Raw genomic sequence first — 144,179 nt, 5'->3', positions numbered from 1 at the left:
AAATAAATAAATGCAGAGCAGTGATAAATAAAGAGATGCAGAGCTGTGATAAATAAAGAGATGCAGAGCTGTGATAAATAAAGAGACGCAGAGCTGTTATACATAAAGAGATGCAGAGCTGTGATAAATAAAGAGATGCAGAGCTGTGATACATAAAGAGATGCAGAGCTGTGATAAATAAAGAGATGCAGAGCTGTGATAAATAAAGAGGTGCAGAGCTCTGATAAATAAAGAGACGCAGAGCTGTGATAAAGAGAATCAGAGCTGTGATAAATAAAGAGACGCAGAGCTGTGATAAATAAAGAGACGCAGAGCTGTGATAAATAAAGAGACGCAGAGCTGTGATAAATAAAGAGACGCAGAGCTGTGATAAATAAAGATATGCAGAGCTATGATAAATAAAGAAATGCAGAGCTGTGATAAATAAAGAGACGCAGAGCTGTGATACATAAAGAGATGCAGAGCTGTAATAAATAGATGCAGAGCTGTGATAAATAAAGAGATGCAGAGCTGTGATAAAGAGAAGCAGAGATGTGATAAATAAAGAGATGCAGAGCTGTAATAAATAGATGCAGAGCTGTGATAAATAAAGAGATGCAGAGCTGAGATAAATAAAGAGATGCAGAGCTGTAATAAACAGAAGCAGAGCTGTGATAAATAAAGAGACGCAGAGCTGTGATAAATAAAGAGATGCAGAGCTGTGATAAAGAGATGTAGAGCTGTGATAAATAAAGAGATGCAGAACTGAGATAAATAAAGAGACGCAGAACTGAGATAAATAAAGAGACGCAGAGCTGTGATAAATAATGAGATGCAGAGCTGTGATAAATAAAGAGATGCAGTGCTGTAATAAATAGAGAGACGCAGAGTTGTGATAAATAGACGCAGAGCTGTAATAAATAGAGAGACGCAGAGCTGTGATAAATAAAGAGACGCAGAGCTGTGATACATAAAGAGATGCAGAGCTGTGATAAATAAAGAGATGCAGAGCTGTGATACATAAAGAGATGCAGAGCTATGATACATAAAGAGATGCAGAGCTCTGATACATAAAGAGTCGCAGAGCTGTGATACATAAAGAGATGCAGAGCTGTGATACATAAAGAGACGCAGAGCTGTGATAAATAAAGAGATGCAGAGCTCTGATACATAAAGAGTCGCAGAGCTGTGATACATAAAGAGATGCAGAGCTGTGATACATAAAGAGACGTAGAGCTGCGATACATAAAGAGATGCAGAGCTGTGATACATAAAGAGACGCAGAGCTGTGACACATAAAGAGACACAGAGCTGTGACACATAAAGAGACGCAGAGCTGTGATACATAAAGAGATGGAGAGCTGTGATACATAAAGAGAAGCAGAGCTGTGATACATAAAGAAATGCAGAGCTGTGATACATAAAGAGAAGCAGAGCTGTGATACATAAAGAGAAGCAGAGCTGTGATACATAAAGAGACGCAGAGCTGTGATAAATAAAGAGATGCAGAGCTGTGATACATAGGGGCCTATTCATCATCACTTAATTTTCACAAAAGCAGGTGAAAATTAAGATTTTCACCTAATTTTGTGGAAATTATGTGTCAGCCAGATTCATCAAACATGTAACGCAGGAGATATCACAGATATCTCCTGGTTACAATTGTGCATCGATAATTTCCACAGTCCCCATACTATAGTATGGGGATGTGGGAATTGTGGTATTCATCCAGTTCCGAAAAAGCATTTTTTTCGGAACTTGACAGTGATTCTATTTGCCACTCTGAGGTGGCGTTCAGCATCCGATACAGCAGAGGGATCTGAACAGATCCCTCCCTACTGTGTCCACTTACCTGCCTGACGCTCCCTCCTGGCACCCAGAGCAGTCTTTCTGTGAGCTGAGGCCAGGAGAGAGCACAGCAGCGGCGGCGGATATCCTACAGAGGCAGCTGGTATGACGGGGGGCCGGCAGTCTCTGGCAACAGCTTAGGCGAGAAGGTCTCCCGCACAGCAGCGGCGGCGGGGGGCCCTACTCGGTCAGCGGGGGTGGACAGGATCCGGTGGAGGACCTAGCGGCTGCAGCAGGGAACGAAGATGTAGCAGGTCTCAGCGGGGGTGGGAAACGCACACTCTCCAGCGGCCACGGCAGGAAGAGAGTTCTTCTGGCAGCTGGCAGCGGTGAGGAGGCTCCGGGCGACACGGGGGTAGCCGACAGCCTTACAAGACGCCAGCAAGGTTAGTGGAAGGAAGGGGTTAATTCGGTCTTCGCTGCCTGTCTTCAAGTTACGCATGCGCAGCTTGAAGACAGGCAGTGAAAACTGAAGAGGGACAAGAGAAAAGTCGTCGCTTCCGAAAAACTGCTTCGCAGAAACAGCAGTTTTTCGGAAGAGATAGTTTAGGGCAGGAGGCATGATGAATGCCTCCTAAACAGCGTTTGAACTCGCAGCGAGTTCAAACCATAATTATCACATGTGATAATTATGTTTTGATGCATAGGCCCCATAAAGAGATGTAGAGCTGTGATACATAAAGAGATGCAGAGCTGTGATACATAAAGAGATGCAGAGCTGTGATAAATAAAGAGGTGCAGAGCTGTGATAAATAAAGAGACGCAGAGCTGTGATAAAGAGATGCAGAGATGTGATAAATAAAGACACGCAGAGCTGTGATAAATAAAGAGATGCAGAGCTGTGATAAATAAAGAGACGCAGAGCTGTGATAAATAAAGAAATGCAGAGCTGTGATAAATAAAGAGATGCAGAGCTGTGATAAATAAAGAGACGCAGAGCTGTAATACATAAAGAGATGCAGAGCTGTGATAAATAAAGAGACGCAGAGCTGTGATAAATAAAGAGACGCAGAGCTGTGATAAATAAAGAAATGCAGAGCTGTGATAAATAAAGAGATGCAGAGCTGTGATAAATAAAGAGATGCAGAGCTGTGATAAATAAAGAGACGCAGAGCTGTGATACATAAAGAGACGCAGAGCTGTGATAAATAAAGAAACGCAGAGCTGTGATAAATAAAGAGACGCAGAGCTATGATAAATAAAGAGATGCAGAGCTGTGATAAATAAAGAGACGCAGAGCTATGATAAATAAAGAGATGCAGAGCTGCTATAAAGAGATGCAGAGCTGTGACAAATAAAGAGATGCAGAGCTGTGATAAATAAAGAGATGCAGAGCTGTTATAAATAAAGAGATGCAGAGATGTGATAAATAAAGAGATGCAGAGCTGTGATAAATAAAGAGATGCAGAGCTGTGATAAATAAAGAGACGCAGAGCTGTTATAAATAGACGCAGAGCTGTTATAAATAAAGAGACGCAGAGCTGTGATAAATAAGGAGTTGCAGAGCTGTGATAAATATAGAGATGCAGAGCTGTGATAAATAAAGTGATGCAGAGCTGTGATAAATAAAGAGATGCAGAGCTGTGATACATAAAGAGATGCAGAGCTGTGATAAATAAAGAGAGGCAGAGCTGTGATAAAGAGACGCAGAGCTGTGATAAATAAAGAGGTGCAGATCTGTGATAAATAAAGAGATGCAGAGCTATGATAAATAGAGAGATGCAGAGCTGTGATAAATAAAGAGATGCAGAGCTGTGATAAATAGAGAGATGCAGAGCTGTGATAAATAAAGAGAAGCAGAGCTGTGATAAATAAAGAGATGCAGAGCTGTGATAAATAAAGAGATGCAGAGCTGTAATAAATAGATGCAGAGCTGTGATAAATAAAGAGATGCAGAGCTGTGATAAAGAGATGCAGAGCCGTGATAAATAAAGAGATGCAGAGCTAAGATAAATAAAGGATGCAGAGCTGTGATAAATAAAGAGATGCAGAGCTGTGATAAATAAAGAGATGCAGAGCTGCGATACATAAAGAGATGCAGAGCTGTGATACATAAAGAGATGCAGAGCTGTGATAAAGAGACGCAGAGCTGCAATAAATAAAGAGATGCAGAGCTGTGATAAATAAAGAGATGCAGAGCTGTGATAAAGAGATGCAGAGTTGTGATAAATAAGGAGTTGCAGAGCTGTGATAAACAAAGAGATGCAGAGCTGTGATAAAGAGATGCAGAGCTGTAATAAATAGATGCAGAGCTGTGATAAATAAAGAAATGCAGAGCTATGATAAAGAGATGTAGAGCTGTGATAATCAAAGAGATGCAGAGCTGTGATTCCTAAAGAGATGCAGAGCTGCAATAAATAAAGAGATGCCAAGCTGTGATAAAGAGATGCAGAGCTGTGATAAATAAAGAGGTGCAGAGCTGTGATAAAGAGATGCAGAGCTGTGATAAATAAAGAAATGCAGAGCTGTGATAAGTAAAGAGGTTCAGAGCTGTGATAAATAAAGAGATGCAGAGCTGTGATAAAGAGATGCAGAGCTATGATAAATAAAGAGATGCAGAGCTGTGATAAATAAAGAGATGCAGAGCTGTGAGAAATAAAGAGATGCAGAGCTGTGATAAAGAGATGCAGAGCTGTGACAAAGAGAGAAAGGGTTGTGATAAATAAAGAGATGCAGAGCTGTGATAAATAAAGAGATGCAGAGCTGTAAGAAAAAGATGTAGAGCTGTGATAAATAAAGAGGTGCAGAGCTGTGATAAAGAGATGCAGAGCTGTGATAAATAAAGAGATGCAGAGCTATGATAAATAATGAGACGCAGAGCTGTGAAAAATAAAGAGATGCAGAGCTGTAATAAATAGATGCAGAGCTGTGATAAATAAAGAGATGCAGAGCTGAGATAAATAAAGAGATGAAGAGGTATGAAAAATAAAGAGATGCAGAGCTGTGATAAATAAAGAGATGCAGAGCTGAGATAAATAAAAAGACGCAGAGCTGTGATAAATAATGAGATGTAGAACTGTCATAAATAGAGAGAAGCAGAGTTGTGATAAATAGACGCAGAGCTGTGATAAATAAATAGACGCAGAGCTGTGATAAATAAAGAGATGCAGAGCTGTGATAAATAAAGAGATGCAGAGCTGTGATCAATAAAGAGATGCAGAGCTGTAATAAATAGATGCAGAGCTGTGATAAATAAAGAGATGCAGAGCTGTGATAAATAATGAGATGCAGAGCTGAGATAAATAAAGAGATGCAGAGCTGAGATACATAGAGACACAGAGCTGTGTTAAATAAAGAGATGCAGAGCTCAGATAAATTAAGAGATGCAGAGCTGTGATACATAGAGATGCAGAGCTGTGATAAATAAAGAGATGCAGAGCTGTCATACATAAAGAGATGCAGAGCTGTGATAAATAGAGTTGCAGAGCTGTGATACATAAAGAGATGCAGAGCTGTGATACATAAAGAGATGCAGAACTGTAACAAAAAAAGAGATGCAGAGCTGTGATAAAGAGATGCAGAGCTGTGATACATAAAGAGATGCAGAGCTGTGATACATAAAGAGATGCAGAGCTGTGATACATAGAGATGCAGAGCAGTGATAAATAAGGAGATGCAGAGCTGTGATAAATAAAGTGATGCAGAGCTGTGATAAATAAATAGATGCAGAGCTCTTATAAATAAATAGATGCAGAGCTGTGATACATAAAGAGACACACAGCTGTGATAAATAAAGATATGTAGAGCTGTGATAAATAAAGATATGTAGAGCTGTGATAAATAAAGAGATGCAGAGCTGTGATAAATAAAGAGATGCAGAGCTCTTATAAATAAAGAGATGCAGAGCTGTGATACATAAAAAGATGCAGAGCTGTGATCAATAAAGTGATGCAGAGCTGTGATCAATAAAGAGATGTAGAGCTGTGATTCATAAACAGATGCAGAGCTGTGATACATAAAGAGATGTAGAGCTGTGATAAATAATGAGATGTAGAGCTGTGATACATAAAGAGATGCAGAGCTGTGATACATAAAGAGATGCAGAGCTGTGATACATAAAGAGATGCAGAGCTGTGATAAATAATGAGATGCAGAGCTGTGATACACAAAGAGACGCAGAGCTGTGATACATAAAGACATGCAGCGCTGTGATTCATAAAGAGATGCAGAGCTGTGATACATAAAGAGATGCAGTGCTGTGATACATAAAGAGATGCAGAGCTGTGATAAATAAGGAGACGCAGAGCTGTGATAAATAAAGAGATGTAGAGCTGTGATAAATAAAGAGACACAGAGCTGTGATAAATAAAGAGACGCATAGCTGTGATAAATAAAGAGATGCAGAGCTGTGATAAATAATGAGATGCAGAGCTGTAATAAAGAGATGCAGAGCTGTGATACATAAAGAGGTGCAGTGCTTTGATACATAAAGAGATGCAGATCCGTGATAAATAAAGAGATGTAGAGCTGTGATAAATAAAGAGATGCAGAGCTGTGATAAATAAAGAGATGGAGAGCTGTGATAAATAAAGAGACGTAGAGCTGTGATAAATAAAGAGACACAGAGCTGTGATAAATAAAGAGACGCATAGCTGTGATAAATAAAGAGACGCAGAGCTGTGATAAATAAAGAGATGCAGAGCTGTGATAAATAAAGAGATGCAGAGCTGTGATAAATAGATGCAGAGCTGTGATAAATAAAGAGATGCAGAGCTGTGATACATAAAGAGATGCAGAGCTGTGATACATAAAGAGATGCAGTGCTGTGATACATAAAGAGATGCAGAGCTGTGATAAATAAAGAGATGCAGTGCTGTGATACAAAAAGAGATGCAGAGCTGTGATAAATAAAGAGATGCAGTGCTGTGATACATAAAGAGATGCAGAGCTGTGATAAATAAAGAGATGCTGAGCTGTGATAAATAAAGAGATGCAGAGCTGTGATACATAAAGAGATGCAGAGCTGTGATACATAGAGATACAGAGCTGTGATAAATAGATGCAGAACTGTGATAAATAAAGAGATGCAGAGCTCTTATAAATAAAGATATGTAGAGCTGTGATAAATAAGGAGATGCAGAGCTGTGATAAATAAAGAGACGCAGAGCTGTGATAAACAAACAGATACAGAGCAGTGATAAATAAAGAGATGCAGAGCTGTGATAAATAAAGAGACGCAGAGATATGATAAATAAAGAGATGTGGAGCGGTGATAAATAAAGAGATGCAGAGCTGTGATAGATAAAGAGATGCAGAGCTATGATAAATAAAGAGATGCGGAGCGGTGATAAATAAAGAGACGCAGAGCTGTGATAAATAAAGAGATGCAGAGCTGTGATAAATAAAGAGATGCGGAGCGGTGATAAATAATGAGATGCAGAGCTGTGATAAATAAGGAGATGTAGAGCTATGATAAATAAAGAGATGCAGAGCTGTGATAAATAAGGAGATGCAGAGCTATGATAAAGAGATGCAGAGCTGTGATAAATAAGGAGATGCAGAGCTATGATAAATAAAGAGATGCAGAGCTGTGATAAATAATGAGATGCAGAGCTGAGATAAATAAAGAGATGCAGAGCTGAGATACATAGAGACACAGAGCTGTGTTAAATAAAGAGTTGCAGAGCTGAGATAAATAAAGAGATGCAGAGCTGTGATACATAAAGAGATGCAGAGCTGTGATAAATAAAGAGTTGTAGAGCTGTGATAAATAAAGATATGCAGAGCTGTGATAAATAAAGAGATGCAGAGCTCTTATAAATAAAGAGACGCAGAGCTGTGATAAACAAACAGATACAGAGCAGTGATAAATAAAGAGACGCAGAGCTGTGATAAATAAAGAGACGCAGAGATATGATAAATAAAGAGATGCGGAGCGGTGATAAATAAAGAGACGCAGAGCTGTGATAAATAAAGAGATGCAGAGCTATGATAAATAAAGAGATGCGGAGCGGTGATAAATAAAGAGACGCAGAGCTGTGATAAATAAAGAGATGCAGAGCTGTGATAAATAAAGAGATGCGGAGCGGTGATAAATAAAGAGATGCAGAGCTGTGATAAATAAGGAGATGTAGAGCTATGATAAATAAAGTGATGCAGAGCTGTGATAAATAAGGAGATGCAGAGCTATGATAAAGAGATGCAGAGCTGTGATAAATAAGGAGATGCAGAGCTATGATAAATAAAGAGATGCAGAGCTGTGATAAATAATGAGATGCAGAGCTGAGATAAATAAAGAGATGCAGAGCTGAGATACATAGAGACACAGAGCTGTGTTAAATAAAGAGTTGCAGAGCTGAGATAAATAAAGAGATGCAGAGCTGTGATACATAAAGAGATGCAGAGCTGTGATAAATAGAGTTGCAGAGCTGTGATACATAAAGAGATGCAGAGCTGTAATAAAAAAAGAGATGCAGACCTGTGATAAAGATATGCAGAGTTGTAATACATAAAGAGATGCCGAGCTGTGATACATAAAGAGATGCAGAGCTGTGATTCATAGAGATGCAGAGCTGAGATAAATATAGAGATGCAGAGCTGTGATACATAAAGAGATGCAGAGCTGTGATACATAGAGACGCAGAGCTGTCATAAATAAAGTGATGCAGAGCTGTGATACATAAGGAGATGCAGAGCTGTGATAAATAAAGAGTTGTAGAGCTGTGATAAATAAAGATATGCAGAGCTGTGATAAATAAAGAGATGCAGAGCTCTTATAAATAAAGAGATGCAGAGCTGTGATACATAAAAAGATGCAGAGCTGTGATAAATAAAGTGATGTAGAGCTGTGATAAATAAAGAGATGTAGAGCTGTGATTCATAAACAGATGCAGAGCTGTGATACATAAAGAGATGCAGAGCTGTGATAAATAATGAGATGCAGAGCTGTGACACATATAGAGATGCAGAGCTGTGATACATAAAGAGATGCAGAGCTGTGATAAATAATGAGACGCAGAGCTGTGATACATAAAGAGACGCAGAGCTGTGATAAATAAAGAGATGCAGAGCTGTGATTCATAAAGAGATGCAGAGCTGTGATACATAAAGAGATGCAGAGCTGTGATAAATAATGAGATGCAGAGCTGTGATACATAAAGAGATGCAGAGCTGTGATAAATAAAGAGATGCAGAGCTGTGATACATAAAGGGATGCAGAGCTGTGATACATAAAGAGATGCAGAGCTGTGATAAATAATGAGATGCAGAGCTGTAAAAAAGAGATGCAGAGCTGTGACACATAAAGACATGCAGTGCTGTGATACATAAAGAGATGCAGAGCTGTGATAAATATGGAGATGCAGAGCTGTGATAAATAAAGAGATGCAGAGCTGTGATAAATAAAGAGATGCAGAGCTGGGATAAATAAAGTGATGTAGAGCTGTGATAAATAAAGAGACGCAGAGCTGTGATAAATAAAGAGACACATACCTGTGATAAATAAAGAGACGCAGAGCTGTGATAAATAATGAGATGCAGAGCTGTTATAAAGAGATGCAGAGCTGTGATACATAAAGAGATGCAGTGCTGCGATACATAATGAGATGCAGATCCGTGATACATAAAGAGATGCAGAGCTGTGATTCATAGAGAAGCAGAGCTGTCATAAATAAAGTGATGCAGAGCTGTGATAAATACAGAGATGCAGAGCTCTTATAAATAAAGAGATGCAGAGCTGTGATACATAAAGAGATGCAGAGCTGTGATAAATAAAGATATGTAGAGCTGTGATAAATAAAGATATGTAGAGCTGTGATACATAAAGAGATGCAGAGCTGTGATAAATAAAGAGATGCAGAGCTCTTATAAATAAAGAGATGCAGAGCTGTGATACATAAAAAGATGCAGAGCTGTGATAAATTAAGTGATGTAGAGCTGTGATAAATAAAGAGATGTAGAGCTGTGATTCATAAACAGATGCAGAGCTGTGATACATAAAGAGATGCAGAGCTGTGATAAATAATGAGATGCAGAGCTGTGATACATAAAGAGACGCAGAGCTGTGATAAATAAAGAGACGCAGAGCTGAGATAAATAAAGAGATGCAGAGCTGTGATAAATAAAGAGATGCAGAGCTGTTATAAAGAGATGCAGAGCTGTGATAAATAGATGCAAAGCTGTGATCAATAAAAAGATGCAGTGCTGTGATACATAGAGATGCAGAGCTGTGATAAATAAAGAGATGCAGTGCTGTGATACATAAAGAGATGCAGAGCTGTGATAAATAAAGAGATGCAGTGCTGTGATACAGAAAGAGATGCAGAGCTGTGATAAATAAAGAGATGCAGTGCTGTGATACATAAAGAGATGCAGAGCTGTGATAAATAAAGAGATGCAGAGCTCTTATAAATAAAGAGATGCAGAGCTGTGATACATAAAGAGATGCAGAGCTGTGATAAATAAAGATATGTAGAGCTGTGATAAATAAAGATATGTACAGCTGTGATACATAAAGAGATGCAGAGCTGTGATAAATAAAGAGATGCAGAGCTCTTATAAATAAAGAGATGCAGAGCTGTGATACATAAAAAGATGCAGAGCTGTGATAAATTAAGTGATGTAGAGCTGTGATAAATAAAGAGATGTAGAGCTGTGATTCATAAACAGATGCAGAGCTGTGATACATAAAGAGATGCAGAGCTGTGATAAATAATGAGATGCAGAGCTGTGATACATAAAGAGACGCAGAGCTGTGATAAATAAAGAGACGCAGAGCTGTGATAAATAAAGATATGCAGAGCTGTGATAAATAAAGAGATGCAGAGCTGTTATAAAGAGATGCAGAGCTGTGATAAATAGATGCAAAGCTGTGATCAATAAAAAGATGCAGTGCTGTGATACATAGAGATGCAGAGCTGTGATAAATAAAGAGATGCAGTGCTGTGATACATAAAGAGATGCAGAGCTGTGATAAATAAAGAGATGCAGTGCTGTGATACAGAAAGAGATGCAGAGCTGTGATAAATAAAGAGATGCAGTGCTGTGATACATAAAGAGATGCAGAGCTGTGATAAATAAAGAGATGCAGAGCTGTTATACATAAAGAGATGCAGAGCTGTGATACATAGAGATGCAGAGCTGTGATAAATAGATGCAGAACTGTGATAAATAAAGAGATGCAGAGCTCTTATAAATAAAGATATGGAGAGCTGTGATAAATAAGGAGATGCAGAGCTGTGATAAATAAACAGATGCAGAGCAGTGATAAATAAAGAGACGCAGAGCTGTGATAAATAAAGATACGCAGAGATATGATAAATAAAGGGATGCGGAGCAGTGACAAATAAAGAGATGCAGAGCTGTGATAAATGAGATGCAGAGCTATGATAAATAATGAGATGTGGAGTGGTGATAAATAAAGAGATGCAGAGCTGTGATAAATAAGGAGATGCAGAGCTGTGATAAATAAAGTGATGCAGAGCTGTGATAAATAGATGCAGAGCTGTGATAAATAAAGAGATGCAGAGCTGTGATAAATAAAGAGATGCAGAGCTGTGATACATAAAGAGATGCAGAGCTGTGATACATAGAGATGCAGTGCTGTGATACATAAAGAGATGCAGGGCTGTGATAAATAAAGAGATGCAGTGCTGTGATACAAAAAGAGATGCAGAGCTTTGATAAATAAAGAGATGCAGTGCTGTGATACATAAAGAGATGCAGAGCTGTGATAAATAAAGAGATGCAGAGCTGTGATAAATAAAGTGATGCAGAGCTGTGATACATAAAGAGATGCAGAGCTGTGATACATAGAGATGCAGAGCTGTGATAAATAGATGCAGAACTGTGATAAATAAAGAGATGCAGAGCTCTTATAAATAAAGATATGTAGAGCTGTGATAAATAAAGAGATGTAGAGCTGTGATAAATAAAGAGATGCAGAGTTGTGATACATAAAGAGATGCAGAGCTGTGATACATAAAGAGATGCAGAGCTGTGATACATAGAGATGCAGAGCTGAGATACATAAAGAGATGCAGAGCTGTGATACATAAAGAGATGCAGAGCTGTGATACATAGAGACGCAGAGCTGTCATAAATAAAGTGATGCAGAGCTATGATAAATAAAGAGATGCAGAGCTCTTATAAATAAAGAGACGCAGAGCTGTGATACATAAAGAGATGCAGAGCTGTGATAAATAAAGATATGTAGAGCTGTGATAAATAAAGATATGTAGAGCTGTGATACATAAAGTGATGCAGAGCTGTGATAAATAAAGAGATGCAAAGCTCTTATAAATAAAGAGATGCAGAGCTGTGATACATAAAAAGATGCAGAGCTGTGATAACTAAAGTGATGTAGAGCTGTGATAAATAAAGAGATGTAGAGCTGTGATTCATAAACAGATGCAGAGCTGTGATACATAAAGAGATGCAGAGCTGTGATAAATAATGATATGCAGAGCTGTGATACATAAAGAGATGCAGAGCTGTGATACATAAAGAGATGCAGAGCTGTGATAAATAATGAGATGCAGAGCTGTGATACATAAAGAGACGCAGAGCTGTGATAAATAAAGAGATGCAGAGCTGTGATTCATAAAGAGATGCAGAGCTGTGATACATAAAGAGATGCAGAGCTGTGATAAATAATGAGATGCAGAGCTGTAATACATAAAGAGACGCAGAGCTTTGATAAATAAAGAGATGCAGAGCTGTGATACATAAAGGGATGCAGAGCTGTGATAAATAAAGAGATGCAGAGCTGTGATAAATAATGAGATGCAGAGCTATGATAAAGAGATGCAGAGCTGTGACACATAAAGAGATGTATTGCTGTGATACATAAAGAGATGCAGAGCTGTGATAAATAAGGAGATGCAGAGCTGTGATAAATAAAGAGATGCAGAGCTATGATAAATAAAGAGATGCAGAGCTGCGATAAATAAAGAGATGCAGAGCTGTGATAAATAAAGAGATGTAGAGCTGTGATAAATAAAGAGACGCAGAGCTGTGATAAATAAACAGATGCAGAGCTGTGATAAATAAAGAGATGTAGAGCTGTGATAAATAAAGAGACACAGAGCTGTGATAAATAAAGAGATGCATAGCTGTGATAAATAAAGAGACGCAGAGCTATGATAAATAATTAGATGCAGAGCTGTAATAAAGAGATGCAGAGCTGTGATACATAAAGAGATGCAGTGCTGTGATACATAAAGAGATGCAGATCCGTGATAAATAAAGAGATGTAGAGCTGTGATAAATAAAGAGATGCAGAGCTGTGATACATAAAGAGATGCATAGCTGTGATACATAGAGATGCAGAGCTGTGATAAATAGATGCAGAACTGTGATAAATAAAGAGATGCAGAGCTCTTATAAATAAATATATGTAGAGCTGTGATAAATAAGGAGATGCAGAGCTGTGATAAATAAACAGATGCAGAGCAGTGATAAATAAAGAGACGCAGAGCTGTGATAAAAAAAGAGACACAGAGATATGATAAATAAAGAGATGCGGAGCGGTGATAAATAAAGAGACGCAGAGCTGTGATAAATAAAGAGATGCAGAGCTATGATAAATAAAGAGATGTGGAGTGGTGATAAATAAAGAGATGCAGAGCTGTGATAAATAAGGAGATGTAGAGCTATGATAAATAAAGAGATGCAGAGCTATGATAAATAAGGAGATGCAGAGCTATGATAAATAAGGAGATGCAGAACTGTGATAAATAAGGAGATGCAGAGCTATGATAAATAAAGAGATGCAGAGCTGTGATAAGATGTAGAGCTGTAATAAATAAGAGACGCATAGCTGTGATAAATAAAGAGACGCAGAGCTGTGATAAATAATGAGATGCAGAGGTGTAATAAAGAGATGCAGAGCTGTGATACATAAAGAGATGCAGTGCTGTGATACATAAAGAGATGCAGATCCGTGATAAATAAAGAGATGTAGAGCTGTGATAAATAAAGAGATGCAGAGCTGTGATAAATAAAGAGATGTAGAGCTGTGATAAATAAAGAGACACAGAGCTGTGATACATAAAGAGATTCAGAGCTGTAATAAAAAAAGAGATGCAGAGCTGTGATAAAGAGATGCAGAGTTGTGATACATAAAGAGATGCAGAGCTGTGATACATAAAGAGATGCAGAGCTGTGATACATAGAGATGCAGAGCTGAGATAAATAAAGAGATGCAGAGCTGTGATACATAAAGAGATGCAGAGCTGTGATACATAGAGACGCAGAGCTGTCATAAATAAAGTGATGCAGAGCTATGATAAATAAAGAGATGCAGAGCTCTTATAAATAAAGAGACGCAGAGCTGTGATACATAAAGAGATGCAGAGCTGTGATAAATAAAGATATGTAGAGCTGTGATAAATAAAGATATGTAGAGCTGTGATACATAAAGAGATGCAGAGCTGTGATAAATAAAGAGATGCAGAGCTCTTATAAATAAAGAGATGCAGAGCTGTGATACATAAAAAGATGCAGAGCTGTGATAACTAAAGTGATGTAGAGCTGTGATAAATAAAGAGATGTAGAGCTGTGATTCATAAACAGATGCAGAGCTGTGATACATAAAGAGATGCAGAGCTGTGATAAATAATGAGATGCAGAGCTGTGATACATAAAGAGATGCAGAGCTGTGATACATAAAGAGATGCAGAGCTGTGATAAATAATGAGATGCAGAGCTGTGATACATAAAGAGACGCAGAGCTGTGATAAATAAAGAGATGCAGAGCTGTGATTCATAAAGAGATGCAGAGCTGTGATACATAAAGAGATGCAGAGCTGTGATAAATAATGAGATGCAGAGCTGTGATACATAAAGAGACGCAGAGCTTTGATAAATAAAGAGATGCAGAGCTGTGATACATAAAGGGATGCAGAGCTGTGATAAATAAAGAGATGCAGAGCTGTGATAAATAATGAGATGCAGAGCTATGATAAAGAGATGCAGAGCTGTGACACATAAAGAGATGCAGTGCTGTGATACATAAGGAGATGCAGAGCTGTGATAAATAAGGAGATGCAGAGCTGTGATAAATAAAGAGATGCAGAGCTATGATAAATAAAGAGATGCAGAGCTGCGATAAATAAAGAGATGCAGAGCTGTGATAAATAAAGAGATGTAGAGCTGTGATAAATAAAGAGACGCAGAGCTGTGATAAATAAAGAGACGCAGAGCTGTGATAAATAAATAGATGCATAGCTGTGATAAATAAAGAGACGCAGAGCTGTGATAAATAATGAGATGCAGAGCTGTAATAAAGAGATGCGGAGCTGTGATACATAAAGAGATGCAGTGCTGTGATACATAAAGAGATGCAGATCCGTGATAAATAAAGAGATGTAGAGCTGTGATAAATAAAGAGATGCAGAGCTGTGATACATAAAGAGATGCAGAGCTGTGATACATAGAGATGCAGAGCTGTGATAAATAGATGCAGAACTGTGATAAATAAAGAGATGCAGAGCTCTTATAAATAAATATATGTAGAGCTGTGATAAATAATGAGATGCAGAGCTATGATAAAGAGATGCAGAGCTGTGACACATAAAGAGATGCAGTGCTGTGATACATAAAGAGATGCAGAGCTGTGATAAATAAGGAGATGCAGAGCTGTGATAAATAAAGAGATGCAGAGCTATGATAAATAAAGAGATGCAGAGCTGCGATAAATAAAGAGATGCAGAGCTGTGATAAATAAAGAGATGTAGAGCTGTGATAAATAAAGAGACGCAGAGCTGTGATAAATAAAGAGACGCAGAGCTGTGATAAATAAAGAGATGCATAGCTGTGATAAATAAAGAGACGCAGAGCTGTGATAAATAATGAGATGCAGAGCTGTAATAAAGAGATGCGGAGCTGTGATACATAAAGAGATGCAGTGCTGTGATACATAAAGAGATGCAGATCCGTGATAAATAAAGAGATGTAGAGCTGTGATAAATAAAGAGATGCAGAGCTGTGATACATAAAGAGATGCAGAGCTGTGATACATAGAGATGCAGAGCTGTGATAAATAGATGCAGAACTGTGATAAATAAAGAGATGCAGAGCTCTTATAAATAAATATATGTAGAGCTGTGATAAATAAGGAGATGCAGAGCTGTGATAAATAAACAGATGCAGAGCAGTGATAAATAAAGAGACGCAGAGCTGTGATAAATAAAGAGACACAGAGATATGATAAATAAAGAGATGCGGAGCGGTGATAAATAAAGAGTCGCAGAGCTGTGATAAATAAAGAGATGCAGAGCTATGATAAATAAAGAGATGTGGAGTGGTGATAAATAAAGAGATGCAGAGCTGTGATAAATAAGGAGATGTAGAGCTATGATAAATAAAGAGATGCAGAGCTATGAAAAATAAGGAGATGCAAAGCTCTTATAAATAAAGAGATGCAGAGCTGTGATACATAAAAAGATGCAGAGCTGTGATAACTAAAGTGATGTAGAGCTGTGATAAATAAAGAGATGTAGAGCTGTGATTCAAAAACAGATGCAGAGCTGTGATACATAAAGAGATGCAGAGCTGTGATAAATAATGATATGCAGAGCTGTGATACATAAAGAGATGCAGAGCTGTGATACATAAAGAGATGCAGAGCTGTGATAAATAATGAGATGCAGAGCTGTGATACATAAAGAGACGCAGAGCTGTGATAAATAAAGAGATGCAGAGCTGTGATTCATAAAGAGATGCAGAGCTGTGATACATAAAGAGATGCAGAGCTGTGATAAATAATGAGATGCAGAGCTGTAATACATAAAGAGACGCAGAGCTTTGATAAATAAAGAGATGCAGAGCTGTGATACATAAAGGGATGCAGAGCTGTGATAAATAAAGAGATGCAGAGCTGTGATAAATAATGAGATGCAGAGCTATGATAAAGAGATGCAGAGCTGTGACACATAAAGAGATGTATTGCTGTGATACATAAAGAGATGCAGAGCTGTGATAAATAAGGAGATGCAGAGCTGTGATAAATAAAGAGATGCAGAGCTATGATAAAAAAAGAGATGCAGAGCTGCGATAAATAAAGAGATGCAGAGCTGTGATAAATAAAGAGATGTAGAGCTGTGATAAATAAAGAGACGCAGAGCTGTGATAAATAAACAGATGCAGAGCTGTGATAAATAAAGAGATGTAGAGCTGTGATAAATAAAGAGACACAGAGCTGTGATAAATAAAGAGATGCATAGCTGTGATAAATAAAGAGACGCAGAGCTATGATAAATAATTAGATGCAGAGCTGTAATAAAGAGATGCAGAGCTGTGATACATAAAGAGATGCAGTGCTGTGATACATAAAGAGATGCAGATCCGTGATAAATAAAGAGATGTAGAGCTGTGATAAATAAAGAGATGCAGAGCTGTGATACATAAAGAGATGCAGAGCTGTGATACATAGAGATGCAGAGCTGTGATAAATAGATGCAGAACTGTGATAAATAAAGAGATGCAGAGCTCTTATAAATAAATATATGTAGAGCTGTGATAAATAAGGAGATGCAGAGCTGTGATAAATAAACAGATGCAGAGCAGTGATAAATAAAGAGACGCAGAGCTGTGATAAAAAAAGAGACACAGAGATATGATAAATAAAGAGATGCGGAGCGGTGATAAATAAAGAGACGCAGAGCTGTGATAAATAAAGAGATGCAGAGCTATGATAAATAAAGAGATGTGGAGTGGTGATAAATAAAGAGATGCAGAGCTGTGATAAATAAGGAGATGTAGAGCTATGATAAATAAAGAGATGCAGAGCTATGATAAATAAGGAGATGCAGAGCTATGATAAATAAGGAGATGCAGAACTGTGATAAATAAGGAGATGCAGAGCTATGATAAATAAAGAGATGCAGAGCTGTGATAAGATGTAGAGCTGTAATAAATAAGAGACGCATAGCTGTGATAAATAAAGAGACGCAGAGCTGTGATAAATAATGAGATGCAGAGGTGTAATAAAGAGATGCAGAGCTGTGATACATAAAGAGATGCAGTGCTGTGATACATAAAGAGATGCAGATCCGTGATAAATAAAGAGATGTAGAGCTGTGATAAATAAAGAGATGCAGAGCTGTGATAAATAAAGAGATGTAGAGCTGTGATAAATAAAGAGACACAGAGCTGTGATACATAAAGAGATTCAGAGCTGTAATAAAAAAAGAGATGCAGAGCTGTGATAAAGAGATGCAGAGTTGTGATACATAAAGAGATGCAGAGCTGTGATACATAAAGAGATGCAGAGCTGTGATACATAGAGATGCAGAGCTGAGATAAATAAAGAGATGCAGAGCTGTGATACATAAAGAGATGCAGAGCTGTGATACATAGAGACGCAGAGCTGTCATAAATAAAGTGATGCAGAGCTATGATAAATAAAGAGATGCAGAGCTCTTATAAATAAAGAGACGCAGAGCTGTGATACATAAAGAGATGCAGAGCTGTGATAAATAAAGATATGTAGAGCTGTGATAAATAAAGATATGTAGAGCTGTGATACATAAAGAGATGCAGAGCTGTGATAAATAAAGAGATGCAGAGCTCTTATAAATAAAGAGATGCAGAGCTGTGATACATAAAAAGATGCAGAGCTGTGATAACTAAAGTGATGTAGAGCTGTGATAAATAAAGAGATGTAGAGCTGTGATTCATAAACAGATGCAGAGCTGTGATACATAAAGAGATGCAGAGCTGTGATAAATAATGAGATGCAGAGCTGTGATACATAAAGAGATGCAGAGCTGTGATACATAAAGAGATGCAGAGCTGTGATAAATAATGAGATGCAGAGCTGTGATACATAAAGAGACGCAGAGCTGTGATAAATAAAGAGATGCAGAGCTGTGATTCATAAAGAGATGCAGAGCTGTGATACATAAAGAGATGCAGAGCTGTGATAAATAATGAGATGCAGAGCTGTGATACATAAAGAGACGCAGAGCTTTGATAAATAAAGAGATGCAGAGCTGTGATACATAAAGGGATGCAGAGCTGTGATAAATAAAGAGATGCAGAGCTGTGATAAATAATGAGATGCAGAGCTATGATAAAGAGATGCAGAGCTGTGACACATAAAGAGATGCAGTGCTGTGATACATAAAGAGATGCAGAGCTGTGATAAATAAGGAGATGCAGAGCTGTGATAAATAAAGAGATGCAGAGCTATGATAAATAAAGAGATGCAGAGCTGCGATAAATAAAGAGATGCAGAGCTGTGATAAATAAAGAGATGTAGAGCTGTGATAAATAAAGAGACGCAGAGCTGTGATAAATAAAGAGACGCAGAGCTGTGATAAATAAAGAGATGCATAGCTGTGATAAATAAAGAGACGCAGAGCTGTGATAAATAATGAGATGCAGAGCTGTAATAAAGAGATGCGGAGCTGTGATACATAAAGAGATGCAGTGCTGTGATACATAAAGAGATGCAGATCCGTGATAAATAAAGAGATGTAGAGCTGTGATAAATAAAGAGATGCAGAGCTGTGATACATAAAGAGATGCAGAGCTGTGATACATAGAGATGCAGAGCTGTGATAAATAGATGCAGAACTGTGATAAATAAAGAGATGCAGAGCTCTTATAAATAAATATATGTAGAGCTGTGATAAATAATGAGATGCAGAGCTATGATAAAGAGATGCAGTGCTGTGACACATAAAGAGATGCAGTGCTGTGATACATAAAGAGATGCAGAGCTGTGATAAATAAGGAGATGCAGAGCTGTGATAAATAAAGAGATGCAGAGCTATGATAAATAAAGAGATGCAGAGCTGCGATAAATAAAGAGATGCAGAGCTGTGATAAATAAAGAGATGTAGAGCTGTGATAAATAAAGAGACGCAGAGCTGTGATAAATAAAGAGACGCAGAGCTGTGATAAATAAAGAGATGCATAGCTGTGATAAATAAAGAGACGCAGAGCTGTGATAAATAATGAGATGCAGAGCTGTAATAAAGAGATGCGGAGCTGTGATACATAAAGAGATGCAGTGCTGTGATACGTAAAGAGATGCAGATCCGTGATAAATAAAGAGATGTAGAGCTGTGATAAATAAAGAGATGCAGAGCTGTGATACATAAAGAGATGCAGAGCTGTGATACATAGAGATGCAGAGCTGTGATAAATAGATGCAGAACTGTGATAAATAAAGAGATGCAGAGCTCTTATAAATAAATATATGTAGAGCTGTGATAAATAAGGAGATGCAGAGCTGTGATAAATAAACAGATGCAGAGCAGTGATAAATAAAGAGATGCAGAGCTGTGATAAATAAAGAGACACAGAGATATGATAAATAAAGAGATGCGGAGCGGTGATAAATAAAGAGTCGCAGAGCTGTGATAAATAAAGAGATGCAGAGCTATGATAAATAAAGAGATGTGGAGTGGTGATAAATAAAGAGATGCAGAGCTGTGATAAATAAGGAGATGTAGAGCTATGATAAATAAAGAGATGCAGAGCTATGATAAATAAGGAGATGCAGAGCTATGATAAATAAGGAGATGCAGAACTGTGATAAATAAGGAGATGCAGAGCTATGATAAATAAAGAGATGCAGAGCTGTGATAAGATGTAGAGCTGTAATAAATAAGAGACGCATAGCTGTGATAAATAAAGAGACGCAGAGCTGTGATAAATAATGAGATGCAGAGGTGTAATAAAGAGATGCAGAGCTGTGATACATAAAGAGATGCAGTGCTGTGATACATAAAGAGATGCAGATCCGTGATAAATAAAGAGATGTAGAGCTGTGATAAATAAAGAGATGCAGAGCTGTGATAAATAAAGAGATGTAGAGCTGTGATAAATAAAGAGACACAGAGCTGTGATACATAAAGAGATTCAGAGCTGTAATAAAAAAAGAGATGCAGAGCTGTGATAAAGAGATGCAGAGTTGTGATACATAAAGAGATGCAGAGCTGTGATACATAAAGAGATGCAGAGCTGTGATACATAGAGATGCAGAGCTGAGATAAATAAAGAGATGCAGAGCTGTGATACATAAAGAGATGCAGAGCTGTGATACATAGAGACGCAGAGCTGTCATAAATAAAGTGATGCAGAGCTATGATAAATAAAGAGATGCAGAGCTCTTATAAATAAAGAGACGCAGAGCTGTGATACATAAAGAGATGCAGAGCTGTGATAAATAAAGATATGTAGAGCTGTGATAAATAAAGATATGTAGAGCTGTGATACATAAAGAGATGCAGAGCTGTGATAAATAAAGAGATGCAGAGCTCTTATAAATAAAGAGATGCAGAGCTGTGATACATAAAAAGATGCAGAGCTGTGATAACTAAAGTGATGTAGAGCTGTGATAAATAAAGAGATGTAGAGCTGTGATTCATAAACAGATGCAGAGCTGTGATACATAAAGAGATGCAGAGCTGTGATAAATAATGAGATGCAGAGCTGTGATACATAAAGAGATGCAGAGCTGTGATACATAAAGAGATGCAGAGCTGTGATAAATAATGAGATGCAGAGCTGTGATACATAAAGAGACGCAGAGCTGTGATAAATAAAGAGATGCAGAGCTGTGATTCATAAAGAGATGCAGAGCTGTGATACATAAAGAGATGCAGAGCTGTGATAAATAATGAGATGCAGAGCTGTGATACATAAAGAGACGCAGAGCTTTGATAAATAAAGAGATGCAGAGCTGTGATACATAAAGGGATGCAGAGCTGTGATAAATAAAGAGATGCAGAGCTGTGATAAATAATGAGATGCAGAGCTATGATAAAGAGATGCAGAGCTGTGACACATAAAGAGATGCAGTGCTGTGATACATAAAGAGATGCAGAGCTGTGATAAATAAGGAGATGCAGAGCTGTGATAAATAAAGAGATGCAGAGCTATGATAAATAAAGAGATGCAGAGCTGCGATAAATAAAGAGATGCAGAGCTGTGATAAATAAAGAGATGTAGAGCTGTGATAAATAAAGAGACGCAGAGCTGTGATAAATAAAGAGACGCAGAGCTGTGATAAATAAAGAGATGCATAGCTGTGATAAATAAAGAGACGCAGAGCTGTGATAAATAATGAGATGCAGAGCTGTAATAAAGAGATGCGGAGCTGTGATACATAAAGAGATGCAGTGCTGTGATACATAAAGAGATGCAGATCCGTGATAAATAAAGAGATGTAGAGCTGTGATAAATAAAGAGATGCAGAGCTGTGATACATAAAGAGATGCAGAGCTGTGATACATAGAGATGCAGAGCTGTGATAAATAGATGCAGAACTGTGATAAATAAAGAGATGCAGAGCTCTTATAAATAAATATATGTAGAGCTGTGATAAATAATGAGATGCAGAGCTATGATAAAGAGATGCAGAGCTGTGACACATAAAGAGATGCAGTGCTGTGATACATAAAGAGATGCAGAGCTGTGATAAATAAGGAGATGCAGAGCTGTGATAAATAAAGAGATGCAGAGCTATGATAAATAAAGAGATGCAGAGCTGCGATAAATAAAGAGATGCAGAGCTGTGATAAATAAAGAGATGTAGAGCTGTGATAAATAAAGAGACGCAGAGCTGTGATAAATAAAGAGACGCAGAGCTGTGATAAATAAAGAGATGCATAGCTGTGATAAATAAAGAGACGCAGAGCTGTGATAAATAATGAGATGCAGAGCTGTAATAAAGAGATGCGGAGCTGTGATACATAAAGAGATGCAGTGCTGTGATACATAAAGAGATGCAGATCCGTGATAAATAAAGAGATGTAGAGCTGTGATAAATAAAGAGATGCAGAGCTGTGATACATAAAGAGATGCAGAGCTGTGATACATAGAGATGCAGAGCTGTGATAAATAGATGCAGAACTGTGATAAATAAAGAGATGCAGAGCTCTTATAAATAAATATATGTAGAGCTGTGATAAATAAGGAGATGCAGAGCTGTGATAAATAAACAGATGCAGAGCAGTGATAAATAAAGAGATGCAGAGCTGTGATAAATAAAGAGACACAGAGATATGATAAATAAAGAGATGCGGAGCGGTGATAAATAAAGAGTCGCAGAGCTGTGATAAATAAAGAGATGCAGAGCTATGATAAATAAAGAGATGTGGAGTGGTGATAAATAAAGAGATGCAGAGCTGTGATAAATAAGGAGATGTAGAGCTATGATAAATAAAGAGATGCAGAGCTATGATAAATAAGGAGATGCAGAGCTATAATAAATAAGGAGATGCAGAACTGTGATAAATAAGGAGATGCAGAGCTATGATAAATAAAGAGATGCAGAGCTGTGATAAGATGTAGAGGTGTAATAAATTAAGAGACGCAGAGCTGTGACAGTGTAAAGAGAAGCCCTATGAGGAGAGCTGCAGAGTGAGTGTGAGAAGCAGCTTGCGGTAACACTTTGTGTAGTGTAGTAACTGCATATGAGCTGAGTGTATGCCTAGTGTCTGTACATTAGTGAAAGCCTTATAAAAGAAGAGGAAAGATGTACTTAATACTGTATATTTTAATTGTCACTGTCATAACCCAAGAACTGTGCAGGAGTAAAGAAGGAGATGTAGATATTTTTTCTTTATCATTTACCATTTTGCATAAAGTGCTGGAGGGCTTGTTTACTAAAGATAAATGATTGTATTTGCACTGCACAATCATTACACAACATCTCCTGTGTCCACACAAGCAAACGTTACTGTAAAGCCTGCATGAGCGGGGATCTCTTTGTCACTAATTGTCCACACCCATTAACTAGCCAAGGCAGAGCAATATATAAGAGACGAAGTGAACTGTATACTTATGTACCTCATACTGGTTACACAATGACAAGTGGGAACACAAGATAAGCACAATTGCTCGAAAAGTGTATATGTGAGTGTTGTGATGAGAAGAAATTGTCAGACATTGGTGGATTGGGGAGCTATATGTATTGTAAGCAGAATATGAAGCTACCTTACACCTGACACGAAGACAAGATTGCATTTTGCTATATGACATATTCAAGTCAACTTAAAGAGGTGGAGACACTATTGGGAGCATTCCAAGTCCTGCGAGTTGTTTTAGTCATGCAAACCACCTCACCCACTGCTGTTATATTGACATCTATTGAAATATGCGATCATGTGATTAATCTCTGAAACATGTCATCTCCCATCTCTACTCTGCAGTGCTGTATAGAATATTACCCTCTTGTCAGGATTATGTACTTTGGGGATTGGTGGCTGTGGATGATGGGTAGATTGGGGCCTTCTGTATTCATAGCAATCTAGTCACAACTGTGCACCAACCTATCTGTGGATAACACAGTTGTCTCCTAGAACTGGGACCATTGGATCATTGGTAATTATTTGTGTGAAGTTTTGTATGTATTCTCTGTGTTTGGGTGTGTTGGTTTACTCCCACACTCCATAAACATAATGAAATGTTAAATTGCTTCTGATGAAGTTAACAATAGTTTGTGTGGTAGGGAATAAAGATTTTAAACTCTGCTCTTTCAGGGGATGATTAAATATTCTCTGCACAGTGCTACATAATATGTTGCCACTACATAAATAAGGGTAATAAATAATAAGCACAAAAAATCTCAACAATGGAAAATCATTAAAACTGCAACAATTTAACTTGAGCTAAAAGGGGTAAACAGAGATAGGTCAAATTTAAAGGAGCAAAAACGGTAATATACAGTAGCATAATAATATAATATACTTTCAAAACAGGTTTTAGTAATCCGTGCGCTTCACACTTAAGAGTGTAAATGCAGCAATAGGTTAATATGGTGTACACCCACAGTTCACCAATAAGATTCAACAAATAAAAACAGGGTAAACCTTGCGCATAAACCTCAATGGGGAATTACTCTCCAATAACAATGTATTGGAATTACCATAAAGTCAACATAAAAAATCCTTATATTGAGTATTGCTGTATTGGTTCATCCGGGTTAAAATGGTACATATATGTGTCCTCTTCTTAAAAATATACACTGGTCTGCTTCACATAACACACTGGTCACTTGCTAACTTCTTCAAAATAGCCTGGAGAGCTTCTTGTTCCCTTATCTGTTTTTGAGGAACAAGAAGCTCTCCAGGGTGTTTTGAAGAAGTTAGCAAGTGACCAGTGTGTTATGTGAAGCAGACCAGTGTATATTTTTAAGAAGAGGACACATATATGTACCATTTTAACCCGGATGAACCAATACAGCAATACTCAATATAAGGATTTTTTATGTTGACTTTATGGTAATTCCAATACATTGTTATTCGAGAGTAATTCCCCATTGAGGTTTATGCGCAAGGTTTACCCTGTTTTAATATAATATACTTGTACAATAAAAGTAAAAATGACAAACCTGATGTCAAACTACTAAGCTTTGAACATTACATACAGTACGTATTACAATTATTAGAGATATGTGCGGACCCGCATATTTTAATTTTGGTTTTGGCAAAACTACCCTCAGATATTTTAGTTTTAGTTTTGGCAAACCGACCCTCAAGTGCTTTGGTTCAGATTCGGTTTTCGTATTTGAATTTCTTTAAACTTGATTACATGCAATCCAAACCCCTAAATAGTTTTTTTTTAATTCGGACTTATGGACTTACAGCAGACCCAAGTCGGGAATCGGTTCTACTCGGAGCCCCAAAAGTGATCCGAGCCGGGTACTCGATTTGACTTGGAACCCCACAATTGGGGTGTTTTCAGTTTTCATGAAAACCGAACAGCACTTCTAACAATTATCATGGGTGTCGAGGAGGGGGAGGCGGGTACTAATTAACCAGGCATGGGCTTGTTGGAGGGGCCCTTATCTGTCAGCAGACCAGCACACGCTGCTATGTGCTGGGCTGCAGTGGGAGCCGGGAGACTGCTGGTGTTGAGCAGTAGCAGCAGTCTTCTCTGCCTGTGGGGGAGAGTGATCGCACTGTTCGCCCCCCTCCCCATGGATTTGTGCCGGGCTGAGTGGCTCACAGCAACCCCCTCCCCAGCGCGCAGCGCCACTTCACAGCGCTGCATATAGGTTTTCTTTTTCTAAGAGGGCGTGGTTATATCTTCCTCAATTAGGCCACACACCTTCAATATTGCTGGGCGTGGACCGGCTCACTATGGCCCTGACAATTATACATTAATTATTATATACCATCATAGTCAGCATCACTGTACAGAAGGATAATAAAAGTTACGTTTTGTTATAACAATACAAAAACATAACATGAAAGAAAAAGTAAATGGGTCCTGCTTACTGGAGCTTACAATCTAAAAGTTTGTTAATAGAATATTACAACTCTCCTCGCTAGTCTACCCTATTATAGTTTATCATATAATATCCTTTTTTGTACATTCTATCACACTGCTGTCTAGTAAAATTTTATTATATATTACATTTCTAAAAAACAAAATCTAGATAGCAACAAAACTTTTCCAACTTTTAATCCAAAGGGCCTTTTTATTAAGCCCATTTTTCATACAATTATGCAGAAACAGCAGTTTCTACATAACTGTATGTATTCCCACTATGTACTAACAGCCTAATGCAGGAGATTTAATTATCTACTTAGGTCTGTAGACCGCAGTCCTCATTATCAATGGGGACTATTGCCTGAGCCCTATGTACTAAACTCTGAAAAGCAAAGCCACCAGGCGGCTCCCGGATCTAACTGTGTCATCTGCAGTGTTAGATTCCCAGGAGGAGACTTTTACAAATGTGAAATACACCTCCGATATGACGGAGATGTAATTCACAGGAATAGTGGTTATCGCTACCAATAACTTTAGTACATATGATTATCCCTGTTGCCATGCACATTGAAAAAAATTGCAGCACTCCTGCAAGACTCTTAAAACAGCTATGGACACCACATGTACAGTATACATATATATTTATTTATAAACACTACTTACACATGTGTAGTATATGTAGAAAGATAGAGAGAGAGTTGCATTAAATATATATATTTAAAATGGGTATTTGTTAAATGTTTTCACATACACACATATAAATGCATAGATAGATAGATAGATAGATAGATAGATAGATAGATAGATAGATAGATAGATAGATAGATAGATAGATAGATAGATAGATAGATAGATAGCACAGCATACTCCACTGCACTTTACAAATGGGAACAGACACACCAAGGAAAGAAGACTAGGTAAAACAGGAAATAGGGCCCAACTAGCATGCTTACAATATATAGGACAACATTAGTTTGGTGCATTAGCTTTAGAGCCACATACTGAATATGACCAGACTGGAAAGGGAAAAGTACTTAGAGGGGCTATAAGATACAGCCTCACAACAATGTTTGTTTGGGGTTCAGATGGCTGCTTGAGAATAACAGGAGAATAAGAGTTCTATTTTTAACCTGCTGCACTATTCAAAGTCACCACATGTTTGATGGTTTCGGCCACTGGTTTTTAAAGGGCAATAATTTTAAATACAAAAGCAGGCACATTTTGTTTTCAATATAATGGCCCCTTTAAACACAGCAAGTGCTGCATAATAAATGCACCACTAAGTTTGAGTGAACTGTAGAAGGGTAATAATCAGGTGGGCAATTTAAAAGAGTGGTTCAGGAATTTGTTAAACTTACCAAAATAGTTTAACATTCATACTGAAAGACAATATACTGAAACATTCAAATATTATTCCTACCTTAGAAAAAGTTTCTATTTATAGTAATATGACTGAAAACAACTATTACACCATGTAAAATTCATGGATAGAACAATAATTATATTTGTGTGCTATAAATTCCCCATTATACAATAATATCTCTTAGTGGAATGCCCAGTTACTGTACTCTGACATTCCAGAGATCACATTTTATTAATTCTTGTTACAATCTCATCTCCCCTGAGCTTTCTTCATGTTGACCCAAAAGAGGTTATCAAAACCCCACATCTGATGCAGTACAATTTGTGACATGAGAACATCCCAACAGGGAAAGCTCAACAGGTATAAATGGTTCATGGATGTGCCTGGCGTCCCATTTCAGCTTTCGTCTTGGAATATTAGGGCATGCCCATCAGGTACATACTAGGCTCCCTGAGATTTGGGCAACCTCCATGACAATGAAGTAACCTTTACTATGAGATGAAAGACAGTTTGGCATACAACATAAACTCCATTACACTGTGTATAGAGCGTTGGGCTACTAGACATGTCCACTGTTTACTTAGTGAAAGCACAACTGCCCCTTGTGTAGTTAAAGAAATATAGTTACCAAGGAAGCAGGAGTTGCAAATACATTCAATGCATTAAGGACGGTATCTAGAATAGACCAACAGCATGAGCCCAAGCTGTAATTTAGTGTCTGCTCTTTACTATTGACTTCATGAGAATGAGTTTTACTTGGGCATAAGATGTACATTCTTTTTTTAACAAAACCTACACTCCAAATAAATGTAGTGTACCCGTCACTACTGTTACTACCCATAGGCACCAGTAGAAAAAAAAGATTAATTTACAATAGATGTATTGGTGGACTGGAATATCTAGTTATCCATTTAAAATTAAAATAGTTTTAACTAAATATTGCAAATTGTTTACAAATACAGAGTGTAATTCTCTTTTCATGATCAGTTGTCTTTAAACAACAATACAAACACTATGGAAATTGTTTAAAATATTATCTTAGAACATTTGTATTTGTATTAACATGTTGATTTCCAGAAAAGTGTACATATGAAAAAACAACTGGAAATGACATCACTGACATAAAAAGCAGACTCATGCAGAATGGAACAACTATTAGCAGTGCAATTTGCCTGTATGTATATCTTATCTTTCTATCTAATCTATCTATCTAATTGTAAAGCTCCTTTTATTCATGTAAATGCATTTTTAATATAAAAAGTATATTCTCGTTAATTATATTTACATCCAGTACAGACGCTTATTTGGTAATTTTAAAGCCAGGTAGAACAATGTGTCATTTATTTATGTTCTTATTTAGTAAGCAGTTTGAATCATAACTATCTGGTTAGTAATTCTGCGTATTTATTTTTAACTAACTACTACACTGCAACTAATACACTGTTTTATAGAAGTTGCAGATATGAATCACATGCCTCGGAGCTGTGGTTACACGGGAGCGCAGTAAACGGCTGTCCACATTTATCTACAGCACATAAGAGCGTTCGGAATGTACATACGGTGCAGTGCGCGCACTCCCAGCCAGCAGCAGATACCTACAGTAATGAGAGGATACTAACCCTTTATATTCACTTTCATGTATATATATATACACATATAAATATATATATATATACAGATATATAAATATACATATATATATATATATATATATATATAAAAATATGTATATATATATATATATATATATATATATATGTGTGTGTATATGTAATATATATATATATATATATATATATATATATATACACACACGCATATTACGAGGCCAGACCGTATTACATGTATACTGCAGCCATGAGATGTATTCCATCCCAGCTCTGGAGCTCCCCGTGTGCCTCCGCTGGATCAGAGGAACAAATAAATGACTGGGAGGAAGGAGAGAGCAGTACTTGGAAAGGAGGATGACTGCGGGAGGCTTTGTGTGTGGTACAAAACAAACCCCATAAGGCCTTCATTACGTTCCCTATCTGTACCATTTGCTTCATCTAACCACAGATCAGGCTTCCTAGTCCCAGCTAGAGGAATAGGACGTTTCTGTTTGTGTGGTCCTTCCTCTGGGATTGACTGTAACTATAGAGCTGGAGACTCCTAGCTCGGGCTCAGGCCCTTGCCCATTCTCCTACGAGTTAATGAGTTCTGCTGCAGCAGCCACTTTGTATCAGGCCAAAGGGAGGGAGGTGGTGGCCATCAACTATTAGAAAACGGGCAACCTCCCACCACATCCCATTATACAGACATCTCTCTGTGCGCCCTCGCTAGGGAGGACACTGGGTGATTAGCATGCCAATGGTGGCACGCTATGATCGGATAGAAGTCTGATCAGAGACCGGGGCTTTGTTCCAGCACCTGCTGCACACACTGATCCGGTAGTGTATTCTGCCCCTCTCCACCCCAGTGCCTCACTGCATCCTCTCTCAATGGCCTTACAGGCTTACTCCTATTTTTACAGCTCTAAAATCGGGATTAATGCTGCAGAGTGACTAACGCACGCACACAACAGAGGTCACATTAGTTACAACTCAAACAAAAGCTGGACCAGGTTATAGACTATTTATTAGTATTTTGATTTGAGTTTAATTCTTCCCAACCTCTATAACTTTCTTTCCTTACCTGTAGTGTTCTAGGTTTTTCTTTGTTTCTCTAGACTGCACAGTATCTGATTGTTAAGTAATAATCAAATGCATCTTATTCCCAGTTATAAAGACACACTACAAGGACCCTATTGAGCAATTATAGCCACACTGCAGGCATAATAGTGCAGGCTGTAAAAATACTCCATAGACACTATTCAGTTAATTCAGTGATAGGGTACAAAAAGTGCAACTATCCATAGCAACCAAACACACATCTGCTTTTTTAACAGTAACTAGTATATCCCCGGATCCCTGTTTACTGATGATTGGTGCCTGTGGGTTAATGCACTTTTGCAGCATGTTAGTACATCACCCCCGCTGCATAGACTATAGACAAATTAGCCCGCTCGTCTGGTAAGCATTAAGTGTAATTAATAACACGGGTGGAATAGAAGCATCTTGCAGTCATTAAGCGTACTGTACAGATATTTAACCAGATAAATTATATGTATAACTAAATCCGGAAACATTTAAAAAACATTTACAAATGTATTGTACTGAATGTAAATCTATTTCACCAGTAATGATCCTTAGGGAAGATGGACTGTGGCATTATGCATTTAGCCGGTATACCTGCAAATACTTTATATGCGAGATTAAGCGTTGTGAAAGTTATTCCAGCATACATGTTACATAGGATAGTAAAATAATAGTATAGAAAAATACTTTACGGTTAGTTCTACTATAAGAATGGGCAATCTGTTCCTGACTCCTAATGTACGAAAAAGATGTAATAATGTGCAGGAGTTGGTGATGCTTAGATGCCTGTTTCTACCTAAAACTAAATCCTTACTTAGTCTAACCTGAATAAATGATTCCACAGTGTGTGTGTGTGTGTATATATATATACATATATATATATATATATATATATATATATATATATACACATACATACAATCAAGTGAAAGACTAAGGGACACTCACCAGAGTAGATATAATGTCACAAGTAATTTAATGCTTACATATCCAGTCAGTCGACGTTTCTTTCAAATATATACATATATATATATATATATATATATATATATACACACACACATATATACACACACACACACACATATAGCAAATAGAGAAAGTTTGTCTGATGAGCAGGACTTTTGAAAATTTTTGGAAATGCCCAGTTCTGCTCACATTAGTGTATACCATGGTCCTGTCATTGCTGTTATACAAGGAGACATGGGATAGAGTATTTGTCTGCACACTACTTAGACTGCACACTAGTGGCCTAAGATAAATAGCAGAGCATTATGCACATTACAAATAAGAGATCCCTTACACTCTCTCTGTGCATTGGAATATTTTACTAAGCTCTGACGGCTGGTGTTACATATGTATCTACGTTACATATGGTCTTACAGGGATACGTTTACCCAACCCGGTCTTACATATGTACTAGTCTTTCTCAAATGAATGCCAGTCCCGAATGTTTAGCATGCACTTGGCCGAGATGCTATAAATAATTCATAACTTCTTACATGCAAGAGGTGACACACGGCAAACTCTGCACACAATGATACAGAAATATGAGGTAGTTAGGATAATATAGTACTTAGGTAAATAGGAAAATATAGACACCATTTAAACGAGAGGCTTAAAATAAATATATATTCATAGATAGACTAACAATAAATTTATATATTTTAGATAGATAGATAGATAGATAGATAGATAGATAGATAGATAGATAGATAGATAGATAGATAGATAGATAGATAGATAGATAGATAGATAGAGATTGTTGTACTGTTGACACACGTAGATATTTAAAAAAAATACTTATAGCGAACAAGTACATACATGCATACATACATACATATAAACATTGTACTGTTGACACAGGTAGAAAGATAGTTATTAAAAAAATACCTTTAGCAAACAAATACACATACATACATACAAACATACATACAAACAAATGAATACATTAATAGATTTTTATAGATAGATAGATAGATAGATAGATAGATAGATAGATAGATAGAATATTCTAACACTCATTAATATGCTACATAAGTGCAGTGAACACGGCTGTGCATTTCAGTTTATACGTTTAAGTGTATGTTTGTGTGTGCTTTGCAGGCATAATAATGCTATTAAATAGTTTTCTGTATTTTTTGGGGGGGGGTTTTCAGTCAAATCCTACATAGACAATTGTACGTAAAATGTGTTGACCATGGAAGTGACTTGAACATGCTTTCCCAGTCCATTAGGAGCTGAGTAACAGGGGAAGTGAATTAATCCATCTTCTGCAGGGTGAAATTATTGCCCCCGAGGTGAAGAATTGACCTCCAGGGGCTGCAATTGCCCTGATTCTGCTCTCTGAGCATTAGACAACATCACGAATGCACTTGATAAAAGTATATATACCACAGCCAGTGTTTATCCACCAACAACGATTTAACTAATAACAGCCTACAATACTAAACACTTTACAAATATCGATGTGACCAATATAACCTAAAAGTCAATTGTCTAGTAAAGATAAAAAGGACAAAACATATAAATAATATAGTTCCATACACCGTAGTCATTTCATTCACTAACATGTTATACGTTTTTATTTTATTATGAAAGCCTTATGGCATACAGATGTATTTCCTCTTGATAAACCACATTACCAATCATGTAAATGTATGGCAATGCTATGTATTGTAAGCAAGTCATTGTAAATGTTAAATTCACCACAAACACTTTATAAAATAGGTCACTATACATTACTATATTCCTCGATAGCCCAGGCCTATAACTGAAACTGCATTAATCCCAACTTAAACACATAGAGGAAATACAGGCAAACAACATTAGATCTAAACGTTTTTGCTTTTATAAAAATAAAAATACAGTTTGATTGTTTATTTCCTCACCAAAGTGCTGAGCAAAACACTTATAAATAATTACACCATGGCAGATCGGCTACATCAATTCATTTGTTCGTAATACTTATCAGTCAGTTAAACAGAGGCAAGATTGTCAATATGGCAACCTTCACTAAATTATAAGACTCCACTATGTTTTTTAAAGAAAATATAATTGTGTTTACTTTAAGCATATAAAAGCAGACATAATAAAGCTTCCACTATATAACTGCATTACTGTCACCTCTAGTCATGCTATAATTAGCAATTTTCTTCTGTATCGGATATTAGTTCAAAAGTTATATTCAATTAGGTTACCCAACTCCACAGTCCATAAGACAGGTTTAGTGCATATCTTGTAGTTATTGAATTGTTGGCAACATAATTAAATAACTTTAATCTATAATAGTAATTAAATGGCTTTGTTTACTCTTCCCTGTATTGCTTTGTGTGTGTGTTTTATATATATATATATATATATATATATACACACACACACATACACACACATATGATTAGCACAGCTGGATCACATCCTCTTTCCGAGCATGATCTAAGAAGTCATATTTATAAAAGTAAAAAAATAGGTGTTTTTTTAAATTAAACATTTTATTTTTTTTAAAAATGTGAAAAAAAATTACATTAGCTTGGTACAATAATACTTGGCAGTAAGTTTTTTTTACATTATTTGTTGTAAATAAGAACACTTAAGTACAAAAAAAAATATTCCTTCAGTCTATTATAATACAAAACACAGGTTAAAAAATGGAAAATTGTCAGATGTCTCTGTGTAAACATGTAAATCATTCAGCACTTATAATGGTGCACTACAAGGTATTGCTTGATTTCTAGGGGACTTCTATGACCCGCCAGACCTGAGAGCCTCACAAACGGGTGTTTATGAGAGTAGATAGAGTGCCATGCTACTGTGATGGCTGATTGCATGTGCAAGGTCACCAAGAGGTGGTATAAATAACAATACAAGTACATTAGGCTGGAAGGTTGGCTGGCTGCAGCCTCTCTTGGTAAAACCATTGCATATAAAGGCAAAGACAATGCATAAGCCATACAGCATCCTACCTTCTCAGTACATGCCTGATTTATGAATTAGCAATCCTAGCGGTAAAAGGTTCTCCATTGGCAAGCACTGATCCAGGCTGCAGGGCCCCACCTAAGGCTGCAGCTGGGGAGCCGGAGAAAGTCACCAAGGCCCTGGAGATGACTGGCACCCCGGAAGCTTTGGAAGCATGGCACTGCCCGGGGCTCATATCCCACCAATAATACTCTCTATGGAAAAGGAGGAAGGGTGGAGGGGCTGAGCAGGGCTTGGCAGCCTGCATGGGGGCAGGCAGTGCTGTGTTGAGCTGGTGAGGATAGAAAGTGCAGGTCCTGGGCAGATCGCTGGCAGGTGGCATGAGGGATGGGGGCTGGCATGGTGGGGGCACCGGCTGGCTGCCTGTGCTGGGACTGGAAGGCAATCAGGGCAGAGTGTGGGTGGAAGGGGCTGCAGCTGGATGCCATAGCCGCAGCTGTACGGTCCGTAGCCATAGGCGGCTGCTGCTTGCTGGGATAAAGTGCCCGGGGTCCCTGAGCAGCAGCTCCGGGCTCTGCTGCCTCTTGAAGCGCTTCCTCCTGCGGAGAAAGCTGCCGTTGTCGAACATGTCGGCGGACTCCGGGTCCAGGGTCCAGTAGTTGCCCTTGCCCGGGTTGCCGGGCTCCCTGGGGATCTTGACGAAGCAGTCATTGAGGGAGAGGTTGTGGCGGATGGAGTTCTGCCAGGCCGGGAACTTCTCCCGGTAGTAGGGGAAGCGCTGGCTGATGAACTCGCAGATCTCGCTGAGGGTCAGGCGCTTCTTAGGGCTCTGCAGGATGGCCATGGTGATTAAGGCGATGTAAGAGTACGGAGGCTTCACCAGGGCGCTCTTGCTGGCCGGCTTGTAGGGGTCTTTGGTGGGCGAGCACTGCGGGGAACTGGGCATCGAGATGTCCTCTGCCACCCCCTCCTCCTCTTCCTCCTCCCCGGCATAGTGGTGGCACCCCCTGGGCTCCTCGTCCTCCCCCTCTCCCACCACATCAATGTCGGTCTCATCCGCCAGGGCAGAGGCATCGGACATGTCAGAGCTCAGAGTCATGGCTGGCAGGGCAGAACATAAGGCTGCGGGGCGAGGAGGAGACCTCTCCCCTCCGGCTCCCCTGGGTGCTGGGAGCCCTCCTCCAAGCTGCACACACACAGCAGCAGTACAGAGGCTGGCAGCGGTCACCGCTTCCCCCACACCTGCAGCCTGGCATCAGCTACTCACAGGACCTAGAGCAGGAGTCCCGGAGAGGCTCTGGGAGCAGATTGGGTCTCACTCCAGAATAGGGCGGGTCTCCGGCTCTCCTTATAGCAGGCAGGGGCCATCACATGGCTAGAGACGTCACTCCGGCTAATGGAGAAGGAAAAGTAGCATCCAGGGCAGGCAGCAGCCCCAGAACAATGGTGATTGTCCTTCCTCTATGGGACCTTGTCCTCTCCTGTCCCGGGACCTCAATCCCTGTAAGTGGGGAACAGTAATGGCAGCGGGATCCACTCACTGTACATTATCCATGGTGCATGCCGACTGCAAACAGAAAGTAAACCAGTGCTTTATGACCAGCTGCATATAAACCCTGTGTGGGCGTGATTTTATATATATATATATATATATATATATATATATATATATATTTATATATACATATATATGCAATTTATGTATTGTATTTATACACGCACACTTATATATTTAGTTTCTTCCCATATGCAGTCTTCCCTTTAGTATGATATGTATGAGAATAAATAATATCAGATTTAAATTTAAAGTACATACATTCTCATATATGTTTTAAAGAATGTCAGTGTGTAACTATTCTTATACACTTCAACAAATGGTTCATGTTATGCGTATAGTTATATATACGCAAATATCACATAATCTATACATAGATTTGCAGTATAGCACAGACAAATAAATATACTGCCTGTCGTACATTTATTTAAAATTGGTAGATTCAGCGCTACACATCATAGTTGCAACTTGAACTGATAGATAGATACTCACACATATGTATGTATATATATATAAAATATATATAAAATATATATTCACACACACGTACACATATGCATTATATACACATATGTATGAATAAGATAGATACAATATATACATACATAAGTTGCCTGTATATAACGCTGATAAGTTTATTCACATGATTCAACAGGTACTTGATCATCTGAAATTCACCATATTACATTACCAGTCATAACTTATACAATACAGTTACTATACATTTACTTCAAACAAATTAGACTTTGTTCTACTACATTCAATTTTATTGCATTTTAAACTGCAATAGTCTCCATATAAACACAGTCCATACAGATATATATTCTCTTCTATTTATAGTAATACACTAATAGTGTCATATATGTATTCAACATGGATTTCCACACATCTATGAAATCTGCACACAATTATATGTAACGGATACACATTATAATGGAACGTATTACCATTGTACAGTAATGTAATCATTTTAATGAAAGTTACATATATTTATTTTAACCTACAAACACTTTTTATTTATATACAACGATTAAAAGTACATTAAATCGTGCTGGTCGCTATTGAGAAATACGGGTAATTGTTCTTTACTATTAGTTATTTTAAAAAGTTGTTTTTGTTTTTATTTAGGTAACATTTTATTTCAATTAAATAATCTCTGCTGAATTATATACACGGCATTTATGCTTCGTTTGTGATGCAATTTAGATAGTTTTAATGCGGTAAATGATAGAAGATCTTACAGTTTCATAACTATATTTCTCAGGTAAACCATATTCAGTTTATGTAATCCACAAGTGACATTATTTTACACCCTGTTTAATACTTACGCAGTTGTTCATTATTTAATAGCAGGTAGCTGAAATAAAATGAAGGGAACAAAGGCTGCCCTCTTCTATGTCAGAGCTAAGCAGGAAACAGGCACACAGGTAAGTCACAAAGTTCACTATGACACTCACACGCCTCTCACAAGAGACAGTCTCTTTGTAAAACAAACACAAATAACTAAAACAAAATGCACTATCTTCTTTATAGAAACCCTTTGTCATATCAACTATGTTTAATTGCACGGTGTTATGACGGTAATATAAATTCCACCTTTGTAGTGACAGATCCATTATAGAGGTACATTACACCCTTTTTCCTCTGCTAATGGTAATTGTTGCCATTTGTGCTATACTCGAGCGCCACCATCAGGAAATAAATGAATCAACTCTAACCCTTTCCTGACGGATTCATTTTATTTTTTTTTATTTCTTTACAGTAGTCAAGAAAACTGTAGATGAACTTTCTAAAGCTTTTTCTTCCTAACTGTAAATACGTTTTCTTCCCAATCGATCAGGGGTCACCCAATTGCGCTTGTGGGCACCATTCTAGAGGATGGGGGCAAATCAAGAGTCTGGGGAGGAGCAGAAGAACTTAGCACTGCCCCGACACATCTGTACATATTGATCTCCTTATGCACTGGATAAATGTATTAATAATTAACCCTGTAGATGGTATATAGCAGTGTCACTCTAACAGTGCATGTTTTCCAGAAATCCTAGTTGATGTACAGGTGTATTCATTACTAGCTGACACATGTTAAAAGATTCACAGGTGGTGCTAATTACTTAATTTGTGATACTGAGGAGAAGATGCAGCACTAGTAAAATTGTATTATATACTATTTATATTGTGGTCATGGTGTGGGCTGGGGAGGGGGGTTTCCAGGCAACCAGACCTACCCCCCTCCCTAGTGACCACCATACAATACAGAGGGCATCCTGCTGGCAGCTATACAATATACACAGTATATTACTACCTACCATACAATACATAGAAAATCACAGTGACCAACATAGAATACAGAGAGCATCCTAGTGACTGTTATACAACATAAAGAGCATAGTAGGAACCTCCAAACATTACAGAGATTATTCATGTGACCTCCGTACTACAGGGCTCGACAAAACCCCGGGGCCAGGTGCTATGGCGATCAGATTTGGCTGCCTGGCGACCAGATTTTCAGCAACCCCCAGCCCCTGTAGTGCAGACCGCGAGCGCGGTCCACACTACAGAGTAACAAACACACAGCCACCAGCGGCGGCTGTATGTTTGTTATAGCAGCCGATGAGACTCAGACAGACTCTCATTGGCTGCTGCGTTGTCCACGGAGTGAGCCGGCTGGAGCTCACTCATGAGCTCCGCCTTCCGGATCACCCCACAGCATGACGTCTCTCCCATAGTGCAGAGCGGGCCTGGAGGAGCGGACAGCGGTGGTCGTCGGCAGGAGCATGGATCAGGTAAGTTACGTTTTTTATTTTTTTATTTTTAAGGGGCACTGCATAGGTTGGGTGGCCGCTACTGGGGACACTGCATAGTTTGGGTGGCTGCTACTGTGGGGGCACTGCATTAGGTGGTAGTGGCCGCTACTGGTGACACTGTATGGCGGGGCCACTAATGGGGCACTGTACAGGGTGGGGCCGCTACTAGAGGCAATGCATAGTGGGGACTACTACTGGGGTCTACTACTGGGGTCACTGCATAGGGGGAACTGCTACTGGGGTCACTGCATAGGGAGAACTGCTACTGGGGGCACTGTATAGGGGGGACTACTACTGGAAGGATAGCTACTGGGAGCAATGCATAGGGGTGACCACTTCTGGGGGCGCTGATTAAAGGGACACTACACAGGGGGACCACTGCTGGGGGCACTGTATATGGGGACCACTACTGGGGCACGGTATAAGAGGGGGGTGTTACTAGGGCACTGCATAGGGGGGCGCTACTAAGGGCAATGCATAGCGGGGACTACTACTGGGGGCACTGCAGATGGGGGACTACTACTGGGGATACTGCAGAGGGGGGACTACTACTGGGGGCACTGCACAGGGGGACCACTACTGGGGGCACTGCAGAGAAGTGCCCAAAGCATATTCTTGCATCTGGGCCCACCACTCTCTAGTTCGGCCATTGCCGGTGGTGGCTTTGCTTGCCCAGGGTTTTTTGTCTGCGGAGGGGTGGTTTTTCTGGGGTTGGTTGCCTGGAGAGGGGGGTTAGCTGCTCAGTAATGTGGCTGTGGGAGGGTGGTTTACCTGGGGTACCCAGTTAGTGGTGTGGCCATGGGGGTTGGTTGCCCGAGGCATAGGTGCTCAGTAATGCTGCCCCAGGGGAAGGGGAGTCTGGCTCCTACACTTTCATCCTGGATCCTAGGTTTTAGAAAAATTCAAGCCCTGCCATACTATACAGGTAACATCCTAGTGACTACATACATATATAGAAAATATCCTAATGACTGGCATATAATACAGAGACAGCATCTGAGTGACTGCAACACAATAGGGAGAACATCATAGTGACTGTCATAGTGACCCCCATGCAAGGAACTGGCTGTGTAATACCATCCAACTAAAATGCAAATGCAACAGGAGATGTCTGTAGGAAATAGACACCTTCTGCATGCATCTGCGATCCAAGAGCAGCGTCCGTAGACAATCAAAATCACGATCATCGAAGCTTACTCAACCTGGCTGTCGGAAGCCCATCTGCTAGGTTCAGGAAGTCTATGTCCAACAACGCAGACCTTGGGCTTGGCACCCTTACAAAATGGGGGATAACATGCCCCCTTTTATAGAATGGTCCTGGTCGCCGCTCCCCAAATGCCGCAGCATGTCAACAATGCTGCGGCTAGGGAAGGACTGCGAGCAATCATGCAGGACCCGTTCTGCACAGGCACAGGATGGGTCCTCTTCATGCACAGACCCCCAAACATCGGATATGTACATAAACCATTGGTTTTACGTACATACCTGAATCAGGCCCAATATTCCTAGTCTTTACCATACCAGGCAATAAGGGCAATCCCAGAATATACAGCTCCTTCTCTACGCACTAATATACTGAGAAGAAAGGGTATGGTTGTAAAAAGTACAGTAGAGTAAAGCCACTGAGAGATCTACTGCCACTGGAAAGTGGATAGTACTGCTGCAATGAGGATATATGGACACTGGAAGGGTGGGGGTCAGGGCCGTAACTAGTGTAGTCGGACCTGTGCCATGGCACAGGGCACCGCAGGGCAGGGGGCGCTGTTTGGGCCTGTCAATTTTCTGTTTATTATCATTCTCACTTGTAGCTTCCTTTTATTTAATCCCCAGCAACTCCTGGCCTCCCCAATCTCTTCCCTGGCCCTTCCCCATGAGATCATGGCACTTTTCTCGGGTGTGTTATCTCCCTGTTTAAAAAATAGAGGGGCACCAATGCTCTTTCTGGTACAGGGCACCAAAAAGTCTAGTTATGGCTCTGGTGGGGGTAATGCTACAATGGAGACCTATTTAAACCTGGGTGGAGGGATAATGCTATAGGAGTATCAAGACTGCAATCAGTGGGGTCTAGGATACAGATGAATAAAAGCATATCACATTACCATACCAAACTGGGTTTCTACAAAAAAAATCTTCCACAAACATGTATTCACTCAATTGTATCATATGAGTATTTCATGGGAGCTGTTTGAGCATTTCTCCAATGGGATCCAATGAAGTCATGTTGCCGTTCGTCATTATTATCATTTTGAATTTACAGCTACCCTGTAGCAGGTGCCAATTGTGTGCCACTTTCAGGGCATATCTCCGCAAATTTGTAGGTCTGCAAAGGACATATTCCCATACTGCCCATTGCCGACGTGAGAATGAGCATTCCAACCCAAGTTCCCCCTCTGTGCTTATAACTGAGATGTTTTCTGATTGAGTATGAATTTGTATCGCCCCTACTTGCATGTGCCCAGTTAGAGAGAGCGTACGCAGTGCCAGAAAATGAAAGTTACACTCTGGAAACATAGGTACGTGCTTTAGCCCCACAGTGTTCTGTGAGGGAATTCTGAGTGGTCTGTGACAAGAAGCTGGCACATGGGCACTAGTGCTAACTGGTAACTTGTAAGAAATATAATTTCTAACTAAGAAAACTATTATGGGTTTTGAACTTTAAGATAAACTACTCACTCAAAGGACTGCAACAGACATTAACATTTAAGTGGTATATATCTAACATCAATTACCTAGGTATTACACTAACAAACATAATGATAATGATATGTCATTAAAAATAATCTCTTACCAAAGATATTATATTTAGAATGCAAACAAAGAGAAAAGAAAAAAGTGCTCTGTGTGGGGCAGGCATAAAGAAAATAAACACTAATAAATGAAAAAAATATATATTTTACATATAAAAATTTACTTTTATCTATCAAATAAATGGAGCAAAATAGGTAATAAAAAAATTAAAACTTATTGGTTATTATAATGGAATTTCTGAAAAAATTCTTGTTGTGCCGCTACATTATGTCAAAAAACAAGATATTAGTTACTTCACAATAAATTGCTTCCCAAACAGTTGGGAGCTGATTGGCTGGCACCTTATCACTTTTCACTCTGTCTCCTAACACTGCTTAGTAAATAGACCCCTATGTCATGAAATATTAACTGATAGTGTGAAGCAGGACATGTGACAAACAAATTTATGCTTCTGCATATATAATAGTATCTAATTGACTAGAGTTATGCACTTAATTATGGGTATGACCCTATTGGTGTTTGGTACGCGATCCCGGCGCTGATAATGCCGGAAGTCAGAATCCCGGCAGCATAATCCCTATGGTGGAAATCCTGACACATGCAGGTAAGTAATCCAACACTTACCTTAACCCTACCCCTAACTACAGTAGAGATGTGCGCCGAACCATTTTTGCTGGTTTTGGATTTAATTTGTTGGCCGGTTTTGGTTTTGCCAAACTGCCGTTATTGGTTTTGGATTTGGATTTTTTTCCAAAAATTGGCAAAAAAAGCTATAATCACATAATTTGAGTCTTTTTTGTTCATAGAGTATAATAACATTAATTTCCACTTATTTCCAATCAATTTTGACTACCTCAAAGCTCACAATATTGTTTTCATTAAATTTTGGGCAAAAGGTTGCACCGAGCTAGCTGGCTGACTCAGCTAAGCAACAGGAGTGGGCGGCACAAACACGTGGCAGTTCAATTTCCAACATGGCACATCAGAAAATCAATGTTTTCATTAAACAAGGGGCCTGAGGGCGATGGAGTATGTATGTAGTTGAAGGCAGGGAAAGGAAACAAGGATTGATTAGTTTGTAAACTTTATTTAATTTTTTGATTCTGAAGCAAATTTATGAGGGAAGAGGGGAGAGCATGGGTGAACAACATGTCACATGTCTTGCCCACAAAATCAACTTGGTGATTTTAAAATTAAAGGGGTATGGGTCATAAACATTTCTGGACATTTTTGGCATTCAGCAACCGCATGTCGAAGATTTCAGCGGTTGTGGCAGTTCAACTGTCAACATGGCACATCAGGAAACAAATGCTTTTATTAATCAAGAGGCCTGAGGGAGATGGAGTATATATGTATTTGAAGGCAGGAAAAGGAAGGGTTGTTTCATAGTAAATGTAATTTAAGTTTTGGATTCCAAAGCAAATTTATTAGTGAGGAGGGGAGGCATTTACAAAGAAAATGTATTAATTCAAATCAGTCCTTGCCCCAGTGGAGCTCTTCGGTGGTTCTGAATTATTTTTTTAAAAAATCAAAGGGGCATGCTGGAGATGCTGTCGGTGGCCTTATTGATGGTAAAAATTTCTGGACATTTCTGGCAATCATCAAACGCATGTAGAAATTTCAGAGGCTGTGGCAGTTCAACTTCCAACATGGCACATCTAGGAAACAATAGTGGCACTGAAGTGGCAAACAGGAGGGCAGTTTAATAAACTATATATAAAAAATGTTTGTTGTCTACGCAAAAAGACAGTCAGCAATGCCCCAAGCGGCGCATAATGCAAAGAAAAGAGGTGTAAGAAGGAATTGTCCTTGGGTCCTCCCACCGACCCTTCTGTTGTATATATTAAACATACATGCACAGTTTAACAAACCAATCACTTCAGCGACAGGGGCTGCCACTTGTGGCTGAAGTGATTGGTTTGTTTGGGCCCCCCACAAAACAAGCTTCCAATGGGCATAAGGCAGCTAACAGTATTGTTAATCCTATCTACAGTTGGAAGAGGTCATTCTCCTCTTCTGATTCCTCAAGACTGAAAAAGTAGAGACGAAACATGTTGATGCTACAGACAGCTGTATTTCCTTTGGCAACAGCAGCAGAGCACCGTTATTGTTTGCACCTCAGTTACTGAACTGCCGCTCACTCGGCAATAAGGAGTCCCACATGCATGTGTACTGAGCTGGATTGGATACCCAGCACCCACTCCTTATTCCTGCCTGACAAACTCAGAGAAAAAGCGGTCACCACACTAGCCGCTACTTCCAAAGCTCTGACGGTGAGTCAATTTGTCTGCTGGGACTGCCGAGCTTGGAGAACCTGTCTCACATCCTGTGATTGTCGAGGTATGGCTGCAAAGAAACATTGTATTTGTCTATGCTGGGATGCCAGCGCATATAGTATACATTACAGCAAAAGGTAATATATTGTTAGCTGAACTGCACCCATTTATCCTGGGGCAAATACACAGCGTGTTAATGAGAACATGCTTACATCGGGACTTTTGCATGGAATAAAGTTTCTGATTTCAGAGCAACTGCTTTTTAAATAGCTATAAAGTTTACTATGATAAGATTGTGTTTTTTATTGTTATCTTGTATTTATGTCTTTGTCCATCCATGTATTAATGTGACTATATGTGTTTACATTTTTATAAAGTGCATTAACAGCTACTTTGTTGCAGCCTCATATATTTGCATACCTTGTTATAAATTTAGGCTAGCTCTAGCGCAGTGTAATCTTTTTCTATCATTTTGATGAAGATCATCTTTTCCACGTTTTGAGGAAGTAGCCTCCGACACCGATTGCTGGTAAGGTTCCAGGCTGTGCTGAAAACTCTTTTTGAGTACACACCGGAGGGTAGGCAGCTTAGGTAGTGCAAAGCCAGTCTGTACAAGTGTCTCCAATTTGCCTTATTTTCTTTCCAGTAGCCAAAGGGACTCTGTGACATGCCTATGTGTACGATGTCATGAAAATAACCCTCCACCATCCTTAGGATGGTGCCCCACCAGATGGAGTTGCGGTAGCAGCAGTGGCGGATCCAGGGGGGGCAATTGGAGTGATCGACCCCCCTAGAGTTTTTGCCTCTCTCTGCTCCTCCCCCTTCTGCTCCTGTGTTGGGACAATGAATACAGATATACACAGCACTTCAGCTTCCTGACTAGGACAGTATCAGAGGAGCAGCGGCTCCTTCCTCCGCCATGCCCCTCGTGTCAGGTGCCAGCAGTACTCAACCAACCCCACCAGCCCCCCCAGGGGAAAAAAAAAGTTTTTTCACCCACGTACATAGCCCCGCCCCCTTGCAGCATTATGCCACAATTAGCGGGTCTATGGGGAGGAGTCAGAGCCACAATGATTAGCATATATAAGAACTGCATCATTTTAGTATCACCCACTCCCCCAGACCCGCAAATCGTGGGATTATGCTGCGGGGGGCAGAGCCTAACGATGGAACTGGACATCACCCCCATCAACAGCCTGCTGCAGCTGTGCAGCATCTCAGAATAGGATCACAAAGTAAGTGAAAGTGTGTCTGTGAGTATGTACAGTATGTCTATATATATATATATATATATATATATATGTTCCTATGTAATATATGTGTGTGTATGTGTCCTATGTAATATATGTGTGTGTGTATGTGCATGTGTGTATGTGTCCTATGTAATATATGTGTGTGTATGTGTCTTATGTAATATATGTGTGTATGTGTCCTATGTAATGTGTGTGTATGTGCATGTGTGTACTGTATGTGTCCTATGTAATATATGAATGCGCAATACTATATATACACACACATACACACACAATACACGCACGCAAGGAAAAACCCCCTCCTACGAATCCGGCGTTTGTCCCTGGCCGCACACTGAGTTGACGTCTGGCTGTGTGAGGCGGCACAGTATGAGTCACCAAGGGGAGGAGTTGGAACCAGAAAGGGGAGGTGCCAGGATAGAAAAAAGGTGGAGTCAGTGTTATTATCATTAAACTGCCCCCCCTAAATCAAAAGTCTAGATCCGCCACCGGGTAACAGTGTCACTAATTTTTTGGCAATTCTTTTAGAACCGACCAGATGTCACAATGTTGTGTTGACTCCTCTGCATCACCACTAGGTCTTTTGGGAAAGTTGAGTTTTTTCCTGGCAGCCACCGAAGAAACTGAAGGAGATGTCATCGTGTCGTGTACCACTTGAGCTGCCAACATGCTCACCAGGGCCTATTTGCATCTCTTAAGATCTTAAGATCTGGGTCAGTTGGAAATAAAGACATGACATACGACTTAAACCTAGGATCAAGCACAGTCACCAAAATGTAGTGATCCACTTTCAAGATATTGGCAACCCTTGGATCCTGGCAAAGCGAACAAAGGACTTGATCTACAAGTCTGACATACTTAGCGGAATAACTTTCTTTAATCTCCTCCTTCAATTTCTCGAGCCAATTTTCCAAAAGCCTAAAGGGGAATGCCTTTCTACCTATATATCTGTCTGTTAGTACCCAGTTTTGTTCTATTAATGTTTCCAATTGTAAAGCGCAACAGAATATGCTGCGCTATATAAGAAACTGTTAATAAATAAATAATAAATAAAATCTACAAGTCTGAAATACTTAGCGGAATCACTTTGTTTAATCTCCTCCTTCAATTTCTCGAGCCAATTTTCCAAAAGCCTAATATGGGGAATCACCTGACTAGATTCTGTATTGTATTGTATTTGTCTTTGATTATTTCACAGAGCCTACCAGGTCACTGAGCGTAGCTCAGGCTCCTGTGGCGTACGCGATTGGGGCTTTTCTTACGTGAGAGATAGAGATATACATTATTTTAATAATATTATTGGTAAATAATAAAAGTGCAATATGCATAAGAATGATCACATGACGCATTTATGATTTCAGTTGTATTGGTGATCTTGTTGGATAACCTAAATTAGACATATGCTATTTCCACCTTTTTGTTATCTGAATCAAATTAATATTGTACAGACGCTATCACATACACCCTCGTCACCTGAGTGTGAGAGGAGCAGTAATCCTAAAATATATATAGGGAGATATCGCCTAATATTTGTAACTAGAAGTGATTCTATTTTACTAGAAGTTTATATGTTTTATAGCTTATATAGACATAACTATTGGAATATTTAATTTATGACATTTTCGCCTTTTAGGAATTTTCTTTTCCTTCTTTTTATAGATATAAGATAATAAAAGTTATGTTTTAAATCATTATAACCATATCATAAATATAAGAATATTTTTCATAAGAGTACCCCAAAAAAGGAATTTCTCTTTTTTGCCTTTGCAAAACATTCAATTTGAACTTCTGTTTTATTCCTGGGAGCACCACCAACACCGATCTGTAATATAGAGAGTCTCCTCTTTAAATTATTCTAAAGTACTGTTGGCTTATTCACTATCTTTCATAAGACCTATGCAGGAATCTTTCCCCAGAACCCTTTTTCCTTGATTGATATCAATACATATGCTGTAGCAATACCATAAAACCCACAATCATATGGCTTAAATAGTATATTTTCACCATATTAAAACCATAAATGCCAACATCAATAATGCAGAAAAGTTTAAAACAAGCAGCTGTTTATTCAGATACTGTAACTGCACATCTATTAAATACAGTTCAGAGCACATAAGGCTGATATCCCCTAATGTTTTTCAACCACTGTACCGTGGCACACTAGTGTGCCGCGAGCAGTTGTCAAGTGTGCCGCGAGGTCAGTGCAGTCAGAGCTGACTTTACATGTACTGTTGGCCCAGGCAGTGTTGGGCTCTTCAGGGAGGCCAATATGATTATTTTTTGTTTGTTTTTTCTGTGGGGACCAGCCAATGTTATAGTTTTTTTTTCCTGTGGGGCCAATGTGTGCATTTGTTTTCTTTCTGTGGAGACCATTTTGTTTTATTTTTTTTTCTGTGGGGCCCAATGTGTTTGTTTTTGTTCTGTGGGGGCCATTGTGTTTTATTTTTTTCTGTGGGGGGCAATGTGTGTGTTTGTTTTTCAGTGGGGGCCAATGTCTTTCCTTTTTCCTGGGGGGGGCCAATATGTGAGTATTTTTTTTCCCATGGGGGCCAATGTGTGTGTTTTTTTTCCATGAGGGACTAATGGTGTGCCTTAGTAATTTTAAAACCTTGCTCAGTGTGTCGTGAGATGAAAAAGATTGATTGTGAGGACCGCACGTCCTAGTGAGTTCTTTTAAATCACCTTGGAAGATTGTTGTTATCAAAAAGTGGCTTATTTCATAGATGGCAATACAGACATGTGGATATATAATCACCAGACAGATGCGCTTATTTGCAGGTACAGTATACACAAGTGATAGAAGTACAGTTCCTAATCACCAATCCATGAACACACCACAAATAGAAACAATAAATAATTATAAACTGAAAGGCATGAAAACAATGATAGGGTACACAGAAATGGGCGCTGGACCTCAAGTGCCTTCATACTTTAATCGCACCTTGTAGTTTCACATTGATCTATTGCGTAGGCACCGGGAACCCGGACAGTCAGACCAGCTAGCAGCAGTGACAGCCCCCCTCAGGTAAGAGGGCAGGAGCCGCTGCTGATACTTACCGTTGGGTAAGTCAGCAGTTGGGATTCTAGGTCCGGGATTCTGACTGTTGAAAATCACTGCCCTAATGCAATAGCATGTCATTAATTCATTCAATAATTTGAGATGTATACACAGGGTCGGACTGGCCCACAGGGGTACAGGAGAAACCCCCGGTGGGCCTCACTGCCTGGTTATCTGGTTATCAAGGTTATCTGGTCAGGCAGGACCAAGAAAGAACATGTGTGCTTTCCCATGGAAATACCACCAAGATTCACCCTCCTGACAAAAAACCTAATGTTTTTGGAGTTTGCTGAATATCAGACGATCCTATCGGACCTGATGATGAATTACCTTTTACATTATATGGAAACTAGCATTTCTGCATGTGTAACGGGTCATTTTAGTGATAATGAATAAGCCCCAGAGGGTATTTGAGTCACAGGAAGATTGTTGTATATTTCTATTATGTCCTGTGTCTGGGCCCATAACCTATTTTAGAATTTTTTTGTTTAAGTATCAACACTTAGGGCTCTATTTATTAACATTATTTTTACTAAAATAAAGTGAAAAAGGGTGTTTTCACACCCTTTTCACATTATTTTAGTTTCACCTGTAGTTATTACAGGGCAATTGGAGTAGAATTAGTAAAATTCTACTCCAACCCCCAGTATCACTTATTTTTAGTAAAGCAGATCACATTTCCCATAATTGTAATGGGAAATGTGATCCGACCACAGTTACTAAAAATAAATTGTAAAAAAATACCGGGGGAAGCCCTGTGATAATAACGCCACCTGGAGGTGGCGTTATCCAGGGTCTCCCCCGATTACCGGGCTCCCACTCTGCTCTAACGGGGAGAGCAGAGGCGGGAGCCGGTACCAGTAATCAGCTGTGTGGTCTAAGCAGACCGCAAGCTGATTGCTGTAAAAAAAATAAAAAAAAAATTAAACCTTTCTTTTTTTACTTACCTGAATCCAGGGACCGGTGATCGGGCCTCCGGTGATGGCTCCTCTCCGGTCAGCTGGTCTCCCATAGTACACTGGGGCCCGGTCATCAGGTGATCGGGCCCCAGTGCAGTATGGGAGATCACCTGAACGGGAAGCCCGGAGAAGATCACCGGAGGCCAGGAGGATGCAGGTAAGTGTAATGAAGGGAGGGGGGGTCGCGGGTGGGGAAGGGGGGGTCCGCGATTGCGGGGGGCGGGGCTTAGTGCCGGGGGCGGGGCTCAGCGTTGGTGGGGGGGTAGTAGCGGTGGTCGGTCGGCGCATGCGCGGGCTCTTAGTCGCGGTATTTTTTCCGAAAATACCGCGACTAGAGTGCGGATGGGATCCGCAGGGACAGAGCTTTATCGCAAGCTCTGTCCCTGCAAGGGATTTATAGTACATCCCTGTGATATTGCCTGAATTCGCAATGCGAATTCACTCGGTAATATCACACTACAATCCCTATTTCAATATGCGGATTGTAGTAAATAGAGCCCTTAGTGATGATTATGGGATACACTTTACGATGACCAATACAGAAAAACGTCATAATATAATGTGGAGGATTAATGAAATAAGTTTCTAAAAGAGAGAAACAGAAAAGTGCCATCTGCGATCTCTTGTTGGGTATGGGATCCCAGCGTTCAGGATGCCGGCGGTCAGAATACAGACAGTGGTATAAATATACTAGGAATGTGCAGGCTCGGTTCTACTCGGTTCCGTTCGGTTTTTTTTCCCGAATCTTATTGGGTTTCAGCTGTCACGAGTTTTGGATAGCCAATAAGATTCGGTAAAAAAAAACTAACGGAACCGAGTAGAACCGAGCCTGCACATCCCTAAAATATACAATCAATTCCAAAAGAATACAGATACACTAGTGCACACCCATAGGCGCCATCTGGGTCCGCACAACATAAATCTGAAGGAGAACTGTTCGCATATCTGCACATTACATACCCATCGAAAAATGATCACAAAACAGGATATAAAAACTAAAATATACAAATAAAACTATATCCGCCAGAAAATCAAATAGAATCGCAATGAAAATACAAACTCCCTCCCCTAACCCAAAACAAACCACCTCATAACCCCCCACCCTGTATTACCTAACCCCAACCCAGGCACACTTGGATCCCTTAACCCCCAACCCACTGCTAACTACTCTAAAAAACCTAAAAAAAACAAAACAAAAACCTGATTAAAGGATAATAGCTATATACATGAAAAGGGCAATATACTAATAGCCCTAAGCTAGGCCAGACTAGCCCAAGCTCTCCTGCAACATTTGAAATTGGAATACATTCCATAAGAGAAATATAAATTTATTACAAATCTAAATGTAACCATATAGCAAAGGAGAAAAGTTGAATAAAGCATTCACCAACAGGATATACAAAATTCCCAGCAACTAAACATAATAACATGCATCAAAATATTAGTATTAGTGCGGCCACATCTCTATCTCTTGAAAAGGTGAAATTGAAGTGATAGTCCCATCCCAGCACATATGAAGGGGAACAGAAGAGGCATACTGAAACGGTAAACCCTGGCATCTGGGCACACTTAATACAAATAAAGGACGAATCATCAGGGGTAAAACAGCAAAGCCTGAACACCAGAAATAGGATAGCAACTAGTTCAATCACATCCATTGAAAGGAATACTTTGGGATGAAGTCAGTCATAGAAACTGTAAGGGCTGCAACTTCAGAAATTGACTGTGTAACTTGCTCAGCACCTCTCAGGGGTAAAACATGAAGGACGGGAATCTGCCTGTATGTTTCCAAGCTTTGACACGAGGAAAGAAAATAAAGGCTCTTTGTTGGGCATTATTACATGATATAACATATTTCAAAAATCATATAAAATATAACTTTTATTATACTTGCATAAAATAAAGAGGTAAACTTACATAAACAAAAATATGTACATACATAAATCTAAAGCTCGGGTATAGGTGAATATCAACTGAGCAAAATGGCGAAAATAATAAAACAAATCCAATCTGCATTTCACAACAAACATCTGAGATACATATTATGATTCCTCCAATCCATAAATTGATGGTGTATTACCATATACAAATGATTCGTGTGGTATCTGTGCCAAGTGTTGTCCTAATCTTCCAAATATGGATTGACCTACGGCACCTGGTATTCCTAGGAGGTCTCCCTTCCAAGTACTGGCCAGGCCTGTTGCTGTATCGCTTCCAAGATCAGACGAGATTGGGCAGGTTCAGACAAGTATGGTTGTAGGTATAATTCATTCGGCAAAGGTAGATGTCCCCTTACACATGGTTTCCACAGATTTGCATGAAAAAATGTAGGACTGTCACTCACTGGAGAGTCCAGTTAGTAGTACAAAAGTTTATTGAGAAAAGTAATGCATATGCATACCTTAATCATGAAATGTATATATAATAAGGATAATGAACCTGTATATCTATAATAAAGAAACAAATGATACCATTCTATAAAAGATAATGGTCCTTATAAAGAAGAACCCAATCATCACCAAACGTGGTATCAATAATGTTCATATGTATCATTAACTCATAGTATATTGACATGCAAGAAAATGTCACAAAATGTCATGCAATAGAAGCACCATCATATAATCCCCAATGGTCCTAATGGTCCAAGGGAACAGAATCATCCTCATATATAGTATTGATTTGGAGATAATTTGAAAATCAGATATATATATTGAATATTAAGAATCTTAGGGGGGGCGTGGCTTGGAAGCCGAAGAGAAAAGCGCATGGAGTCGGGGCTCCGTCAAGACTGAGCCTGCTGAACCAGTTCCTCTGGCCGTGCGCAGTACTTCTTGGTTCCCTTACCGCCACAAATCATCTCTGCCCCCCAGGGCGGGTGTTCCTGGTGCCTAGCGGGACTCTGGCTCCCGGATTCAGGCTGCCGGATCTCGCGGCCTACTGGAGCCGCGGTGCGTGGTGCCGGGCTCAGACCCTCACCTCCCAGCTCTTGCATTGTGCCTGGTCTGCTGCCAAACCCCGCGACGCCGGCTCCCAAAGCGTCAGCCGGTGGATCGCGAGCAGCGAGGGGAACACACGGGGAAGCCGCTTGACGGGTCCTCGCGACCGCACACCACAGCACAGCTATAGAAGGGAGACGCTGGTGCCCTTCAAGGGCATCTTAAAGACGGCGCCATTCTATCTCACAACAAGTGCGTGAGAATGAGAATAGGATCGGAGTCAACTTTCATGAACTTTCCGAACTAAAACAACAAGTTGTCACCATGTCGACCACTCAACAACAATTATTATCCAAAGTAGACGATCTGGAAAACAGGTCCAGACGCAACAACCTGCGACTTCTGGGTCTTAAGGAAACAATTAAAGGCACCGATCTCACTAAATTTCTCCAAACCAATCTCCCTGAGCTACTCGGGATCTCGGCTGAACTAAATAATTTTGAGATCGAACAAGCACATAGATTAGGTCCTTTTCGAGATTCTAACACCTCACTCCCTAGAGCTGTTATTTTCAAGTGCTTAAACTTTCGTCACAAGGATCTCATATGGTCGACTGTTCGACAGAAGGGCCCTCTTCAGTGGGATGGCCAACGTATCCTCTTGTTCCAGGACTACTCCGCGGAGGTTGCCAGAGCATGCAGAAATATGTCCCCTGTCTGCTCTCAGCTCATCAAATCAGGGACTCGCTTCACTCTCTTATTCCCAGCTAGACTTTGCATTTTCTCCTCTCAAGGCCCTAAAGATTTCACAGAAGTTGCTGACGCCCAGGCTTTCCTCAATGAAGAAAAAGAGTCCTCAGATCCCTCCACGATGGATCATAATGACTGATCCAGGGAAGGTGTCCCATACTTATTTTGATGCTTTTATCAGGTTTTACCCTACCCTTCAAAATATGTTTATAGTCTGATTTAGGATTATAGTTACATACATAATTGTGATGTTGCTTTACAGTTATTGTTAATATTACTGTTTTTTCAATTGGCTGAGATCAATGACCATAGTGACTTTCAATCTCTGCATATATGTGTTTATCTTTATTTTCTTTTTACGTCTATGTCTATCTGTCTATTTGTTCCTTTACATCGTATGAATCACAAAGCTCATGACCTTTATAGCTTATTTACGATTTACACTAGGGCCAACATTCATATTATCATGAACACGCTTAATACCAACCGGTATTATGGGGAGTACATTAACATTTTACTATACTTTTTTACTATTTGCATTATCTAATTTCCACACCTTGCGATGCCTTCCCACCTTAGGTTTTGTACCTGGAATGTCAGGGGGATTCACTCACCAGTGAAGAGAAAGCGCACACTGACATATCTTAATAAGCTTAAATCCGATATCACTTATTTGCAGGAGACTCATTTAACTCCCACAGAACACGCCAAGCTAAACACACTACACCACCAGGTATTGGCGTCATCATCATATGGTTCTAAGTCACGTGGAGTGGTAATCCTAATACGCAAGGGTATTCAGTTTGATATTCATTCTTCTGATGTAGATCAAGAGGGCCGATACATTCTTATGGATGTTACGCTAGATGGCACTAGATATTGTTTATGTAATGTTTATGGTCCCAATATATATGATAAATCTTTTTTCTTAGGACTGATTAACAAATTATATTGTTTTGCAGGTTCTAAGATTATATTAGGGGGTGATTTCAATCTGGTCGTTTCCCCAACCTTAGATAGAAAAACTTTCTCTCATTCCTCCCCCAAACAACCAAAAATAGGTTTAAATTATATGGCTACAGAATTTAATTTATTAGACGTGTGGGGAACGAGACACCCCACTGACCTAGAATACACGTACTACTCAGCCACCCATAACGCCTTTTCTAGGCTTAACTATTTTTACTTATCTAACTCAATATCCCCAATGATTATTGATACATCGATTGAAACTATAGCTATTTCAGACCATGCACCAGTGTGGGTGGATGTACAGGGGAAATTCCTTTTGGGATCACAGTCCCAATGGCGATTTCCGGCAAAATTAGCCTCATCTCTCAAATTTAAATCGATGCTAGAGTCAGCTTGGGCCAATTACGAACTGAACAACCAAATACATAAAGATAACCCATGTTTATATTGACAAACCGCTAAGGCGGTGATAAGGGGGGAAATTATCTCCTTTATGACAAAATATAAGGCTGAACAAGACGCCACTTATAGATCTGCACAGACGTCCTTAACATCTGCATTTCAAGCTCTAAGGGCTTCACCCTCACCATTGACTAGAACTGCATATAATGAATGCAAATTACACTTTCACCATATCCTCACTCAAATGGATGATAAATATGTATATTCAGGTAAATTACATTCCTTTAGATACGGCAATAAACCTAGCCGACTCCTATCAAACATGCTGAGAGGAACCAAGCCACATAATAATATTGCAGCGCTCAAAGATGAAAGCTCTGCCATACAATTCAATGGCAAAGATATTGCGAATATCTTTTACGTTACTATCAAAACCTCTATTCCCAAGACCCAATTGATATCACTAAAAAAGAAGCTTTTTGGGAATCACATATTCTGCCACAGATTTCATCTGTACAGGCTGATATTTTGATTGGCAAAATTACACGTGAAGAGGTAGACCAAGCTGTTAGATCTCTCAAGACGTTCAGGGCCCCAGGCCCAGATGGTCTGAGTGGGGAATATTTCAAAATATTATGTCCCCAAATCACAGAGACTTTAACCAATGTATTTAACTCCATAATGGATAGTAAATTAATCCCTCACTATTTTAATTCGGCCATTCTAAAAGTTCTGTCGAAGTCTGGTAGAGACCCCCTTTTACCTTCGTCATACAGACCCATTTCTCTACTTAACGTAGACTATAAATTATTGACAAAAATTTTAGCAGAGCGGTTGAAGTCGATTTTCCTGTACATCATACACCCGGATCAAACCGGGTTTATTTGTGGCAGAAACTCTGTCACAAATATTAGGAAGGTCCTCTCGGTGCTGCAATCTCTACAGATGGGCGAGACGGGTGATCCCAGGTTCTTGTTGTCTCTAGACGCAGAAAAAGCGTTTGATCTGGTAACCTGGGATCACCTGTTTGAATCTCTGCGTCGGTTCGGCATACCCACCCTTTTTGTTGAGATCATACGGTCCTTATATACTTCTCCCCTTACTCAAATTCTCACTAATAGATATTTGTCACCTGTATTTTGTACACAGAGAGGGACGAGACAGGGTTGCCCGCTCTCTCCACTCCTGTTTGCAATTGCGCTAGAGCCACTGGCGATAGCAATAAGACAAAAAACGGAGATAAAGGGTATTACTATCAGAAACCAAACATGTAAATTGTCTTTATTTGCAGACGATATGATGGTTTTTGTATCCAATCCCCTACGATCCATCCCTACACTTCTGGATCTAATTACCACATTTGGCTCATTTGCAGGTTATCGCATCAATGTGAGCAAATGTGAATTACTCCCTATTAATGCATCTACATTTCTAGCCACATATCCCCACATAGCTTCCCTTTTCACAATTTCAACATATAAATTAAAATATTTAGGTATATTTATACCAGCCCAATTATTCTCTCTATATGCTTTTAATTTCTCTCCATTGCTAAATAAGTTAAACTCCCAACTCCAGAATTGGAAAGATCTTAAACTCTCTTTACTCGGACGAGTAACTGTGATAAAGAGTGTGGTGTTCCCGAAACTAGCTTATCTTTTACAAACTTTACCCATTACTTTAACGAAGGCGGATGTACTGAAATCTACGCAGATCTTCTTTAAATTTATTTGGCAGTACAAGAAACCCAGAATGCCACGTTCCCGAGCTTATTTACCGAAAAAAAAATGGATGGCTGAGCGCCCCAAACATCTCTGCCTTTGCAAAGGCTGCTATATTCTGATACATAACTGACTGGCTATTACATACCGACCACTATACTAACCCTGACTTGGAGGAAGCGTTATTTCATCCATATGCCCCAGCAGCCTTGTTACACACCCCCAAAATACACATTCCTAAGATGTTTGGCTCTAATATTTTATTCTGGGACACTTACACTACGTGGCTGAAGGTTAATACACTTTTGGGGAAAAATCCTTTTTCATCCCCGTACATCCCCTTATGGGGTAACCCATGTTTTCTCCCTTCACTTGACATTCCTCTTTTTAAAATGTGGAATCAAAAAGGTATCATGTCCATCAAAGATGTATTCGATCCAGGTGGCAATTTGCTCTCCTTCGTACAATTACAAGATAAATATGACATCCCTCGTACAAAATTTTTTATGTTCCTACAAGTACGTCATTTTATTCAATCCTTAGATAACCCTTTATGGATCTCAGCTAACACAGACACAATGGATCGCATCCTACTCTTATGTCGCTCAACCAAATTTAGAATAGCTCATCTATATAAATACCGGATTGAAATTTCTATACATGCTTGGGCAGCAGTTGCGGAGGCTTGGCACAAAGAGATACCCGAATTGTGCGACTTGGAGCCATTTATTGTGAATCTGGATTGTGTTTTACCCTGCCTTAAGTCAGCAAGACTTCAAGAAATTCACCTTAGAATTTTAAATCGTACATATATATCTCCTGCCCAACGGAGACATTGGCACAGATTATATTGATATAACGATGGACTGATATACCGATGTTGATGTGATAAATTGTTAACTCAAAATTCAACAGCTGCTTATACTGGCTCTATAGGTTGTGCAGTTTGAGTGACATTGATTGTATATTTTCCTGCACTTCTATACGGTGTACTATATCGATTTCTTATACAGTATTTGTAATTTTGTAATTTTCTATAATTTTCTATACTATACTATATTCAGGTACTTTGTTTCTTTGTACTCCAAAATAATTTCAATCTATATTTGTACTACTTTCTAAAAAAGTTTGAAAAGATTAACAGTAGTTTGTATATTGTTTGTTCCAAGAAACAGACTAGTCGCTTATCAGATAATTTCATTTTATTTAATTCTTGGATTATGCGATGTATAATTGTTTTATTGCTGTTCAATAAAAAGATTTAAAAAAAAAAAAAGAATATTAATAATCTTAGCTGGTATTGTGAGATAATACATCGAATATCACACTGATCATAATGGGATTGACAAATAAATCCTATAACTCAGAAATGGCTGTATGTACTATACTGTGGACATCAATTCATAATGTCACTGCTGGTCATGATGAGTTTTATTATCTTTGCAATTTTTATGATATAAAATGGGACAGAGATATAGGTTATATCAATATATATAAAAAAAATTCTAAACACTACTCATTTTTCCACATTTTACACTCTTATTCTAAATTATATTAGTATTCACAAACTGCTTTTACAATTTAATGTTTTCACTGTATTCCTTATATTCTTCAAATTATTCTTCAAATTGTATCACGTTTTTTGGTTGTTCTTTAGAGTTAGGTCATTATTATTATTCTCATTTATTTTCTTTTATATCACTATTAATTGACTGAGAATATTCTCAGTACACTTTACTAGTATTTTGTATCACTATTTAATTTCATTTATTTCACAATTTTGGTACTTTTTTTAAAAATGATATTGGTATCATCAATCACCATTTATCCAATTTCTATTATTATTTAATATTTTTCACTTTTTCACATTTCACACCCATATTGGGATGTATTTTACACATCCACTCATTGCTGTTTAAAATGGGGATGTGTATGTCTTCACATATTCACACATACATTCACTTACATTATTTCGTGTTAGATATAGAGTTTATGCTAGGATATTTTTTATTTTTATATTTACATTTTGACAAATATAGATTCTTAGAGATAATTATTCATTTTAGGTAATTGAGTTGGATTTTAGTACTAGACCTTAAATGGTATGATTCTGTTCCCTTGGACATTAGGACCATTGGGGATTATATGATGGTGCTTCTATTGCATGACATTTTGTGACATTTTCTAGCATGTCAATATACTATGAGTTAATGATACATATGAACATTATTGATACCACGTTTGGTGATGATTGGGTTCTTCTTTATAAGGACCATTATCTTTTATAGAATGGTATCATTTGTTTCTTTATTATAGATATACAGGTTCATTATCCTTATTATATATACATTTCATGATTAAGGTATGCATATGCATTACATTTCTCAATAAACTTTTGTACTACTAACTGGACTCTCCAGTGAGTGACAGTCCTACATTTTTTCATGCAAATCTGTGGAAACCATGTGTAAGGGGACATCTACCTTTGCCGAATGAATTATACCTACAGCCATACTTGTCTGAACCTGCCCAATCTCATGTGATCTTGGAAGCGATACAGCAACAGGCCTGGCCAGTACTTGGAAGGGAGACCTCCTAGGAATACCAGGTGCTGTAGGTCAATCCATATTTGGAAGATTAGGACAACACTTGGCACAGATACCACATGAATCATTTGTATATGGTCATACACCATCAATTTATGGATTGGAGGAATCATAATATGTATCTCATATGTTTGTTGTGAAATGCAGATTGGATTTGTTTTATTATTTTCACCATTTAGCTCGGTTGATATTCACCTATACCCGAGTTTTGGATTTATGTATGTACGTATTTTTGTTTATGTAAGTTTACCTCTTTATTTTATGCAAGTATAATAAAAGTTATATTTTATATGATTTTTGAAATATGTTATATCATGTAAGAGTGCCCCAACAAAGAGCCTTTCTTTTCTTTCCTCGTGTCAATACATGTACATATTAGGCTTTGGGAGCACCACCTATATCACAAATTAAGAGAAATTATTTTGGATTATGCAGTATGATTGGTTTACTTATTTATAATTACTAATCACCATTTGTGTTATGGGTCACATTTCTTGTTCTGTGCAGAATCTTTTCTTTCTGTTTGAGTTTCCAAGCTTTGTAAAAAGCCTTTGAGTAGAGGCACTGACAGCCTGAAGGAACTGTTGAACAGAGACAGCCATATTTAGGAAGATATATCTCACAACTAGAATTCCAGTATAGCAGAAAAAAATAGGATGTATGCTGCTGAAGCAAACCCTCAGCAACAAAATGGTGGAGAAGCACACCACCGGATCTCAACACTAGGAGACGTAGACAGGAGAGCTCAAAATGGCAGATATCGCCAGCACTCTGTAAACCTCACCACCAGGTGCAACAGATGAAAGATGGCCGCCAGCCCTTATGTATGCCAAGGCCAGGAGGAGAATCCCACAATGGGCAACAGGAGAATGATATCCCAGCCAACAACAAGAAGCCCACTGGAAGGGAAACAGCCGGTCCAGGAGCAGTGGTCCAGTGGAGACCACAGATTTGCAGTGGCAGTCCAGGGAGAAATAAAAAATGGCGGCAGCTACATCCAGCACATCCCAAACAGGCAACAAGAGGCAGAGAGCATGCAGAGAGCTGGCAGTGGAGGGCCCGGAGCACCAGAATCACGTCCGTAAACCAGGGAGAGACCAGCAGGTAAGTATCAACCCGATCAGCATCCACAGAGACCGGTAGCAGGGACAGCGGCACCGGACCACATGCAGGATGGACAGGCCAACTTGAACTCCGGGGAGATACACTGTGAAGTTCCACAGCAGGAATCAATCAAGGTGCACCAAAGGAGGCAGGAAGTATTTACCCACTCAGGTAGCATTCATAAAGCAGGAATAGTTAACTGACCAGGATATAATCAGGATATATGCGGGAGAGCTGGTAAAATGCTGCCTACACCAAGCTACTCCTGGCCACGCCCATAGTACCCATGCTACTTAATACAGTATTAGTAATTATATGAACACATGTGAAATATATTGCTACATTTGTCATTATTTGGTATGGATGAGGTATGTCCCAAAATGTATTCTGTGGAGAAATATATGGTTTTGTTTAACGATAATAATAGCTGTTCATATTATTGTTGCTCAAAGAGAGTTAAATTGCAAAAGGTTATAAACTAAATAAACTGTCCTTTATCCAATGGTACCTCAGTGATGACAGGACCATTGTAAGGATGACTTAAAGCCCTGAGAGGGGACAAACAAAATTAATATTACTTAAACAAGAAAACATTTTTTTAAATATGTTTTAATGTTATTATTTCTATACAATATTTTGTTTTTAATTTTCATAATGTGTATTAATGACTGTGATGTATTTATTTCCAATTAGCCACTTAGTGCATACTCACCACTAATGGCATTCCCAAAGGGACAGAAATGTGAACATGACTTCCGCGATGGAACCATTATGACGCCTCCTAACATGATGCAGCAATGACCCTTTGCAGAGCCTTTCCTGATAAACATATGTTGAGATGCATGGTATAAAGCTAATTTATAGAAGCTATACTATGCAGCAGAACTGTGTATCTTTTGTAGCTAGGGCCAGTGTACTAGTATGGTCACCGGCCCTGCTACTAAGCACCCTCACCTTCCACACCTGGGGGGTGGGGGTGCCTTGGTTTGGAGGGGGCCCCGGGCATCATGGTCCCACATTACTGTCTGTTTCCGACCCATGTTCCATGAATGTCAACAGGAGCATCATCGACAGCCTGAAAGTGAGAGTCTTGGAGTTGGGAGCTAAGTGTCCGACCACACCTTCATGGCCGCAGGCGCCCCAGGATCCCCCCCATCTCTCACATTTGGCGTAGCTGGTCGGATGAACAACAATGGAAAACTATGTGTGAGGTTATGTGTGGACTGTGAAAAGGGATGTAATTAGATATGGAAGCTATGAAGGTTATATGGGCTTGGAGTCTAGAGGAAAGTCTTATTGTGCATGGGAGGGCATTCCTCAGAGTGGGTGCAGCACAATAAAAGTCCTGTAATCGTGAATGCGAGCAAGTAATGCGTGGAGATGAGAGACGTAGATCTTGTGCTGAGCAGAGAGGTCGGGTTGGGAGATATTTTGAGATGAGTGAAGAGAAGTATGTTGGTGTGGTTTGGTTAATATCCTTATGAGTAATTAAAAGTGGTTTGTATTGAATATGGTCGAAAACCGGTAACCAATGGAGGGACTGACAGAAGGGAAGATCATGATGTGGTGGTCAGCTTGACAAATTATTGCAATATTTTGGAACTAACATTCCCTGTATTCAAAGGAATTACAGTTTGAAAATAAGTGAGTGCCGAGTTTAAATGATATTTTTTATTTAGATGGTGTGGTCACATACCAAGGGCACCCCATATGGTTGAGTGCCTTGGATTAAGCCTATCATTTTTTAAATTTTGTGGTCACACTTGCTAGGGCACTCTACTTTTCAAATGTAAGATAAACTTTGTCAGTTTATCCCCAGGTGTTTATTAACTGATATCCCTGGGTGTGGTCCTTTCTCTTTAAGCCAGAACCCATACTCATGTTTAAAATTTGTGTGCTGGCTTAAGCCAAATGTGGCAGAGCAAAGATCATATATCTGAGAGTCAGTGTAGGGTCTGGCCAGATGGGAATGACCGTGAAGTGGTTGGTCAGCTTGACAAATTATTGCAATATTTTGACACTAACATTCCCTGTATTCAAAGGAATTACAGTTTGAAAAGTAAGTGAGTGCCGAGTTTGTATGATATTTTTTATATAGATGGTGTGATTACATACCCTATATGGTTGAGTGTTGTTATTTATTTTTTAATTTTGTGGTCACACTTGCTAGGTCACAAGGGCGTTTCTAGAGAGGAGGGGCCCATGTGCAATCTCCTACACGGGCCCCCTCCTCTCTGGCACTGAGCTGTGCTTGGCCAGCGCCGGAGTTATAGACTCTGGGCACTAGAGTGTGCCCAGAGTCAATAGTGTATGCACAGGGCACCAGGAAAATGGGTGCGGTGGCCATTTTCCCTGTACTGCGCATGCGCAAACGACGAGCAAATGGCCGCCGTGGGAATTTTTCAGTCGTTTTACAGCGCCGGACACCCGCGCCGACGTGGGACTCCGGAGAGGTAAGCAATATCATGGGTTCAGGGTGTGTGGTGCGGGGCCCCGCACACCCTGCACCCATTATAGATACGCCCCTGCTAGGTCACCCTGCTATTCAAATGTAAGATAAACTTTATCAGTATATCCCCAGGCAGGCCCGCTGAGAGCCGCGGTGGGCCCGGGTAATATGGGGCGTGGCCTAATCGCGGGAGGCGTGGCCACGCCCCCTTCCCGGAAAAAAAGATTTGCAGCGCCGGCGCGCTGGAGAGGGGGGCGCTCTGGGCCCCCTCAGCCCTGCTCAAAGCCAGGGGGGGGCGGGATCAGTGTGATCGCTCCCCCCCACAGGCATAGGAGACTGCTGTGGCTGCTGCTCAGCAGCCACGAGCAGTCTCCACTGCAGCTGAGCACATGCTGTGTGCTGGGCTGCTGTGAGGGAGGGGGAGCGGTGCCAGACCCGGGCCCCCACCGGGCCCCTCAGGAAGCATGGGCCCCGTAATCTGTACCCGCTCCCCCCCCTCTCGGCGCCCCTGTCCCCAGGCGCTTATTAACTGATATCCCTGGGTGTGGTCCTGTCTCTTTAAACCAGAATCCATACTCATGTTTAAAATTTGTGTGCTGGTTTGAGCCAAATGTGGCAGAGCAAAGATTATATATCTGAGAGTCAGTGTAGGAACTGGCCAGATGGGAAGAACGTGAAGTGATTGGTCAGCTTGACAAATTATTGCAATATTTTGGAACTAACATTCCCTGTATTCAAAGGAATTACAGTTTGAAAAGTAAGTGAGTGCAGAGTTTGTATGATATTATTTATGTAGGTGGTCTGGTCACATACCAAGGGCACCCCATATGGTTGAGTGCCGTGGATTAAGCCTGTCACACACACACTTATATATATATATATCAATATATATATATATATATATACATATATATACTGTATATATATATATATATATATGTGTATAAACATTGATATTTTGTTGTTCTGAAAACAAATAAAATATATAAAAAAAATAAAATATTAATTATTACCAACACCGAATATCACAGATAAATTTAAAATGTATCATTCTATATTAATACTTAAATAGATATACATGTATAGTATATAAAGATCTCTTATGTCCTCATTTTGTAATCAACTCAATATATCTCAGCAGCTTGAATCCAATGATAGATTTTTACCGTAAATGTAAAATAGAAAAAATCTTATTGGTTGCTAGGTTCTATTATTAGATTAAAAATGTCCTATTTTTAGTTAGCTCTCAGTACTGGACCTTCACAAATAACTTAAGATAACATAACACAAATATACATGATTATAGCACTGGTGATCCACTATAAATATCACTATTTGAAATTGTTTTATAATAAATACATATGTAATGATATAAAACTGTCAGTTGTTTCATATAAAAATTATATGCACAATCTGTAAAATTCAATAGCCACTAACCTTTGTTATGTGCCATTCTTTAAATCTATGTAATAAAATTGACTGCTGATAAAATTTATGAAATCATGTTGGAATGTAATTGCAGTTGGTATTATTGGATTGGGAAACCAAACAGTTGGATTAGTAAACATATATAAGTAACAAACTGCAATCTTGCAAGAGTGTGGGATAAATGTATAATGTGTAGCTGTGAGGAACGCAAACGTATGGAATTTGCGTTCCACATTGCTACAGAAACAATACTGGGCATATTCAATTTGATAAGAACCCTGCGGCGTGGGTTTTTTCCACAGCCACAAGGTTTTTCATATTCACTTGCCAGGGAGAAAACAGCCATATTAATTTCAATAGGAATTAACACATCTTTTTTCTTGCAGCCCCCCAGCGGGTGCAAAAGTCAGGAAAATCCCCATTTTATGTTAAAAATGTCAGGATTTTCCTCAGAACCCCTGACACCCCTTCAATGACTAATTAGGTAATTGGCAGTTTTCAGTTAGCTTAAATAGTCCTATAATTTCATGTTATTATTGCTTGTTAAAAAAATGGCCTCAAATTACCCCCCAACATTTTTTTTTGTTAATGCACTCCAAATTTTTTTAAACCATTTATTTAAATGAAAAATAATTGATTTTTATCATTTGTTTACATTTTTTAAAATTGGCCATAAAATTACCCCCAAATCATCTTCTTTTGTACTTTTGTTTTTGCATTTTTCGGTTCATTCATTAGTAAATAATCAAATTTTGTTACTTTTTATTTTTTATTTAAAAAAAATGCTCAAATGAACCATTGCATGAATTTTGAAAGTACAATATATTTTTCTTTGGGACAGTAATAAATAAACATTATTAAAATGTTACCCAATATTGTTTTACATTTTTAGGGTACAGGCTGTTCCTGTATTTTATTTCCAAATATCCCACGGGTTTTTTGCAATAAAAATTACTTCAACCATTTTTAAAAAAAAACGATACTGCAGGTATCTGGTGCAAGCATACCTGCAGTAATGAAGTATGGTTGCGATGTCCATTGTAATTTTTACCGCAACAATTGTGCACCCCATTGAATATTCCCCTACATTTATGATTTGTAAACCTCATATTGAATGATATTAGAGCATATAGAGGCTAATGCAGAATTAAATGCAAGTCATTTTCTGGAACATATCTCATGATTTTTCACTGTGTGCATGCTCCAAAGCCAAACATATGCAACTATGGGCGAGAGTTGTACACAAGCCAAGCACTTGAGGCTCAAGGGTTCGTATCCTGACTGTATCCAGGACTGTTGAGTCAGTACGCCAAATCTTCAACTCTGACTCATTTATTTCAGTAATGTCCAATTCTGACTCCTTCATAAATAGCAATGTATATACTACAAATTTAATCTTAGAGTAATTAAATCTGTGTAATACATGATTTCTTTATGTCATGAGATAGTAGAAGAATACTATGACAGCAGGGTGAGCTACCTATATTGCAGTGTAATGTGTGATGGCTGCAAGTGGTAACTGGTAGGTATCGTAGTGTAGTGGGTGATGGCAGCATGGGCTAATTATTGCAGTCTAGTTGTGGGTGAAGACGGCAGCAAGGGATAATTATAATGGCATGATACACTATTTTGCTATCCTCTTCTTTTAAATTATTCCTCTCCACATTTTAATTTCATTCCTCCAAAAACATGTAGTGACCACTTCTGCCAAAAAAAGTAATTGATTACTTACTTAGTTTCTGTAGAGCATATGGCAGTAGAGTAATTACATGAAAGCAATACATGATTTCACTGTCATGTATTTTCCAGTAACTAATGCACAATGCTGCTAATCCTTGCCCCTGCTCTACTAACATTAGTTTAGTACTCCTCACCTATCCTTGTTGTATCACTACTAATATTATTAGGATCATATTATATGTTACACTCACACAGATCAGTCTGGACAAAGGACATTTCAATTTAATTTCACTCTGTTTTTCTTGATTTGAATCTAACATTATTGTTTTCAGACCAGTGGACAAATACTGATGTGCTGGTCTTTGTTTTTTTCTGTTTTTCGTCGTGGCTTTCTCCTTCTGCAGTGTTTCTTTTCTACAAGATAATGATCAGAGATGCATGAGACTGATCTGGAGAAGCGCCTGGGTAATGAGGTATGATAAATTATAGACACTTGTAGATGCATTAATGCAATCACTAATATTTATATAATATGTTTTTATTTTGAAGCTGGAGTTGGAGTTGGTACATTTGTATTGATTCTGATGCCAACCAAAATTGACCATGACTCCATGACTCCTCATGGTGTTCTCACGTAGGCTAATTTCAGTTATAGTATGAATTCCAGAACATCTAGAGCTGTGTGGACACCTTAAATTAAAAGTAATGAGAATGCCACGAGAAGAACTATTAATACGTTGTGATTTGAAAAAATGCATACCTTGGGTTAATAGATTTACTCCACATAGCACGGCAACCACAAAGAAAATAAAACAATGGTGGCCAATAGTAAATACTGATAGCGAACTACCCGCCCTGCAGAATAAAAAGTTATTGCCCAGTTTCTCCCGAGGGCGTAATATTAGAGATCATGTTGTAAAACTAGATATCACTGGTCTTCAAAAGCACCCAAAACATTTCTTCAGCAAAAGTGCAGGCTGCTATCGTTGTTTATGTTGTGTGATGTGCAGGTGACTTATGGTGGGGTCTACCTTTAACCATCCATATACTGGAAAAAAATATAAAATCAGGTATGCTCTAACCTGTACCTCTGTTTTTGTTATCTATATGCTCACATGTTAATGCAGACTTTCGTATATATAGGAAAAACACAAAGACAATTTAAGGAGCGAATGGCCTTACACAGAAGTGCAATTAGGCAGGTCGCAAGACACTGTGTAATAGCCAAACATGGAGTGGCTAGTATTAGATCAATAATAATTGACCATGTACCCTCGAATATGAGGGGAAGTAATCGAATAAAAGAGTATAAATGGATATACACTCTAAATACTTCACCCAGAGGGGCTTAAATGAAACTCTTGGGCTGCAGTGTTTTTTGTAATATGTATGCAGTTAATTTTTTTGAATATATATTATGTAAATGATAATTGATCTCATATTTCTCCTGTCAATTCTTGTATAGAATCATGCTTAAGTATTTTGAGGCTGACTATAAATGCCCGTATACATACATTTACATTATTGTCAAATAAGTGTTGATATGTTACTTAGTAACAGTGGCTCTGCATTTTAGTTTGTTGACGGACACTGTGAGCACCGCTTGATGGCATAATCGCGGCTGCGAATCCTGTGTTTAGAGCGTGGTCGGGTGGGTCAGACAGCGGTGTCACACAGGTGAGTCCTAATTTTTTATGGGGTGTGATATTAGGGTATATATTGTATTGTTATATGTATGTGTGTATTATCTTTGTGTCCCTGAAGACGGAGGTATTTCCTTCGAAACGTCGGCAATAAAGGACTTATTTTAAATCATTACAAGACTGGATGAGTGCCGCCTTTATCTTCAATTACCTATACTAAGTGTGCTGACAATCTAGGAGGGCACACTCCTAGTGCCGGGCTGTTTGGGTTTGTATATATATATATATATATATATACATATACAGTATATATATAAAGAGAGAGAGAGCGACTGAGAGATATTCATTCAAATGGGATCCACGCATTGGCATGCTAAGAGTGAATAGCAATAAGACACTCATCTTGAAAAAGGCGCCACAGAGCGCCAAAACGCATTGAATAGTGTATTTTTTCCTGTCATCATTTGTGTGGCTTCCCTACCATCCATATATGCTACCTCTGTACCCTTTGTCCATACCCGGGTCCATCTTGATGAGGATACAGAGATGAACATTAGACCATCTTTGATGGTAGGGTTTTATTGTCTATTTTAATAAACATATCCAAGTTTTGGATTACATTATACACCAGGTGACTGCCTTGTTTTTGATCTTTTTCATTTACACCTGTTGATGAGATCCTATTTGATGTGAGGATTCCACGTCAGTGACAATCCAAAGATACCTACATATGCAAGCAGGGCCGTAGCTAGGGTAATGCGGCCCGTGCCATCGCACAGGGCACCACAGGTCAGGGGGCGCTGTTTGGGCCTGTCAAATTTCTGTTTATTATCATTCTTGCTTGTAGCTTCCTCTTATTTCATCCCCAGCATCTCCTGGCCTCTCCTATCTGTTCCTTGGCTCTTCCACATGAAGCCATGGGCCTTTTTTGGGCGCATTATGTCCCTTTGAAAAATGAGGGGGGTGCCAATGCTCTTTCTGGCACAGGGCACCAAAACGTCTAGTTACGGCTCTGTATGCAAGTACTACGTTGCCAGAAGTAAGCATACATGTGAGAAGCTCACCGTATACTTTCTCCCTTCACATTCGGGTGATATTTCTTCAAGGGAGGAGAATAACCAGCTGGGAGAGGATCCCCTTTCACCTTGTTTCATCACCACACACATCTTTGCGGCGGTGTATGTTCAAGAAAGTGACTGTATTACACTATTGTATTCCCCCCTTCTTTTTCATTGTTTTTTTCCATGTACTGTGGATCATCCATATTGGAGGAACTTGAAAATGTTATGAACTTTCGGGACTAAACTCATAAGCGCAAGTGAGGTTGTATTTTTTTGTTTTGCATTACTTAGAGTTGGTGACTTATTTACAAACCTTTGCAGCTTTGAGGTGCAGTGCCACTAAGTTGTATTCATTTTTTAAATGGGATCATTAGTATAATTTCCCTGCATTGGTTATAAGGCACAATGATCCCTATGGCTACATGCATTTTCTGAAAAGTATCAGTGTGTTTTCATCAACATGTAGATCTTAGTAACTGACTTGGGGATCATTTACATTTGGATATAAATCAATTTTATCTCAGATGTAGCAGTACACATACACTTTAACGTGCCCTCATCTATATTGTTTTTTCAAAATTAAGAAAGTATGCCGCACCCTATCCCTACACTTTGCTTGCTACTGGTCATCACCATCAGTGTGCACTTACACCAGCCTATACTAGGTGCAAACGATACGTCTCAAAAGAGGCATATTTATGCTGCCATCCAACTCTGCGTAGCCTGCAGTTCCATGGACATGCCCTCACTGAACCATGCTTACAGGAGATCGCCCTGTTACATACCTCCCAACCTTTGTACCTGGAGAGTTGGGACTTCCGCGTGCCTCTGGCACGTGCACCCGAAAAGGGGGTGTGACCTGACCATAAATGGGGCGTGTCCTGATGGCACACCCCGTTGACATCACTAAGGGGCGTGCTCAGCATCTCTGAGGCTTCCCCCAGTACTGTGAATAGATGCTGTGCGCATGCTTCCCCCCCACCGTGGGACACTGCGGCCCGCGGGTGGGACAGCGGGACAGTCCCAGAAAAACGTGACTGTCCCACTGAATGCGGGACAGTTGGGAGGAATGCCGTTACAACCCAGTTCGCTTCTACAGTTGCAAGTACAGATGCGATTTAAATGACTTTGCATCACCTGTACTTGAATGCGTTCAGTCCTGGACCATGTGCAATGCAAAAAAAATGCAAGCTATGCTCCACAAACGGGTCCATTCAACTCTACGTCATCCTGTGGACTGAATTGGTCATTTATATCTAGAGACTCTCGATTTCAGGATCTCTTTTTAATATTTACATTTTTTATTTGTGTATATGCATATACCATATAAGTCTAGTTCCTTTGTGCACATCAGTACATGTACTTTTTATATTTCTAGGAATAAAATATATTGTCTATATTGATCAAGCCATATAGAATATTCATTGTTTGTGTTTGATAGATTATCATTACTATTTAATGTTTTAATATTATTTTATTGATCTGAATAAGATATCATTTGTGCTTTTCATCCATATACATCAGCAATTTATTAGATACATCCAGCGCGGTTCACACCCTCCTTTATGTTTTTACAAGGCTGAACCACTCTTAGTATACTTAGAAAAAAATTATACACAAAAGAATTATAACACCTTTCAATCTTACTTTTATACATATATTTTTACATTTGATCGCGCAGTCTCAAATTATAGGGAAATAGGAACAGTAAATTCTGTAGACCGCCATTTAGGGATGGGCATCAAATAATGGTGGTGGCGCCGCCATCACAATAAAACGTAGCCAACGCAAGGTAACTATTTCATGGTTTAACTGTCAATTAAACCATGGAAGTGGAAAATTTATGCATACGCTATAGAGCAGTGCTGCGGTCACCACTTCCCAGGGTGTGCAGCTGCGAGATCCTCATTAAACTTTGGAAGAGGATTTGGGAACAAGCATGTGGCAACCATCACTATATCGCCATGGAATGGAAAAACCATTTCCATTGACCGTCATTCCCTTTGTGTTACTCCTAACCGAGCCTATTTTACCTTACTTCATACAGCGTGATTTTACAATGTATAAATAAAAACTTATGACAATAATAATTCCATTTCAGGTGTCCAGATATATTGTTCCTATTTTACCTTACTTCATACAGAGTGTTTTTACAATGTATAAATAAAAACTTATTTAAAAAATGATGACAATAATAATTCCATTTCAGTTATCTAGATATATTGTTGCTACAGACGTATTCTCTGAGAATTAGAACTATTTATGACCTGCAGAATGTGACACACTTTGAGTCTTTTAAAGTGTGGAATAAAGAACAATAGAAACTGTTGGTAATTGATTTCCCATGTGTAGCTATTGTCTTTAACAAGTAACTCGTTTTTTTTTTACCATAAGTTATATTTATTGAAGCCTCCAGAAATGTCTTTCCAACCGTTAATATGTTGGCTTTACCCCATCCAGGCGACATATCCACGGACGAGTGACACGCTGATCACATGGTCCCTCGTTACTTCCGGCCCTCCCTCTCTCGGCTTCCATCTTTCTCCCCGCGTGTGTGCGCGCCAGCTCCTAGGAGGCCTTTAAACCTGCCGTGCCCCCACACTCACCCCCATACAGGCTGCAGAAGGTGAGAGGATGTCCATGGGAATGTTGGGGCAACTCCGTAGGGGTCTCTGTCAGACCTGGGCGCAGGGGTTGCTGGTGATAGGCTGGGCATGTCAATGAGTCTTTGGTTGTCACATTTCCGTGGAACAGCAAGTCCCAAAACGTCCTGCCAGTCCAAAAATAAATCCAGCCGGGCGTGCTGGGACTTATGGTTCCACAACAGCTGAAGGGCCGTAGGTTTTCATTTTGTAGCCTTGCTGTGTATTCTCCTGGCACAGGGGAGAGAGCTGCAGCATGGTGGTCTCCAGGCACAAGGGGAGAGAGCTCCAGCATGGTGGTCTCCTGGCACAGGGGAGAGAGCTCCAGCATGGTGGTCTCCTGGCACAGGGGAGAGAGCAACAGCATGGTCATGGAGGTCTCCTGGCACAGGGGAGAGAGCTCCAGCATGGTGGTCTCCTGGCACAGGGCAGAGCGCAACAGCATGGTCATGGTGGTCTACTGCCACAGGGGAGAGCTCCAGCATGGTGGTCTCCTGGGACAGGGCCACTGTATGGTGGTCTCCTGGCTGCCAGTCATGTATATCTGGCCTACAGATAATGATTGGGGGAATCAGTCTTCATTCTAGCACCCTGCACCTGTCCCAACTCGTGCAGTTCCTCTTTCCTGCCTGGTTTATCGCTCTCTGATCTGGGGCTTCTAGCACACTCTGGTCTGTATATCAGATGTTTGTTGCCTCAGCTGAGTTTGCTAGAAGCACCAGAACAAAGAGGGACTGCACGGGTTGCGACAGGTGCAGGGTGCTAAAATGAACACTAGGGAATTCAGCTTCAACGAATGAGTGCATCTGTTTTACTCTTCTTCGCTTCACTGTGTACAGTATGTTCTCTTTCCTTTACAGTGGATTTTGTGTGCTCATACAGATTGAGCTTGGACTAACTGAAGTTGACACATTCTGTGGACTGTGTATGGGTGGTTTAGTCCGAGCTTGACCCATTAATATTATGGCAGCTTCTGTTTAATTTCTAACCTTGCTTCAGTAAATTAATATATAGCCATCTTTATTGCAAATGTATATGGGAAATACTGGGTGTGAAAAATGTTTGTTGTCATAATGATTGCTTTAATAACAGGCATCCCTGCGTGTTCATACCACTTTTCTAGTAAATTGGCTCCATGACTAATGCTTGTATCCAAAACCTGTGAAACCCCATGTATTCATACGTGTTCTATCTAGGAGTTAAGTTTTTTGTTTGAGTTGAACACCACCATTGGGCAGAACCCAGCTATATTCCAGAATATGATTTTGATAGCCATGCATTACCATACTTTACAGCACATTATACTGGGAACCACTTCTCTAAGGTCCCAGAAAAGCAACACACTGAATTACTCAAGCACAAAATCTATGTATTTGGTTCTGTAGGTATCCCACCACTTGCAGTTACATGGGCAATCCATGATTTGAGTGCATGCTGTAATTGTAAAATTGCATTTTATTGTAGGCTACCATTGGTGGGAACATCACATTGTGTAAAGTCCTTAGACTAGGATTCTAATCATATCGGCTTTTTCCTCTTTCAGATGAAAGAAACCATTATGAATCAAGAAAAGTTAGCGAAACTGCAAGCACAAGTACGCATTGGTGGAAAGGTAAGATCTGTCTTCCCTTTCTGTATTCTATTTAACACATATTATTTTAATGAATAAAAGGCAAAACTTTGGTGTCAGATACCTTTCCATTTGGAAACATAAGTTATCAGGTACTCAAGTGGCTTCATTTCCACATTTGAAAGCTGCTGGTTACCTTGCTAATACCCCTTTCAGACAGAGAAAATAACCCGGTAATTTTCCGGCTCTTGCCGGGTCGACCCGGGTTTTTTCTGTCTGAAAGGGTCAACACGGGACCTAATTCCCGGTACTTCGACCCAGGTCTTTACCTGGGTTTTTCCCGGGTCTTACACGGGTTGGTGGCTCTCTGAAAGGTGCCGACCCGGGTTATTCTACTCCGGGCATAGTAAGCAGCGCTTATTGGCTGAGATGGCGGTGCACGGGCTGCACTTTTCATGACCTTATCTCTGTGTGCCATAAAAGCAGTCCATTTATTATGACACACTGTATATTGCAGGGTTAATCTGTGTGAAAGGGGTCGACCCGGGAATTATGTGCAGTGTGAAAGGGGGTTAGGAGCAAATTCCCGGGTCCTTCCCAGGTTGAAAGATATGGGAAAAACCCCAGGTTTTAGGGATTTTTCTGTCTGAAAGTGGTATAAGTAACATTGTGTGGGGCACATGTTGCGTTCTTTGTATTCTTCTTGTGATCTTACAAAAGGCTCCTAAAACCAGTGTCTGGCACTTCAGATAGTTGCTCCTGCAATTAACATTGCAGCTGTTACATAGACACTTGGCTTGCTCAGTATCCTAACAGCTCAACTCTGGTTCCAAGTAAAGCTGCACCTTCTTCTCTCCTGGGCTTTTTCCTCTCTGCAATACCACAATAGGGGTGGTGTATGGCGAAAACTGAGCTGATCGCTGTTTGAGAACCTTGTGTTATGAAATGGCACTGTCAGATAACTAAGTGATATTACAGCTGCTGTGAAGAGCGATAAGCCATTGAGACCTAGAGGAGTGGGAGATAATTACAACTCTAGCTGCCCTCACATGTAAGGCCAAATGAAACAGTCTACTTGTTCAGCGCTTCTGCTAAAGAGACAATGCAGAGTGCTCAGCACATACCATGTACTGTCCTAACTATATAGGATACTATGTTAGTATTGGTAGTGCTCAGTTTGCCAGTTCTGTATTTGGCATCTATTAGCTTCTAAGCCAAGACAATTTTGTTACTGTTACATGTCTTTGGTATGAGATGTTGTTTGCTGTCGGAGTATTTTTTGCTGCAGCTGAATGCTGGTTAGGATCACAGTCTAGTTACAGGAAGTGACATTCAATGGTCTGTAACTAAGAGTCGGTCTCATGCTAAAGATACAGAGGTTAGTATTTGTCTCCACACATATTTATATAGTGCTCACGCTGATTTTGTAGAACTTTGCAGAGAATATTTCTGTCCCAGTATAACGTAGTCTATATTCCCTATAACCGACACATATGCACACTTGCGTTATTTGTCAGAAGCCAATTACCCTGCCATTATTGTTTTTGGAGTGTAAGAGGAAAGCAAAGCACCTGGAGGAAACTCGCGCAAATATGAGCTATGAGGCAGTAATGCTGTCCATTAAGACAACCATGCTGCCCCTTACTTCTCTGTACCTTTCTTTAATTTCTGTTTTTGGTTACTCGCTTGTTCACAGAAGTCTTTTTACTGCATTACATGTTTGCCATGGTCTACAGCCAAATATCTAGTGAATGAGATGGGTCTTTTAATTAGGAGCTTATGCTTTGACTTGTGTAATGGGAACTGATGAGCTATATGCGTTCATGTGCATTAGGGAACAGCCCGCAGAAAGAAGAAGGTCGTCCACAGAACAGCCACTGCTGATGACAAGAAACTGCAGTTCTCCCTGAAAAAGCTGGGTGTGAATAACATCTCTGGCATAGAAGAGGTAAGTGAGTCTCATGAAGATGTTACAGTCCAGACAGTCTGCTCTTGATGCTTGCTCCAGGCAAGGGATGTTGTCTTGTCGTCTGGGAGAGTTGGAAGAATACGCCTGCTTTGTCCGCTCCTGCGTGAGCTGTTCTAAGGAGGTTCTGATCTGTTTTTTACATTCTTATAACTGTGGTACATAACAATATATACTGATGCTTACCAAACTTAAACATGTGTCTGTGAAGTTTCTCTGTATTTTAGTGCTCTGGTGGAAGGCCAATAGTATATAAATCTATTACTCTGGTAGAAAGGGTTGAGTTAGACCCTAATGCAGAGAACCTGTTCTCTTCCTTTGGAATAATATGCCTTTAACTCTGCATATGATTATTTCTAGGTAAACATGTTTACAAACCAAGGAACAGTTATTCACTTCAACAATCCCAAAGTCCAGGCTTCCTTGGCTGCCAATACCTTCACCATTACAGGACACGCTGAGACAAAACAGCTCACAGAGATGTTGCCCAGCATCCTCAACCAGCTGGGAGCAGACAGCCTCACTAGCTTGCGGAGACTCGCAGAGGCCCTGCCTAAACAATGTGAGTGAAACAAAGTACATGGAGGCTATTCTGCCAGATCTGAACACTTATCCCTAAACAAACTCCAATATGAATCTGAGATTTGCTAGTAATTGGTAATATTTATACCCTTATTTATTAACCCTTTACCTAGCATGGTTACATGGGATGTGACCGCAGCCAGCTGGGCTTTCTCTGCCATGGACGCATCCCATGTACATTCTGTGCGGTGGTTTTCTGTTTTGTTTTTTTTCTTCTAGCTTTATTTTTATAGAATTTGACATCCGTGAGAGAGCTTTATCTTCCAAAAAGTATGCAAGCCTTCGACCCCCCACAAATCTATAAATTATTAGAGATTGATCTACATTAACTTGAAAAATGGAATTGCTTTTGTGTGTGTGTGTGTGTGTAAATATATATCTCTCTCTCTCTCTCTCTCTCTCTCTCTCTCTCTCTCTCTCTCTCTCTCTCTCTCTCTCTCTTCGTATATGTCCAATCATTGGTTACATAACAATTTTCAGTGGATAAATACAACTATTCTAATGTCCTTTTACTGAAGTGTTGTCCATCAGGAGACGTGCATATGCATTTCCCTACAAATACCTGGCCCCATTATCTCTCTGTTCTAACAATGTTCTGCACAGCAGATGGGACAATGCAGTGAACGTCGCAGAGCTGTTACATGTAACGAAACATCGTGCCGTCGTACGCTGGACCATGCAGTGTACGGTGCACAAGATGTATCGTTACTTGGTTGCATCACCTTGTGGTGTGTACCCAGCTTTACTTTTAAAAGACAATCGCAAAATTAATAAGGCTGAAAATGAGATGCGAGTAGAATAATGTAAATCTAAACCATGATGGACTTGTAACCAAAGTCCTTTTTGAAGCTATTTAGTGAACTAACCCCCCTTTCCGCCATTGAATGGCTGTGCAGAAAGACCAGCCTTGGGACTTTGAGATACTTTTATGTCCTCCTGAACAGAGATCTTGCTTATCCATATAGGAGAATGTGTTTTTATCTTGGTTTGGTTAAAGGCTGGAAAGATACAAAGGACTCTTGAAATAATTGAAGTATATAATGACCATTGATCTGTTTATTTTAGCTGTAGATGGTAAAGCACCACTGGCTACCGGGGAGGAAGAGGATGACGAAGTTCCAGGTACAATAGTTTTCTACATTTGCATAAAAGTTTGCATATCAATAGTACTTTATAATCAAAACATAATGACTTGGTTTTTGAAAAATTACTAAGTCAATAAATTTTAATTTGCACATGATTGAAACAATAACAAAAAAAACAAACTGGCGATTATGCAGCTGTTCCATTTTATTATTTATTTTTATTTATTTATATTGTTTGACCAGTAGGTGGTGGTGTGCAACCGAACTATGGTAACGCACAGTGCCTCAGCTTGGCTGTCCATAGAGGAATTGCTCGCTTGTATTTATTGACTGAAACAGACAGTGGTGGTGTCAGTGGCTCTACTGTTCAGTTTCCATTCCAATGCAAGGGTATTGGCACTCCTGTGTATAAAAGCCTCAGTATGAGAGAGCAGCTGGAACGATGAAGCTTTCAGGGCAATAAATTGGAGTAACACCAAGTTATAGCAAATGGCTTTGTGATGAGTTGTGTAGTCCGTATATATCTTTGATATAAGCTGGTTACAAATTTGTTTCATAAATAGCCCGTACTGTAGGTACTCACCAGGTTTATGGGATTGTAGTACATGATATAACCTATTTGTATTTATTTTGCAGAGCTTGTTGAGAATTTTGATGAGGCCTCAAAGAACGAGTCTATCTAAATGGAAACCACTGAGGAACTTGAACTGCCGAACAGAGCTGCTATTTTATATTGTGACTTAACCTATTTGTGTTTTTTTTTTTTTTGACTTTGAGATTAAACAATTGAAAAAAATATATAAAAATCTCAATATGTAGCAACTCTGCTTCAGTAACCACTTGTGTGCAGACCCCTGTCTTTGCAGCCTAGTCTCACTGATCACTACTGGAAATAAAGATTGAGATCCAATTAAGCTGTCTGAGAAATGTCAGTGTTATGTATGCCGGATGAAAACGTTGTGCCGTGGTTTATTTACCCTATGTAAACACTTTTAGTATTGGACACAGCATAATTCCACCTACATAAAGATAATGGCTACATATTATTTATTTTTATAATACAATTGTTAATGTGTTTTTTTGTGCAGTGTAAGAGACGGCTCCTGAGTGTCTGCTTGGCTATTAACTAACTGGGTTGCCCATATGTTAAACATCTTCTAGTTGTCTTAGTTATGATGCAGATTTATTTTATGGAGGTATTAACTAGATCACAGGTTCTCAAACTTGGTCCTCAGGACCCCACACTGCATGTTTTCCAGGTCTCACAGAATTACAGCTGAAATAATTTATCTCCTTCTGTGGATCTTTTAAAATGTGTCAGTGAGTAATGATTACACCTGTGCACCTGCCACGAGACCTCTGTGGGGTCCTGAGGACCGAGTTTGAGAAGCACTGAACTAGATATATGCCAGGACAATCGACGAGCGCCTTGTGCTATGTAGCTTGGGCTTCTAAATTGTCCATTGTGTAAATTGGAATGTTTTACCTTGAGATTTGGCCATGAACTGCAGATTTTGGTAGTTTGCAAACAGCCACACATTGTGAGTGAGATGGACTAAGCCGCGGAGAGAGAAAGTACCAACCAATCATCTCCTAACTCACTGTACAAGGTGTGGTTGAAAATTGACAGGAGCTGATTGGTTGGTACTATCTCTCTCCACGTTATTATTCTCTAATAACTTAATTACTTAGTACATCTCCCCCTGTATGTGGTTTGAGTTTTCTGCTTGTTAAATGCTGGATAGTAAATTGGTGTGGTTCTGAAAACTGCTTACAAAATTGCACTTTTATTAATCTTCCCCTGTGTATTAAGTCGTGTTTATAAAGGTGGATCTTGCATATGATTAAAACTTGGCCTGAACATAACTGGAGCAATGTGGGTCAATCCAATTAGGTGCGAGTTGACTTGTGTAAGCTGTTCTCGCGGTTAACTCTCACTGCGTATTGCAGTTGCAATCCAATTCCAAACTCTCATTGCCTTTCCAGAGGAAAGTTCCCTTTCTTTGTACACCCCCCTGAGTCTGTAAAAAGGTAAGGAAAATGGTATTTTAAGGTAAAAATGTCGGGACACAGTGCAGAATCCCTTGGACAACTCCCTTCCATCCCCCTAATAATTCAGCATTTGTAAGTTTTTAATTAGCTTAATTTACCCAATAATTACATCATTTTTGGGTGTTTAAAACAAAAAAGCCTCAAAATTCCACTTTTTCATTAATTTAGGCACCCCAAATTGAATTTTTTTGTTTTTTTTTAGTAGCCTCAAACTACCACAAAATCTTTTTTATTTTTTTACTTGATTTTGCATTTTCTTTTTGTTTAATAAGACGAATAGAGCAAATAATTTTCAGCCATTTGACACTTTTTTTTTTTTTTAAAGTACTTTTCCATATGCCCACTAACTGCCTTCTGTATGATTCTGCTAAAGAAGTTGTCAGTTTTTTGGGGGCCAGTGCGCATTAGTGTCATAGTAGAGTTTCATGAAACAAAATCACTTATGCAACCTTGCACCTAATTGGATTAACCCCACACATTATATTGTGAGTATGCACTTTCATTTAAACCATGTGGATAGAAACATTTGCCAAGTGACAGAATTAATCCATGTCCCCCTCCACCACTTTCCCCTGTACATAATAAATAACTATATGGTGCCTGTAGTACAGCCATCTCTTAAGATTATGGACAAATAAGAATCCCCCCCCCCCCCCCCCCTGAAAAAAATGAAATTTGAAACCATAGGACAAACCTGACCATTCTGTGGCTCTCCAGCTGCTGTGAAACCATAAGTCCCAGCATAACCTCCCACAGATCAGTTGGTAAAGCATGCTGAGACTTGTAGTTTCACAACAGCTGTGAGAATGTGTGTCTGTCTAGCCAGAGTTTTGAACCTAGTTCCACCAAATTTAGCATGGTGGTGTAGTTTGACCAGGATTAGGGTTTTGGCTATGTTGAAGTTCGTCAGGACCATGTAGTTCTACATTGTGCCCACCAAGTGGACTGTGGAGTGATTTAAAATTTTGGTTTAAGCAAGTTTGCTCAGGATGTCTTCCAGTGCCTAATGGAGCGTACACACGGTCAGATTTGTCAGACTTGTCAGATTTGTCAGATGAACGATTTGAACGATTTTACCAAAGTTTTGAACGATTTGAACGATTGAACGATTTTTGACTGCATTAAAATGAATGGAATCGTCCAAGTCTGACTGCAAACACATCAGATGTCAGAAATCGTTATCTGACCATCGGGAACGCGCATCGTTGATCGTCCATCGTTCAGGCATGTCAGATATGAACGATTTTCCTTCAGATATGAACGACTGAACGATTTTTAAATCGTTATCGTTCATATCTGAAGGAAAAATCTGATCGTGTGTATGCACCATAAGACTGCATTGATCTGAAGGCACAGGCTGATATGTACCAGTGGGGGTCAGGCAGGAAGAGAAGTGAGTCAGAGGATCAACTGTCACACTGCACTTGCACTAATAGTTACTATTTCCCTCCCAGCACATTTTCGAATGCCATGGTCTCCTATGTAATACTAAAAAAGAAAAACAAATAAAGGCTGCAGATGTACTTCAAGTCCATTCTTCAACCCCGATATTCCAGCTAGTGCGGAATATATAGAGCACTGGACATAAAAAAGAACCTGCTTAAATTATGTACAGCACCATCCATGAAATAGATTATATTTTGCTATGTACTAATATATTTGCTTATGTTCCCTTCCCCTACCATGTGTATGTTTTTTTTTGTTATGTACTACTGAATCTTTTGAAAATCTGAATTAGAAAAAAAATATATATTATGCCCAACAGTCCTAATGGTAGCTTTTTATTATTGTAGCAGCGGCAACATTTTTAATGTATCTTTTATAAGCGTAAGCAAATATACCCTCACAGTATACAGCTAAATTACTCCTGGCAAACCTCATAAATTACCAAGATGCCTAATTAATAAATATAGAGGATAAAAATAAATAAAATAGTATCTGGCAATGCCAACAAATAAAATTGGCAGAAGGATAAAAATTATATAAAAAGACATTAAGGGCAAGATTTATCAAAGCTTGGAGAAAGAAAGTACTAACCAATCAGCTCCTAACTAATTTTTCCAACACGACAAGCGGTTTGGTTGGAGCACCATTTAAGATTAGTAATGAGTGATAACAAGAATATCACTCGTTGATAAATCTGGGCCAAAGTTTAAAAAAAAAAAAAAATGACAAGCTGTTTGGTTGGTACTTTCTCTCTTCAAGCTTTGATACAATTTTCCCCTAAATCTGGGACAGGCCACTGTACCACAAATTACAAATATATACTACTGTGGCCTTATCTGCATATATTAATAATCAGCATAATTCATGACAATGATCAGAAAGAATTAGGAGATCAGTTACACAGTAGCTGCACAATCTGCCCTGCTGCTGACTGTATGGTTTTGTGTTTTAGCTGGTTTCTTTCTCATATACCAAGGAAAATCCAGTAGCTGCCTGGGTGATGCAGATTCTTTCCGCATACTTCAATGATGTGGATGGAATTACCTGTAAAGCTACTTATATAACTACAAAGGACCCTCCTTCCATAGCTACATGGACTCTGCAATACATGACAACAGGTGCTAGAAACTACTTGAAATAGACAAGTTCTCATAATGGTCCATTACAAATAAAAGCATTCCGAAAGACAAAAAAACATTACAAATTAATATAGTATTAAACACAATGCCGGTCAACGTAAAAAGATATTTTGAGTGAAGCCGCTTCCACCTTATGAAGAAATACAGAGGCCAATGTACACATTGAAATTGATAAAAAAAATAGTGCTTTGTTGAGTTGAAGTTGAGATCTTTTTTTTTTTTTTTCTTCCAATGGTAAATATACTGTATATAAGCGATAGAGATGAACTGTAGGAAGTCCTGTTCTAGTGAAGTTTGTGTATGGACTTTTTTTTTTTTCAAAAATAGCATTTCCATGTCATGCTATGGTATGTTGTCTCATCAGCAGGATAGTTCATCACTCCAGTCATTGCAGTCCTGGATGTTATCATGGCAGCGGCTCTTTGGGATGCAGTCACAGTCTGCAAAGTGCACCGTGTTACATCTCCACCCTGTACATGGAGGGCAGCGTGTGGCTGGGAATAAATGAATATGCAAGTGAAAAACTGTGGTCACTTCAGAAATAAGTCTCTTGTACTATTTTGTCTGTATAGGAAAATAATTATGCTATAAATGTACTGTCAAATATGAGCAAATACTGTACATAGCTGCAGGTGGCGTAGAATAAATTGCAAACTGCAACAGTAAATTGCAAATAAATGTCTAACACCAAAAGCTTGTCACAGCTGAAGCAATCACATTCAAGTACAGATTCAATACTTAATACATAACCCAGTGACATATTCTTTAAACTGACAGTTATTAGCCCTTGGAGTTAATTCCTCAACCCAGTGGATAATTAAGATGCAACTAGAGTCCGAACACTTTAATGTATCAAACCTTCTAAAGAGGACAAATGGAGAATTTGCCAATAGCAACCTGATTCTAGCCATCCTTTATCTAGTACATTCTGTAAAATAAAAGCTAGAATCTGTCCTATTTGCAAAACCTCTCCTTGTCCACAGTCATTATCTCCTGCTGGTCTGGATGTTCTCAGTTGTGAAGTGGGTGGGAATAGAACAACATGTAGCCGATCAGAAACATGACCAGCTGCACAGAGTAATCACTTCGGTGCTAAGGACTAGTGTCTGAAATCACTTGGAACATCAGCTTTGAATGCGTTGATGCATATTTCTTATGTTAAAATGATTTCTGTGAACATAAACTAAAAAGCACATCACACTGAGTTTACTTTTACAAGCAAGTGTGTCATGTTACTCATGTATACCTGTAATCCCAAGGGACATACAACAGATGGGTACAATTTGCTACTTCTGTTATATGGCAATCTGGTATCGATTGTAAATTATATGCAAAACAGAGGACACAAAGGAGTTCAATGGCTACAGTATATAAAGGCTAAAGAGAGTATTAGTAGGTAACGTGAAGGAAATAATAAATTAGAGTTATATTTTTACCAGCTGCTAAAATCAATAGATCTATCGGATTACAGCTACAAAATGCTCATTGCCTTACTGTACTCTGACAATGCCAGACTTTTGCCTGATCATTAAAGGAGCTGCAAACGTGGGATAGAACAGCACAGATGCTCTTTGGTGATGTCACACACCCCTAGTTTGTACAGGTAGACTGGGTTTTGTGATTAAAAGCATGGGTATGGTATGGAGGCCAAGATGTTTATATATTAGGAGTACAGAGGCTTGCATCAGCCAGTTGAAAGGCATATTGCCAAGTGCCAGTTATCTTATGATGTACATATTTTTCATCTGGAAAACTGGATTTAAATTTTATTTAGTTTTGGGGGGGAGAGGTGGGGGGGGAGTAATTTCAATTAAGGGCAGGAGAATTCATATTTACAGTAAGGTGAACAGCATTATTTTATTCACCAACTCAAATATACCGGATACTGGGTCTTGTTTCTTTATTATAATTTCTCCTTCATCCACTAGGGGACACTGGAGTTCAAGACAGTGGGGTATAGACGGTGGTAGAGTAGAGCCTGGCACCTTAAATAATTTAGAAGTGTGACTGGCTCCTCCCCCTCTATGCCCCATCAGCCCCAGTTTTTAGAATGTGCCCGAGAGAGCCGGTCGCACATCAGGCTGTCTCCAGCCTTTTTCATATTTTTTAATTTTTATAACAGTTACAGCTGAGGACAGGCAGGCTGCTTGCTGTGGCAGTCTGCCTGCTACGTGGGAGCCGCCGGGAAGGGCACCACACGGCTACTGCAGCCTGTGTCCGGTGACCCTGAGGAGGGGGCACACACAAAGGAGTCATCGGACCCCGAGAAGACCCGCCACTGCTGACACCGGCATGTGTCCGGGTTCCTCTCCGCCCCCTCAGCCCAGCTTCCCGGCCGCAACAGCTGTAAGTATGACCACTGCTCCTGATTAGCAGGAGCAGTGGAAGTATAGCTGGGCTCAGTGACACTGTCACTGTTAGGAGGGCCCGACTTTCCCCTGCCCCGCACCACCCTCTCCCCGACTTCGGATACAAGGGGGTCACCAGCGAGGGCGCAAATTACAGCCCCGGTCGTCGCTGGGGCTGCTGGAGGCGCGTCATGCAATCTAGCGGCGCCTATTTTAGTCGGGTTTCCTCCTCACTGCCGCGCTGTGGGCACCACGCGGCTGTCGGCGCTGCTGCATAGGAGAGCTCGTTAGCAGCGCCGATCGCGCTTGCCCTCCTCACACATGGGGGGCTGCTGTGGCTACTAAGTCCCGCTGTCTTAATCAGCGCACGGACCCGGCGTCGAGACCCGCCCTAAACAAACACTTATGGCGCGTCCTGCAACAGCGGCGCCATTTGTAAGGGTTCTCCCCCTTATTGCTCCGCAGCAGTAATAGCCGGCAAGCACAGCGCTGAGTCATTTCACTGGAGCAGTGGACATCAGCTGAGGCTCTCCTCTCCTGCTTAGCAGGAGAGGTGTTCTTTTAAGAGTATGCAGCGCGGACCAGCGCCGGCAAGGGAGCGCGCTTCCCTCTTAAGGAGAGGGGACAGCTTACAATATAAACAACTCCCCCTTTTATTAAGAGGGTCCGTTGTGTAGCACAGCACTGACTCACTCCTGCTCGGGGAAGAAAAGGGTCCCGCCGCCGGCTGAGTCCGGGTCTCCTGCCCCTCCCCCCACAAGGGGGAGATGTGTATTGAAGCTCCGTTAACTGTAGGTCAGGTAAGTGACAGACGGCTGACTGCGCTATCACTTACGAAAAGCGCTGTAGCTCTCACTGTAGGTACAGCGCCAGTCGCACTGAGGCAGCCTGTATATATTTAACAGGGCAGCACAGACTGTATAATGGTTAGCATTGCCGCCTCACAGCACTGAGGTCATGGGTTTGTTTCCCACTATGGCCCTGTGTGGAGTTTGTATATTCTCCCTGTGCTTGTGTGTGTTTTATAACAGCGTAGCTGTTAGTCTGCTGAGGCGGTGCTTTAATGTATAAGCTCCGGCGCTAGCTACTTCGGGGCTCTTGTGTTTAAGCCGCTTCGGCGCCCTCCACAGCAGTATAGCTCATTGCCCTAACACCTGCTGCTCTGATGGATATGTCTAGCCTTTTGCTGCCCCTCCCTCAAACTTGCGCTTAGCAGGTGCACTATGACTCCGCTTTATGCGGTTCTGTTGAGGGGACAGCTTATGTTAGCCGGGACTCCTCCAGGCTAGCATGGACATTTTGCGCACACAGCGCGGTATAACTTTACCCTAGCGCAGTGTAAGAGTCATCTCTGTCACTTCTGCAGATCGCTCCCCGTGTCCCAGCGCCTACAATGTACGTGTTGTGTGTGTGTGTGTGTATGTAGATGTATATGTAATCCCATATAGGGATGTATGTATATATATATGTGTGTGTGTGTGTATGTATATGTATAGATATATAGATATATATATAGATATATATATAGATATAGATAGATATATATAGTGTATACCTTTTTTCTACTCTGCTAATCGGGTGGTCTATGGACAAGCCTTATTCCAGAGAGGTTAATTAGCACACTGTGCAAGGTTGACAATGTTCCAGTGCACGCTTTGGCAGCACATATACAAAAATATTGAAACGATATCTGTGGGTGAGGAGAACTCTCCATTGGGTTGGGTCTCAACCCAGCGTTGGCTGAGGGGGCAGGCCTTGGGTCAGGTCCTCCCGAATCATCCATTCTCAGGAACGAGAATCCCATATTGGGCTTACCATCCCTGTGGCCCAGCATTAGAGGCCGGGACGGCCACTTCTTTAGCTGTGTTAATAACAACAGCAGGCCTTTATCCCCTGTTTAGATTGGGGGATTGCGCTGTGGTTTTTCCCAAGGAACAGGTCTCCCTTTTAATATGTTGGGGAGGCTCTGTTAGAATACAGCTCACTTTTTGGGGACAGTAATCCCTTAAGTTTGTGGATTGTTACTCTTCTGCACACATATATAGCTCAACTGATTAAGGCGAGCACTCCAGTAACAGAAGGGTCCCAGGTTCGATACCAGTCTGGAACAGCACACTGATAAAATATCCTGCCCATTACACCGTAGCAGGCTGATGGCTACACGCAACACTTGAGCAGTCTCCCTGCGTTGAGGTAAGCCACATGTATTTATACTAAGCCCTGCTATAGAACATATACGTGTATTGCTCATGTTCTAATTTTAAATATCGCACCTACTAATCTATGTACTACTATGTAGGTATGCATATGTGGAGATATATATATCGCTTCTTATCCTTATAAGGCAGAGGTAGGATCTGTTATCAGTTTTATGTCTGGTACTTAGCTTATTTAAAAGAAGGATTCTGCAATTGCAGTCTGGACTCTCCTCATCCAGTAGTTGGTACAATAACTCCGCTTTACACCATCTCTCCCTAAGGATTTGTATGTGGATGTGTGTACGTACCTATATTTCCACGGATGGGAAGCCGCCTGCGATTACCAAAGCTGTCAGCTTATCTATGTGTATGTGTGTGTATATATATATATATATATATATATATTAAATGGTGGCTCTGTAGACTAGAGTCATGTTCTGCAGCTTACATAGTGATAGACATTGCTTATATTATGAACCCTATACATTACTGGGGCCTTCTTGTATATAAAGATATGTACTTCCATCCTTCTGGGGTTATAGTTCCTTCTTGTTAGTCCCTATCTATGGCGCCCCCCTTTAGGGTGATCTATGATTATTTTAACTTTGCACTTGGTAGCAAACTTATAAGACACTGAGAATGCAGGATATAGCAGGACATATATATAAATATAGCATGCTGATCTCCCGATGCCGGAGTCTGACAAGTTAACTTGCTATGTTGGCACTACTCTTTCTTTCAAAGAGATGGCCTTCTTATGCAACTATGTTTATCTATATGTACGGGTGTATATATACTGATATATTCCCATTACTTGTATGCATAATTTCTAATAATTGGCAAAACCTGGTTTTTAACCCTATTGGTTATCACTACAGATATGTCCCTTCCTTTCTTGGGATAACTAATGCACTCTGTCTATGTACAGGTACCCTTCTCAGTATAGATTCCGGTACTCCATATTATTGTCTTGTCACATATCTCAATAACATGAGTCTCTAAAGGGCCCCTAGGTACATTCTATCTGTACATAGAGAATCCAGGTTCTATTCTGTAATCAGGGATTCATTTGTTAAATTACATGAAGGCCTAGGGCCCCCGCCGATATAGGCAGGGTCAGGCCTGGATTTTATTAGATTGATGGGCGTAATACACACTTCTCCATTATAAGTGTTAATGTACTGATACTTAAACTAGTAGACCGTTTTGTGGTATAGGTATAATGTCTATATGGATACACATCCCTAATATAACAAGCTCAGGTATAGAGTCCTGTTGAACGACCTTCCTGCCTCCACTAACATTTTGCTAGTTTATACAGTGTTTTCTACTGCAACATCTCCAGACTGAAGTCCGTGCTGTAGAGCATTGGGTCTTAGCCCACTGAAGCTATTCCCTATACCTGACGGGGCAGGTTGCTGTGAGATGAAAGAGGTCAGTGACATTCTACATAGCGTCCAGAGGGCTTTTGGCCGCTCACAGGTAAGCGGGCTTACCCCACTAATGCTCAACCTGTCATTGCATAGCCGCTTTCTCCCTTATGCACCCTAGCTGCGGTCCTAGCAGCCATCTGCTTTTTTAATCAGTTGGCTCTACACTTTAGAGCTTCCCTGGTGCATAGTTTCAACATTGAGATTAGTGACACTCTTCTACTAGATCTGTTGGGATTATGGACTGAAGCGCTTTGAGGGTCTAGTGCACATCTTTACATTAAAGTGTGACAGTCAATATGTCCTACGCAGGGGGCCTGGTGGATTTCCTGTTCAGTCTCTGTGGATGTTTTCATCACATTGACGGGTACCTGACTGGTACCTTCAGGGTTGTCCTAGTGCTCTAGCCTTGTGGTATGGAATGCTTCCCTATATTGGTAGCTTCCTGCGTGGCTGTTGCATCCGTGCTCTATAACTACTAGGGTATCCTGGTTGTTCACCCTATGTTCAGGCCAGCGGTTGGTACTGCCTACGCACTTCCATCATGTTGGAAGTTGTCTGTTGTTTTGAAGTTTGTGGCTGTGATTTGCTTTTCGACTGCAGGTGTTCAGTCGCTGTTTTCTACTCTGTTTTCAGAATGGGTTGTTCTGCTGTCTGACCCTCTGACAGGTATTGTAATCTCAATCCTCTCAAGCTGCCTCGGCCTCATTCCCAGTGTGATCTCCACTCGTTGGAGTCTTCTATGGTCTCTCCCTTCCGCTGGTTTACAACTTTGTAGTTGTTGGACTTCCAGAATGGTTTATGGTGACTGTTCGGCCTTGTCTTTTACCTCTCTGCATACTCTGTTAGGAGTCTGTGGACAGGATCAGCTCTGTTTCTGTAGATTGGTATCGTTCTACTTGTATCTTTATGACTATGTCCAACAGTGCTGGTATTCTGCTATCTGCGACTGTTGCAGCTTTCTGTTTCTGAATCTGGTACGGTTTTCTCGAGTTTTGTTCTCGGGTTACTGCCCTTCTCATATGGATTCGGGTTGGAGTTCTCTGCTCCCAACAGTCCGGCTTGGTCTGTTTTCAGCTGAGCTTACAGCGTTAGGATGCTTCTCACCTGAGGGTGTTTTCTCGCTAGCCGCTTATTCCATTCTATTTATGCTGTAAGTTGTGGTATTTCTGTGTCTGTTCTGCAGGGAGTTCTGATTGTCTCCTGGCACACGACATTTGATCCTCAGCTCTTGCCTTTCCGTTGAACCTCTGGTTCTTGGCGGTCCCTGTTCGGTTGGCCAAAGGGTTGGCATGTTCTCAGCGCTTCCCACCCAGGAGGTTGGCTTTGGGACGTCCCCACTGTCTTGAACTCCAGTGTCCCCTAGTGGATGAAGGAGAAAACAGGATTTTGGTACTTACCGATAAATCCCTTTCTCCGATTCCACAGGGGACACTGGACGCCCGCCCAGCGCTGCATACCTGCCAGTTGTTTCGTTCCTTCTATGGTTGTGTGACTGCATGATTCCCTGCAGTGGTTTCCTCTGTTCTCCTTCAGTCGGTCTTGTTCCGTTCTGTGGTCTTCTCCTTCTCCTCGTTTTCCTGTTGTCCTCCGTCTCTTCTCGGGCTCAGTTCTTAAACTGGGGCTGATGGGGCATAGAGGGGGAGGAGCCAGTCACACTTCTAAATTATTTAAGGTGCCAGGCTCTACTCTACCACCGTCTATACCCCACTGTCTTGAACTCCAGTGTCCCCTGTGGAATCGGAGAAAGGGATTTATCGGTAAGTACCAAAATCCTGATTGGGATGAACTGTGCACTTCAATGGGAAAACATGCGCAAACCCATGTAATAAAAAAGTAAAACAAAATAAACACATAATTGAATACAGTCCAAATTTCCCTCGACACTCATGATTTATCCAAGTAATGAATGAAGCAGAAACAGAAAGGTTTGTGTAGTGGGTTGTCCTAATGTGGAAGCAGAATGAACTTTCATGTGATGTTCTTTTACTGTTCCTATATTATCAGGTTTATCAACCAACCCGCAAAACTAGGAGCAAAAAGATTTTAAGGGGGTGCTTCTAAAGGCCATCGAGTGGGTACGCATCATGACTGTTTAGTGGACAGGTGCCCAGTGAACATGATTGGGCAGAATTTCCAGTTGAACTATGAACCTTATTCTGTACAATGTCATATTTTGTACATAGACTATACCGGATTCATCAGAGCAGTCCCCACAGTCATTCCTGTTGTCGCATAGTTTGTCAGTGTATGTCCACAATCGGCTGTTTGCACACTTGTATACCAAGCCTTCTGGAAGGCTATTAGGTAAATTACCTGTTTTGATTAAAAACAAATAGTTATTAGTTACATTTCTAAATACAACTCAGGTAATTCAGTTTATCATGAACATCTATGTAGTAACACTTTTTTTTTAGTATTTGACCTCAGAGCTGCCTGAATAAATCTGGGGATGGACTTCATAAGGAGATAAAAGTGCAACAGGGAGATACTAGCGAGTTACAATTTAGATGGATCTCTAATCAAAAGAGCTCATTGCATGCCACCAACAGATGCTGGATTCAATGAAATCTGGAGGCTTTGACAGTCACTGCATTATTAAACTGAATTCACTATCATGTATTTGGAATCAGTCCAGGACTTTCCTAACCTTATGGCATGCCATAGATCATTATATGTCTGCAAGGGTCAATTTGCAGTTCCTGTTGAGCTTCCTCACCGTGGTTACCCTGTCCTAGAACAGCTCTGAGTTCCATGAGAGGTGCCGCCTTTCAGCAAGGGCGTGTGGCTGAGCGGGAACATCACGCTGAAGAGGGAGCACTTCACAATGGAGGAGTGGTGGCTGAAGTCTGGCTGCAGTTTCAGCGTAGGGATGGACATTGGAATCCGATGGTTATTAACTATCAATTGGGCGATTCAATGCCATGTTGAATAGGGCCGGGAGGGAGCTCCTGAAGCTATTCAATTTAAAGCGATATTTGGTCGGGCTAAAAGATTTCTTCTCGCACCCTCCTGGGATGCGAGGAGAAATCCAACAAAAGTGCCAGCTGCGCGGCTGTTTTCCGGCTTAGCGTGGCATAACAGCCGCACGCCCGGTACTTTAGTAAGATAATGCAGGTTCTCATGACTAAACACCCAATTTAAGTCGCGAGAACCGGCATTTTACGACTTAGTGCGCTGAATTGAATAGCTCCCAGGAGCTCCCTCCTGGGGCTATTCAACATTGCATTCAATTGAATCGCGGCCAATGTTTTTGTTCTGATGGTAGTGTTTTTACCATTTGATGGTAGCGGTCCGATGTTTCCCACCATCTAATGAAAATCATTCAACGGTGTTTTTATTTTTTTTTAATTACTGGTTCCTTCCTGGCTACTGTGTCTGCATCAGGACATCTTCATAGGTACGTTGGAGGCTGTCTCTCACTCTCTGCCTCAGATGTGACACTGTTCAGTCCCTGACTCCCTCCCTTTTCTAGGCTGCACAGGGCACATTGCTATCTCTGATTGGTTCTCTGAGACAGTAAGAGCCAATCAGAGCACAGCCCTCGGCCCTGCAGCAGCAGTCAGTCACTCACACAGCACAAGAGTTTTTTCTGTGACTTGCTTCATTCCAAGCCTCACTGTCTCAATTTCAACTGCTCTTGTTGTTTCAGCACCCTGGCCAGATCCTATAAAGTAGCTTGCTGCAAGATTTTTTCTGTGACTTGGTTCACTAAAATCGTGACTGTTCTGCTCCCTTTTGTCACAGATGAATGGTTCATATACCTAAACCTTCCTCAACCAATGTTGTATAGAAAAGTGAAAACCCCATCAAAATCCATCCAGTGGTTCAATAGATTTGCCTGAATGAACAGGTAGACCCTTAAACTGGGGGCTTTAGTTTATATACAGTACAGAGAGATGATTAGAAAATTAGTGACTACTTCATGTAATGTGCCCATAGCAAGGTTATCACTGCACTTATGGAGTAGTCATGTTCAGACTGGCCACAAGAAAGCATAACCGTTTTGTCAGTTGTGCTATGTGCCATGTTTTGTGCAACAGTGGTCCTTATAATAACTTGTAGGTCTTATGTGTCTACTGTGTTCAGGAAATATTTAAAAATGTTACAAATATTTAATACTAACCACAGTATCCTCTAGATTCATCCTCTCCGTTGCTACAGTCGACCTTCCCGTCACACAATGTTGATGCCCCAATGCATGTGGTTCGATCATCACAGAGGAAGCCGGATTTGCCTGATGGTGTTTTGCACTCACGTGTGTACAAGACTGAGGAAGGAGTAAAAACAGTATATTTATGTCAGTTCATAAATAGAATTAGTGAGCATTATGCAGCTGTATTAGTGGTTTATACCATGTAGTAGTGAAAAAAGATAGCTTACATTAGACCCCATTCCCACATGACCTACAGCTCACTATAACATAGGCCTGCAATTCTGGGTGTAATTACTACCAATGCAACCCATGTGAATGCTACGGTGCCATTCCTCATTATGGCTCTGGATCCAGGGAGGGAGCGTGGGCTGGCATTTTAATTTTTTTGTCTTAAACCCTAAGGAAATGAAGCCCTGTGTTGACCTGCCTAGAGCTGTTTGGCACTATAGCAGGGGGACCCCACGCTGCCAGTTTCCCTTCCACACTGCCAGCAGCCCTGGCTGGCATAGTCTAGTGCTGGTATTAACAATTTGATACCAGCACTAGCGCATTTTGTCCCCTCGATTTTGCCAGTACCAGACTAGGTTACCAGATCTGGTTTCCCTTTTTTTTGGTGGTGGGGCAGTTATTGTTTTTTTTTCTTTTGTTTTTATCAATGTTATTTGTTTTTTCCACTAAATACTGTACACATGTTATTGGGTCAGTCAATGGGGAGTACAGGCAGAAGCTGGGATGAAATTGGAAGACGTTATTTGCAGGATAAAGATAAACAGGTACAGCACTGCAAACGGTCACATGTATAAAAGATGTTGAATACACTCTGGTCCGTACTCTAATGTAGAGTATTTAGCTGACCTCCAGCTACTTAAGCTGGATGCCAGATAAGATATTAAAAGAACACAGAAACCAGACAGAAAAGAGGACAAGAATCACAGGTAATAGGGCTAATGTGGCACTGGTACCCATGATATGTCACATGTACAGGACTGAAGTAACTGGGGATACTGGCAACAGTTGTACTAAACTGCAGGTAATCGGGCTGAGGTAACTGAACCTTCTGCCAATGTTTGTTATAAATATGCTGTGCAGGTGACAGGACTGGAGTAGCAGAATGGGTTGTACAGGTAACGGGGCTGAAATAGCTGCATAAATTAGCATTGCTTGTACACAAAGAATAGATGGAGACAGTGATTCAAAAAGCAGAACGGTTATCAGTAAATAGCAAGTAGTCAAGACATATGCTGGGTAGTACTACACACTGGCCGATATATCGTTGTAATGTTGGTGGGTGTGTACCAGCTATATGTCTGTGAACAACGTCGTTCACAGACATATAGTGTAGGCTGTATCTAAGAAATCAGGAAACTCAGCAGCAGGTTTAAGGGATTGTGGTGCTAGCAACAACCAATCCAATTAGGTGCGAGTCGGCTTGTGCGAGCCGTTTTCACGGCAAACTCACACTGCAAAGGGCAGTTGCAATTCCAGACTTTTTTTTTTTCAGAGGAAAATCACGTCTTTTTTGTGCACACCACCCTGAGGGTGTGAGATAGTGGAAAAAAAATCTTTTTTTTTTTTTTTTTTAAGATAAAAATGTCGGGGCAAAGTGCAGAACCCCTTGGACAGCCTCTCTAATGACTAATTAGGTATTTCAAAATGTTCAATTAGCTTAACTGGCCCAATAATTACATGTCATTTTTGGGTGTTTTTTTTTTTTTTTAATTGCCTCAAATTACCCCCAAATAAACTTTATTGTTAGTTTAGGCACCCCAAATGTTATTACAGTATTTTTTTTTAAATGAAAAATAATTGTTTTTTTTTATAATTTTTTATTATATATTTTCTTTTAAGCTAAAGAGTCCTCAAATTAACACAAAATTACTTATTTTTCCTACTTTTTTGCATCTTTCGCTGAAGTCATTTGAGATTAAACGGAAAAAGTTTGCTTTTTATAATTTTTTCTAAGTTTAAAAAAAAAAAATGCATAAATGAGCCATTTGATACCATTTAAAAATCTCCAGTACTTTCCTTATGCCCACTAACAGCAGAATTGGTATGAAATACCGATGGAGGAGATGCCAGTTGTCAGTACACTGACAGCGGCATCCCGATGGTTCGAATCCCGACAGGGGAACGGTGAGTTCTGTTCCCCTGTCCTATTTACCCCCTAACCCTTCTTTTTTGTACCCTCATACTAACCCTCCCTACCCCGCACCCTAACCCGAACCCTTCCGGTAAGTGCCTAAACCTAACCCTACCCCTTAGTGCCTAACGCTAACCTCCCCCCTGGTGGTGCATGAGCCTAGCCCACCCCCTGTCTGGAGCCTAACCCCCCTGGGATGCCTAAACCTAACCCTCACCCCGTGGCTGACACTTACCTTGCCCCGTCTCCTTATGCTTGGGATGGCGGCTGCCAGGATTCTCATGTCGGTGTTCCGGCGCCGGTGTTCTTTCGGTGATCGGGATTCCGGCAGTTGGTATCCCGATTGTAGGGATATTAACCGCATCCCCTAACAGCTTTCTATATGATTCTGCTAAAAAAGTTGTCACTTTCTTGGGGTCCAGGATGACTTCCCCACTTGTCTTTTACATGTCCTTCTTCCAAGTCGCATGCATTGTTATTGTCCTACAACAGTGATTCCCAACCTCTGTCTCAAGGCACACTAACAGTCCTGGTTTTAGTGATATCCATGATTGTGCACAGATGGTTAAATCAAAATAACCGAGGGACTAATTAAGTCACTTGTGCTCAAGTATGGCTTGAGGACCGTGGTTAGGAACCCCTGTTCTACAATAACTAGAGAGATGTAGGTGGCATACCTTAGTAGTCTATGGATAATCACTGGGGCTGATCTTTGGTCAAAAGGGATTTACACATTTTAAATAAATCAACGATTTGTAACATAATGGTAACACTGTACTAGCTTGTTCAGATAAACAAGTAATCTTACATTGATTCTCTGGTATTCCATAGATGACTCCTAAAGAGATAAAGGCTGAGATGGCTCCCAATGTGAGGAGTGCTATACCAGTGATGCAGAAACATCTCCTTTTGAAGCAAGAATTGCAGTCTGTAAAAACAAAAAGATAAACACATCCTTTACATTTTGCAAGATAAACATTTAAATGTTTTCCACCATATAGGTAATTGGCTAGACCAGTGCTTCCCAAACTCATTCCTCAGAGCATGTTTTCCAGGTTTCCTCACAGAATCACAAGTGAAATAATTAGCTCCACCTGTGGATCTATTAAAATGTGGCAGCCAGTAATGAATACACCTGTGCACCAACTAGGAAAAATGGAAAACATGTGCTGTTAGTGCTCCCTGAGGAATGAGTTTGGGAAACACTGGGCAAGACCACTCCTAGAATACAGCTATCAGTTCTGGAGGCTATATCCCCTGGAGGATATAACAAATTAAGGATGTGCAAAGATGGTTTCCTAAAATAGTGCATGTTCTACATTGCATAAGCTGCCAGGAAGGATTGCAGAACCTGACTATGTACAGCTCGGAGCAGAGGAGGGAGGGGTGCAATTCTACAGAGGAACAGAAGTATTAGAATATGAGGACATACACTAAAAGAGTTACAGATTTAGGGGAAATTTGAGAACAAATTTGCCGAATGACAGATGGAGTAACCTTCTAACAGAAATAGTGGAAGCCAATATGCTGGAACAATTTGCTTCTGAAATATAGAATACTATCCTATCTGCACTAAAGAAAGAAATGCGGTCAAACCTCCGAAAATGCAGATTTTGGGGGTCTGACCACATTTCTCATATGCATCTAGCCCCGGAATGCTTGGCTGGCGTTACCCTATAGAATCCTATGGGCTTCTCTTCGTAGAGTGCTGAGAGAGGGATCCAATCGGATCCTTCCCAGCACCCCCACCCCGCAAGTGCAGAATGACAGAGGAACTTCTGGGTCATAGACCAGGAAGTCCCCCACACGCAAAGGACAGCTCTTACCGAGAGAGCTGTCCTTTGCGTTTTTCTTCATGCATACTGGCGTAATTAACGCCAGCAAGCATGTGAAGAGTGGTGGGATGCATTGCATCTTGAATGCAATGTGTTATGCATCCCACCCTTGGAGAGAGATAAAGGACCAACCAATCAGCTCCCAATTGTCATTTTACAGACTTTTGAAAAATTACAGGAGCTGATTGGTTGGTACTTTATCTCTCTTTACTTCATCTCTCGCCAAGGCTTAGTACATCTACCCCTAACAAGATGACACCAAAACACAAATATTAAATACCAGTAAAGTGACCTGGCATATGCCACAATCTGCCTGCTGCTCCTCCCCATCCTGCCCCCTCTGTCCACACCCTTCTTCATCCCACTCTCTGTTCACTGCTCTATCCTGCTCTACCTCCACACTCTCCTGTTCCTCCCCCCTGTTCCATTCTGCCTAAGGTATATCCCAGGGATGCAGTCAGGAAGCTGACGGTCGCAATGCCGACTGCCGGCTTCCCGACTGTCAAATCCCTGGAAGGTACTAATGACAGGCGTCGAAATCCCGACGTCTGTCATTAGACCTATGCTGGGAGCCCGATACCCGGCATACAAAACGAAGGAGGTAAGCCGGGCGCCGGATGCGGACAGCCACGGGGGGTGGGGTTAGGCACACCCCGGGAGGGTTAGGTCTAGGCTAGGGGAAGGGGGGGTTAGAGTTAGGCACCCCCGGGGGAGGTTAAGGTTAGGTTTAGGCACTTAGAGGGGGGTTAGGCACTAGGGAGGGAGGTTAGGGTTTGGCACCCCTAAGGGGGGTTTGGGTTAGGGGGGAGAACAGGGTTAGTTATACTTACCTTTTTAGCTGTTGGGATCTTCACCCCTGCCGGGCTTCCATGCGGCCAGCGGTATTACATACTGATTCCATATCCCATTTGCTCTAGCAGTGGAAGCCATTGGAGGGACAGTGGTTCGTTCCCTGGCTCCCACTGTGCATGCATGTAGGAGACTGACAGGCCTTAGAGGATTACTATACGTATAGATAAGATATTGTTGATGCTGCCCACACACATTGGTGATTAGATAGGTATGCAGTTTCACCACACAATATAGGATACCTCTCTCACATCAGTCATTTGGCAGTCAGACAGAAAGACCAGCTCATTAGGTACAAGCAATGTATCAATGAAAAACGTGGCTCCAATTTCTCACCTCTTTCATTCTGAAATGCCACAGATCTTCTGGATTCCCATTCTGTTGAAACTGAGAAAGCATCGTAATCCTATTTTTACAGAGATAAAGTACAAAATGTCACGTTGTTAATTTATTGTCAAGTTCTATCATTTATATTCTTCAAAGATACAAAATTGTGCACTATTTTCATTAAATTATATAGAGATTTAACAGACATTTCTGACAATGGAGATGTACTTATATAGCACCAGTAACGTATATTGCATTGCACTTTACAGTTGGGAACAAGAATGGGTAATAACAGACTGACAAGAGATAAGAGGGCCCTGTTCGCAAGCTTACAATCTACAGGATATGTATATTATATTTTGACTACTGGACTTTATTGTCCATCTACTGTATATACCTCCAGTCTCACATGTTTGTGAATTCCACCCAAAAAATTATTTAAAGTATTTATCGTCCATCAATTTATAAATTGATTCAATTACATAGAGGAAGTTTTGCTGCAGACTGTGACCTATAGAAGATAGTCATTATATTATTTTACCTCTGTTTCCATGAAAATAAAACTGATCTCATAAATATATTTGCAAACAAATATACCAGTGATATAATTTTGTGAAAGAACCTGAAGATGTATCATCAATATTACCTTTGGTAATCTGGGTACACAGTCAGGGCCGGTTCTAGACATTGCGGAGCTCAGGGCGAAAGTTCCCAGTGGCGCTCCACCCCCCCTCCCCCCCCCCCCCGGAAAAAAAAAAAAAAAGTTAGATGGCATTCCTGTGTGTGCGTGCTTCCGGAAAGGGGGCGTGTCCGTGCAAAACACCCCCAATTCATCACATTGTGGGGCATGCCCAGCACTTACGAAGGTGCTGGGCTTCCCCCAAGCTCTCCCCTCGTGGCGAATAATTGCCATGTGCAGTAATGCTCCTTACACAGTATGACACACGAAGTAATGCCCTGTATAACCCATTATGCCACATGCAGTAATGCCCTTTATAACACATTATGCCACATGCAGTAATGCCCTTTATAACACATTATGCCACATGCAGTAATGCCCTGTATAATACATTATGCCACACACAGTAATTCCCTGTATAATACATTGTGCCACACACAGTAATTCCCTTTATAATACCTTATTCATGTTATGACACACAGTGGTGCCCCTTTTACACAATGCCCAAATTAGTGCCCCTTATACACAAGGCCCACAGTAGTAGTGCCCCTAATACAATGCCCACAGCAGTGGTGCCCCTTACACAATGGCCCAACAAATGGTACCCCCCATACAGTGCCCTCATTAGTAGTTCCCGCAGTGGTAATGTCCCCATTGGTAATGCCCACAGTGTTAAGACCCCCAGTAGTAGTGCCCCCATTGGTAATGTCCCCTATAGTAGTGCCCCCATTGGTAATGCCTCCAATAGTAGTGCCCACAGTAGTAATGCCTCTACAATAGTGCCCACAGTTGTAATGCCCACATTCGTAGTGCCCCCAGTAGTAATGCCCCCTATAGTAGTGCACACAGTAGTAATGCCTCTATAATAGTGCCCACAGTTGTAATGCCTCTATAATAGTGCCCACAGTTGTAATTCCCACATTTGTAGTGCCCCCAGTAATGCCCCCTATAGTAGTGCCCACAGTGAGAATGGCCCCTATAGTAGTGCCCAAAGTAGTAATGCCCACAGTTGTAATGCCCCCATTAGTAGTGCCTCCAGTAGTAATGCCCCCTATATTAATGCCCACATTTGTAGTGGCCACTGGTGTAATGTCCCCCTATAGTCGTGCCCCCCTATAGCCATGCCCCCAGTAGTAATGCCCCCTATAGCCATGCCCCCAGTGCTGGTGCTTCTGAAAAAAAAAGAACAATTAAAAAACAAACACAATACTTACCTTAAGCCCCGCTCCTCCGTCCGCTGCCATCCGGTCTGACCGCGGCTCCACCACGGATCTATGGGAGGGACGTCACGACGTCCCTCCCATAGTGCTCGAAGCCGGAGCTCAGGAGTGAGCTCCGTCTTTCGGCTGCCACTGCAGGGAGGGAGCCGGGTGCCCGCTGATAACAAATATCAGCGGGCACCCGGCAAATGAATCCTCCCTGTGGCGGCTAGCGAGGGGGGACCGGCGTGTTTTTTTTTTCTGGGATTTTTTTTCTCTTCCTCCTGGGGACTCAGTGGTGCCCTTTAGGGGCCGGCGCTCCGGGCGACAGCCCTGTTAGCTTGCCCCTAGAACCGCCACTGTACACAGTTGAGCACCCAGCGGCCGAATGGCCATCCCGCCGACTGACCGGTTGATTTGGTAAGTTATACACACTTACCAATCGGCTGCTCAATATGACTGGTCAGACATCACAACTGGGCAGGCATTTAAATTTCCCCATCCAGATTTGATGTCAGTGTCGGTGGATCCTGTGGCCAGTTTATGGGCAGTCGATGAATCGCCCACATGCAAAGCCAGACGTACCAATATATCTGGATGATATATTGGCATCGGCCCTGCACGGAATCCTCTGCAAGGCCGACCTAATACTGTATGTCTGTGAAGTAAGTTGCCCATAGACATACTGGGTGTATACACCCGCTGATGCACTAGCCATATATTGTTCATCGTCTGATCGAACAATATATTGACACGTGTGTACCCAGCTTTACTCTGTCCCTAGCAGATATATAAATTATATATATATATAAATTATATATATATATATATATATATATATATATAGCCAGCAATTACCGGCACTCACTAGTCCATATGATTAAAGATGCCCAGGTATCCTGAACCAAATGAGGTGTCAATCAACCCCATACAAATACCTCAAAGAAGGGGAACAGCACTCCAGGTCTTTAATTGCAAACGAATACTGTTTTAAGAATTTCTAAAAAAGTTCCATGTGAACACTTCGGTGCTCGTCACCTTTATCAAGACATAGAGCAATGATAACAAAAACAGGTAGGTAATTGTTTTTGTTATCCTTGCTGTACGTTTTGATAAAGGTGCTGACGAGCACTGAAACGTCGACATGGAACTTTTTTAGAAATTCTGGCCCCTGGCTGTGGCATTACACCCCCGCTAGTTAGATCCCGGTGCTGGTTATGGAAAATACAGGGGACCCTTACTCCTTTTGTACCCTGTATTTCCAAAACTAGGACCAGCTTGCTGAGCCCAGTGCTGGTAGTGCTAAATACAGGGGACCCTACGTCTTTTGTCCACCGTATTTTCACAACCAGGACTGGCTCTGTAAAGTCCAGGGCTGGTTGGTCTTTTAGGGGGGGACTACATGTCATTTTTTATTTTATTTTACACTTTACAAGCTTTTTACACAGATACATGCATGGATCTCACTGATTTGTGCATGCATCTGTGTCTGAAGCAGGTATCGGAGGGCAGTGGGAATGCCTGTCAAGTGATGGCCACATTGTGCAGGTCTGAACAACAGAGGGGAATCGTTAACGAAATTAACAGATCTTCCTGCATGTACAAAAGATCTAAAAATGCGACCAACGACCGGCGGGAACGCGCATCGTGACAGAATGTACACACTGGACGATATGAACGATTTGTCGTTCCGATATGTCAGAATCAGTTAAATCGTTCACGATATCGTCTACTGTGCAGGAGCCTTTACTGCCATTATACAGACTAAAAGATCCACTGTATCTTTCTCCAAGACTTGATACATCTCCCCCTATGAAACAAAACATGAGTTTCATCATTAGATCTATTATTACTATCAGCATCATAAGATCTACCCATTTGATAGAAAACACCAAATTAAGACTTTTGCTGGAAGAAAATAAATACTTTATAATTTATTCCCTACATTTTGCTGTCTTCAAAAGCCTCCCCCAATTTTTAGTCCTTGACTGATTTCCTCACATTCAGAAACCAAACAACTTTCACATGTATCATTTCTAACTTCATCTGTACAACTCAGAGAATCTGATAATAAATGTATATCTCACCTGGTATGCTGGGTACACCTTATTTGATGCCATTACATTGCTGGTTCCAAGATGACAGTCAGGTAGAGCAGTTGCTGAAAATACACAAATTATTATGTTTATAGTTATGTATTCTCAGTAGGTCAACAAGATTTTTGTTTATATATATATATATATATATATATATATATATATATATATATATATGACTAAACAAAGCCACAATGGAAAAATAAACAGTACAAATAACATTTCTGACTTGGAGATATTATATTCATTGGAAAAGCTATTGTGAAATAGTGGTCAGGTAAGCTTGTATCAAATTCACAAGAAGTGCTTTATAGTGGCACCAATTAATTATGTTTAGCTTTTCTTATAGCTGACATCTACATGGAAATAAAAACTATTCCACAAGTATGAGCATATGCAAGGCAATGTATGCATAATGATATGTTCACAAAATCACAGTGAGTGCTGTTTATTCAACTAATATTAGTTGAGTGCAAAAGTAATAAACCTTTTCTCTAACTCACAGGTTCTCAAACTTGGGGGGTCATTCAGACCCGCTTGTGAGCGTCAGTACGCTCGCAAGCGGGTTGATGTTCCCCACTGCGCATGTGCACGACGGAGGGAGCTCCGTCGTGCGCATGCGCGAGACCCGGGGAGCGACGGGCTCTCCATCGCTCCGGGTCTCGCACCAAAGGGGGCGTGCTGTCGATGTTAATTGATAGCACGCCCCCTTTGGTGGGCGTGCCAGGGGCGTGCCTGCCAGACAGAGGCGTTCCCATGGGAACGCCTACCGTCTCAAGCCGGCCCCACTGACATCACTAGTGATGTCAGTGGGAGTGATTTTGGCTCTGATAGAGCCAAAATCACTCCAGGGCTTGTGGCAGGGAGACCCTACCGCAGGGTCTCGTCGCAAGCCCGATGGTCGCAATGGTCAAGACCATCGCGACCATCTTTTTGGCCGCTCGCATATGCTGTGGGTGGTCACACACAGCTATACGAGCGGCCAGGAGGCCGCTCCATTTTCATGGAGGAGGGCCCTGATTCAGAGCGAGCGCTCTGGTCAGAGCGTTCAGCGCTGAATCAGGCCCTTGGTCCTCAGGATCCCAAACAGTGCATGTTTTCCAGGTCTCATCACAGAATAACAAGTGAAATAATTAGCTACACCAGTGGATCTTTTAAAATGTGTCAGATAGTAATGACTACACCTGTGCACCTGCTGGGTGACCTGGGAAATGTGACCTGTGTGGCAGTGGCGTCACAAGGGGGGTGCAGTGGGTGCAGGCCGCACCAGGTGTCACCCTCCAAGGGGATGACACCAAAATCCGAATTGTCCCCGCACCCCCACCCACCGCCACACACACTACTCCCCCTCTCCCTCCATTTGCCGGGTGCCAGCTGCGATTGTATTACCAGCGGGAGCCTGGCTCCTTCCCCGCATCCGGAGCCCGGGAGGCTGGAGCTCAATCCTGAGCTCCGGCTTCCAGCTACCACAGTGGCACTATGGGAGAGACATCATGGTGTCTCTCCCATAGTTCCGAGGTGCACGCGGCCAGTTGGACAGCAGCTGTCGGATGCAGGAGTGGGGCTTAAGGTAATTATGCTGGGTGTTTTTTGTGTAAGAGGCACTGGGCGCATTACTATTGGGGGCATTTCTACTACTGAAGGCATTACCACAGGTGGACTACTACTGGGGGCAATACTATAGGGGGCATTACCACTACCACTGGGGGCACTAATATAGGGGGCATTACTACCACTGGAGGCATTACTAGGGGACACTACAACTGGGGGCACTACTGTGGGGCCATTACTACTGTAAGGGGCATTACCACTGATGGATTACTACTGGGGGCAATAATATAGGGGGCATTACTTCTCGTGGTAATACTTAAGGGGGCATTACCACTACCACTGGGGGCACTATTAGGAGGCATTGCTAATGGGGGCACTACTACAGGGAGCATTACTTTTTATGGCACTACTGCAGGGGGCATTACTACTGAAGGCATAGGGGCACTACTAATGGGGGCATTACTACTGGGGGCATTTCTACTGAGGGCATTACTACTGGTGTCAATACTATAGGGGCACTACTATATGGGGCAATACTTCTGGGGACAATACTATAGGGGGCATTACCACTACCACTGGGGACATAGCATAGGGGGCACTGTATAAGGGGCACCACTAATGTGGGCACCACTACTGGGAGCATTGTGAAAGTGTGTCTGCTGAACTGGTATTGGGGGACAGTTCGCGGAGCTGCGCATCAATTTTTTTTTTTGGTGGAGGGGGGGGAGGTTTGTCACCATGAGTTACAGCACCAGGTGACACCAACCCTAGTGACGCCTCTGCTGTGTGGGGACCTGAGGACCGAGTTTGAGAACCACTGCTCTAACTGACGGGGTGGAAATTGCACTTTTCTGACCACGTCATTGCAGGAAACTTTTGATTGCTGTATATATGTTTCTGAATTGGGGATTTTCAGGGGGTGTAGCATCCTGAAAAGGGATGTCAGGATTTCCACATTCAGAATGTTGTAATTCATTATGTCAACATCAATGTCGACATATTCAGAATGTCAACATGATGACTATTTTGCATTGTTTTTATTGCATTTTTATTGTTTTATATATGTTTCTGTAGTGTAATATGTGTTGTTAATGTGATACATGTTTATTAAAAAATTTAAATATATTAAGAGAAGCCTTGGTCAAGAATTAAACATTTCCAGTCAAGCGATACTATAAATGTAATATATAGACACACTGACAGCGCAGTCCTATCCTTGATTTGTTTTTAGAGTGTGAGTCATATTATTGACTTTTTAGCCTAAACCTCACCCTAATTGCAGCCTAACCCTCACCCTAGCCCCAAGTGAAGCCTAAACCTAATTTCAGGAGTCGACATTCATAATGTTGACCTTTTGAACATGTTGACATTATGTCGGTGTTGACATTCTGAACATGTTGACATATTCAATGTCAATATTCTGAACATGTCAACATTAAGACCATGTCGACATTATGATGTAGCCATTCTGAATGTTGACATCCTGACTGCATCTCGTTTCAGGCTAATGCAGAATTGAATGCAAGGCTGTGGGCCTGAGTCATAGGTGGTCGCAGTTGCAGCCACAGTTGCGATTCTTTGCGGAGTCGCGGTGGCGATAATATGCAAATGCTAGTTTCAGACTTCTCCTTGTGTACTAGCGTGCGACAAACTGTGCAAGCCCTAAGATACCCACTTCAATGTCCGTAGACAGTATAACTCCACTGGTCAGGGACATGAGGTGAGGTCTATGGATGGGGGAGGCACTGGCTAATATCACAGCACAATTTACACACACATATGAACCTGCCCCACTTGCACAGATCTCCCCCCCAATACAGATTCTCCATAGCACAGATCCCCCTCACACAAATCTCCCACTAGCACAGATCCCCCCTAGCACAAAAGATTTATACACTCACACACACCTCCCCTTGCAGCGGACCCTCCTCAACTTTTTTTCCTTTGTGTATTTCCTCTGTCTGCATATTCCAACTTCCTTCCCTCCCATGCCTGAGTACTTCCTGGACTGGTCCCCTGATCATCAGAGGTTTCCATTAGAGCTCAAGGCATGCCCCCTCACAGTGAGGCATGCCCCCTCCATTAACTCTTTTTCTCTGTGTTTTATTGGCTGCTTTGTGGCCCAGCCCCCAGCTCCAGGCAGTGTCTGAGATATAAAGGTGAGACTGAGCTCTTACTGCCTCACCCATACCCTCCAACATTTCTCATACAGAATCCGGTACAGGGGCGTGACAAAGGATAAAGGGGGCGTGACAAAGGATAAAGGGGGCGTGACAAAGGATAAAGGGGGCATGTCCACGGGTAGTGTACCTGGGGTCCGGAGGTACAGCGGCGCTGGAGTGATTATGGCAGCATCGGTACAGACTGCAATTGCATTGCAGAGAGCCATGGGGGGAGATGCAGAACCGCCTATCACTCAGCAGCGCTGCGGGAGTCCTGTGTCCCAGCAGCGCTGCTAAAAGAATCAGGAACTCGGTACAAACGGTACAGCCCCTGTTTGCCGGTACAGACCATTAAGAAACGGTACTGTACCGGCTAAAACGGTAGAGTTGGAGGGTATGGCCTCACCTCTTATAAATATCTTCTTTACATTATTCTAATAATTTTTATAGTCAAAACTCTGCAGTCTGACAAGGAGTATGACTGGAGAGACTCTGCCTCTTCTGCCTCCCCTGACTGCACGTCCCTGCCACCAGTGGTTCTCAACCATCGGCGCACCATCGACACTGGCGCAGTGTCTCCTTCTGAACCCCAGCTAAACATGACCTCTGTGGCTGCAATTCTGTGTAAGTGAAATGCAGCAGTGTTCACTGACAAGTCTGTGATACTCCCATGACATGGCCTTTTTTCATCCACTTTAGGCCACCTTCCAGACTCCATCTATGGTTTTGCCTCGCCAGTTCTAATGGCAGTACCTCCATGCGCGACAGCAGACTCTGCGTATACTCAGGGAAATGTGTTGTCTGGGTTTTTAGGACTTTTCGCGCATGAGCAGTAGCAAATAATTGCTGAACTGTGCAAACACCGGCATTGCCTTCACCCCTGCATCAGGCCCTGTATGTGTACTTTGAGGTTTCACACTATGCTTGCTCTAGAACCAAGCCTAAAGGCACCTCAGAGTGGTGCTCCTCTTAGGTGGTACTGACCTGTAATGGGGCGTTCTCATGTAGGATGTCCAGCGTGAGTGTGTCGGTGCAGTTGTGGCTATGCAGGGTTGTGCCTATGCCTCAATATGGCTGTTTCCAGACGTACCTTTGCAGTAAGGATAGGGCTGGTGCAAGTGTGCACTGATAATAATGACCGATATACAACCAAGCGTCTGGACAAGGGCAGTCCGGCTGCAAGGATGCATACAATATCTGTATATGGGCTAAAATACGCATTTAGCGATTTCTGAATGCAAAGCTGGATTTGCACTTCTCCACACTCTCCTTTATGTTCCTTTTATATTTTGTGATTGTATATATTTGTATATAGTATTGTATTTATATATTTTATTCTATAGCCCACCTCAAAATAACAGTAACCTAGTTTGCATTTTTCTCCATTATGACACATTAATCAGTGTAATAAGAGGAATATTTTGTGCAATTATTATTATTATTATTAATAATAACGTATTATAGACTTGTAAGATGCCACACTGCTCCACAGCACCAGACAGTGGAACTACATAAAACAGGAACATACAAAGTAGAGAAAATAAAGACAGACATGGAAGCAAAGGGTAGGGAGGGCCCTGCTTATGAGACAGCTGATGTTATAATTGTCAGAGGGCTGAAAACACTTCTTACTTAAACCTATAAGTAACAGCTATTTGTTCATACACAGCAAAGAGATTAATAGGCCATTTATAGTAACTTCCCACGCCTGCATAGTCCTAGCATTTGATGATTTCTTTCTAGTGGGGCAGTACTGTACCTAATACTGTATGTGTGAATTAATGCCAGTAGAGAGCTGTAACCTATGGGCAATCTGTACTGCCATCACAGCTGGTATGGTATAAAAAATAGGGACATTTCCAAGGACAAATTGTGTAACTGTTATGTATTCATCCATGGAAGGGAGCACTAATGGATTGAACTCAACCATACGTACTGGAGTAAACAAACACATTTATTCATTGTTATTATTATTACTCAATGACCAGTGCAACAGACATACAGTATCGAGATGCCAACCTGTCCGGCAAGGTATTAAGTCTTAAGATTAGATTACTGAATAATATTGCTCTAATGCCTCCATACAACCCATGAATAGAATGTGCTTTACCTTTCATTATTAATGTAATTGCAGTGCAAGTAAAGTCCTTGTGAAAATAAGTTTTTGTGAAGCATAGAAGCAGAACAAGATGGCATAATGTAAACAGGATGGGAAGCAATCATTTACCAAGGTATATCACGTGAAAATAATAAAGGAAAATGAAAGTTTTAACAGGGCAAGAAAAAAAAAATAATAAAAAAAATGTAATAACCTAAAATATTTGTATTAATGATTTGATAATTAATTGAATAGCAATTTGAATCAATTTGTTTTTCAATCCATTAGACATCGAAGAGAATAATTGCATATACAGCACAGTGTAAGTGCAATGTGTTATAAATTACACCAAGTCATGTCTCTTTATATGCCTTTAAATATTAGTTTATTATACAATTAGTTTATTTGCTAACTTATACCTCTTTTCCGCCAAAAACCCGGGTCCGACCTGGGTTTTGAGACATGGTTCCAACCCAGGTCAGACACCGTTTACACAGCACCATCAATCTGGATTATTTTCAGGTCAGCCCCGTTCACACTAAACCTGGCTCTGCCCTGCTAAACTTGTGAGGTTATAAAAAGTGGGAGGTGACTGCTCCACATTTACCAATCAGCTCATTTTAGGCATGACCCAGGTCGGATAACCCGGGTTGCGCCGTTTGCACTGCACCATTACCCAGGTCCATCCTGGGTCCGACCCTAGTAGCTACCTGGGTTTCATTTCCGGGTCACTTGACCCAGGTTATTTTTCAGGGACCCTTTTACACTGAGCTGCGACCTGGGTAGACCCAGCTCTTGTGTAAAAAGGGTATGACTGTTGCTGAGGTTATCCATATCAATGTTAGGGATAATATCATTTGGAATTGGATAATCAGAAATATTAAAGCATACACATGATAAGTGTAGGATAAATTATCTGGAATAATCGGGATAAGGTATTGTTCCACACTGTCCTTAGCATTCCTCTTAATGAAACAGCTTAGCAGTGCTCCTCGCAGTGACCATAGAAACTCTCAATGATTATGTCTGTACATATGATGTTATTACCGGAAACAGTCATTAAATACTTTCTCCTATGTGGCTTTTATAACTTTCTTTATAATGGGTTCATGGGTGACTGATGTGATCAGGGCCGGCCCTAGCCCAAATTTTTAGGTAAGTGAGTAAATTTTTTGGCGCCCCCCCTATGCAGTGCCCCTTTTACAGTGCCCCCAGTAGTGGTGCCCCCCCTTGTAGTGCCCCTAGTAGTAGTAGTCCCCCCCTCTTGTAGTTCCCCCAGTAGTAATCCCCCCCTTGTAGTGCCCCCAGTAATGTTTCTCCCTCCCTGTAGTGCCCCAGTAGTATTCCCTCCCTGTAGTTGTCCCAGTAGTAGTGCCCCCCCGAGTAATGTCCCCAGTAGTGGTGCCCAGGTGCCCCCAGTAGTGGTGTCTCCCCCCGCAGAAGTGCCCCCAGAGTAATGTATCCAGGCTGCCTGCACATAAAAAAAAAAAACAGTAACACTTACCTTCAGCCCCGCTCCGGCGTCCGCTCCGCTGCTCCTCCCCCCCTGCAGTGCCCCCAGTAGTATTCCCCCCCTGTAGTGCCCCCATTAGTATTCCCCCTGTAGTTGCCCCAGTAGTAATCCCCCCGTTGTGCCCCCAGTAGTATTCCCCCCCTTGTAGTGCCCCCAGTAGTATTCCCCCCCTGTAGTGCCCCCCCTGTAGTGCTCCCAGTAGTATTCCCCCCCCTTGTAGTGCCCCAGTAGTATTCCCCCTGTAGTTGCCCCAGTAGTAATCCCCCCTGTAGTTCCCCCAGTAGTATTCCCCCCCTTTGTAGTGCCCCCAGTAGTAGCTCCCCCTGTAGTGCTCCCAGTAGTAATGACGTCACTCCCATTACCCACTGCGGGAGCCGGAAGATGTCCGGCTCTGGCAGTGGGAGCAGCAGCCGATGAGTCTGTCAGACTCTCATCAGCTGCTAAAGCAAACACACAGCTGCCGGCGCCGACGGCTGTGTGTTTGTGCTGTGTAGCGCTGACCGGACTCCATCCGGTCAACGCTACACACGCGGTGCAGCTGTGTCACAGAGACACAGTCTGCACCGCGGCCCGCATGGTACGCAGCTGAGGCGCCCTTCACTATGCGGCGCCTTACGCAGCTGCGTACCATGCGTAACGGGAGAACCGGCCCTGGATGTGATGCCAGTAGAGATACAAGGCCAGTACTCCATCACAGCGCCATGGTAGGACAGGCTGCTCATCTCCACTGTAATAGATAACAATGAAATCGTGGCACTGAATAAATAAATAAAGTAAATATCTGATAAAATAAAGATGATAATCGATTTATTACAATAGTTGTCCCGTCACCTGCCCTCCTGGCCAATTGACAAGCAGAACCACAACAGTATCACCAGATATTTGTTTATTCAGTGCCACAATTACATTATGTATTTGTACATGTGAAAGCTCATATTTATGGCAGAGTTACCTATTCTTAAAGATTCATGATATTTCTATTACCTTTCCCACCCCATTAGGTGAATAATAATACTAAGTAGTTGGCAGTGGCGCAACTAGGGTATATTGAGCCTAGGGCAAATTTCAAAATGGACACCCCCCTCCTATGTGCGCGCCAAAAATGGGCGTGGTCACAAGGGGCATGGCCACTTAAAAATGGGGTGTGCCAACATGACACACACCTCTCTCATCACTCTGAACATTCCTTTCCATTCCATATGCACCTTAATCTAGTGCCCCCAGTATGCAGGCCCCCAGTATGCAATGTCCCCAGTAGTGATCCCTCTTATTCAGGCCCTCAGTAGTGACCCTTATACAGTACCCCCAATAGTGCTCCCCCTTATGCAGCCCCACATTAGTTCCCCTTATACAGTACCCCCAGTAGTGGTCTCCCTTATGCAGACCCTTAGTAGTGATCCCCCTTATGCAGTTCCCCATGTAGTGGTCCACCCTATTAAGTGCCCCCAGTAGTGGTCCCCCTTATGCAGTGCCCCCAGTAGTGGTCCCCCTTATACAGTGCCCCCACTAGTGGTATCCCTTATGCATGCAAGTAGTGATCCTCCTTATTATTATTACTACTACCAGTTATTTATATAGCGCACACATATTCCTCAGCGCTTTACAGAGAATAGTTGGCCAGTCACATCAGTCCTTGCCCCAGTGGAGCTAACAATCTATGTTCCCTATCACAAGCGCACACACACATAAACACTAGGGTTTCTGTTGGGAGACAATTAACCTACCAGTATATTTTTGGAGTGTGGGAGGAAACCGGAGCACCCGGAGGAAACCCACGCAAGCACAGGTAGAATATACTAACTCCGCACAGTTAGGGCCGTGGTGGGAATCGAACCCATGACCTCAGTGCTGTGAGGCAGTAATGCTAACCATTACACCGTTTGTGCTGCCCTTATGCAGTGCACCCAGTAATGCCCCTTATACAGTGCCCCCAGTAGTGGTCCCCCCTATCCAGTGCCCCCAGTAGTGGTTCCTCCTATCCAGTGCCCCCCCGTATCCAGTGCCCCTTATACAGTGCCCCCAGTAGTGTTCCCCCTTATGCAGGCCCCCAGTAGTGACCCCCCCTATCCAGTTCCCCCTGTAGCGGTCCTCCCTATTCAGTGCCCCCAATAGTCCCCCCCATGCAGTGCCCCAGTAGTAGCCCCCTCCCCAGTAGTGCCCAGTTGTGGGTCCCCCCCTGATGCAGTGGCCCCAGTAGTATCCCCCCCAGTAGTAATCCCCTGTAGAGGTCCCCCCCCAATGCAGTGCCCCAGTAGTATCCCCCTCCCCAGTAGTGCCCCCAGTAGTGGGTCCCCTCCCCCGATGCAGTACCCCAATAGTAGTTCTCTCCCCTGTAGTTCCCCCAGTTGTGGTCCCCCCCGATGCACTGCCCCCAATAGACAACATACAAGTGAACAAAAAACACTTACCTTAATCCCCACTCCGGCTCCTGCTCCCGCATTATGGAAGAGACATCATGACGTCTCTCTCATTACCCACTGCAGGAGCTGGGAGATGGAGTTCATGACCGAGCTCCAGCCCAGCTCTTGCAGTGGGCGCAGCAGCCAATGAGAGTCTGTCTGACTCTCATTGGCTACTGATTAACACACACATAGCCACCGGGCTGCGGAGATGTGTGTGCAGCAGCAGCAGCCAATGAGAGTCTGTCTGACTCTCGTTGGCTGCTGGCTGGTTAACACACACATCGCCGCCATGCCGGCGGCGATGTGTGTGTAAATACACCAGCCAGAGCCTGCTTCCCACCCTCTGCCTGGCGCTATTGGGTAAGCGCTCAGGGGGAGGAAAGGGGCTCGGCTGTGTGTGCAGCACAGGACCGGCATTGGGCGCAGGGAAGCCTAGTGCCGGTCCTGAGTATATGTGTAGTGCTGACCGCACTCACAGTGGTCAGCGCTACACTGGCTATCTAGGGCAGGCCGGTACAATGATCGGCGGCACCCCCCTGCACCACCCGTCCCACGGCGTCCAGGGCACATGCCCCGCTCGCCTGCCCTAGTTACGCCACTGGTAGTTGGTAGGCAGCAGCAAAATGTCTAACAGCCAAAAAGCAACAGCAATATAAACCCTCTTCCAGCTCAGTACATTTTATCTGACATCTCACATGTCTGGAATAAAAATAACATATATTCTGCATGATAAAATCTAATTATGATACATTTGGGACTCCGTGGTTCTTTAAAGAAATAAATTATGTTGGTGTCATCAATTTCCAAGTACACAAAATCCCCCTTAAATAATTGCATTACATCTCATGATGCTATAGATTGTAATTACAACTACCTATTTATATTGTCCAGAATAAGACATAGAATCACACAAGGTCTCAGACTTGTCACTAGTTTTACAGTGGCATTAAAAAGTTTTTGCTCCCTTCCTGGTTTATTATACTTTTGCATACGTGTCACAATTAATCGTTTCAGATCTACAAACAAAGCTGAATAAAAGTCCAAGACAACCTAAGTAAACACAAAATACAACTTTTAAATGATCATTTCATTTATTGAAGGAAAATGTTATCCACCTATGTCACCCACGTGAAAAATGAATTGCCCCCGTAAACGTAATAACTGGTTTTGCCACCTTTAGCAGCAATACTGCAACCAATCGCTTCCAATAACTGGAGATCAGTCTTTGACATCGGTGTGGAGGAATTTTGTCCCACTCTTCTTTGCACAATTGCTTTAATCCAGCCACATTGAGGGTTCTCCAGCATGATCTGCCCGTAAGGTCCTGCATCTCAGTTGGATTCAATTTGGGACTTTGTCTAGGCCACTACAAAACCTTCATTTTGTTTCTATTGAGCCATTCAAAGAGGCGGCTTTGCTCTTGCGATCACTTTTTTCCTTCAATAAATGAAATGACCATTTAAAAAACATATTTTGTGTTTACTCAGGTTGTCTTTGTCTTATATTCAATATAGTTTGAAGATCTGAAACAAATAAGTGTGACAATTATGCAAAAATAAAAGAAATCAGGAAGGGGCAAAAACCTTTTCATGCCACTGTATGTTTGACCCTGAAACCATTAAGTTTGATGTGTTGCATACCATGATACCTGTACCACCCACTACCCTTTTCCTCCCCCACTCCCCTTTACCCCATTATCAATAGTCAACAGAAAACAATATATCCGCACAGTGACTATTGAAACTCTACAATATAGTGGTCATCCTTTCCCTAAACACAATTATCAGTATACATCTAAAGGGAGGTCCTTTTTGCGGGGCACTCACAGGACTCATCATATAAATATAACTTACATATAGTAGCAGTGACCTAGTGATCAGAAGCGGGCATATAGCACAGGAGCCTTTGATATTGGTTCATATTAAGGGTGTTATTAGCAATTTTAGGATAGAGCTCCAGCTCCATTGCAATACTATTTACCCTTACAGAATGATAAGATCCATTATATCCCAGTCACCTCTTATATAGTATAGAACCATACATTACTTTTACATATAATGTAACAGTATATATGTATATAATACAGGTAAAGACACACAACAAGTAATAGAAGACAGTATTTTCTTTTAATTAACTTTCACATATAGCATCCACTTGTCTTAATGTTTGTCTCATATTTTGCTTGCTTGTTATTTTTAGTATCAGCAATAAAAGTTATATTTTCGCTATTTGTCCCCTTTTTTTGATCACTAGGTCACTACTACTATATGTAAGTTATATTTATATGATGAGTCCTGTGAGTGCCCCATAATAGGATTACTGTTGCCTCTTTCTGAATCCCCATTATCAATAGGTAAAAGTAAGGAACCGCAACACAATTTCATTTGTAAATGTTTTTGTGTTTCTGTTGATGTAAAATTTGTGTTTTTATATTCCAGGTAATTCTTTCCAGGAATGCAGGACATATGGGATGATGCTATGAGTGTCGCGGTGTAATTACATGCAGCATGTGACGATACATTGTGCTGTAGTATGGCGAATCGTGCAGTGTATACGGCACACGCAATGTATCGTTACTGGTTGGCACCGTCGTATGATGTGGACCCAGCTTTAGTGCATAAAGGTAGTGCAAAGTAAATAGCTACAGACAATCAGGGATATTACTGATTCAGGAGGGAAGATAATTCCAACCACAGTGCTTACTGTAATACTCCAGCCTTTATTACGCCCTAACTATAAATTAAAGGTGCGTACACACTGGACGATATTACTGAGCGATTGCACGATTACAACATCGTAATCGTGCAATCGCTCAGTAATTGTGCATAAATCGTGCACTTTTATGTCAGAAACGGCCAGCGATGCGCGCTCCCGCTGGTCGTTTCTGACATTGTCCATCGCCTGAACATGCAGGCCAATTTGCCGATAACAAAGATTGGCCATGTTCAGGGATGAGGGAGTGTGTACACTGAATGACTGATCGCTCAGGGCAGACACTACAGGTGATCAGGAACGACAGTACAATTACGATGTCGTAATCGTAATGTCTTTCCTATTCGCCCAGTGTGTACGCACCTTAAGTCTTCTGTAACTTCACAATGGTCATATCCTAAAACTGATCTATTACACTCACAGTACCGTCAAAATATATTTAGTGCATATTGTTTTTTTATTAATTAATTTGCATAAAATAAATAAACAAACATAGAAGTATATATTTGACATTATTGAAATCCACTTGTATAATCTGAGATCACATGGATAATGACAACATTATTTAATATTTGTAGATAAAAATATACACTGACTATTTCTCTTGAGGATACATTTGTAAAGTGAAAACATGAGAAGTGTTCATTATATATGTATGGATGGTAGTGAACACACTGAAGTACATCACAATACCACCCACTGCTTGTGCAAACACACTTATATTCTTTTCATGTGAGGGGAGTGGATGGATTATTTATTTCAGTCATCAATATAACATACCTTTAGGGTCTCCTGATACTCAGGAAGATCATTTATACTTTACCAGGAAATTAATTGTGTGTCAGCGCTCATTTACAGGTAAGTGTATGATGGATACATCAATACAACATGACCTGGTTACAGGCAGGAAGCATTCATCACAAACATACTAATAGAACAGAATGTTTCTTGTTTGTTTGTTTGTTTGTTTAATCGTTCTTATTGAGTGAAGCATACAGCAAAACAGTATAATAACCGTAACAAGAAACCCTAGTTTTAAGATAAATGTAAACAGGGGCAAATGAAGGGTTTTAAGGGGTGTGGATAGATGGATGGATGGATGGATGGATAGTATAGATAGATAGATAGATAGATAGATAGATAGATAGATAGATAGATAGATAGATAGATAGATAGATAGATAGATAGATAGATAGATAGATTCTAGTAAACTGGTCAGTTGTGTCCCCTGCATTCCACTAATCTAGTATGTATGTATATATTAATAACAAATGTATAGTAAATATTAAGATTTCCTAATACAGGCGCTGCACAGGGCTGCGATTCTTTAGCAGCTGTTAAAAATGTGGATAGCAGTCCCCATCAGACAGTAGAAAATAAATATATATACAGTAACAGCATTTCTGAGGAAAGGATGAAACTAATATAACACAATTGGTAAAAGTAAATGCATTTATTAAAAAATATAATAAAAATATCTATATAATTCTAACAAGATACAATTGTAAAATAACCATTTAATACACCCCTGATCAATCCACTGTGTGTTGTGATAATTGACTGGTGAGGTAAGTCCTGTTCCTATAATAACCTCCAATATTTAAATGTAGCCTTTAGAGAGGATTTCCAACATACAATGGTGATAATTACCATCCATTAGGCATTGGGTCCTGTATAATAGCATATAGCATCATGCATCGAAAAGTGAAATAAAGGATCCCTTGAAGTCGGCAAAAACCTTTTTGTTGTTGAGGACGCTTCCAATCTTATAGGCAGATGGCAAGTGCACTTGTAGCAGCAATGAAAACAATCCGGAGGTCTGGTTCAGGTTAAAAGATGATCCTTCAATGTCCCAATCAAAGTGGAACTTCAGGGGTGCAATCCCCACAGCTTTATCCGGTCCGGCGTTCCGGGGAGAGCTGGATTTTCTGGTGCTTGGTGATGACATATTCTCCAAGCGCTGCCCCTGCACCCGGGTGCAGTGTCAACAGCGTCGACCCAGGATATTCCAGGGTCGATGCCGCAATGGAAATTGGGTAAATCCTGGGTCTGACCTGGCTTGGACTCGTGTTCCAAATCCCTGGTCAGACCCGGGATTTTTGGTGGAAAAGGGGTATAAGGGAGTGGAGCAATTTGTATTAAATTAAATAATTACTTGTAACATCAATATATTAACTGAATACAGAAGTGAAGGAATATGTATAAAATTAAATAAAGAGTTGGGCAAACAGGTTTGTCAATCAAATGAAAGACTGACGGTTATGCAAATCAAATGACTATGTGAACAAATATGTTATTAATAGATAAGATATTGGGGGTAAGAGCAATTGGATATAATAAGGAGCAGGGAAATGGTTGTATATTGTACTATAAAGGAGAGGGAAGAACAGGTAGCTAGACCAAATAGAGGCACTGTGCAAGTTAATGAAACATGGGCTAGAAATCATGAGTATAAGCCAAACTGAGGAGAGGACATGAACAGGAATAGATGCCGCGGAAATAGATGTACCTCTCAGGAAGAGCAAATGGAACATATCAATCAAGTGCGAGAATCATAGAACTGTGTATGAAACTGAATTAACGACTGGGAAGTGAGTCTACAAATAATACAAACAAAAGAAAGATCTGGAAAACGAGTATGGTATGTAAATGACCTTAAGGAACTGTGGATAACAAAAGCTTCAATGTTATATGATATACTTTTAAAACTCTGTTGATAGCTTATTTGTACTAATTAAACATATTATGATTATTAGTCATTCATGCTATATTCCTTAAAGGATAGCAGCAATGACTATGGATCCCTCTCCCTGTCCTCTTTGTGATCCGTAGCATATAGGCTACAATCTAAGGTGGCGTCAGGTACTGGGGAAAAGCGGACCTTGGTAAATTCCACAATAAAGCAGCCCCTATAGAACCCTATGGGGGCTGCTTTTGCAAGTGAAAACGGAAGACTGCAGCAGATGTACGTATCGTGGGTACTTAGTACATGCGGGTACCCACTGATAGCAGGTGTTTTTGTAGGCTATCCAGCAGTTGATAATTGATAAATAGGCCCCCAAGACTGTTTATTGTTTCTATAAGTAGAATCTCAGAACTTTCTTAATTGCATTGTAATACAATTCTTTTAGGAGGATTTACATTGATGAGGAGGAATTGATGCAGTTAATCTAGGAGGCAGCGTCATTTCTACCTATTTCACCTACAATTCTTTTAATCATATTCTTTATGAGCCAAAACTAGACAACAAATATAGAAGTAATTTTAGAACTAAATCCCATATCTTTTAATTGAACATCAAAATAAAAGTATGATCTCAATTAAGTCATAAATTGCAACAAGTTATATACTGTATATAGCTCAATATCACAAGGCATGGAGTGCTTTCCTAACAAATGTCCATGTATTGTACCAGTCTGTTGCTAATCTATCTATCTTTTAATGTGATTGTTATATGTTTATGAGATATGCCTATGTGACACCATAAATCCATGTAGTATCTGGTGCAGTATCTGTTCCTGACCATGTTTTAAATTACAATAAATACAGAAATTAGGTGATAACAGGAAGTAGCATGTGGATAGATAGATAGATAGATAGATAGATAGATAGATAGATAGATAGATAGATAGATATTACAGTAAACTGGTCAATTGTGTCCCTTGGGTTCCACTAATCTAGTATGTATGTATGTATGTATGTATGTACCTCTGCTCTCTCCCACCTCCAGGATTTTCCCCGTGCTACTGCACACCACGGAAACTCTCTCCCTCTCCCTATTAGACTCTGCAAATCTCTCCTCCTTTGTCCAAACTCTCAAAACCCACTTCTTTAATAAAACCTCCCAGCTCTCATCCTAAACCGCTCCTCTATACTGCTCGCCCACTGTCTCTCCCCTCTGTGCTGCCCCTGTGTGTCTGTCTGTCCTTCTCCTTCAGATTGTGAGCTCTCAAGAGCAGGGCCCTCTTCCGTCATGTGCTTTTTCCCTCCCTCCCTTATACCATCATCTTCTCACTACAGCCCACAACGGCACCGAACCTTTGGGTATAGCCGGTGCTGCTTTTGTGGGTATTAGGACATGTGCAGCAATGATTATATTGCTTGTATCCCATGTTATGCAATGTTTCGTACTCAGGGCCTGATTCAACAAGGAACACGCAGTGAACTAGCAATTGCGATGGGTACTGCGTTTGCAGAGGCTATGCAGACCCATGGCTGAGTGACTGACAGGAAGTGCCGTTTGTGGGTGGTGATGGGGGAGTGGTTGGGCAAACGCAGACGTGCCAGTGCGTTTCAATGCCGTTGCAGGGGCATGCATTAATTAGCCACTGCAATACCATACGCAGCCTGAGGCCTCATAGCGTGCGCTGAAGTTAGCAATTCCTGAGTGAGGTCTGAGCTGCCTTAACTGTGCATATGGGTTCGATGTTACCGATGGTTTCGCTATGCTGCCCAAGTATACGGATGTGAGTGAAGGAAGTGGGCGTCCTCATGTTAGGCTGAGATTGCATTGCAAATGCAAACATTTACATATCACAGCTGATATTAGCAACTGCATTATGTACATATAAGCAGAATAGTGATCCTTGCTGAATCAGGCCCTTTATTTGCACTTTTCTTCTTGTTTTGTTTGCACTGCTTCTGTGTATGTATATACTGTAAGGTGCTATGGACCCCTTATCAGCAATAATATATATGTGATATATATGGGTATGTTATCCCTTTTATCACACACTAGTTTTCTTAAACACTGAAGTGATAAAATTACAGTTTACACTTTATAAGCATTGATATGACACTAGAACTCACCCTTTACACAGATGTTACCTACAGAAGGTTAATCATATATGTGTGAGCATTATACATTTACTGTCTAACAGTATCTCACTCTTACATGTCTGCACAGGTGTCTGGACATGGTGACATAAAGCAATGATGATAGCAGATTCGTTGGGGAAAAGAAAATAACTCTTGTGGGTTTACCAGGTGCATTTAAACACATATATATTGCATACAGTATATTGCGTAGTTTCACAAATTAGGATCAAACTATGTAGTCTCACAACTGCAGAAACAAAGTGTCTGCCATGTGTTACATTTAATATTTCCCCAACAGATATAAAATTATAGAACAATAGCTACAAAAAAAGGTGCAAAATTATTAGTGACTTGCCAAAACAAGGGTTAACAAAATGACAATTAAAATCAAATTACCATTATTAATTAGCTATGACATAACCATTCAATTTTATAGTCACTTTAGAAAAGTGTATGAAAATATTTACTGTACTTACAGACAAAATCCGTCTGGCTCTAGTTTCTGCAGCGTATGCTGAGAGCTGGCAGCTTAGTGATATTACAGGTAGCTGAACCATATCATTTTATCAACACTCTCTTGCAAAATACTGTCAGGCTCCTCCTATTTGACTCACTCACTGCATCTATGCTGAAGAAAATGAATACATTCAGAATTATGTTTAAGTGGCTGCCCCCAGCAACCACACTGTGTAGTTCCACTTCCAGTAAACCCTGACATGTGCAGAGTCATGTAATCCTCAAATCGTAATTCAATATAAGGGCAGTCGCCTTTCATATTGACTTAAGTATGAATTATGTTATGTTCAGAAACATGCCTACTCCCCTAGGAACCTGCCGGAGGCTCCCGATTTTTCGGGTAACCCCCTTACCCCCATAGGTACTCCTCCCTTATCCCACCCACTTCCTAGTGAAGTGGGCAGAATGGGGAATATAATACTGGGAATCTGCGGATCCGTGAGGAGGTGGCAGGACTTAATGACACAACTCTAATTGTCATTTGGCCCCACCCCATATTCAAATGTGCGCAATTTACAGCAGCGAGTCGGTGGGGCGTAATGATGCAAATAGTCCAGCCCCTGCCCCATCACCACTACCTGCATCTCAACTACAGGCTTCTCCTGGAGAGGAAATTGTTAAAGTAGTAAAGTATGTAACATATAGGGGGGAATGTAATAGGGTCCGAGTTTGCAAATTTGGCCTGTTTCTGGCGTATTTCTGTCGAGATTGAAGTCTCTGTATGTAATAGATGGAGAATAGAGGCAACTTGCCAAAAAACGCTCCACTTTGAATCTTGTTTCAGTCAAACATGATGGTAAACTTACATATCGGCAGATGTAATAGGTAGTGAGTTGTAAACTCGTCAGAATTACTCACCAAATAGATATTCCTCAGGTCAGCGAGACGGATGTGATTACACACCAGGGGCCTAGTAACACACATGTGTGGCCTATTAGAACACTTTCTAAAATGATATAAAACTGCATATAAACCTGCCATTTACCTTCTGTGTGGTGGCAGGAATTGCTCTAGTACTTAATGCAACTGAGATGAATTTATCTGGGCTCCTGTGAGTGAGGAGCAGCGCAGGAGGCAGGAGGAGGAAGGGAGTTTAGCGAGAGACTCATCCGTCTGTACTTAACATGTGATAACTTTTTCCATATTGTTAAATAATTGTGTTTATTTGAGGTGTAAGTGAAGTCATGTTTTGTGGTGCGAGAGTTGACACAGAGGACAGTGGGAGCTGGTGCAAGAGGGGACACAGAGGGCAGTGGAAGCTGGTGCGAGTGGGGACACAGAGGACAGTGGGAGCTGGTGCGAGAGGGGACACAGAAGACAGTGGGAGCTGGTGCGAGAGGGGACACAGAGGACAGTGAGAGGTGATGCGATGAGGGGACACAGAGGACAGTGGGAGCTGGTGCGAGGGGGGACACAGAGGACAGTGGGAGCTGGTGCGAGAGGGGACACAGAGGACAGTGGGAGCTGGTGTGAGAGGGGACACAGGATAGTGAGAGGTGGTGCGAGAGGGGACACAGGACAGTGGGAGCTGGTGCAAGAGGGGACACAGGACAGTGGGAGCTGGTGCGAGAGGGGACACAGAGGACAGTGGGAGCTGGTGCGAGAGGGGACACAGAGGACAGTGAGAGGTGGTGCGAGAGGGGACACAGGACAGTGAGAGGTGGTGCGAGAGGGGACACAGGACAGTGGGAGCTGGTGCAAGAGGGGACACAGGACAGTGGGAGCTGGTGCGAGAGGGGACACAGAGGACAGTGGGAGCTGGTGCGAGAGGGGACACAGAGGACAGTGAGAGGTGGTGCGAGAGGGGACACAGGACAGTGAGAGGTGATGAGAGAGGGGACACAGAGGACAGTGAGAGGTGGTGCGATAGTGAACACAGAGGGCAGTGAGAGGTGAAGAGAGAGGGGACACAGAGGATAGTGATTGGTCATGAGAGGAGACACAGAGGACAATTAGAGGTGATGAGAGAGGGGACACAGAGGACAGTGAGAGGTGAAGAGAGAGGGGACACAGAGGATAGTGATTGGTCATGAGAGGAGACACAGAGGACAGTTAGAGGTGATGAGAGAGGGGACACAGAGGACAGTGAGAGGTGAAGAGAGAGGGGACACAGAGGATAGTGATTGGTCATGAGAGGAGACACAGAGGACAGTTAGAGGTGATGAGACAGGAGTCACGTACGGCAAGGAGAGGTGGTGCGATAGTGAACACAGAGGGCAGTAAGAGGTGATGAGAGGGGACACGGAAAACAGTCAAGGGGACACAGAGGACAGTGACAGGTGATGCAAGAGGGGACACGGAGGATAGTGATTGGTCATGCAAGAGGGGACACGGAGGATAGTGATTGGTCATGCAAGAGGGGACACGGAGGATAGTGATTGGTCATGCAAGAGGGGACATGGAGGATAGTGATTGGTCATGCAAGAGGGGACACAGAGGATAGTGATTGGCCATGCAAGAGGGGACACAGAGGAGTAGCTATGGAATAATCTGGCACGGAACCAAGGAAGCAGGAATGGCTGATATACCTGACCAGACAGGTGGATATTTTGCACAGGTGCAGCACAGATTCGGCAGACTAGAACGGAACCAGGGAAGCAGGAACGGCTGATATACCCGAGCAGACAGGTGGATGCTTTGCACAGGTGTAGCTCAGGTTCAGCACACTGGAACAAGCTGGAACTATTGTACACAGGATTAGAATGACAGCAGGATAACAAACAAATATAACCAGAGCACAGTTGTGCTTCGCTGAGTAGGGTCTGAGCTAGACAGATGTATACTTGCACAATTGCAGACCAGAATCAGCAACACAGGAACAGACTGGATATGCAACTAGAGATGTGGATTGCACAGGAGTAGAATAACATAGGAGTTAGTGCAGCAAACACAATCACAACTGCACCAGCAGGATACGACAGCAGCAAGAGCTCAGTAAGCTTCACTCAGTAGGGACGGAGCTAGTCATTGGACTGGCAATGACTGAGAACCAGAGACTGCAATATATAGCCCGGGGTTAACCAGGATTGGATAAACAGTGTCAGATGATACCGGCTGACTCAGCCTGACTAGTGATTGGCTGGATCGTGATCAGATGATCGGGACAGCAGTACTTCGGGGCTGGCTGGAAGTGTGCTGCGGCCTAGCAGGCCAGAAACAATGAAGTCTGCATCTCACAGGGATAAAAGTGGACGCACAAACTGAGCTCAGGGAGTGAGCTGGCTGGCCACAGGCGTGGTAAGTGACCCAGCAACAAGGGTAATAAGACCTGGTTGTGACATTACCCCCCTCCCTCTGAAGAGTGGCCTCAGGACATCTCTTTGGTTTTTTTAGGGAACTTCACATGAAAACCAGAAACAAGATGAGGAGCATTAACATATTCGGCATTCACCCAGGATCTTTCCTCAAGACCGTATCCTTTTCAATGGACCAGATACTGGAGTTTTCCATAACAACATCGAGAATCGATAATACATTCAATTTTGAACTCCACTCCACACTGAGTCTTAACTGGAGGAGACTTGGGAAGCGATGTCTGGAATCTGTTGAGAACAAGGGGTTTGAGAGAGACACATAAAGGAAATTGGGGATTCTGAGTGATGGAGGAAGCTGTAGATGATAAGCCACCAGATTGATGATCTTGATGATGGGAAACTTTTCAAGATCTTTTTCTTGCGAGAACGTCTTGAACTAACCAAAGGAAACAATCTCCTGTGAGGAAAAAACCTTGCCAGGGAACATTGGACCTTCTAGAATTAGAGTTTCATCAGCTTCAGTGTCAAAATCAAAATTGGAATCTAAGTCAAATGTAGGAATCAACTTCTCCTTTTTAGGAGCCTGATATTCCAAAGGATCTTTGAAATAACATGAAGCAGCGGAGCCTACACAAACTATACGATTCAGAGGACTGGAAGACTGAGTAAATACTGCAACCAGGGAAAAGGAATATTCAGAAGGACCACAGAATGACAAGACAGGGAAATGTACTTAACACCTAAGTACACAGACTGAGAGTTTTGTGTAGACTTTGGAGTGAATTCCTGATAAACAACTTTAATGAAAGTGAGAAAATCATTCATCAGTGGATGCTTGGATTTGATGAAAGAATTAGCCCGTCAGGGCTTTGCCTCGGAAGGCCTGGAGAATATATTTAATTGCTTTAGCTGGAATGATACCAGTTGATGAACTGGACTCGTTATTTACAAGGTATTGATGTGCTAGAAGATGGAATTGTATTAAATCTACATCAAAATAAACAGGTGTTGGAACTTCAAATGGACACTTGATGGTCATGCACCAGACGAGGACTTGGAAACTTGAATAGAATCAGGAACAGGAGAGGCAGGAACTGATGAAATAGAAGCTTCAGCGGATTGTGATTTTTGTGCTTTTTTCAGAGTGGTCTTATTTTCAGATATTTCAGAAAGAACGTTCAGACGCCTGTGAGAAGAAGCACTTGATTTAACCTTGGAAGGATTAAATGAACTTGGAGTTTCTTCAGGGAAGGTGTCTTTAGAGGAATCAGATTTCAAAACTTTTGGACCAAATTTTTATTTACTGCGTCACTAAATTCTGGAGCACAGGATCATTACACTCAATAAGTGGGTTAGGCCATTCTAAAGCTTTCCCCCTAAAGTTCAAGAATAAATATCTAGTTATGTTGGAAGGGGTGACACCAGATTAAGGATAAGACTCCATCAAGATAAGGTATTGATTAACCAGTGTGAAGTAATTTGGTAAATCTCCATCGAAGTAGACAGATGATAAAGCATCAGATGAATTCTGTGAGGATGAAACTTGTGATGCACACTCAGGAGCTGAAATGGAACTAGCCTGAGGAACTTTAGACTGGTTAGAGAATGCCATGCTTGGAATTGGCTGTCTATCCCCAATTGGAACCACCAGAATACTTTGAACCCCATCCTGGGTATGGTGCTTGAAGCCTCCACTTGGGTTGAGACACTTGCATCTCCTACAAAAGCTGTGGACTCAGAACACTTAATAGAGTTGAAACAGAACCCCTCCCCGGGGCGACAAACTGGAGTTATTTACTGGGACAAGCAGAATCCGGGCTGAAACCAGAATGGGCAGAATCTGGGCTGCAACCGGAACAGGCAGAAACCGAGCTGAATCGGAATGGGCACTGGAGACTTCTCTTAGGGTAAGCAACTCAGACACCCCTTCTGGGGTTGGCAGACCAGACTTTCCTCCGTGAAATTGGAAGACAAACTTTTTTTCTTTGGACCTACGAATGGGACCAGATGGAGTCCAGAGGAACTTGAATCAGTTGGAACAGAAAGAGGCTGAACCAGACATACGGATGGAACCAGATTGGGTCCGGAGGAACTTGAATCGGCTGAAACCAAAGGAGTTTTGGACCAACGCATGGAACTGGATTGTGCCCAGAGGTATTTGAATAGGCTGGAACCAACAAAAGATGATACCGGGTGGGATTGGAGCAAACAGAATCCTGGCTGGAACAGGCGGAATGCAAACTGGAATTTGAGGAACTTAAAGAAAAAGTTGAGAAGCCAGTATTCAAACTAGTGACTACTTTTGTGTCACCTTGAATCTTGCATGGACTTGTAAGAACAGATGCCCATTCTAGAAGTTCAGATGCCCCTTTAAGGACTGCAGAAGGCTCACGGGTAGGTTTTGAGACATGACACTGAGACTTGTGATAATCTTATTGCTTGCGAACAGTACTGTCTTTAATGAAATGTTTATCATTTCCACAATACCAGCAGAGATGAAATTTCCTATGTAGCTGGTGTTCAGCCTCAGAAAGCTTGGACCACAGGTAACTCTGATGAACATCTTTTCTCAGAAAGGGAAAAGGGGTCTTGGTTCCTAAGGAGTTCCGTTCACAAAAAATTTTTTGGTCACTGGATATGACAAAGCAGGCTTAACTGAATCTGTAGTATTCCTGAGAAGTATGACAAAGAATGCTGGTCAAAAGTCCTTGTTACTGTATTTTCATTTGATGAATATGCAGTTGATCAGGAGCCTGAGTAGAGAATGTCTGAGAACTTTCAGAGAAGGAGTTCTCCCATTCTGGGGTCATGATGCCAGTGTATTTACTAAGAAATTCCTCAATAGAAAGTCCTTGTAGATAGGGGTTAACATGCTTTGAAGGAGTAGATGGAAGCAGAAAAGCCAAAGTTCCATTGGTGGAGTATTCTGAATAGGAGGGAATCCCAATTTGAAGAAGATTGCCCTGAGGGACACCAGGGCCTGCAGCATTAACTGGAGGAGATGCAGGATGGGTAGGGACACCAGATCCTGCAGCGGAACTTTGAATTTTATCCTGACAGGTAGAGATTTCCTGTAGACATTGTGTCAGATGGTAACTTGTCACCTCCAGACTCTTCAGACATCCTGTAATATTGTTGAGGAGGTCCAGTGCTAGACGAATACCTTTGGCTGGATCCATTGGCCAGTAAAAACTGTCACGGTTGTGTTTCTTTGAGAAGTGGGAGGTGTGTATGCACAGCTGTCAGGCCTGAGGAGACCTCTTGACATGTGAATAGATGCTTCCCTGACTAGGAATCGAACCCGGGTCTCAGCAGAGGGATGCCGGATCATAGCCACTAGACCACCAGGGATGTAGGTGTTGTTGATGGTATGATGTATGTAGCAGAGAGAAGTGTAGCAGTAGATCAACCAGGCTGAACTGGGTTGTTACTTGATAATAATAAAAGCACTCTTCTTACTTGTTTCTGTAGTCTAGGACACTTGAGTGGCAGATCTTGACTGAAGTATTTACAAGGCTTGGACTGGGTTTTCTCTGTGGTCTGGGAGCACTCTAAAGGTGACAGAACCAGATACAGACCGGGCAACGGAATGGATGGTAGCTGTGGAATAATCTGGCATAGAAGCAGGAACGGCTGATATACGTGAGCAGGATACTTTGCACAGGTGTAGCACAGAAACGGCACACTGGAACGGAACTTCTTATGCAACTTGAAATGCTGATTACACAGTAGAATGACATGGGAAGTTAGTGCAGCAAGTACAGACAGAACTGCATCATCAGGATAACAAACAAATGTAACTGGAGCACAGTTGAGCTTCACTCAGTAGGGACTGAGCTAGACAGGTGTATACTGCACAGGTGTAGACCAGAATCAGCAACACAGGAATAGGCTGGATATTATCTATGCAACTAGAGATGCTGATTGCACAGGAGTAGAATGACATAGGAGTTAGTGCAGCAAACACTATCAGAACTGCACCAGCAAGGTACAAACGAAAGCAGCAAGAGCTCAGTAAGCTTCACTCAGTAGGGACTGAGCTAGACATTGGACTGGAAATGATTGAGAGTCAGTACTGAGAGCCAATGACTGGAATATATACCCCGGGGTTAACCAAGATTGGATGAGCAGTGTCAGTTGATACCTGCTGACTCAGGCTGACCAGTAATTGGCCAGATTGCGATCAGGACAGCAGTACTCTGGGGCTGGCTGGATGTGTGCTAGCAGGCCAGAAACAATGAAGCCTATGCCTAACAGGGATAATAATGGACACATGAACTGAGCTCAGGGAGTGAGCTGGTTGGGCACAGGAGTGGTAAGTGACCCAGTGGCAGGGGTAATAAGCCCGGGTTGTGACCGCAAAGTGTTATTTCTGAAGTGGTGAGGTGACAGAAGCCAAATATGGATTTAGGGGTCAGCCATTTGGTGTGAATATTGAGCGCGGAAATTAAGAGCATTTTGAGACTGAGTTATTGCTACTGTGTGGTAAGGATAATTGGGATATATTGCAAGTGGAACTATGTTTATTGTACCTTATTGTTGGAAAGCCAAAGCTACAGCTCTCTGGAATCAGGAAAGAACAGCATTAGGTGCTAAGCATATTGCTATTACCAACTGTGGATTACAAATACATGCATGTTATAAATCAGTGATCATCCAGCAACAGAGTACTCCCATGACAGAACTTTGTGTGACAACATAGTAAAATACTGAACAGTTTTAAAGGTTTTTGCTAAATCTGCTGCGTAATAATCTGTGTTTTGCAAAGGTTAATGTGTATTTAAAATTTAAAGTATAGTATATTGAGACAACTAAGAAATTGCCCTATTCTTAGTTATAGTCAAAGAGGGGCTGCAGCAGCAAAGATAAAGCCCATTTAAATATTGGAAAGAATAATTGCTCACTGCCTTTTCTCTACTACTATTGCTAACTACTGTGTTGAATTACTGTATTCTTTTCTGTGCTGCAATCTTCTGCCATTTGTATGGTGATCATTATTTTCATACAGTGACTTGCCCTGGATCTATGTCCTCCTACCCACCTTTAATAAATCTACTTGGTTATTCTATTTACCAAGGCTGTCACGTTAAGTCATTTTACTGTGTGTATGGGGCGAGCCTCTCTGCTAAAGCCTGAGGTGTATAAAGGTTGTGGAGTCATTGCCAGAGGAAGAGCTGCTGGAGTTATTTAAGAGGATAGAATGTATCTTCTGGCGCTTTGTGAAGAATTATGCGGATGTATGGTAAGAATATAATCACCTAATTATAGAATACCTGGCAGGAAACTATATACACACCACACAAAGATGCTATATAGGAAGACTTTATTTGAGAGGTTTATGGGGATAAGTATCCAGAAAAATAACTGCCTCATTATAAAGTCAGTTGCAGTGGTCTAACACATAATAATATTTGCATTATATTAATTTAATTCCTTTGGGATAACCACATTCTATTCATGTAGCAGTGAAAAGACCTTTATCAGTGATAATAGGGCTTTTTAACTGCTGTCCCTAATTCATAGAAGAGGTCACCATAGAGAAATCTGGGCTTTCTCCATCGGTGCCCCTGCTTAGTACACACATCACTTCCCCATACACTAGTATGGGAACAGCAATTCATAGAAGCATGGAAAGCTCAGCTTTCAGTTTTGCTTCTAAAACATGTTTATCTCAGGATCTCGTAATGCCATCTTCTTAGGGGAGAAGAAGAGCAGGGAAGACTCTGCCCCTGCTCCATGATGGAGAGAGGTTTCCCCTCAGTGTGTATAGAAGTGACCTGGCATATGCTGGCCGGGCCACGTCATACCGCTGATGGCCCACTGCCTCTACCCTCTCACGGTCGCAGACAGTTCCTGTTTGCTGAGATCACGATATCACGGAGGACCACAGCTGAAGCCAGGACCGCAAAGGACCTGGATTCCACATCATTTCACTGGACAGGTGAGTATTAATAAATGGCTACATACCACTACTATATATTGCATTCATATGATTATATATATATATATACATACACACACACAGGTGCATAAATATTGGGACATTGACAGAATTTTCATATTTTGGCCTCTATTCACCACCACAATGGCTTTGAAATGAAACAAACAAGATGTGCTTTAACTGCAGACTTTCAGATTTCATTTGAGGATAATTACATCCAAATCAGGTGAACGGTGTAGGAATTTCAACGGTTTCTATATGTGCCTCCCACTTTTTAAGGGGCCAAAAGTAATGGGACTATTAACTCAAAAGCTATTTCATGGACAGGTGTGGGCTATTCCCTCGTTATTTCATTATCAATTAAGCAGGTAAAAGGTCTGGAGTTGATTCTAGGTGCGACATTTGCATTTGGAATCAGTTGCTGTCGACTCTCAATATGAGATCCAAAGAGCTGTCACCTTCAGTGAAGCAAGCCATCATTAGGCTGAAAAATCAAAACAAACCCATCAGAGAGATAGCAAAAACATTAGGTGTGGCCAAATCAACTGTTTGGAACATTCTTAAAAAGAAAGAACGCACCGGAGAGCTCAGCAACACCAAAAGACCCGGAAGACCACAGAAAACAACTGTGGTGGATGGCAGAAGAATTATTTCTCTGGTGAAGAAAAACCCCTTCACAACAGTTGGCCAAATCAAGAACACTCTCCAGGAGGTAGGTGTATATGTGTCAAAGTCAACAATCAAGAGAAGAATTCACAAGAGTGAATATAGAGGGTTCACCACAAGATGTAAACCATTGGTGAGCCACAAAAACAGGAAGACCAGATTACAGTTTGCCAAACATCTAAAAAAGCCATTACAGTTCTGGAACAACATCCTATGGACAGATGAGACAAAGATCAACTTGTACCAGAGTGATGGGAAGAGAAGAGTATGGAGAAGGAAAGGAACTGCTCATGATCCAAAACATACCACCTCATCAGTGAAGCATGGTGGTGATAGTGTCATGGCGTGGGCATGTATGGCTGCCAATGGAACTGGTTCCCTTGTATTTATTGATGATGTGACTGCTGACAAAAGCAGCAGAATGAATTCTGAAGTGTTTCGGTCAATATTATATGCTCATATTCAGTCAAATGCTTCAGAACTCATTGGATGGCGCTTCACAGTGCAGATGGACAATGACTGGAAGCATACTGCAAAAGCAACCAAAGAGTTTTTAAGGCTAAAAAGTGGAATGTTATGCAATGGCCAAGTCAATCCTCTGACCTGAATCCGATTGAGCATGCATTTCACTTGATGAAGACAAAGCTGAAGGGAAAATGCCCCAAGAACAAGCAGGAACTGAAGACATTTGCAGTAGAGGCCTGGCAGAGCATCACCAGGGATGAAACCTAGCGTCTGGTGATGTCTATGCGTTCCAGACTTCAGGCTGTAATTGCCTGCAAAGGATTTGCAACAAAGTATAAAAAAGTGAAAGTTAGATTTAGGATTGTTTAGTTTGTCCCATTACTTTTGGCCCCTTAAAAAGTGGGAGGCACATATAGAAACCTTTGTAATTCCTACACCGTTCACCTGATTTGGATGTAATTACCCTCAAATTAAATCTGAAAGTCTGCAGTTAAAGCACATCTTGTTTGTATCATTTCAAAGCCATTGTGGTGGTGAATAGAGGCCAAAATATGAAAATTCTGTCAATGTCCCAATATTTATGCACCTGACTGTATATCTATAGTGGTGATTACTGGTAGCCATTTCATTTTATACCTGAATAGACCCCTTCATACTGAATGAGGTTATAAGATCATTTAAACCATTGTAAAGGGTTCATCTTATGATGTAAGTGTATTCCCCATAATAAGAATCATAACCACTGATATAACAATTATATTTACCTTTAAAAACATATTAAAATAGCATAAGGGTGAAAGCAAAACAAAAACATTACCACATTAAATTAGCAGTGGTTTCTGTTAGGTACATGTATGTGGGGGATGATCATGCAATGCTCCCCCCACCCAGACACAGCAGTGTTCCATTTCACACAAAGCATCCCTGGTGGTGCTTGAAAAAAATGATCACTAATCCGTCTAAGGCTCAGGAACCAATGGCGGAAACACACGAGCATATGATGGCGCTGTATAGTTAACACATAAAAATAAAATAAATATGAGAGGTAATGTAAGATAAAATGCAGACACCATATGCACAGAAAAGAAAAAGATGCTTCCCTTTTCTGTCGAGACCAGAGCCGGATTGAGACCCCATGGGGCCCTAGGCACGATACTGCCATTTGACCCATTGAGACCACTCTACAGTGGCAAACGCAGGATTTCTAGAGGGGGGTTTCCAAATGCTTGATTTTAGAGTGAGTGTGACCAGTCCATGAAGAGGGAATAATAAGCACTTTTCCAGCTATGCGCCATACAAAGTGTATTGTGTGTCATAATTCCAGCATATACAGGACCAAAGATCACAGTAAGCCATTATATATGGCAGTAGGGCCATCCTGCCTGAGCTGAATGTTTTTATTTCAGATGTGGGCACCATTCCAGAGTATTAGAGCAAGTTCGTGATTCTGGGGGAGCAGCAGAAGAACCTAGCACTGCCCTGGACATACGGTATATGTACATATTGGTCACCTTATTCACTGGATAGTGTATTATTATACAGTATTAATAATTAACCCTATTGATGGTCTATAGCAGTTGGTGTTTTATTACTGGCCAACACATGTAAAAAGATCCACAGTTGGTGCTAATTATTTAATTTGTGATACTGATAAGAACATGCAGCACTAGTAAAATTCTACTTTCTTACTATTCAGCACCGTAGGGTGGGTGGTGCGGCTGGTGCCTCCACATAGGGTGGAATCCTCCAGCGGCACCGGCCACACACTTCCCGGAGGTCTGCAGGAAGAGACATTCGGCAGTGGTGCGCGGCGCACGAAGAATATCGGCACAGGATCCCGCCCTCCCTCCACCCCTTGGAAGGAAGGTAAGTGCTCAGGGGGAGGGGGGGGGCAGAGAGGGAGCGAGAGGGGCGGCAGTGCTGCACAGGGCGCACTGCCGTCCAGGTACGACGCTGTTACTATTTCTATTGTGGTAATGGTGTGGGCTGGGGAGGGGGCTTTCCAGGCAACCAGACCCTCCCTTCCCCCACATTTGCCTATGCTCTATTTAATTACACTGATCACTGTACACAGGTCACACTGATATCATAGATTCTGACACTGAACACAATAGAAAGGTCACCTTGATATATACTTAATGAATTTCTGGCTACCCCCCTCCGGGCACCCTTATGCTGGCCATACACCTACACGGTGAGTGCTGATGCGACTCACCTTACCGTTTCCCTTCAATTGCCTGGCAGTCCCGGCCACACGATGTACATATGATCTCACGATACGATGCATCGTGCATCCGTCGTGTGTGCGGCTTAATTTGTAAAAGAAAAAAAACACTGATGCACGCATGCATGATGCATGCATCTGTCTGTAATAGAATAAGCACAGATGCAGGGATGGTTCAGTGAGAACCATCTGTGCATCTGTGACAAAAAAAGTGTTTAAAAACAAAACGGCGTGCACCGCCCCCCCCCCGAAGTGCAACCAGCCCCGGGCTTTTAGGGACCCAGTGCAGTTGGGCAACATACAGGGGACAAACGACATAGGGGTCCCCCATATGTAAGCACAACCAGCAACGGGCTAGTCAGAACCAACCCTTGTTGCCAAAATACGGGGGACAAATGACGTAGAGGTCCCCCGTATTCTGCGCAACCAGCACTGGGCTCTGATCCGGTCCTGGTTGTGGAAATACAGGGGGAAAAAAATTAGTAGGGTCCCCTGTATTTTCCAGAACCAGTACCGGACTTTTTCTAGCGGGGGGCTGGTGGCACAGCCAGGGGAGCCATTTCACCAGGCCCCCCAGCCGCAACAGCAGCTCTGACCGCTAGTCAGCCCAGGCCGGGGATCCCTGGGGAGCTGGGGACCCCCCCCGACAAAGGAGTCCCCCCTTCCAGGGCACCCCAGGCTGATAGCCCGGGCTATCCCCGCCACCCTTGGTGGCGGTGATGGCGGGTTGATAGTGTATAGGTGTTGTGTAAACATTGTCTTTACAAGTAGAACTGCAGGTCCCAACAAGCCTCCCCCGCATGCTAGTACTTGGAGAACCACAAGTACCAGCATGTTGGGCATTAAGGGCCCGCTGGTACCTGTAGTTCACCTGTGGCTTCTCACTGAGCCATCCCTACATCTGTGCTTATTTTATTACAGACAGATGCATGCATCACAGATCTCCCTGTGCGTGCATGTCTTTTTGTTATTTTTAACAAATGAAGCCGCTCGGACGCACGATGCCTCGCATGCTGAAATAAACGGCATGATCAGCATACGAACACAACGGAGAAGATGGACTGCACATCTGATCACGATACGTTTTGACAGCTGCGGGAGGACGCATCGTATACTAGCTAAAAAAGCACATGATTTCCACACGATCCATCGTATGGTGCGTCGAAAATCGGGGAATCGGCCCCAAATCGCGTAGGTGTATGGCCAGCATTCGTGCTCTGATGCAGTAATGCTACCCACTACACCCACTGTACTACAGGAGTACAACAATAATTAAAATATAGACTCTTCTGAAAAGCGATTTGCTCTAATAGACACACTGAGGATCAGGGGCTGGCTGGCAAATTGTACCCAGGGGGTAGGGGGAGGGGCAGGCACATAATTAATAGTGGTTATAGGTATAGAATATAGGGGCTGATTTATGAAATGGTGAAAAGCCCGTTGGCTGGAGAAAACATTTGTTTTGGCCAGCAAAAGAGCTTTTTTGCATTGCTGTACATATTAAAGGCGTTACCAATAAACAACATTGGCAAGTCCTATTTATCAAGCTGGTAACAAACAGAAGTATTTTAATGTCTTATTCTTGTAATACAGCATTTCATTTAATACAATGCTGTTTCAATTATTTGTATTTATTTATAAAAGGTAAAGAACTTGTTTAACCAAACCCCAGTGCTAGATGGGTGTGGTATAAAAGATAGACAGTTAAACGATCAACAATGTCTACATAGCCACCAGATGCTAGAAAGGCAATATGTCGACAGGGACAACAGGTTGACATGGAAGAAGATTGACAGGTACAAATGGTCAACAGGTTCAAAACGTTGACATGAAAATGGTTGACCCTAACCTTCCCCTTGTTGCCTAACCCTCCCTCATGGTGCCCAATCTGAACCTTTGGGGTAGGTGCCTGACCCCCAACAGTCCTTTCTAGTGCCTAACCTTAACAGTCCCTTCTAGTGCCTAACCCTAACCCTCGGGTAAGTGCCTAACCTTAACAGTCCCTTCTAGTGCCTAATCCAAACAAAAAAAAATGTATCAACCATTTTAGTGTCAAACTTTTGACCCAGTTGACCATTTGTACATGTTGACCTTCTTCCATGGCGACCTTTTAGAGTGTCCACCTTTTGTCCCGGTCGACCAGTTGCCTGTCTAGACATTGTCAACCTTTTAAATGTCTATCTATAGTCAGAATACCGTACTATATATAGTTCCACTATAAACAGAGACTTTGGGCATGGGGTCCACCTCACCTCTAACTAGAGCTTTATTTCCAGAAATGAATAAAATAAGCATATGAAGACTTTCCAAAAGTATGGAAGCTACTATGTCTTGTATCAACTTGCATCAATCATAGTACTAAAACCCAATAATGAATATAGGGTACATGGCATATCTCTTCTTGCTAGGCTTCATATTATTATTATACAGTTGTGCTCATTATAGAAGGTCTATAACATGTAGGAACAAGATGGGACATTAATGGAAACTGGTGGAAAGATAACTCTGCAAAAAGGATCTGTTACTCCTTAGTAACCAGATACTTTCATTTTCTAGGATGTTGTAGAAAAGATGATTTAGAATATGATTGGCTGCCATTGGTTACAGCACTATTTATGAGCAGCTTCCAGCATTGTACCCCAGTGTGCACAAAATGGTCAGTAAGCTTTTCTCTTTGAACCCCCCTAGGTAGGATTGTCTTTACTCTCTTTGCTTCCCAAGGCCACATTGTAAATTAACAAACGTGCTCTCTTTAAAAGTTATTTTGGACTGTCCTACACTTTGGCTTGGAAGGTGTACTGTTCGCTACATACAGTTAAATGAATCATTTTCTGGGCAGAACCAAGAACAAATGACAGGAGAGCCTAACAATTCCCTGCGACACCTCTGAAGCACACGTTTCAGATTCCTGCATTCCCAAATTAAAAATTAGGACAAAACAGTCACTCCAGGACCCCCCCCAAATCATACCCAGCTCTGTTGTCACCATGCCCCTTTTTGAAAGCTGATCATTTGGAATGTTGGCAAGTATACCATCAACATACTAGGAAAACAATAACGATTCTTCCATTTGTTCCTAGCCTTTCTTTAGTCATTTATTTCCTGCTACGCTCGGAACCAGTGGTATAGTTTGGGCACAGAGTCATTAGTTCCTGGTGAACTAATTGGCTGCAACCTTATGAATATTGATTCAGCCCACTAAATAGCTGCCTCAGCTGTATGTAAGCAAAAGTGCACTTTCTTTGCATAAATACGTGATCTACTGACCAGCCAGCCAAAAAAGCTTAACTAGGTATTTAAAGGCCCCATAGCAGAAGTTTGTACGGGCCCCTATGTACCACCCAATTGTGAAAAATGTATAACACATTTAAGTTTGACAAGGAAGAGGGGGCCCCCTTAGCCCTGGGTCCCATAGCAGCTGCACCCCTTGCATCTATGGTAGTTACGCCAATGGTGCTGAGCCATGTTTGGAAGAGCTTAGCACTTGTTCCCATGTGATTGGTTGAGAGTAGAGAGCGCCATCTATAGAAGCGGTTCTCAACTCCAATCCTCATGTACCACCAACAGATCATGTTCTGTGGATTACTTTAATCATGCACAGGTGAGTTAATCTGTTATGCTTGGTCAGTAATTATCCCACCTGCCTACACAGACAGAAATCCTCAAAACATGACTTGTTGGGAAAACTTGAGGGTTGAGAGCCACTGGTCTATAGAATGAATGAACCACTTTTCAAGCCCTACCCGAGATGCTTCTCTACCTGTCCAACACAATTAAGTTGCAGGACCAAGGTAATTGTATGCATGTACCCTAATGTGACTGGCAACTACAACTCTTTACACATCAGTAAACCGTGCTTGAAATCAGCAGAAAATACAAAGATTCAAAAACATTTGAACAAAAGAAGAGAGCTATTCATTCAAAATAATTATGGATGTTTGGTAAATTATGCAGCTTATAAAAGCTTAATAGAAATATAGATGTGTATTATCTCACAATGTACATGACAAGGCACAAAACCCTGAGAACATTATATGCTGAAGGTGCCATAAATAATTATATTTTAATACTGAGAATAAACATTTATGGGCCACACTGGTAATGAACTCGCGCACAGCATTCAGGTGCATAGGCATGTAATACTAAGAACTAACAGACACAAACCTTCACAATGTGCTGAGTTTATTAGCAACAAAATCACCAGGACACTATAAATGGTGACCAGAATAAACAATATAATATACTTGAAGAGGTATAATGGCTTATAATCGTGTGAATGGATATTCTGTTAGTGTTTATTGCACCTGCACAGTAAAATTAGCACACCTGCACCAATGCCATTATTTACGATTCCTATTCAAATGTGGTTTTGTTTTGTGCTTTGTTGGGTTACTGTTATTATAAGTACTTATTAATGCTTCACTTGACAGACCACACACTTCAGGAAGAAAAAGCAATGTTCCTACATGTGTTACACCCACGATGGGCATGTGTGTATCTGTCCACTATATCCTATTCTCTATTGCAAGTACATTTACTGTGCAAACAGTTTCAATGTATTGTTGGTCTTAACAATATGTCCCTCTGATATAAAACTGAACTATATATTTATATAAATCAGGACCACAATAACTGTTCAGTTGTAGAAGAACCAGAGGAAAGAAACAAGGTATTAATGCCAGATCTTAGTGCAGACACTGGAGTGTGCTAAGTGATGGCATCAACTACAGTTAGGTCCATATATATTTGGACACTGACACAATGTCGGTTATTTTAGCTGCTTACCAAAACATATTCAAGTTACAATTATAATCACTATGGTTTTAAAGTGCAAACTATCAGTTTTCATGTGAGGCTATTCACATCCAAATTGGAGGAAGGGTTTAGGAATTACAGCTGTTTAATCTGTAGCCCCCTCTTTTTCAAGGGATCAAAAGTAATTGGACAATTGACTCGAAAGCTTTATCATGGACAAGTGTGGGCTACTCCTTCATGATTTATCAATTTAGCAGGTAAAGGGTCTGGAGCTGATTCCAAGTGTAGTATTTGCATTTGGGAGCGGTTGCTGTGAACCCAGGCCCTCCTTAGGCTGCAGAAACGAAAAGATCCATCAGACAGTGGGAACTTTAGAAGTGGCCAAATCAACAGTTTGGTACATTCTGAGAAAAATAGAACACACTGCTGAGTTCGGCAACACAAAAAGGCCTGGACGTTCACGGAAGACAACAGTGGTGCATGATCGCAGGATCATTTCCATGCTAAAAGGAAAACCCTTTACAACATTCAACCAAGTGAAGAACAGTCTCCAGGAGGTAGGCATATCATTATCCAAGTCTACCATAAAGAGAAGTCTTCACAAGAGCAAATACAGACGGTTCACACAAGGTGCAAACCGTTCATAAGCTTCAAGAATAGAAAGGACAGATTAGAATGTACAAAATAAAACATTTAATAAAGCTGGGATGTAGTTAGCAGGCCAACACTGGAAGTCCGACATGGGACTAAAGATAGGCGTCGAAATCCCGATGTCTATCTTAATCCCAACACCAGAATACAGACAAGACGACAGCCCGAATGAGTTAAGCTGGGGGTGTCTTAGGTAGCATAATGGGGTTAGCGGTTTTGCACCCCTAGGGGGTGGGGTGCCAGCACAACTGGGGTGGGTTAGGCACTAAGGGGGGAGACTTAGGGTTAGGCTACAAAAAGGGAGGGTTAGGAGGAGAAGGGGGAGGGGTAGGTATACTTACCCAACCCCTGTAGGGATACCGACCATCGGGATGCCTCTGTCCGTATTTTGACAGAAGGCATCCAGACTGTCTGTATTACATAAGGAATCTATATTTGAACCTCTATATACCCCTGCCTATACCTTCTAATATCCTACCTATAAACCTCTAAGGATGACGCTATTTTGCGTACGCAGTCATAAAGTAAATAAAGACTTCAGACCTAGAATCTGTGGTTGCAAACCACAAAGTATTATTCAAGTAAAAGTACAGCAGTTACACGCTATGATCCTCATATAATCTAAGCGCAAAGAGATTATACAGACCCAAGTACAATTATACATACGCAGCGCTCTCTGGTCCCGATTTTAGGCATCAGCAAGAAACCCCTCATCAGTCAGCATTCAGCAAGAAGACTAAGACCCAGTGTTGGAGCACATATATTTATACCCCCCAGAAATAGACAACACAACAGAGAAGTTTGTTGCTGATGCCATTGGTCCTCAAGGGGGATGCATCTGTTACAGAGCATTTAACAGGCTGATTCAAATAGACACAACCCAGCCTCCAACAACTAAGGGTCTCTGGTTTCCAGCCCCATGCAACATCCTAACAGTTGTTCATATAATATACATTTTGTTGCTTGAAGTATCTGCGCTCCATAAGTTGAGAATGCATGATGCGATCTCCACACCGATAATACCGGAATTCTGTTGAAAGAGTACGCATCAGTACAATACCAAACACGGCTTACGTATCATGTATAAAACCTTAATTACCAAATAATCTTTATTTCACAGCATTTATACTAACTGAACAAACTTAAATCTTATACCTTAAAGCTTATTAAACCTTTTATGTGAATATGTAATGTGTAAGTATGCGGGGTTTGATATAAAGACGCTAGTTAACTTGGGACAGATGCGTGCGCATTTAGCTACTAAACATCATTTTCATATAGGATCTTATGCATTCGCTAATATGCGATTAGTTACCAGTGCAATTATGTGTATTAATGTGTGTATGAGAAATGGTGCACTTAAATCTCACTTAAACTAAGTGAACACCTAGCAGTGTGGAATGCTGAGCCTTATAGTTCCACACGCCCCCCTCTCTCAGCAGCCTCCACCCTTCCCAGGCTCAAAAGTAAAGTGCTTTGTTCTCCCAGGCTCTTGTGTAAATGCAAATTAGCACAGCTACAAGACCCAAAACCTAAGATAACACTCTTGGCTTTGAAGGTATTTTATTGCAGGAAGCCTGCTAATGTAAGGTGTGTATTCGAGCAGGGCCACCTGGAGTGAGAGCAGACGTTATATCCAGGAAGCTTGTCTACACAGGCTAGTTGTCATGTGGCCATTTGCTCTGTTTAGCTAATGCAATATATCCTTTAGGGGAATTATAATAATATACACTTTATCCAGAGCACCCAAACTACGTAAAGTCATGAAATGGGCTTTTGGTGAATCGCCGTAACTTATGGCGATGGTCACAGATGCAATCGCATGATGCTAATAGTAATATCGCCACATGTACTAAAATGTGAGTTTATCTAAAATGGCGCTTAGGCGGCCAGTCGCAAGATGGTGTCGCTGCAAATCAATTTTAAACTGATCTTGTCTCAGCCAATAATCCAGCTTCGACAGTCCACCCTTTGATAGCCAACAACATGCTATCACAATCTGCTATTAGAATTTAATTTAGGCTTACATTTACATATTATTTAGTGTTATTATGGGATAGCACAAGGTGGTTCTTAATCCATCAATAATGTGTCTCTGAGTGGGGACATAAAACTACTATTATACGCACACCGTGGATCTTGGAAGATCATGTGAAAGGTGTGGGGATGCACCAGTCTTATAAAGGCAGCCTTGAAGAGGAATTGAGACTTTACATTATCTGAGGTGTTTTAAAAATAAAATTTCAATAATATATTTAGACCTGCATAGAATGTAATACATTAAATTATGGTATTTCCTAGTTCAGGGTTGTAAAACAGTTCTATATTTACCTCGGTATTCATATTGTCATTACTGACCACCATCATAGCTTCGTTCTCTCGTTTTACTCTATTTTAAAATTTTCCACACTTCAACACAATAGGAACACTCCGGACACATATGCCAATTAGTATGATGACAATTAGTATAAGGATTAAGAATTTGTTTATGCTGTCGATCACTTCCTGGACCCATTCCCCTAGACCTGAGAACCATTTCACTGGGTTCAGCCATGAAACCCATCCTTCTATCTTCTCCCCTACTTCAGCCAGTGAAGCATTATGGTTCTTACGAAATTCCCATTTTAGCTGCAGAATTTCATCCATCTTCCGGTCTATCACCTCCTTGGGGTCGCTGGTATCATTGGTGACATAGGTGCAACATTTTACTCCAAATTGGGTGGCCAGAGTTACGCAATACCCTCCAGTAACAGCAGTTAAATAATTTAACACTAACCTGTGTTGCACCAGTTTTTTCTTGTACGCTTGCAATTCCCTCCCTGTATACCTGAATGTGTCATCGTACATCTCGGTGATATTATCCATCAATTTAGCAAGATCCTGAATATATCTAAAATTTAGTGTTCCCCGAGCGATCCTGGTGGGATCCAGTGATACTAAAACTTGAAAGCCAGTTGTCTCACTAATTAACTGCATGGCTTTATGCACGTCACCAGGTATCATATTTCTTTTGCCTCTGTGTTTATATTGCGTGTGAAGATATGGTGATGGTATGTTTTTATGTATACCAAGCATTTCAACATGTGTGAGGGTCATTACTTCTGGGACTACTCTTCCCAGGTAACACAATAACAGTACTAAGATTGGTCAGACACTCCCCCTGATTGGCATTGCACTCCTCCTGACTCCACTCCATCAGCATTGCCATCAGCTCCCATTTCCTCAATCGGTCCTCCATCACAGACACTAAGTATCCCCAAACAGATCATCATGACAAAAACTCTGGAAAAAAAAAAAAGAACTAGGATGACCACAGCAGATCACTCCATTGCTGGAAGCACTGATCTACACATTTCTTTAGCTCAGTTATCTCACTGTCACCTTTTTAATCCTTCCAGCACAAGCTCGCAATCGACAGGTCCACGTTATCGGCCTTGTCTCCGCCTTGTATCTCCACCGGTTGGTTAACCTCCCTATAGTGAGTGGAATGGACCCACGTATCTTCCTCGGCCACCCTTTGAGGATGTGGTATCGTCAGATACGGACCTTTCCACTGATCAGTCAAACAACCTGAGCTAAAAAAATTTGGATCATAACAAATTCTCCAGGTTTGACATCATGACAGTTTGCATTAGACATGTTAGTTAATAACACTTTCAATTTCGGTTATTCTCATTCATCTTCGTGAGACCCTGCACAGTAACCTCATTATCATATTTTCACATGAGGCTGCCTGTTTGAACAGTATCTCAAAGGGGAGCAAATAAAGGAAAATACAGTCTGGGATAATCTTAGTGTTGTTACCCATCACCTTACACATGTTCTTGGAAACGTCACCTGTAAAATAAGTCCCCCTATAATTTTTAATAATTCTAGGGATATAGTATCTGCATTCAGGTTCCTGCAATTAAATCTTGTTATTAATAGCTACTGCTCTAAATAATGCCTGGGCCACTGGGTTGGGTAGTATTCCGAGTATTCGACCTTAGCCTGGCATAGCTGCCGTTTATCCTTAGCAACCTTGTGTCCTGTGAGTGGGAGATAAAGCACAACAGTTTAATATCATTTAAACATGACCTAAAATACAACAATAAATCGTCCACATCTTACATTAGAACAGATCCATTGATAGGTTGAAAAGATTGTAAACAGTCATATAAGGCCTGGGAGAAGATACTGGGGTTGCCTATGAACCCATGGGAAACTCATGTTCCTGTGTGGTGTTCTCCACTTTGCAGTTCTTACTTATGTGTCCCACTTGGTGACAGTTAAAACATAATTTTGAACGGGGTGGATGAAAGAATTGTTGTGGGAGTAGAGCAAGAGGGAAAGATGGTGGGTATGGGTAAGGATATGAAGGATAAGGGTATTGTGGGAGGTATGAAGTTTGTGGGTAGTATGAGGCCTGTGGTTGTGTATGATATGTGGGGTAAGGATGTGTTTGCTGTGGTGTGGGATTGGTGAGAACGTGTAACTGTTCAGGTGCAAGTGTGTGTATAGGTGCAGGTGTGTCTACTGGCTGTGATGTTACCATCATTCCTTCCAGAGCTTGGATACTGACAGCCATTAGTTTTTCGCTCTGGGTCTCTCTCTTCTTTGAGATGTTTTTATCATGTTCTATGGCAGATTCTATGAGTGTATCTATTGTGACTCCCCTCCAGCCAGGTTGTGAGGTCTGAACCCGAGTCTTTAAATCGTCTTTCAGACCTTCCAAGAGTACCGTGACTATCATTCCCCTGTGGTGAGTGCTATCTTTAATATCTTCTATCCCAGTGTACTGGGCGATAGCCTGCAGAGCCTGGTCACTCTTCTGCAGATTCACTCTCCTTTTGCTTAATGGTGAAAATTTTGTTCCAGTTAAATACTACTGGAAAATATATATATCCAATTGAGTTATGATGCAGGAAATATTATCTTGGTTTACTTGGTCTGTTAAGGGAACGTCACCATCCAATACACAATCCGTGATAAATTTGTCGTGGTAGATAGGCCCTTAACACCACACGCCAATCTTTATTAGTTGGCTCATGAGAACTACCCAAATTCCTCAAAAATCTTTGACATTTGGCTAGTTCCTTTTTGGGATCGGGGAAATCATTTATGATGGAATTTAGTTCAGCTCTTGTCCAAGGACAATGCATTACTACTTCCCTCGTGGGCACTACACCGTTTGCATCTGCGTTTCCATTTGGAACAGTTATTGTCCGAATGGGATGCAGACCGGTAGCGCTGCTACCTTTGACCTGGTTACCTGGCTGGGAGTTTAATCTGCTGCTGCTACGTATGGTATTAACAACTTCCTCTATGGGTGTAGAGTGTGTTAGCACTTCCCTTGCTGTTACCGATGAAGATGGTGGCACCACTCGTGATTGTGGTGATGTAGCTGTTGCTTTTTCCTCCCTGCTGGACTCTCTTCTCTCCCCTATCATTTCTCTCTCCTGTCCTGAACAAGCTACCTCCCTGTACAATTCCTCCCTTACTTCTGCTCTTGATTCTGTTGCTCCAGCAATAACCACTCACCCTCGCAGATCCACACCACAACCCTGGCATTCCAAATGCACCAGATACCTACAAAAGTGTTCAAGAATTGCAGAGCGTCAGTGGAGAAAGTCACGCTCTAAGGCTGACTTCCTCCATTTCAAATTTATTCTCTCTTCCTACAGTGCTGCCCTGTCTCTCTCCAAACAAAAATATTTCAAGAACCTCATCTCCTCCCAGTCCTCAAACCCCCGGCGTCTCTTTGCCACTTTCAACACCCTACTCTGCCCTTCCCCTCCTTGCCTTCCCTCCTCGCTCTCTGCCCTCGACTTTGCCACCTACTTTACATCTAAAATTGACGCCATACGTGGGGACATCATATCCCATCAGACTCTCAGCACTCCTCCCCCTCCTTGCCCTTACCACCCCTCCCCTTCTGTCTCACCAACTCTGACATCCTTCTCCCCTGCTTCTGGAGAGGAAGTCATGGCCCTCCCCTCCTTCCACCTCCCCTCTTGACCCTACCCCTTCCCGTCTCCTCTCCCACCTGTCTCCGTCTGCCTGTTCCCATCTGCCTCACCTCCTTAATCTCTCCCTATCATCTGGCACTGTCCCTTCTGCATTCAAACATGCTCTTGTCTCCCCATTCTTAAAAAAACCTACCCTTGATCCTAACATACTTTCCAACTATCGACCCATCTCTCTTCTCCCTTTTGCTTCCAAACTCCTTGAGCGTATTGTCTACAACCGCCTTACCACCTTTCTTTCCTCCCACTCCCTCCTTGACTCATTTCAATCTGGCTTCCGATCTCTCCACTCTACTGAAACTGCCCTCACGAAAGTCAGCAACGACCTCTTTGCTGCCAAATCCAAGGGCCACTTCTCTCTGCTCATTCTCCTTGACCTCTCTGCTGCATTTGACACTGTCGACCACCCTCTCCTCCTGCAAATCCTTTACTCTCTCGGTCTACGTGACACTGCCCTCTCCTGGCTTTCCTCCTACCTCTCTGATCGTTCCTTCGCTGTGTCCTCTCATGACTCCTCTTCCCCTCCACTTCCACTAACAGTAGGAGTTCCCCAAGTTTCTGTTCTTGGACCTCTCCTTTTCTCCCTATATACATCCTCTTTAGGTGAACTCATTAACTCCTTTGACCTCCAATATCATCTGTATGCAGATGATACTCAAATTTACCTTTCCACCCCTAAGCTCCTTACCCGTATCACCAACTGTCTCTCTGCTGTCTCTTCGTGGATGTCCCAGCGCTTTCTTAAACTTAACATGTCTAAGACTGAGCTGATCATCTTCCCACCCTCTTCCACTACATCACTTTCCACAATTTCATTATCTATTGATGGCACAACTATCTCCTCTAGCCCCAAAGTGCGCTGTCTTGGAGTTATCCTAGACTCCTCCCTCTCCTTTAAACCGCACATTCAGCACCTCTCGCAGTCCTGCCATTTTCACCTAAAAAATATCTCCAGGATTAGACCCTTCCTCACCCAGGATGCCACTAAAACCCTCATCCACTCACTTTTCATATCCAGATTGGACTACTGTAACCTTCTCCTAGCTGGCCTCCCAGTCTCTCAACTCTCTCCACTACAATCTGTTCTTAATGCTGCTGCTCGGCTCATCTTCCTCTCCAGACGTTCTACATCTGCTTCCCCTCTCCTTCCCCTTCAGATGCCAATTTAAGGTTCTTACATTCGCCTACAAAGCCCTCACCAAATCCTCTCCCGCATACATTTCTGACCTTCTCTCCCTTCACACTCCCGCCCGTCCACTTCGCTCAACTAATGCATGCCGCCTCTCTTGCCAACTGATTACTTCCTCCCACTCCCGCATCCGAGATTTTGCCCGTGCTGCTCCCTACCTTTGGAATGCTCTCCCTCTCCCCATCAGACTCTCCACCTCTCTACAAATCTTCAAACGGGCTGTCAAGACCCACTACTTCATCATAGCCTTCCAGCACTCATCCTAACCCACCTCATGCTCTTTCCTTCCTATCTTCCCCTTCTGTGTCACGCCTGTCTGTCTGCCCCTACTCTCATGAGCAGGGACCTCTTCCCTCATGTGCCTCTCTTTACATTTTCTTCTGCTCTCTACTCCCCATAGGGCACCAACTCTCGGCAGCTTATTGTGAGTGCTTTAATCACTATTTCAGCAATGTATATAAATTGTGTCCTTGTCCTGCACTGTAATGTACTGTAAGTTACTTGTTTCTTGTTCACCTATTAGTTCTATGTACTATGTAAGGCGCTGCGGAACACTTGTGGCACCATATAAATAAAGGATAATAATAATAATAATAATGCAGCATCTATCATTTGCACAGCATGGGAAATGGCAGACATTACAATAGGCTCATCATCCACATCATAAACATTTTCTTTATGGTTACTTGAGAGGGTACAAATTGCTTGTTACATTTTTATGGGTATTTTTGGTAACTGTACTTGCACCTCCATCCACATAAGGTGGGGGTGGTGAGCGTGAACTGCTGGCAGTACTCTCCACAACGCTACCTTACTGCACATGCGCGCCATTTTGCGGCTCGCCCGTATTGCAATTTAGCGTCGCGGATGTATTCTCTGGCAATGCGCTTGCGACGCTAGTTTGCGTCACTTGCACATTTTTAAGCCACGCATCCCCTTCATGCTGCCACAATTTTAAACATTAATAATATTTTCCCTATTTCTCTCGGGAGCGCATCAAACTGATGTGATCCCGGACAATATCTAATACTTCCTTATCAAAACTACCAATTCTGGGAAACGGTCTAACACTCTTCATCGTCATTTTAACCCATACATCACAATACCTTATTGCATAAGTACCGTACTTAGTATGCATAATACGACGAGCCGATCCGATCGGCGCCTCCATTAGCTGCACATCATGGTCTAACATCTCTATTGTTTGCGCGGCACCCATTTTGAGACAAATCCTACGCTTTTCAATAAAGATTTAAACTGGTGAAAGACAATCAAGATACTTTCACTTACCTGTGGACGATATTAACAGGATGCGCCCACACACCTGGATAAGATTTGAAAAAGGCAACTTCCACACCTGGATAAGATTTAAATAGGCAACTTCCACACCTGGATAAGATTTAAATAGGCAACTTCCACACCTGCTACTGTGTATAGAACGGTAAGCTGCTTACCGAGCGACTAGCACTTAGCCCTTAAAGGTCATACGGTACCTCTAACTGTAGGGAACAAGTTACCCCTACCAACAATTACTCACTGTTTCACACTTTTTCCTGTGCAGAAAAATACACGTAACCCAATTATTGGCAACAATTGAAAAGAATGTAAACCTCAATGGCTTTGTTTAAACACGTGGCAGCACAACCGGAAGTACATATACGTTATTGTGCAACCAGTCGCATACACAATAATGCGACTACCACACAACCGTATGACAACTTTTTAGCTGCGTACGCAAAAGTGCGTCTTTATTGTGTGCAAAACTGCGACTCAGCCGCGTGCTCAATACTGCGGCACCCCCTTTAAACGTTAGGTTCTCTCAACAGAGGAAAACAAACTTTTTCCTCTTGTCCCTGGATTCTAGTCAGCGTCTCTCAACAGAGGAAAACAAACTTTTTCCTCTTGTCCCTGGATTCTAGTCAGCGTCCTTGGCTCACACGAAAACGGGTAGAGATTTATCAGCACCGAGCGGTTGCAGGTAAACCCTGCATGTGGCCACTCCACCCTTTGCTGAGATATCGATAACCGTATGTGCCGTGTGAGTAGGTAAGTGACTTCACTATGAGCCCCCAACTAAGGAATATATATTTGAACCTCTATATACCCCTGCCTATACCTTCTAATATCCTACCTATAAACCTCTAAGGATGACGCTATTTT

The 144,179-nt window shown here is 41.4% G+C and overlaps 3 protein-coding genes and 1 pseudogene across 3 annotated transcripts; 2 read left to right on the top strand and 2 right to left on the bottom strand.

Annotated features, from left to right (window-relative positions):
• Nucleotides 1–33,572: 33,572 nt before the first annotated feature.
• Nucleotides 33,573–35,255, bottom strand: FOXD1 (forkhead box D1). Its single transcript, XM_088443694.1, is given in 6 exon segments — nucleotides 33,573–34,194; nucleotides 34,197–34,233; nucleotides 34,235–34,366; nucleotides 34,368–34,424; nucleotides 34,426–34,483; nucleotides 34,485–35,255. Coding segments are annotated over 6 exon segments (1,026 nt in total). The 5' UTR covers nucleotides 35,054–35,255; the 3' UTR covers nucleotides 33,573–34,021.
• Nucleotides 35,256–57,888: 22,633 nt separating this feature from the next.
• Nucleotides 57,889–58,007, top strand: LOC148509004 (5S ribosomal RNA; annotated as a pseudogene).
• Nucleotides 58,008–69,868: 11,861 nt separating this feature from the next.
• On the top strand, nucleotides 69,869–76,117 carry BTF3 (basic transcription factor 3). Its single transcript, XM_088443759.1, has 6 exons — nucleotides 69,869–69,984; nucleotides 71,544–71,612; nucleotides 73,405–73,518; nucleotides 73,897–74,098; nucleotides 75,184–75,240; nucleotides 75,840–76,117. The coding sequence occupies exons 2-6, from the start codon at nucleotides 71,544–71,546 to the stop codon at nucleotides 75,884–75,886; spliced, it is 489 nt and encodes a 162-aa protein (XP_088299885.1). The 5' UTR covers nucleotides 69,869–69,984; the 3' UTR covers nucleotides 75,887–76,117.
• A 4,083-nt stretch (nucleotides 76,118–80,200) lies between these two features.
• On the bottom strand, nucleotides 80,201–116,902 carry LOC148509002 (low-density lipoprotein receptor class A domain-containing protein 1-like). The gene is made up of 7 exons (XM_088443758.1): nucleotides 116,830–116,902; nucleotides 99,089–99,162; nucleotides 95,133–95,202; nucleotides 92,921–93,040; nucleotides 89,943–90,086; nucleotides 88,010–88,132; nucleotides 80,201–80,334 (listed from the first exon to the last, which is right to left on the bottom strand). The coding sequence occupies exons 2-7, from the start codon at nucleotides 99,119–99,121 to the stop codon at nucleotides 80,201–80,203; spliced, it is 624 nt and encodes a 207-aa protein (XP_088299884.1). The 5' UTR covers nucleotides 99,122–99,162; nucleotides 116,830–116,902.
• Nucleotides 116,903–144,179: the final 27,277 nt, after the last annotated feature.

Source organism: Taudactylus pleione, unplaced genomic scaffold (assembly GCF_031769625.1).
Source record: "Taudactylus pleione unplaced genomic scaffold, aTauple2 ptg000333l, whole genome shotgun sequence".
Taxonomy (NCBI): Eukaryota; Metazoa; Chordata; class Amphibia; order Anura; family Myobatrachidae; genus Taudactylus; species Taudactylus pleione.
The sequence above is the reverse complement of the archived record's forward strand: the minus strand, read 5'-3'. Positions and strand labels throughout refer to the sequence as shown.

What these genes read in the sequence shown, in the direction of transcription:
- BTF3 (XM_088443759.1), top strand. Translation starts at nt 71,544, where the DNA reads ATGAAAGAAACCATTATGAATCAAGAAAAGTTAGCGAAACTGCAAGCA. An exon ending in AAGTACGCATTGGTGGAAAG is followed by an intron (nt 71,613 to 73,404) that starts GTAAGATCTGTC and finishes CATGTGCATTAG; the next exon opens with GGAACAGCCCGCAGAAAGAA. An exon ending in AGAGGATGACGAAGTTCCAG is followed by an intron (nt 75,241 to 75,839) that starts GTACAATAGTTT and finishes TTTATTTTGCAG; the next exon opens with AGCTTGTTGAGAATTTTGAT.
- LOC148509002 (XM_088443758.1), bottom strand. Translation starts at nt 99,121, where the DNA reads ATGGCATCAAATAAGGTGTACCCAGCATACCAG. An exon ending in AGGTGTACCCAGCATACCAG is followed by an intron (nt 95,203 to 99,088) that starts GTGAGATATACA and finishes CTGTAAAAATAG; the next exon opens with GATTACGATGCTTTCTCAGT. An exon ending in TGGAATACCAGAGAATCAAT is followed by an intron (nt 90,087 to 92,920) that starts GTAAGATTACTT and finishes CTCCTTCCTCAG; the next exon opens with TCTTGTACACACGTGAGTGC.